The sequence below is a fragment of the Aricia agestis genome, chromosome 3 (assembly GCF_905147365.1).
Source record: "Aricia agestis chromosome 3, ilAriAges1.1, whole genome shotgun sequence".
Classification (NCBI taxonomy): Eukaryota; Metazoa; Arthropoda; class Insecta; order Lepidoptera; family Lycaenidae; genus Aricia; species Aricia agestis.
Genome location: NC_056408.1, coordinates 22,332,880 through 22,445,358, shown reverse-complemented (window position 1 = coordinate 22,445,358; position 112,479 = coordinate 22,332,880). Strand labels below are relative to the sequence as shown.

Here is a 112,479-nt window from a genome sequence, read left to right as displayed (position 1 = left end):
CGTTAGGGCCCGTCCACATGTCCACGTTAAGACGTCGTCAACGTGGAACGGTGCGGTAACGTGACACGATACGTTGCGTGACGTCAACGTAACGTAAAAATGCACGTCACGATGTAGCAGCATTGTACGTCACCAAGCCTTATAAAACTGCGACATTCTTCACTACTAATCTAGATATGGACCGCACAATACGTATTCTGCTTCTGCTATTATTAAGAAGACGGAGAGAGAGATTTAAGGAAGAAAGACGTGAAATGTTGCTACACCGTCCCCGCGTTCCACTTGACGTTAAAAACGCTCAAAATAAGAGGCATTTTGATCGTTTTTAACGTCAAGTGGAACGCGGGGCGTGACGTGCATTTTCACGTTACGTTGACGTAAATTTTCACGTCACGTCAACGTTCCGTGCGACGTTACCGCAGTGTTGTGTTGACGATGTCGTGACGTGGAGATGTGGACAGGCCGTAACATATGACGTGACGTCGAAAAAAGTGTAAAAAATAGCCAAGTCCTCAAAAAGTACTATTTTTGTGGACTTGGCTATTAAAAAAAAAACTGAATACTTTTTGAATACTTACTAGGTATGTAACGGTGGGTAAATAATCTATACTCATATTATAATTGGGAAGAGTTTGTTTGTTTGTTTGAACGCGCTAATCTCAGGAACTACTGGTCCGATTTGAAAAATTATTTCAGTGTTAGATAGCCCATTTATCGAGGAAGGCTATAGGCTATATTTTATCACGTTAATCTTAATAGGAGCGAAGAAATAGAGGAAAGTGTGGAAAAAACGGGGGAAAATTATTTGAAAGGGCTTATTTGAACGCGCTAAGCTCAGGAACTACTGGTCCGATTTGAAAAATTCTTTCAGTGTCAGATAGCCCATTTGTCGAGGAAGGCTATAGGCTATATATATCACGTTATAAGGCTATATTTTATCACGTTAAGACTAATAGGAGCGAATAAATAGATAAGAAGTAGACCACGTGAAGGATCATAGGCTACTTTTTGGGGACTAATTTGTCTGTGAAATATCTAATTTACGCGGGCGAAGCCGCGTGGAACATCTAGTATCATTATATCCATCGTATTAAATTATGTCGCCGGTTACTATCTATACTAACAGTTTGTTTGTTTGTTTGAACGCGCTAATCTCAGGAACTACTGGTCTGATTTGAAAAATTCTTTTAGTGTTAGATAGCCCATCTATCGAGAAAGGCTATAGGCTATAATTTATCACGCTAAAACGAATAGTAGCGAAGAAATGGAGGAAAATGTGGAAAAAACGGCGGAAATTATTTGAAATTGCTTATTATCTTTAGAACTACTGGAGCAATTTTTATGTTATTTGGCACACATGAAGAATAAACCACGTGAAGGGACATAAGCAATTTTGCGGAAAAATGTACGGTTTCCGAGAACTTCCTAAATTATGCGGGCGAAGCCGCGCGGAATATCTTATAATAAATAATATTTTTACTAACTATAATAAATAATATTTCTATTTTAAATTTTCCAATATTTTTAATAACATTATCAATGAAATTGACAAGTTTATTCTAATAAGTATGGAAATAAATAAAAAAATATGCCACTAATATCATATTGTTTAATATTTGCTTTGTATTTAAATTGTTGTATTTAAATGGGCGCTAATGGAGGTTGTTTGGAAACCATTACAAAAGCACGTCGAATACAAAATTTATGATGATTATGAGTTCGTTAATGCCTGCTCAGCAATAAAGACTGTCTTATAAATTATATTTCTATCACTTTATAATGTGTTTATAATATTTGATGACCTTTTGTAATAATAAAAAACATGACTACTTCTGGAATGAGCGTAAAGTTCTTATTTAGTTTGGGCATTTATATTATCTTACGTATATAGTATTATAATATATTTATTAAAAATACTATTCACGTGTAGCTGTGACAAAACAAAGTGATAATACTGAGAAAGTACCAGTGCTGAAGGAGTAAATTTTGACTTCTGTGTTGCCAAAAAGAAAGTCCCAATATCTTGAATTTGCCCATAAAAACACATCCTAGTATCACTTTGTTTTGTTACAGCCAGTAAGTATATTATTCTGTAATATTAATAATGATTATTTTCTAGAGCATTATTCCTGCAGTAAGTCCACAAAAGCATATTGTATCGTAGCTTATTATAACAGGAGTTAGACATTTTCTTTTCGTAATACTCAGTAGTACTGCATTTTCGTAGCGCAGCCTACTACTGAGACGACATAGAGAAAGGTAGATGTAATAGCTGGTGCGTTGGTATTTGGTGGTAAACGTAGATGACGTATCTGTCTTTTATGATTTGTTGGAAGGACTCGGTGCCCATTTTTTAATTTTTCATTATTCATAATTATTGGGTCAAATAAACATTATCTACTTTTTAAACAACCTCCAATAGCGGTCAGACCAAGCCCAATCTAGATCGGCGCCAACGTCTAATTGACCACTTCGATAGAGTCAATACATCGTAATGTGATGCGCTAAGTGAAAGGATCTGTTACGCGTAATATACGATAATGGGTCCCCACGAGCTTCGAAAGGTTATAAGTCATGTGCAGTACCCAGCTCTCGGCGACAATACGGCACTAGACCGCGCAAACAACGGTGTGACAGATCAATTTGCCGCCAAATTGCGGCCACCATATTTGTGTTTTTTTTTCTGTTTTTGTGTGTAAAGTTTTTTTTAAATATCGAATTTACAACTTTTCAGAGTAACTAGATAAGAGTCTAAGTTGCAAACATGATAAAAAGTTAAAAAAAATAGTCGCTCATGTAAAAGGTGTATGGGACTTAAAAGTAGCTATATGGTGTTTAAAAACATTTTGTATTATAATATTTTATAGCAGTTCAAAAAGTTCAAATGTATTCTTCACTTCTTGTATTTATGGTAAGTCACTATCAGCTTATTTTTACACAATAAGTAGTTAAATTCGCTTTCAGAATTTTATCAAACAGTTTATAGGTAGGCACGTCTTATAATGGGACTTCATTGCGAGAAAATGATATTTTATGTCATGGTATTAGATGTTGCTCGCATCTGTAATGCGCCGAAATTTGTTTGTCATGGGAACCATACATTCCGGATTAAAAAGCTACCCTATATCCTATCCTGGGATTTAAAGCTTCTATATCCACCAAAACATACCAATATAATACCAACGACGTAACAGACATACTTTCGGCTTCATAGTGTTTAATAATGCTATAGAGCATTATTAAATTATTAAATAGTCTATATTATTAGTACATCCTTAATCTCTTTTCAAAATGAAACTCCTACATGTACTTAAAAAAATTGGTAGCCCCAGCTTCATTTGCTTAGGCACAACCATGCACCCTTAACCCTATACTTATTTTGCATGATCTATCAAAATTAATGTTTTATGTGAAATGAATCTGAGATAAATCACAAAGATTCGGTCGGTAAATACTAATTAGATGAATAATTTAATTACTAGATGACGCTCGCATCTCCGTTGTGTCAAAATACGTTTATCGCGCGGGAACCGTACATTTTTGCGGGATGAAAAGTATCCTATGTCCTTTCCCGGGACTGAAAGTATCTCCATACCAAATTTCAGAAAAAATGGTTAAGCGGTTTGGGCGTGAAGAGGTTACAGACAAACAGATAGACACACTTTCTCATTTATGATTTTAAGTATGAATTGATCTGAGATAAACACAAAGATTCGGTAATTACTAATTAGTATTATTATTTAATTATTTACCGAAATACGAATAATTGGCGAAAATGTTTTGTGCGCGTTGATGTCTTTTACATGGCTTTTACACAAGTTGAAAGATTTGAGTTATGTGCTGCGTATACGCATACGGCATGATGAACTTTAAATTGCTTTTGCATAAATTAGATTCCGCAATTAGATAGGTTAATATAAAATAATTAACAGGCTATAGTGTAACAATTTCATAACCACGACTGTGGTTTTTAAGGCTGGCTACATACATTGTCCGTTTTTTATTTCCGAATTCTTTTTTCGTATTCGGAAATCCGAATGCATATTTATTTATATATAAAAATCAGTAGAAAATATATTTAAAGCTGGCTTACACGTTCAATTTTTTTCGAACGGAACTAATTTCTCTTGTAGTGACGTACGTTTCAAGTGCAAGCCGGCGCGTACGCGCGTGAAAATAAAAAACGTTTGCGCTAGTCTCACGGAATTCCAACTCGTAATTCCACATTAGCTTGCTACATATTTTATAATCTGTATTCCACATTAGGAAATCGAATGCGGAAAACGTGTGTATGTGGCCAGCCTTAATCAGCTTTTTTAAAAGTGTGCTTGTTATTGTGTAAAACTTGTAAAAGCAGTGGCGGGGTCGCTAGACCAATGTCGGTACAAAAGAAACCTATAAGACAGTATAGCCTTAGTCATAAAATGGAATTATTTTATTTGAATTTTTGTCGGTTGCAGTTGCTTGCCGCGAGGATCGGGGAGTCACCTTTAAGGAGTGAGCACACAGAGACGGGCCGTGCCGGGGCTCAGCGTGCCGGGGCTCATCGCAAAAATCCGCCTCAATTCAATATGTGTGCGATATACGCGCATCCGCTCCCATACAAATTGTATGGAGGCGGATTTTCGCGATGAGCCCCGGCACGCTGAGCCCCGGTACGGCCCGTCTCAGTGTGCTCACTCCTTTAGTGTCTGTTTAAATTTATAACTTCTAATAGAGCGTAGACAGCCGTCTGCGTAGTGTAGTACCTACTTTTAGTAATGTGTGGCGTAGTCCTCTGAAAAGATACATCTTTGAAGATTTGGTTTGATTTGGTTTGGAATGATCAATCATAATTAAAATAATGTTTATTACAACCATAATCTAAATTATCATAATCTGAAATAGATACTAGGTAAACAACACTTTTGTAAACACCTTAGATCAATAATTGAAATGTTGACTTCACAACATAAGTTCCTAATACAATTAATGATTCTACATAACATACGAAAGTATCTAAACCATGCAGGCCATGGGACCCGAAGGTCGATTATGTTCAAATTAATTTTGTAATCCCATTGCACTCGGTTACATACAAAAATGTATGAAAGGTTTGAATTATTGACAGAAACAATTTCGAAATCCTAAAGCTTTTAAGACTATTCATGTGTCTATCTTTATTTGATCTCCTAATCTTATCTCTGCAATCTTTGGTCTAAGGCCATTTTTTAAGATTGCCAGTAAACTACTTATAAGGAACGCAATAAAAATGAAATGATTTAATTTCGTAGTGGCAGATTATTACAAAAGAGAACGTTAGAGGCTTGTTAACTCTATAGTGTCTTAAAGGTGACATTTCGACTTGGTATAGTCATAAAGTTAATATACCTAGCGGAGTAGAGCAACAATCTCGAGCTGTCAAACGAAACCGAAATTGGTTTTCATCTGTGTGAAAAATATGTGTAGGTACGTATACACTTACACAAGCATGATTGAACATGAATTCTATGAGATTAAATTGTCAAAGTGTGTGTGGACGTCAAAAAAAGAGTGCTGCTGTCATGTATCACACGTCTTTTTTTACCACGCAGTGTTACCGATACTGACATCTCTCTTGCTCAGGCCTTTGTTTCTCTATTCCGCTAGGTATAAGTACTTACTAACTTTATGGGTATAATAGTGATTAACGAATTATTCACTCTTTACTATCCCTCGGTAACCAACTCGTTTGTCAGTGAAGGTAATCTATATATTACTACAGCATATTAAGTTTCAAGCCTAGTATAGATGAGTTTTTGAAGGGATGCGAACTTGTGTCTCCTCTAATGTAATGGGTGGTGGTTTCCGCATCTGCCTAAGGGCCAACCCACACGTACCACAACCACACCACGTCGCAACGACAAAATGCCGTCAAGCAGTGGTTACGTATGAATGGTGTCGCTGCAGCTTTTTGTAGTTGCGTTGTGGTACGACGTGGTTGCGTTGTCGCCAGTATTTGCGATGTGGTTACGTCCGAACTACGAAAATCAATGAAATGGAGGGGGGAGAGAGCGCGGGCGGTGTGCGCGCACTGTCATTGACGCAACGTTGTGGTTGCGATGTGGTCGGCCACTAGTTCGCTTGTGTTTGCGACCGTCCACATGTCGGTATCACTTATCAGATAAATGGTCGACAACGACTGCAAAATGTGGTACGTGTGAATAGTCCGACCAGTTCATTTACAATAGGAAATATATACTCCCGACCACGTGGTATGGTTGTGGTCGTTGTGTGGGTTGGCCCTAAAGCCTCGATTCTCATTCTTCTAATGTCGTTTCTATCTCAGACTGTGTTGCGCGCGCAGTTGCTGCCACACGCGCCTGAGATCGAAGTGACATTTGAGGTAAAATCAGACCTTCTCATTCTTATTTCATAGAAACGTAGATGGCCCGGTGAACTTCGTTTCACCTTCCTCCTAACTTAAACCCTACCTGGACTTCTACAAATATTTTAAGACTAAAAAGAGCTAAATCGGTTCCGATGTTCTCGAGCGGGACTAACAAAATTTTTAATTAATTTTATTTATATATATAGATAATATGTGCTCCCGGTTTGTCCTTATTAAAGGAGGAAAAAAGAGATGAGGTCACATTAACCTCTGACCTCCCACGGTATTCGGGACGGGCGTTTGTTACTGTCGCTTTAGATAACCGACAGTTACGTAACTTTCAAGTTAAAACACTTTAACTATTACCTTGATTCAAAAACGTTAAGACTGTGCACTTGACTGAGCGAGTAGCGGATATCGCCGTTTGAAGCTGATTTCTTAAGTTTACGCGAGTATCACTCATGATAATATTATTACAGTGTGTAACAAAAATAAGTGATAATACTTTAGGGTGTGTACGTGTTCCTTGTAGAGAGTTCACTGTAAAAGTAGCAGCTCTGAAAGATGATTTTTTTTTTTCACTTTTGTATGGGCAAGGGCCCGAGCGTCACGAGTTTCCCCATACAAAAGTGAAAAAAAAATTGTTCTTGCAGCGCTGCTACTTTCACAGTGAACTCTGTACAAGGAACATGTACACACCCTAAAGTATTATCACTTATTTTTTGTTACACCCTGTATATTAGGTTTTTTTTAATTTTATTTTTTTATTTTTATTAAATACGAGCAAACGGGTCACCTGATGGAAAGCAACTTCCGTCGCCCATGGACACTCGCAGCATCAGAAGAGCTGCAAGTGCGTTGCCGGCCTTTTAAGAGGGAATAGGGTAATAGGGGAGGGTAGGGAAGGGAAGGGAATAGGGGACGGTAGAGAAGGGAATAGGGTAGGGGATTGGGCCTCCGGTAAACTCACTCACTCGGCGAAACACAACGCAAGCGCTGTTTCACGCCGTTTTCTGTGAGAACGTGGTATTTCCCCGGTCGAGCCGGCCCATTCGTGCCGAAGCATGGCTCTCCCACGTATAAACACTTACGGATTTTGTCGCGGGGCACTTTTGTTAATCCCGACGTTGTCCACGACGACGTAGTCCACCCGTGACCACGGCCGCTGGAAAGCAGCCGAAACGTTGGGATTAACAAAAGTGCACCGCGACAAAATCCGTAAGTGTACCTTATAATATCAGATTTTTATCAGTGTTTAATTCGCTGGGGTTTACTTATTCAAAATTTCTGGATCACACTATCGTTGACAATTCTGTGGCTCTACGTATGGGCGGAAATGAGTACAGAAGACAATTCTGTCTGACTAAGCTCACACTCTCAATTTACCTGTGGCTAAAAATATTTTAAAACACGCGAATTGACCGTAAAACTGGCTGCACACCGCCTTCTCTTTAAATAAAAGTGGTTTTATATCAAATCACACGTTTTCATGGATTTGCAGTCATTTGGCTCAGTCTGCAATTTTATTTAATGACTACCGTGTTCTTTGAAAAAAACATTTAATTGAATGACTAACGGACAACTCCTCAAGTCGTTGACTGCGTTCAACTTGACAGAACGTCGTTTGGTGGAGTTATTAAGTGTGATCCCATTTATTGACATCACTAACGTTGAACGTTGTAACATCTCTTGCATGTAACATCGAAAGAAATCGCTGTCAGCTCCGCTCGACGCTACTCGCTCCGTCTGTGTCTTCAGCCGTAGTCCCCTGTTACTGTAATTCCGATTTGTTACGTGCTAAGTACCGATGAGATGTTTACACAGGTCGCCGCTGTTTACATAATTTTTTTACTGAAAAATGTTATTTATTTTTGCGTAGATTTTGAAATTGTGTGGTAAGATGTAGGCTTTAAATGTACTTTAAATATTAGTTTTAGAAAGTGCTAGAAGACCCTGTGAATTCCGTATCACTTGACTCCTAAATAAAACATTTCCGAAGATTTCAAGACTAAAATTACCCAAATTGAATCCTTGAGTTTCAGCTAACAACATTTTTAATTTATTCATCGCTTTTTATCTGGGGGCACGGGAGTTCCCCCGCCAAGATGAGCCAAGCGAAGCGCGCAAGGGCACTACCTAAATTTTCTCGAAACGTTTCGTCGTATTTTTTAACCCTCGTAATTTTGGTTTGAATAATGCCAGATAGTTGAAATTTTTAAGATATAGTGACATGGGTAAAGTTATTAAATGCGCAAATTTTGAATATCGTAGCTATTATACTTTAGATTTTATAGGTGTCCAAAAACCCACAATTTGGTCACTGACTCACCGATCATCAAAACTGTTAGGGTACTTCCTGAAGTCTTAGAAAGCTGAAATTTGGTATGTAACTTGATATTAGTATTAAAACAACAAAAAAGTTATCAAACCCAACTTAACCTATATCCGTACCATTATAGAGCAAAATTAGGCAAAAATTTGTGTTTTTTGTATGGTTTTAATTTTTTATTTTATGTTAATATTATTATAAAATATTAAAGTAGACATATAACTAAGGACTTTGAGAAAAATTCAAGTACTTACCTGTTGCCATTATTGATATAGAGCAAAAAAGGCCAAAAAATCACGTTTGTTGATTTGTTTTATTGCCACTGATTTTAAATAATGTGTAGAGTTTTTAGATTCTCCTCGTGCGGCGGACACATTATATTATTATCAAATATTTTGCCGCGCTTTAGTGTAAAATTAAGGTTTTTAGATTTAGGGCTGAGTATGTAAGGTTAGAGACTTGGCTCTACATGAGATCTCACTACTTTTTGACACGATGAACTATAATATTATTATGTTCTCATCTTGGCAACATTTTTACATGAAAATGTTTTTGGTGGGATTTAATTGTCCGGATATGTACCTAAATATGTACCTGGAGACTTACATAGCAGAAAAGCCATTGTTTTATTCCTATTGTTTTATATTATCATGAAATATTCCTATTATTCCGTCTTTAATAATTTACTTACTTTAGTGTAACTAAACAAAGTATAATAATACTTCAGCGTGTGTACAGTGTATGACTGTGTCCCCTATAATATTTAGGTAGAATATACATAGAGTTCACTGCAAAAGAAGCAGCGCTGAAAGATCTTTTTTTTTGGTGATTTGTATGGGCAAGCGAGGAGCGCCCCAATCTTCAGCATCATGTATTTGCCCATATAAAATATTACTTACTATAAAAAATTACTCTTTCAGCGCTACTTGTACAGTAAACTCTATACACACCGAGTATAACATAGTTTTTAACCGACTTCCAAAAAGGAGGAGGTTATATGTTCGGCTGTGGAGATTTTTTTGTTGATGTTGATGTATGTATATTGGGCAACTTTACGTTGCCCACGTTAATCCACGCGAGTGGATGTTTGCCAAACGTACTCAATACGGTTAATCAAAGCGATTATCCCTCAATTAAAATGTTGCGTTTATCTCAACATAATACTCCCATGTGAAATACAGTAGGTGTGGCCGACCCGACGAGGCCGACGCCACCGTTACTGATGTGCGACTTTCAATTACTTAATCCCGTAAGGCCACATACACACGTAGCGTTTTTGTTTCTCTCGTTAGGACATACCTACATAGAGACGCGTTTAATTTTATCTCGTAAGTCGCAAGACTTTAAGCATAATCAATAATCATCAAGACTTTTTGGTGTAAATAATATATATTTACACGGCCTATTCCGGTAAGTGAACCATTCCTCCAACCAGGCTCTAGATCTACTCCTGGATTGGGCTTCAAAGACTTCATTGACCATTGCATCGCAGGAGCGATTACCCCTTAAATTTAACGTAGTATACGCCAATTAACAAACACGTAAATCTGCGTAACGCATTTGATAGTTTTTACTTTAGTTGGTAAAACTTAACCGCGTGATCTGTGCACGGCCTTACGACAGATGACCTCTAATTAATTTAGAAGATTATTGTGATTTCTATCTCTTCATTAAGATGGACACATCATCTGAAACGTTTTACATAACATTAATTGATTTAGGGTCAATTCAGACCGCAACGCGATTTGTTGATAGGTACCTACACCTACTAATTTGAAATTCAGAAATCTGCTCTAATAGAGTTCTTAGTTCTAAGAGAGTATTTAGTTCTCCTTTCGGCACGCCAGGCAGTGCCGTGGCGCGACAGATACAAAATGGCCGCGTTTTCTTCGGACGAAGACGAAATTTTTACGAGTTTCGTATGGGTCTCACGACTCGGTCGTGTAGATTCGTAGGTAGCTGTCGCCCCGCGACCTGCGACCGGTTGCCGGTCGCGGTCTCTGGTCGTGGTCTCTTGTCGCGGTCGTCTTGGTTCGAATATCTTCAAACGTCCTCTTCGGAATGTGAAGTGTCGCGTCGAGTCGTGTCGTGTCGCGTCGAGTCGTGTCGTGTCGTGTCGTGTCGCGTCGAGTCGAGTCGTGTCGTGTCGCGTATTGCATTCCTCCTGCCTATAAACAAAAAATGTTCATGATCATGATGAGTAGTCAGTAGTTATCTGTTTGTTTAGTTGTTTACGTCGAACGAAGGTGAGCAAAGTGTTGGCTGTCACATTAATTATTGCACAACTGATAGAGCAATGCGGAACACCCTGTATGCTACCTGGACGACTGATGATAATATTAGTTTATTTATTATTTCATATTTGAGTTATACAGTAAATATTGAATTACTATAAAACTAAGCAGCTCAAATTCTATAAATGTTATGTAAACAATTTACTTATAATAATATTTAACTGGCTGTAATAAACTGAGATTAACACAAAACACGAGGCAAAATACAAAAATAATAAGCAACTAGCAAGGCATATTCAAATATTATGCGTTAGGTATAGCATTGATAGTAGAATTTGTTTGCTTTCTACTAGTTTCCTTTATGACCTAAGTGAGATGAGTACGAACTTATTGTTACTGGAAGATAGAGATCCATTTACCTAAACAGTTTATTACCTACTTAATTGTTTTATTATTGTCACTTAGGGCCTGTTTCACCACTTAATGATATGTGACGGATAGGCTATCCACAATTTAACTTGACAGATTCTCCATACTATCTGTCAAGTTAAGTTGTGGATAGCGCCTAAATATAAGCGTTTAAATTGTCCCCCATTTTTTTTCATGGGGAAACGCTTTACGCATTCCCGTCGGATTGGGGACATCGGTATGTGAGACTCCGCTGTAGTAGGATCTACCCGCTAAAACTCTATGGTGCTCCACCTGCAGAGTTGCGGGTACGAAAGAAAATACCAGCGATCTACATCTTACATATCCATCACCACGCGACCATGATATTAAATTAAGTATCTACCCTAATAACGTCTTTTGTTGTAGCTGGCCTCGCTGAGCGGCGCGTGGTGCAGGAGCGGTGGGGGCGGCGGCATCATCCGTAATGACTTCGAGGGGCCACACCCCGATGGCTCGTACCGCTGGGCGCTACAGACAGGTCTGCCAGAAGGCGAAGTGTTCAATTTTTAGGTCTAAAACAACGGTATCAGACGTGACGGTATTGGTAGATCACGAGACAGCGTTGCCAGTTTTTTTTTGTACCAAGTCGGGATTTTGGAACTTTTTGAGTAAAAAAGCGGGATTCTTCAGTCAAAAGCGGGACAAAGTGAAAAAAGATAAAGTTTTTTAAATTTTTATCTTTTTATTTGCGTTAAAATAACGTTTACGTGACAATAGATGGCAAAAGTAGCCAAAGAAAATCCACCACTCTACCGCCCACACTCTTATCTTCATTACGCACCTTTCTTTCTCAGCACGCTGCACGTACGTTCGGGCTTTCCCCGAAAAGCGGGACTGAGCCTGTCCCGCGCGGGACATTTAATTTTGATGAAAAAATCGGGACGACCCGCCAAAATCGCGCCAAAGTCGCGTTATTATAGCCATTGTAAGTCATTGGTTGTACAGTGGTTGTACACATGCACCGACTCCCTCCCCTCTCCAGTTTTGCCGAGCGATCTAAAAGTTTTGCTTAGCCCAGGGCTTCCCAAACTCATTTGTACCATTTTGTACTGTGACGCCCTTGGGACCTTGGGACCATTTCTTTACGGCGTCCCTCAACCCAGCCCCCAAAAATACTTTCTAATTTTTAACCAGCCTACATAGGTTATCATATAAACACAATTTGGATATTTATGAAAGATATTAAAGCCAGCAAGGCTGGCTAATGTGAGGGCTGCGCTTGCTTTTCTGAGCATAGCTTCTGAAACCGGGGATTTAGACTGCCCGGGAACCCCGGGATGTATGATTGACATAATACGCGCGGCGCTCACTCGATTTGGTTGTGTTGACATGTGGGGGGGGGGGCAGGGCAAGCCGGGGTCTGTGCCCCGGGCGGCAAATTCTATACTCCTACATAATATTGATAGCTGAAATTATATGGATAATAAAGGTGAAAACAAATATAAGTAGGTAGGGGCGGCATGGGCGTATATAAGGGGGGGGGGGGGGGTTCTTGGGGGTCCGGACTCCCCACTTTACTATCCATCTTACTTGTCCAATAGACAATATCGACAATATAATATTATTGTCATCGATTGTCATCGGTGAGGTACATATAGGCAGAGTAGGTATTTACGCTGCTGCAGAACCCTTCATGGGCGAGTCCAACTCGCACTTGGCCGCTTTTTTACGTTAGGGACCCCCCCCCCCCCCCGCTTATCAAAGCTATATTTACGCCTTGGGGGGTGGCATTTTTCAGTTTTTGCCCCGCCTGAAAAAAATTGAAGATCCGGGGCTGCTAATAAGTTACTTACGAGTGAATAGCGACAATGAAACCTCATTGTATTTCAGATGAGGGCATATTCCACGAGCAGCGCGGCAGCTTCCCGCCCAACGCGGAGCACGAGCCCAGCCTGGTGGTGGAGGGGCAGTATCAGTACACTGCGCCTGACGGACAGGTCAGAGCCTTGCTACTTGCATTCAATAGTTTGAACGGCAAACCCATATTATATTATACAGGGTGTAACAAAAATAAGTGATAATACTTTAGGGTGTGTACGTGTTCCTTGTAGAGAGTTCACTGTGAAAGTAGCAGCGCTGAAAGACAAAAATTTTTTTTCACTTTTGTATGGGGAAACTCGTGACGCTCGGGCGGTTTTGTTACACCTTGTATAGGTATTATTAGTAGGTAATAGGTATATTTGGTACGTTGCGCAAATAGATATTATCACGAGGGCACTGTAAATTAATGCAGGATAAAAACTATATAATATATAGCTTTTATCCTGACAATCCCAACTTTAGACAATCTAAAGTCCAGGGAAAGGACATATTAGGTATGTCCTTTCCCTGGACTTGAAACAGCTGCACAACAAACCATCGCAAATCTGTGTACTTAATGTAGATTTCAGTCCATAGTTTAGCGGCTGCATAATAGATATCCTCGTTACCTAAACGTTCGGTTTCCGGAAATTACAAAAACGACTTTGGCAGCCGTCTTGTTGAAAAACCTGCTGTCCAGTCCGGTTGTGTCCACTGGCCCCAGTTAAATAACCAATCATTTCCAAATCCCAGTTCCTTACTAGGTACCTGTATTTTTTCTATGCATATTTCCAGGTTTTTCACTGAATGTTTCCAACTCCAATTGTGTCAGTTACTAATCTACGACTCTACAGTCTACAATATGCTCCCGAATGCGTTCCACTTCCTTATCCAAATGGTGAAAAACCTTTGATCTCTTGGTCCCAGGTGTTAATCCAGGTGAATTTCCAGGTGATAAACGTGCTGTACACGGCTGACGAGTACGGCTTCCACCCCACTGGCGCGCACCTGCCCACGCCGCCTCCCATCCCGCCCGCCATACAGCGCTCGCTCGACTACATCGCTCGAGTGAACCAGAACCAGCTGTAGATTTATGAGGGATGGCCAAGATGGGGATTCAACGGAGTGACGACACTTCAGGCGGTGTCGAAAGTCGACTATATGCTATCGAACGCTTTAGGTGCGCGTCTACTGGATCGGAGTCGGAGCGTACGCAGCGGACGGATTTGTTGCTTTGTATTGATTTCTATGGTACAGCGTGCACTGGATCGGCATCTCTGCACCTGACAAATCATAAATTTCCGTCCGTTCCGTTCCGACCCGGTGCAGTTTCATAAATTTTGATCGCCGATTCTATAAAGAGGCGATAAAGAAAACGTGTAAGCCAAGCCTTGGGGGCAATTTCCAAAGTACTGGGCTCAAACAATTTCAAGCTAAGAATATTTGGCAGTAACGTGTCCGGTGTCACGTCGCTTTGTTGCGGTTTAAACAGGGTGTTTAATATTCTATTTGCCACCAGGTGCCGCTATGTAGCCCTAGGGTTTATCGTGTCATATGTCACGATTAAATAGCTGTCATGTGTCACGATAATATGTCTATTTGACACGGTAGACTCTTACATATCGGCATCTGCCGGGCTAGCACGGCCACCAGTAGAAATGCGAAAGTATAGACAAACTGTGGAGATAAATTTAAGGTGAAGTTCCGATCTTTTTTCGTTCCGAAAAATTCAATTAAAATACCACTTTATGACAGACTGTAATCCTAAAAATTCAAATAATATCCTACTTTATGACATATATTATAGTCTGTCATAAAGTGGCATTTTAATTGAATTTTTGTGGGTCGCGATTAGCCGCGGTAAAGATCGGAATTACGGGCCTTAAGTTTATGTCCACAGTATGTCCATACTTTCGCATTTCTACTGGTGGCCGTGCTAGCCCGGCTGGTGGCAAACAAACACCCTGGCCTTATTTACCCCAGTGCGTTTAGAAACCCCATCTTGCCACATATTATGTTGTACAGATAGAAATTAAATACCTTAAGTGAAATAGTTTGTTTTATTTTTTAAAGTAAATTCTTACAACATTTATCATAGAATTTATGAGTTTAGCCTCTTGAAATTTAGCTTTGTGATTTAAATTTTTGAACACGATACAATTTGGTATTAAAATAAAATACCTACAAAGATAATACAAAGGTAAAATTAATCATAAGTTTAAAAAATATTTACAAAACACAACAATAATAATAACCATCGTAAGTTCATGACTAATAAAAGATGTTTGGTCCTTGTCACGTTAGAAAAGTGGTTTAACATGACTTGTGAATCATTTTATTAGTAAGTTACTGTTATGCTAAGTACTCACATACGGTTATGCTCGATAGTTTTACTACAAATCGAGCAATAACCACCGTGTGGACCGCAAAACTGACAGCTCGAAGGCTCGCTTCGAGCCGGCTCGATGGAATTAAATATGTCAAATATGTCATTTCCTTCGATTCGGAGTAAAACTATCGAGCAAAACCGTATGTGAGCACTTAGCATTACACTCATATAGCTATAATATAATTACGAGCTCTAACTTGACTGATGCACTACCGGCAACCGGCATGTATAGATGGTATCAGAGAAGTTAACTCATATGCAGATGGTGGACCGACGTAATATTATTATGATAATATATTAGGTACCGCAATGTTTTCACGCTAGACGGTAGCACCAGCACATACAGTAAACAATAAGTTTTTTTTTACTGAAATAAGGGGGCAAGCTAGCAAACGTTTCACCTGATGGAAAACTACCTCCGCCGCCCATGGACACTCGCAGCATCAGAAGAGCTGCAGGAGCGTTGCCGGCCTTTTAAGAGGGAATAGGGTAATAGGGGAGGGGAGGGTAGGGAAGGGAAGGGAATCGCCTTCCCTACCCCCCGTAGGGAAGGCGATAGGGTAGGGGATTGGGCCTCCGGTAAACTCACTCACTCGACGAAACACGGCGCAAGCGCTGTTTCACGCCGGTTTTCTGTGAGAACTTGGTATTTCTCCGGTCGAGCAGGCCCATTCGTGCCAAAGCATGTCTCTTCCACGTGTAAATGTATCCCATATATAAAGTTTATTTGACCTATGACAACGTTTCTGTCAATATTCTGATATGACGTGTAGCTGTATGTATTAGTAGCGCCTAGCGCCCTCTGTTCCGACGTTCGCGTAACATTCCCGTAACGCGAACGTCGTATCGACATAACACGACCAAATGATGTATGTCCGCCATCTACCTATGAATCAATTGATTTCATAACACATATTTTGTAAAATATTATAATATTTACTTGCACATAACAAGTGAGTTAAAATACTAAACAATATAAACTCTCTTTGGAGTATATATAAAATATGTTAAAAGTATAAAAAATCTGCAATATCACAATGCTTATCCTATTGCATGTAAATTTACAAAATGGCACATAATGTTTGTTCATAGTTTATGTTGAAAATAATATTATACACTGATTTTTAATCTCAGTCATTAAAATTATAGAAAATGATCATCTCTCGTCTTAACGCCTATATTACACCTTATTTTTTCAGGGCTCGGCACTCGGCAGTTTTGTAAGGTGAGGCTTCTAGCAGGATACATATTTAGGGTCCCTGGATATACCTACTATAACAGTATGGTGTAATACTAGTTTTCATTATTGACGTTGAGAGATTAAAAGGCAGTATGTAGAGGAAAAAATCTGCAAATCCACCCTTATGTCTAAATTAATCATAATTTAATGTGCATCTTCCCCTGCTGATAGATATTTGAATAATCATCATTTGAATGATAGAGATTATAATAAGTATATTTAAATAATCATCATTTTAATGATAGAGATTATAAATCAGTAAATGGTAACAATTATAAAGCTTTAAATGACTGTACTACTGTATATCAGTACATTATGTCATTAAAATACTGACACACAATATATTATCGCTAGCAACTCTAAAAAATAATATTTAAAGACATTAAAAATTTATTTACACAAATATGTGTAATAATATAAAATACGTACGGTATATAACAAATTAAAATCAAGTGTAACTGACGCGCTCAGAGACGAATATTAATTATTGAACTGTTATTAATTGAAATTTTGTCATAAGCCTCACACGTTATCTGTCAAACTCTTCATTTAATTATTATTATTTATCTCTGAGTGCGGCAGCAAGCAACGACAATCTAAAATTTCAGCCTTATTTTTTAATATTTTGGTGACCCGTGACACTAAAAACAATACTTCGATCGCAAACGTTTGCAGTAGTTAGGGCCTTATTTATCACACTAGCGATTAGCGAGCGATTTGAAAGCGACGCGACTGCGCAGCGCACACGCCGCGATGACGACGCGATTGCGCGGCGTGCACGCAGCTTGCCTTTCGCGTTTTGGACACTCAGTAGCAAAATGGATTCTAGCGTCACTCCCTAGACGAGTCTACTATATACAATGTGTCCCGACACCGGTATCCGATCCTTTAATGTCATGATCTATGGCATATTTTATCGACAAATTGGCTCTAAAATTTTTTCTCTCTCTCACGGTTGTAAAATGGCAGCCATTTTAATTTTTCTCGGGCTTTCACACTAATCTGACCAGTACTTCAATTGTTAATATCCTATGAAGATAAAAAAGGTCTCATTTGATAGCTAAATTTGTGGACTACGCTTACATAGGCAATATGTTAAACATAGAAAGACCCAAGTTTAAGAAAAAAAAAAGTGTATTTTTTATTAATGGCTTTTTGTGGAAAATCTAGCAGATTAAACTGGTTCTTTTTTATTTTAAATTGATAGAGGAAGTTTTCATCTTCTAAAATTCTTTTACTTCAATGCTCTAAGTCAGATAGTTTAGAAATTATAACGATTTTCTTATAATGAGATGGTCAGATTAGTATGAAGCCAGAGAAAAAATTTTTTTTTCAAAAGTTGGAGAAAAAAAATTTGAACTCATGATGTATGGCTTTTATATTTTTGACAAAATATTGGCTTTCAATTATTTTCTTAAACTTGGGTTTTTCTATGTTTAATTCCACGAAATTTATAACATATTGCCTGTGTAAGCGTATTCCATAAATGTAGCTATCAAATGAGCCCTTTTTTATCTTCATAGGATATTTACAAGAGCAGTTCTGGTCAGATTAGTGTGAATGCCCGAGAAAAACTTAAATGGCTGCCATTTTACAACCTTGAGAGAGAAAAAAAATTTGAGGGCCAATTTGTCGATAAAATATGCCATAGATCACGACATTAAAGGATCGGACACCGGTTTCGGGACACATTGTATAATAATGATCTGTGTAGACGAGTGTACAAAATGGCGTCCACGCCACGCCGCGATGACGCTGCGCTGTCGCGACGTGCACGACGCGCAATCGCGTCGCCTTCAAATCGCTCGCTTATCGCCAGTGTGATAAGGCACTTAGTCATTCTACCGTGCGAACGTCGTCAAAAGATTGAATACAATATTTATTTTCTTATTGTCTAGACTACATCAAAGTATTAATATTACCTATATTGTAGTCGAATCGAGATAACGCAGATACCCTCTTATTTTCTTTAGTATGGAGGGGGAGGGTAGTATTTAAAACTCTTTACCTTTATTACCTGTACCCGGTAATAGGCTGTGCCTAAGTCTAGGTTACCTGGCGGACTTGTCGTCAATGGGCACGACGGTGGGTCTGTAGACCACCACGCTGTGGTCTTCTGGCTGGTTCAGCATCTTCTTAGCTTCCGGCGATGACGCTTCTTTCTGGGTTTTATCTGGAAAATCAACCATACACTTTAATAAGTCAATTTCACGTTTGATAGATAGATAAACACTTTATTGCTCACATATAAATGGGTATACAAACAGACTTAAAATACTTAAAAACTAAGACATTAATGTGGGCAAGGGCGGCCTTATCGCTATAAGTGATCTCTACCAGGCAACCCCGCAAGGCAGGAGAGTTCACAAATAAATAGATAGCGGGGTAATTATAAGTCAAAATGGTCTACATAAAATTTGATGTTTGATGTGGCCATGTATCTGTTAACGTTTTTACGTTTGGCCTTTTGCTCAATACACAAATTTGTCTTTTCTTTGGAAAAAAGGCCGCAAAATAAGTGCTGCCAATTTTTTCAAAATGGCGGTGACACACAGTGTTTTAAGCGTGTCCTGACAAATGGCAATGTAAGTGTGCGTGTTTCTTTCTCTCTCTTCCTATATCTTCGTGCATGCGTGCGCTAACAGTTTATACTTGCGTGCGTGTGTGTGTGTATTTTTCTGTCTCTCTCTCTTCCTATCTCCATGTGCGCGCACGTGTTTTTCTTTCGTGCGTGTATATCTCACCGGTGTTGCACGTAACCACAGCGAAGAGCAGCGCGTACGCGGCGAACGCCCGGAACGCGCGCCGCCAACCAATCACAACGACGTTTGTGTTTGTATGTGCGTGCTGACGTACGTCCGTGTGTGCGAGTTAGCGAATACGTCTATGTGTGTATATATCTCACCGGTGTTACGCGTAACAGCGGCAAAGAGCAGCGCGTGCGCGGCGGCGGCGATGATGGCGAGCACGGCGAACGCCCGAAACGCGCGCCGCCCACCGATCAGCCCATACACCTGACCGCCCACTATAGAGCCCAGCGCGAAACCTGCGACATTTAACTTACTATCAGACATAATGATGCATATTCAGATAGCTGATCAACGTCACTTAGAAGGGTTACTTCAAGTAATTAGACAGTTGGCATCTCCACCCAATGATCCTCACCCAACCAATGATGTTTGCTGACACATAACTATTCTAACATTCATTGAGATAACCCGACGAAACAAAGTAGGACCGACATCTTCTAATGAATATTTCCAACAGTACATATCTATATATTAATACGTGAACCAAAAACTTTGTATCCCTTTTGAGGAAAAACGGGAAAACGTAGGTGAATGAAATTTTGCACAGTTATAGTTTACATGGTAAAGGAGTGCATCGAGCTGATATTATTTTGAAATTATGCTTTTATCATACATTTTTTTAACAAATAAAACATTACACACACTACAACACACACACTAGGAAAAATGACAGATTTTTGAGTGACAAGCCTATACATACGAATTATAGTCTTTTATTTATGGTTGAAGTCTGTTGACAACAAGGTGACAAATTGAAAATAGATTATAGTTTTTTTTTATTGAATCTTAGATACTATTAGATAGCTTACACCATAAAGTTAATATTACCTATTAATATTATTAACTTGATGGCTTACACGGCCCGTCTGAGATCAGCTGAGTCCCAGAGACAAGAGTTGAAAAAAATATGATAAAGTCAATATTTTTTTACAAAACATGAAGTCCTAATGTCGTTGAAACTAAGGTCGAATTTCGACCATTGGGCGATCTCTAGTTTAAATAATTCCTCCTCTAATTCTTCGTAAAGTTATTCTATTATTAGGTGAATGCGACTTAATCCCTTTAACAAAAATTCTACAAGCTACAGTACTTAATGAAGTACTGTAGATTGTAGGGTTGTTGTTAAAGGGATTAAGTCGCATTACCTCATTCAACACCCCCCTCCGCTTATAGTCCCTCACTCACCGACGCCGTCGTCCATGCCCGCGACGATGCCCTGCACGGTGGCGGAGTACCCCTCGGGCGCCACGTGCGCCGCGTATCCCACGATCGTGGAGTAGCACAGCGCGTACGTCGGGCCCTGCATCACGCCCTGCAACACCCACCGTCACGTGTCATCACAACGGCGTGAATAAGATGGCCGCCGCAACAAGATGGCCCCCTTAGCAGAATGTTGCAAAAATAACATTAACTGGTCGTGTTTACAAAATAGCGCATTTTCCAAAAATTGAATAGAATAGATTTAAATGTGTGTATGTCAGGCAAATAGGCGAAAATATTTACATAACCATACAAGACGTTGATTATCAAATCAAAATCGTACACATGTTCATGCAAACAAGTTCAGCATGAAGAGTTAACACAGTTTTTTTCGCATTCACAATATTAGTATGTATAGCTCACCTCAATGAATACGAGATGCCAGGGATGCTGTATGAGCGAGATGAGCGCGAGCCGCACGCCGTAGCAGAACAGCGAGAACGTCATCGTCCACCCGTAGCCCCAACGGTTTATTATACGACCTGCAATTTTCTTTTAATCACCCGATTTTCTCCGGGCCGTAGTATCACCTGCACTAGTTATAGATTCCCAGATAGTACTGCTCGGCAAGCTACTGCCGAAAGATACGTAATTTATACATTTATACGTGGGAGAGCCATGCTTCGGCACGAATGGGCCGGCTCGACCGGAGAAATACCACGTTCTCACAGAAAACCGGCGTGAAACAGCGCTTGCGCTGTGTTTCGCCGAGTGAGTGAGTTAACTGGAGGCCCGATTCCCTTCCCTATCGTCCCCTATTCCCTTCCCTTCCAATCCCTACCCTCCCCTATTACCCTATTCCCTCTAAAAGGCCGGCAACGCACCTGCAGCTCTTCTGATGCTGCGAGTGTCCATGGGCGACGGAAGTTGCTTTCCATCAGGTGACCCATTTGCTCGTTTGCCCCCTTATTTCATAAAAAAAAAAACGTATCTTTCGGCAGCAATGCAACAGGCGTTTGACAGCAGACATTGTGCAGTCAGGTAAAATTTCGTATAGAAAATTTCTGACAGACAGCAGATGATGTTTTTTTGGCGATAATCTTCATAGTTTTGCTCTGTGAGTTCTGAGGTAAATATTATGATGCTTGTACACTTGTCACTTGTCTATATTATAAATATTTATAGTAATGTTGTACCTAGTTATTTATTTTTTCTGTCCTTTATTTTACTGTTGTAGTTTGTAGTCATAATTATTTATTGTTTATATCACTGCAATGTTATGTTATCAAGTCACTCTTTGGCCCCTGCAGCATACCAGTGCAGCGGGCTTGCTCGCTGCGTATAGCTGCTGGGGCCAATTTTGACATCACATAACATATACCTAGTTATATTTTTATTTATTTTCTGTATTGTATATGTTGTGTGCTGAGAAAATAAACGAATTCTATTCTATGTACTTAGAATATATTCTGTCGATTCCGGTTGCGTTGCTGTCGTAATATTAGTAGTCACCCTGCCGGAATACATTTTACAGCTGTCTTACGTTATTGTACAGGACTACAGGATCCTAAAGTTATATTATGTTGCGAAGATAATTTCGATTTCATTTCCTTTGCCAATTCTTACCTTACGACTAAATATCGGTAACTTCACTACGACTGTCAATTGTAATCTGCCAAGCATATCTTCTTCGGACGCATGATAATAATAATACTCCCCACACCGGTTTCGGTGACGGTGGCCGGTTTCATTGAAACCAGGCCAGCTACGCAGGAGTAATTTTATAGTGCCCAAGTGTGTGCGCAGTACACAAGAGCACTCTCTATTCCTATCACTCTCATAACCCAGTGGGACGGAAAACCGACAAGACTGGCGAGAGATCAGGCGGAGGACCGACTTTTTACATGCCCATCCGACGCATGGATCATCTTACTTGTCAGACAATCAGGTGATCAGCCTGCATCGTCCTAACCAAACTTGGAAATAACATGTTTCCAACGCGGGATTCGAACCCACGACCTCCGGAGTCGGACGCATGAACAATAGTTTTAAAGTACCATCGAAGAAGCTGATTTATAGGCAGTCGGCAAACGGGTCACCTGATGGAAAGCAACTTCCGTCGCCCATGGACACTCGCAGCATCAGAAGAGCTGCAGGTGCGTTGCCGGCCTTTTAAGAGGGAATAAGGTAATAGGGGAAGGTAGAGATGGAAAGGGAACGGAATAAGGGAGGGTAGGGGAGGGAATAGCGTAGGGGATTGGACCTCCGTAAACTCACTCACTCGGCGAAACAGCGCAAGCGCTGTTTCACGCCGGTTTTCTGTGAGAACGTGGTATTTCTCCGGTCGAGCCGGCCCATTCGTGCCGAAGCATAGCTCTCCCACGTCAAAAATGTATATTTTGTTTTGTAATGTAAATCGTCATCTGTCGGCTAGGTTTGACTAAAGGTAGCCTTTCGAAGCGAGCGTCTATAGCGTCAGTGATGTGTGTGCAAGTTTCTTGCGCCGGTTCCTCTTGCCGGGATAGTTCCCGAACCGGTGGTAGGCACCGTAGGCGTACTATCAACATTCTGAAAACATTTTCTTAAAATCTACTCAGAAATAAAACAATTTTTATTTTTTATTTTATTAGTGACGCCCGAATGAAAATTGTATGGTTTGGAGTCGAGCACAGCGACATTAACGCGTCTGTGACGTCACTTACCTACGCCAAATCATACATTTTTTACAGTCGAGGCATCACTGACGTTATTTAGTTTAGTTTAACGCGACCAAAACAGTTAGGTCCGCCATCTGCCCATGAATCAATTTCCTGGATGGCACATACCAGAGAAGAAGAAGAAGAGCAGTTCGCCGACGAAGCTCTGTGCGGCGACCACTACGCCCTCTATTAGCTTGATCTTGGCGCGCGACCCCGTCACCTCCGCCAGCTCCTCCAGGAACCTGAGCAGTATACATCAGCCATTCAGATTTCAGACTTATATTACTTCTCGAATTGAAAAGTTCCCCTGCCCAGGTCAAGAGATTCGAGGGGACGGGAAGGTTCAGCTCCTCCCTACGTCGTGTTCCATATTGCCAAATTACAAGAAAAAACAAAAAAAAAACCAGGGGCGCGTAGCTACGGCCATATTTGCCGTATCAACTATAGAAGGCTCCCAAAGTGCGTAACGAAAAACTATTTAAAACTTCCCATTTCTTTTTATTTCACAAATGACTATAGTCAATCAAATAGGTTTCCTTGATATTATAATAAATTAATTTCTTTTGTGCATTTTTTAGGAAATCTTTAACTAATACGACGTAATTTTCCGAGGGTTCTGCCACTCACCAGAACATGTAGTAGATGATGAAGCTGTCGAAGGTGCCGGCGACCACCGCGAACGTGATGAAGACCAGCACGCGCGGCAGTCGCAGCACCTCGCGCAGCGCCCGCCCCGAGTCCGCCGGGCTGGACAGGGACGGCAGCTGGACAAAAATAGATGTAGTCAGCTTTGTCTTTAAACTAGTGATGGGCAAGGCCAAGACTCGAGCAGTCTTAGTATCTCGGTCTTGCTTATACAGGGTGTAACAAAAATAAGTGATAATACTTTCACGTACACATGATTTTTGACTGAAAGACCAAAATTTTTTTTCACTTTTGTATAGGGAAACTCGTGACGCTCGGGCCCTTGCCCATACAAAAATGAAAAGAAATGTTCGTCTTTCAGCGCTGCTACTTTCACAGTGAACTCTCTACAAGTAACACGTACACACCCTTAAGTATTATCACTTATTTTTATTACACATTGTATAATCTTGTGTCTTTAAATGCGGTGTATTGTTAGCGGTAGTATCGATGTGAGCTGGAGAAAGACGGCAGCTGAACAGTGAACAGATATTATAGGTATTTGCTGTCAGCTCTGGCTTTAAACACGACGTATTGTTCAGCGGCTGTAGCTATGATTGTAAGAGATATGGAAATAGAATTGGACATGGTGGGTATGCCTGCCTGAAATTAGGTACTCGTACCTGTCGAATTTTGAGCGAGATATCTACAGAAGAAGACTGCTCAAGTATTACGTAACTTGAAATATAACTTTTCAGTACTCTCCTCCGCCCGCTCCCCTATCTAATATCTTTAAACGAGCAATTCTTGTATATATATAAATATATAATTGGAATCTCGGAATCGGCTCCAACGAACGATTTTACTGGGGCGATAAATCGATCTAGCTAGGAATCATTTTTAGAAAATGTCATTCTATTTGTGTTTTATCGAATACCGAGCTAAGCTCGGTCAAATAATAATATCTATGGACGCTTCACACCACGTCAGTCTAGCCCCGTGCTAAGTACCTGAAGGACTTGTGTTACGGGTACCAGACAACGGATATATATATTTAATACTTTTTATACTATACATATATTTAAGATTTTTATAATATGATACACATAATATTTAATATACATCCATGACCCAGGAACTTTGAAAAACTTTTTGTTCCATCGGCGGGATTCTAACCCGCGACCTCCGGCTTGAGCTACCAACAGCCCACCAACTGCGCCACAGAGGTCGTCAGTCAAATAGCTAGTATATTATAATACTCCATAAGGGGATTAACCGAGACCCACCGTGAGAGCCCTGCAGCTGGCGACGTCGACGACGGTGGCGACGAGGGCGATGACGAATGCTGGCGTGAAGTCCTTGTACTCGGCGGGGGACACGGCGTCTACGAGCCAGCCGCCCAGCAGCGCCGTCACGCCGTACCCCGCCGTGCCCCACGCCCGCTGCCCACCGTACATAGAACCGCGATCCGGACCTGTAAGTGATGTGACACATTTTATTTGTTGTAAACACATGTGCTGATGCATCAGAGAAGTTGATTCATAGGCAGTTGTCAGACCAACGTCATTTGGCCGGTTCATCTCAAATCAATGTTTAGCCCGGACGCGCACTAGCAGCCAGGCCGCCGCAAAATTACTTAATGAATTTTTTTTTATGAAATAAGGGGGCAAACGAGCAAACGGGTCACCTGATGGAAAGCAACTTCCGTCGCTCATGGACACTCGCAGCATCAGAAGAGCTGCAAGTGCGTTGCCGGCCTTTTAAGAGGGAATAGGTTAATATAGTAAGGAAGGGAAGGGAATAGGGGAGGGAAGAGAGGGGAATAGGGGAGGGAAGAGAGGGGAATAGGGTAGGGGATTGGGCCTCCGGTAAACTCACTCACTCGACGAAACACAGCGCAAGTGCTGTTTCACGCCGGTTTTCTGTGAGAACGTGGTATTTCTCCGGTCGAGCCGGCCCATTCGTGCCGAAGCATGGCTCTCCCACGTATAAATATGTATGATTACTTTATACACTTAATACACTTTTATCATCCCCAAATAGTTCTCATGATTCTACGTATTTAATCATAAAATAAGATAACAGATATCCAGGATCAAAGCATTGCATTGTGCTTAATTTAATTTCTAAGAATACTGTATTAAAATATTCTAAGAGCCTGTCTCAATAGGGCAACAGTTTTAGGAACTTGACTTTTGTTTTTTTGCAGTGTACGTCTCAACATCTCAACGCCGAGTGTACTGCAACAAATCGTGCAGTACAATCGACGCGAGAATGGTTCTATATATACATTGTATGCGCCTCTAATCACTATTTATTCGTTAAGACGTAGGTATACTGCAAAAAACGTGAAAAGAACGTGCAGGATGAACTAAACCTAAGGGATCGTCCATTAATTGCGTGAGGCATTTTTGAGGATTTCTGATCCCCCCCCCTCTCCCCCCAAAGTGAGATTTGGAAAGTTTTAGCTTGTCCCCCTCCCCCCGTAGAACACTTCACGTAATTAATGGAAGCCCCCTAAGACTTGTCATAATATAAACTCACCGAGCATGTCGAAGCAGACGGCATCGCCGATGCAGTTGGCGACGTTGAACGCGACGGTGCCGACGCACATCAGCACCACGAACGCCCAGAACGTGGCCGTCATGTAGAAGTTGCCGTCCACACCCTCTATACTCTCCAACTTCTCCGCCAGGACAGGAACTTCTGACTTGATCTCGCGTTTGCTCCTATTGTTATTGATTTCGAAGCAGAGCAAATTGCAGTCGCTCTTCGGTACGCACGTCGCCTGTCCCTCTCTCGCGTCGTCGAATCCCATGTGTAAGAGCGAGCACGAGCTACTCGTGACATTCCTGTCCACGTACAGGGTGTTCACGAAGGTCGAGTTGGATAGATACACTTCGAACTTGTCATCCGTCGTGCAGTTCCAGTGGCAATTGTACTTGTCCAGCCGGTCGTCTGCGGGGAGCGGCCGGACGTAGACGGTGTCGTTGAGCTCGTAGACGGATTCGAGCAGGACGTCCGGCTCCGGCGAGTCCGGCATCGGCAGGAACCACAGGCCGCAGTACGAGCCCGACATCACTACGATCAGGAGCATGAACACCAGCTTTCGTTGCCGCTGAAAAGACATATTTTGTTGTTATTTGAGGTCATTGGCGGCCTTACCCATTGCGCGACCCCGGGCGGAAGGTCCTTGCGAGGCCCTGGGCGGCAGGTCTTTGCGAGGCCCTTAACTTATGAAAAAATACCTTGTGAGGCCCCTGCAAGAGCGAGGCCCCGGTCTCTAGTTAGTTTAGGATAACTCAGCGACTTATGAGACACCTCTTTATACTCTGCTCCGGCGCCCTGGGCGAGAATTCTTCGGCGCCCAGGATGCTGGTAATGCTAAAAAATCTGGCGCCCTTTTTGTTTGCCTCCTGTGCCCGTTTTTATCTGGTGCCCTGAGCGGTCGGCGAGCGTCGCAATACTACTGCTGGTGCATGCGCTGTCATACTTATACGTTCATGGACATAGGTAGGCTATCATTAAAGGCCGGCAACGCACCTGCAGCTCTTTTAATGTTGCAAATGTCCATGGGCGACGGTAGTTGTTTTCCATCAGGTGGTTTGCTCGTTTGCCACCTTATTTTATAAAAAAAAAATTCGTAAGTACCGGGAAGAAGTCGACGATGTATCCGAAGATGGGTTTGGCGGCGGCCCACAGCAGCGGCAGGACCGCCGTCACCAGCCCCATCGCCTGCGGGGACACGCCCAGCTGACGACCGTACACGTTCATCTGCGGCAGCAGCGGGCCCAGCGCTGGAATGACAAGCGATCATCTATAGTCCGCACTTAATAATATAAATTAGAAATTAATAATATAAATTATAAATCAGATTCTGGTAGACCTATACCTAACCTCTGTGTTGGTTAATAAGAAATATTATAAATGTGAAAGTGTGTCTGTCTGTTCCAAACCACTGCACCGAATTTGATGAAAATTTGTAGAAAGATTCTTTGAGTCCCCGGAAAGGACATAGGATACTTTTTATCCCGGAAACATGTATGCTTCCCGAGCAAAAGGCGAATTTTGACGCAACAGAGTTACGAACGCGGCGTCCCGCGTCATCTAGTAAGAAAAATATTATCAAGTCGGCTCACGAGCTGTGAACGTGTTATTAATTCTTATTGTTATCTGTGTATACTGTACTGTACAGTCCCGCTGTAAAGATAATAAATTTATAGCCGTATATTGTACCGGCAAATCCTTGATTCATTCTGTTTGTGTGTGCATGCAATTAATTCTTAATTACCAATTAGGTGTTCTATTCCATAAAGACAGTATGATTGCTTTTTAGTAAGTTTTCCTCAATTTCACCCGTACTAATGTCTAAACCAGCCTTTCCCAAAGTGGGCGATAACGCCCCCTTGTGGGCGCTTAAGGCCTAAAGGGGTGATGTGGACTCAGAAAAAATGGGGGCGTTGTGTAGAGGCTTCAATTTAAAGTAGGTGAAACAAAGGTGGTGCGAAAAATTATTTTCCTCAAAGTGAGCGGTAGACAAAATAAGTTTGAGAACCCCTGGTCTAAGCTGATTTGTTCTTTGAGTCCCAAGAAAAGCCGTAGAACAGTTTTAATCCCGAAAGTAAATTTATATACTAAAAATACGTTCCAAACTGCTAAGTTGAAAATCAAAGGAAGATCTATTTAACTGTCTCTGATCATGATATACTTAATAACATAATCTTTGCGGTTACAGATAATATGAGAGTTATTAACTTATCAAATAAAGCATTATATTTTTAAATAAACGTTATCACTTAGTACCATATTATTTGTTTGGGGAGATCTTTGCATTAGCTGGCTCTGATACCACAACGCAACGCCGACTCCATCTTCGTAGGGTAAAAAGAAAAAAATATTGTTTTAAAGAAGAAATTATGTTTTGTAGTGATAGTTTCTTCTTCTTCATTCGCTGGTGTCCGACCGAAGCTTCAGTTAATCAGTTTCACCCACCTTGGGCTACAAGTTACAACAAACATGTTCGGCCAAGCCTTGGCTTTCAAAATTCCACCGTAGCTTCGGTCGGACCCTTCCCGACCTCCTCGTTCTTACTTGTTAGCACAGGTTTATGAGCCGAAATGTATCGCTAATCGCTGCCTAGGATTGTTCGCACTGACAACAGTTTGATTGACGTGTAGGGTCTCTAAATTGGCACTTATATCAATTCGCAGGTCACACGAGACAGACGTGAGGCCGAGCTAGGTCAAAGGGTGAGACCACACTAGCGACGCCGCATTAAAACGACCCACCTTTCACGAGTTCTGTTACCACCTTTATATGCTTACGAAATCCAACTAATATTATAAACGCAAAAGTGTATCTTGCACGCCCAAACAGCTGAACCGATTTTGCTGCAATTTGGCATGGAGATATTTTGTTTTCAAAGTTCCTGGGTCATGGATGTGTATTAAATATGTGTATCATATAATAAAAATATTAAATATATTTCCGTTGTCTGGTACCCGTAACACAAGTCCTTCAGGTACTTACCACGGGGCCAGACTGACGTGGTGTGAAGCGTCCATAGATATTATTATTATTATTACTTTTTCGGCAATGGCGGTCACACTAAGCGCATCGGCTCCGTATTAAATAAAGTTTTAAAATAATAATATGACTTTAATCTGTGATCTCTGTGCAAGAACATGTAAAACCAGTGACGAGAACTATGTGAAATTGTTTTTTAAGAAAAATATCAACGGATTATAAAAATTATAAAAAGTGTAAAAAAACTATAATATCATCAATAATAAGTGATTAATAGGGCGATTCCGCTAGAGACGACCCTCAACACGAATTTTTAAAGTATAGCAATTGTTACATTTTTTCTAGATGTATAGTGTATACCTCGAACACAAAAAGTTTGTGAAACAGTGCCGTACCGCCCGTAGCACTCTTGACTCTTGAGTCTTGTGGCATGAGGCATCACCCGCATCGGGCAAACGCAGCCTGTTTCAGGCGGTTCAGTATGGAGATAGTTTACTGTATCGCACCTATATTGTGTCTATATAGTCTTAGGCAGATGACGCCATATTCACGTGTTCCATGATTTGCGTCGCATGTTTATGTCGTTAAACACTCAACAAGAATTAATGTTGAACAGCAATAAAATTTTACTGTTTTGTCTAAGAAAACTTAGATTTTTTGTTTATGCCGCCTTAGGCAAAGGCCACAAGGTGGCTAAATAAACTTAAGGCCGCTCTTGGTATATTAACCTAAGATTAAACGAATTTATGATGTTATAATTATAAATTAATACCCTATTCTCAAAACATTCGCGGGCCGATGTTACATAATAATTAAACGCAATTTTACTGTATATAAGTAAAAATATAAATTAAGGTAGATTTTAGGCATATCAAATCCATACTTCCATACTAATGGAAAGTATGTCTGCAGTCTATCTGTCTGTCTGTTGCCTCTTTACGCCCAACCAGCAAAACCGATTTTACTGGGTATAGAGTAACCATCTTGAGTCCCGGGAAAAGACATGTAGGATATTTTTTATCTCGGAAAATGCACGATTCCCGAGCGATAAACGAGTTTTGGTGCAACGCGACGGAATAATAATTTCAATCCTGACTAATTCTTAATTACTCAGTAAGAACAAAGTACTAAGCACCATATTTAAGTCTATTCATTTTAATTATTATTAAAATGACAACCTTGTTTCTGTGAGTTGTGTAGAAGATTGTGGTGTGTTATTTATAGCTGTAATTTAAATACATTACATTGTGTAGCACACATTGTATTTAACTATAGATACATATTATTTTCAAGCTATTTTGTAACATCTTTTTTATCATTAAACTTGGTGTTGTTCAATAATTTGTTTATTGCGCAGAAAGAAATATAATTTTATCATGTTAAAACTATTTACTAGTTGCGTCGTTCCTGTGACTAAAATCAGCCATGAGCCATTTAACCCATCGATTTTGGAAAAAGGGGACACAGTAGAATTTCTATTGTGTCTCGGTCACCGGTGACCATATGGGGCTTGATGAATGAAACAAGTAGAGGTACCTAACAGACAATACACTTTTCCATTTAAATAACATTAACATGGACAACTTGTCACATTACCCAAGACAATTCTTCTGGGGCCGGGGGTATAAAAATATAATATAATCCACAAATAAATGAAGACATGAGTGGATCGAGTGGGCAACTAGCATTAAGGGCCTGTTTCACCACTTCCTGATAAAGTGCCAGATAGGCTATCCACAACTTTTTTTGACAGATTCTCCATACTTCATCTGTCAAATTAAGTAGTGGATAGCCTATCCAGCATTTATCCGGAAGTGGTAAAACAGGCCCTTAACAACATAAAGCAATCACTAATTGTTTCCCTTAGAACAAACATTCTAATTTACCTAGACTTCATCATCTACATAAAATCTACGTATTTTTTTTTTATTTCAAATCATTTTTATGCAAAAAACTAGTTTTTAAATTGTTAGTTAGTAGTTACCCACTTCATCCACTCATGTCTTAGAAGTTAGAATATAACAGTAATAGTGTTTATCAGCTGATTTACAACATTACAATAGCGGAGATTAGCTAATTATGTAGCTTAGCAACACAACACAAAAGTGGCAACATCATAGTGTCATCCCTTTCAAATCAATCTAAGAAAAAAGGGATGACACTATGATGTTGCCACTTTTTAATTTCTTCACTGTTTTGACAGACTATACTGAAGATTCATCATCATCATCATCAATGCAGACTAACAACATCTAAATTGTCATTGTTTATTATAATCATTGTGAACCTAAAGAGAATGTTGCTTGAAACTTTGGTAAATATTAGTTTCAAGTTATCTGAATTATATAAAAATGTAGTTAGGTATCTTTGTCTATATAATATTTAAATGTATAATAAAATAGGTAATTTCTGCTCAATATTTTATTACAACTTAATTATATATTTGACAAGATGACGCCTGCAACTCCGTTGCGCCAAAACTAGTTTATCGCGCGAAAACCGTTCATTTTGCCGGGATATAGTATCCCATGAGTCCTTTACTCAAAGTATATCCATGCCAAATTTCAGCAAAATTGGTTCAGCGATTTGGGCGTGAAGAGGTAAGAGACAGACAGACGGACAGACAGACAGACACAATTTCGCATTTATAATTTAAAGTAAGTATGGATGTATTATTTATTTCTTAGGACTTTGTGTAGGTGTTTGAACTATGATTCAGTTCGCATATTATATCGTATGAGTATAAGTTTAATATCAAGGTCAATTCTCCAATGTCAATGACCTACGTAACAATCTAAACACAATTTAAATGATCACAAAAATACTCACCAGCGAAAAAGAAGAAAAAATGAATTTTTATGGGCAGAAGACCTTTGTCTATCTTCCACTTCATTTTGTCGTTTATTGACAAAACTTTTCAGTCACAGAAGAAAGTTTAAACTTATTTTACACTACAAATACGAGGTCAATCACCGAATAATGTTTACATCTGTGTAAACTAAACCGACTACTTTTACCGACACTACCGCACTGGACGCGTTCGTGAAAGTGAATGTATGCGCACGAAGCATAAGTGAAATGATCGAGATTAGATGTTAAGTGATCCTTTTGTTTTCATTTCGGTTTAAACACAACTCTGAACTCTCAGCTAACCGTTATCTGATAAGAACGACAACAAACCACAACAAATGAAAATCGTAGAGCAAATGACAGCTGAGTCTGACATTTCTGAGTTCTGACGGCTGTGGCTAGACAGTTGACGTCATTTTTTTTTAAAGTATGCATAGCCAAATAGGCAGCCAACCTTTTCTTTTAAATAATATTGCTATCCGTTTCACCGGCATGCAGAGCTGCCGACTAGCACATCAGGACCACTAAAGTAGAGGCTGGCACACTGGAAAAGACAATATGACAGACAAAGACACCAGAACTTGAATAGTTGTAATATGCAGTCAATATTTTTAATAGTACACTGTACAAGGGATTCTATAAAATTCATTGAAACGGACACCATTTTCACATTAAAGTTTAAAATCTATACTATTTGTTCCTAGTTCCTACTTGGTTCCTTCTCAAACATAATATTATGATTTGATGACACAAACCCATTTTTTATTTTTCTGAAAAAATATTTAACTAATGGTTACTGGACTGGGAATTCCGACATCCGATATTCAAAATTAGAATCTACAAGAATCTGATTATAGCTATAAAATATAAACAAATAAATATATAAAATATATTCACTTTATCGTTTGCTTTTAAATAACAATAAATTAGATATTATGTATTAAGAAAATGGAGAAAAAATATGAAGGTTGTATCACTTGCCAATGTACTGAAAATTTATTCAACCTATTTGCTGTAACTTGTGACGAATATTATGGAACTTATGCACAAGCTATTGAAACCTGCTTTGATTTAAAGGTAAACTTTTAAAAACAAAGTTTGATTGTGCCATTATAGCTGTAACTAATCTAATTAAATTATTGTTAAACCTCATTTAAAATCTAGTACAACAATATAAACACTTCTTTTCTTCTCGATTTTATAATTACTATCCTTTCTATGTAGGTAATCTCGTCTTACTTCAATATTAAGTAGACGAAGGTCTTCAAAGACGAGAGAATTATACTAGGACAAAATATTATGCTAGATGGGTGTGTGCATACTGCATTGGGATTTGGACAGAGTGTCCCAAATCCCAATGCAGTACCTATGCCACTTGAATCAAAGATATCCATACTAATATTATAAATGCGAAAGTGTGTCCGTCTGTCTGTCTTCACGCTGAACCGATTTTGCCGAAATTTGGGATGGAGATATTATTTTGAGTTCCGAGAATGGACAATAGGATAGTTTTTATTCGGAAAAAAATGTACGGTTCCCGCGCGATAAATGAATTTTGACGCGACGGAGTTGCGGGCGACATCTAGTAATTATTTTCACGCGACGGAGTTGCGGGCGACCTCTAGTAACTATTTTGACGCGACGGAGTTGCGGGCGACATCTAGTAACTATTTTGACGCGACCGAGTTGCGGGCGACATCTAGTAACTAAAATATATTTAAGGTAACCAGCGATTTCAAGTATATTTGCAAGTCGTGTATAGCTACACTGGAAGATGCTACTAAATTCAAGAACAAGACTAAAAGAAATCTTGATGCTCAAAAAACTACTAAAGGTATCGATATCATAAGATTACTTACTAATATTACAAATGCGAAAGTGTGTATGTCTGTTACATGTTGGCGCCCAAACCGCTTAACCGATTTTTCAGTTTGGTGTAGATATACTTTGATTCCCGGGAAGGGACGTATATCCTATTTCACATAGGAATTAGGATACTTTTCATCTCGGAAAAATGTACGATTACCGCGCGAATCGCGATAAACAATATCGGCGCCGCAAGCGAGCAGCGATAATTCTATAAACAATAATTTTCTACGTGGTCCGCGACCGGACTACATTTACATTTAGGTAATCAGTGTTTAGCAAAGTGCTTTAGGATAGAATAGGATACTGGATACTACTTTAGTTGAAACGTGCTACTTGGCACTTGCTTTAGTATTTCAAGTTGTATAGTGCTAGTGTTTTCACAATACTCTCCTAAACACTAAAATAGGTAGTGTAAAATGGGCCTAAATAGTGTATAGTTGATAATATAAATATATCTAATCGAAAGTCATACATTATTTTTATTGAACACATATATTTCAGCAGATCATGTGGAATATTTAGATGAAGCAATTCTGACGGAGGACGAGTGCGAAGGGTGGCAAACGTTGCTGCTGGAAGTGCGCAAGGAGGAAGGTAGGTACTTCGACACATTTATTGGTAGTGGCGTAGAGTAATAGGGGCAAGCCGCAAGAGGTCGAGTCTGCGCCCTGCGGCGCCCATACAGTCGGCATGGCCGCGGCCGGCCGACCGCGACTGTACGGGAGCCGCAGACACGATCGCACAAAAAGTCTGTCGTCTGCGATCTCCCTTATGATTATACAACCACACGAAAACTAAGTTCTGGAAAATTTTACGCTTAGACTACTAAAGGTACAATTCCGTACATCGCGATCGATCGCGCGGACTGTCGTCGCCTCGTCGGTCGCTTGGGACTCTATACTAGTCAAAGTCTGAAAATATATGGCACCGCTTTCAAAGCCCGCGACAGACGCGCGCAGCCAACGATATATTGTGAGCCCTTATTCACCTTTCTTCTTATTCTTGCAATACATCCTACTTCCTACTAATATTATAAAGGCGAAAGTTTGTTTCGATGTATGGATGTATGGATGTGTGGATGTATGGATGTTTGTTACTCTTTCACGCAAAAACTACTGAACGGATTTTAATGAAACTTTACACTAATATAGCTTATACATCAGAATAACACATAGGCTACAATTTTAACCGACTTTCAAAATAAGAGAGGTGTTATGTTCGTTTTCTTATGTTCAACGATTACTCCGCCGTTTGTTAACCGATTTTCAAAATTTTTCTTTTGGTATATAGGGTATCATCCCAGTTTGGTATTATATTCACAAAAGTGGTGATCTGATGAAGGATCCATAAGTAATTGAGGGAACTCCTCAAAATTTATAGGGAAACATGTGGTGATTTCGGTTTCGTGAAAAGTATTCTAAGCATATGCTACCAACAAGAAAGATTTTGCACCGAGGTATACCTCTTATACCGTGGTTCGGAAGGTGCTGAGAGAACTCCTGATTCTTTATAGATACAAGTTTGGGAGTTTTGGCGTTGTTTTAAGAACGTTGTAATACGACCGAAGAAACTCAGGAAAATGTGGGAAAAACGGAGGAAATATAAGAAATTATCAACTACTGGAGCAATTTTTATGGCAATATTAAGCAGAGATGTCAGATATAGAGTAGACCAAGTGAAGGGAGTAGGGACATAAGCTATTTTTTATGGGAAAATGTACGGTTTCTGTAAAATTCCTAATTTACGCGGGCGAAGCCGCGCGGGACATCTAGTTATAGTATAACTTATTGATTGATATATTTTGTTATTGCGTGATTGTTTATAGAAGAGAGTAAGCCGTCTTTGCTGCACGCCGAGCCCACCATAGACTGTCGGCTGTGCGGTGCCGAGCTTCGCGACTATGATGATCACATGAAGAGGTATGCATTATACCTACCCCTTTCACCCTTGACACAAATATCTCTTATTTCTATGGGAGATATATGACTCATAATACTCCTATAGAAACTGAGCGAAATATCAATTGCTGAGTTATTTACTGGGCTATATTTTACGGGAACACCATGGTCCATGGCGCAACCGGTTGCCGCTACGAACGAATTGTACAGCAATAAAGCTTAACCAACGCTACACCATTTGAGTTACTCTATAAATAGCATACCTACCTAATATTGTAACATACATTATGTTGGTAGCGGCGACCGGCTGCACAGCCATATTATGGCTTCACTCAGGGTGCGTATCTCGCGACAGCAATGCAACAGGCGAATGCGTACAATATATCGACTGTTGCCAAACACCAGTTTGCTTTGCTGTCACTGGTCACAATATACATTAATCTTCTTACCGGTGAAAGATTGCCCTCTGAATTCGGAGGCAATTTTTAAAGGTCTATGGAGTATTTAATATAAAATCGTTGTAGATGCCATAGCTCCAGCGACGAGGGAGAGAGGCGCAAGTACGCGTGCCACTTCTGCGAGAACGAGTACGCCAGCAAGAAGGCCTGCTTCACGCACCTTCGGATGAAGCACGGCCGTAAGTACTTTATCTAGGTACTATGCCTTAAATGGTCATGTAGTAATGTTCCTTATCCTTGTCATCTTCTGACTGAAACCTAGTGCCTTGCCTTGTTTCTGAAATTTCGGCTGGGTAGGTTCTTCTTTTTAATACAGGTGATTGATTTTCGTGTTTAACTTTGTCCAATTAAAACTGATAATTTGGACAATTTTCGCAAGCCCGGTATAACAGATCACAACTTACATTCGCCTGACGTAACTAGACCAAATAACTCGATCCTGCTAGCCTTTGAAATAATTTCTGCGATGGTACCAACTTCCAACACTGTACAGTGAAACTATGCAACGAAAACCCGAAGTACTCGGCGCGCGACCGCAAGGAGTGCCACGTCTGCGGCCGCGACTTCAGCCAGAAGCAGATCCTCAACAACCACCTGTTGAAGGCGCACGGGATTCAGGTGAGGGGATCTTACCTTACTCTTGATTTAGTTTTAATCAGAACGTACGTCGTGATAATCGCGTCATTATATCTTTGAGCGGTTATAGATTCGTTAGAATAAGTAGAAACTATAGTCGTTCTTACCGGTGATTCTAGACTCTAGAGGGATTCTTGACTTTCGGCTTCAAAGACTCGGCTTCACTGGCCACCGCATGCTAATATAGACCTTGCTCATCAAAAAACCCAGCTCATTCGAAACGCGTGGTCTAGGTGGAGAAGCGCAAGGCTTTCTTTTGCCCGCTGTGCCCGGAGCGCGTGAGCTACGGCAGCCAGTTCAGCGCGCACCTGCTGCACGCGCACGCCGTCACCGAGCGCGTCGAGCAGCTGGAGTTCGCCAACATGGACGGTCAGTATTCTCGACTGTCCCGACTTCGTACGCGAAGTAAAATCCCCCAGGAACCGATCGCAAAAAGGAGCGTCAGCGTCATTTAAACGTGTAGGCAAGCCAACCAGGCTTGCAGCTTGCTTCACGCACCGTAAGGGATTAATCAAAGATGACTTATCACATTCTTCTACTACTTAGTAGAGCATCAGCCGCTGTTCCGGGGTCAGCAACGTACCGTGCAAACAGCTTGGAATAGACCAAATACTGTAATTTGGGTTGGTGTTGGTGTTGATTTAAATGTGCAGCGACTGATCAAGAGTTCTGACCGCTCTAGGCTAATTATGAAGAGAAAGTTTAAAAATTGTAACACACCTAGCACAGGTGTGTTACAATTTTTAAACTTTTGAACTTTGGGACTTTTAATTTTAATGTTTTGTCTCGGTCTAGTTGAAATTTGTAGAGTAGATGCAATGATGCTAGATAAGTGCATGTGAATTGCGAAGACACGAATTCAGCGCCCCCCGATCCTCGCGCCCTAGGCTGCACCCTAATTAGCCTAAGGGTTAATCAGGCCCTGTTAAAATGTGACCTTTAATCTAAGCTAGACCAGTAAGAAAATTAATGGTCCACTGTCACAGAATTTCTGGCGTTCAAGAGCCTGATCCAGGAGGAGACGAAGTACCGTTTCCGGAAGACGACGGCCAGCAAGCAGACCATCGAGGGTGTGCGCTCCCACTACATGTGCAGCCAGTCCGGCGTCTACGTCTATCAGGTAAGATTGATCTCACATTGGTGCGCTTTGTCATCGTCATTTGATGCACATTTCAATGATACCTAAATCCAACGAACATCTTTTTTTTTTTTTTTTTATGAACTAAGGGGGCAAACGAGCAAACGGGTCACCTGATGGAAAGCAACTTCCGTCGCCCATGGACACTCGCAGCATCAGAAGAGCTGCATGTGCGTTGCCGGCCTTTTAAGAGGGAATAGGGTAATAGGGGAGGGTAGGGAAGGGAAGGGAATAGGGGAGGGTAGGAAAGGGAATAGGGTAGGGGATTGGGCCTCCGGTAAACTCACTCACTCGGCGAAACACAGCGCAAGCGCTGTTTCACGCCGGTTTTCTGTGAGAACGTGGTATTTATCCGGTCGAGCCGGCCCATTCGTGCCGAAGCATGGCTCTCCCACGTATAAAACATTTTAAGTGATTCCCCCACGGGAAAGGACACAGGGCATTTCAGACCACGGTCATGGAACTTTTTCCCGTGGTAAACCGTTCTCGGGTCAAAGAGCCGTCACTAGTCCACATGTTTGTTGCGGCAGGGCAAAGGCAGGCGGCCGACGCCGGAGCGGCAGATCTACAAGACGGGCAAGGCGTGCCCCGCCCACATGGTCGTCACCGAAACGCTCCACAACGTCCTCGTCACCTTCTACACCACGCACGTCGGACACGGCAGTGAGTGTAACGCCCCGCGCCCGTATCTATTAATAAACCGCTTTTAAACTAGCCAGTACACAATGGTTCACTGCAGGCCGCGCCATTGCGCACCACGCCTGAAAATCGTCGGCCATCATACGTATGTGAAGCTAGCATGACAAAGTTTAAGAAAGACAAAGCAAAATAACTCGGGATTGCGTTATTAATTAGGTGCTAATTGAGTGCTATTTTGGTGCAAAAACCGCGAATTTAGTGCTCCTCAAAATTCGGAATAAATGCTAATACTGAACCTTTACGTGAAGCTAGCAGTGTACATAGCCAAAAACCTTTAAAATGATGTTATAGCTTCGTAATAAATACTTAGCTAATTAGTGCTCATTAAGTGCTCTTTCAGTGCACAAACTACGAATTTAGTGCTCTTCAAAATTTGCCATAAATACGAATAGATACTGCTACCTTCACGTGAAGCTAGCAATGTACAAAACCAAAAACTTATTATCTGGCTTCTTGATTAGTACTTTACTAATAAGTGCTCATTAAGTGCTGGCGATATACGTAGAAAAAATTTTAAAAATGCATTTTTTTTTTTATACTATATACTGCTCACTTCACGGTACCAGCAAGATGCTTCTCTTGATTTGAGTACTTTGACGAATTCCACACTCATAAACGATACCTAGGAATTAAGTGCTCATTAAGTGCTAGCAATAGGCGGCGAAAACAAAATAAAAATATGCATTTTTTACTTTTTATACCGTACACTGCTCACTTCACGGTACCAGCGAGATGCTCCTCTTGATTTGAGTACTTTGACGAATTCCACACTCGTAAATGATACATAGGAATTAAGTGCTCATTAAGTGCTAGCAATAGGCAGCGAAAACAGAAGAAAATATGCATTTTTTAAATCTCGCATAATAACGCATTCCCGAGTTATTTTGCTAACTTTGTCATGCTAGCTTCACATACGTGGCCATCATACGAAATTACCCCACCTATACAGTGTGTAACAAAAATAAGTGATAATACTTTAGGGTGTGTACATGTTCCTTGTAGAGAGTTCACTGTGAAAGTAGCAGCTCTGAAAGACGAAATTTTTTTTTCACTTTTGTATGGGCAAGGTCCCGAGCGTCACGAGTTTCCCCATACAAAAGTGAAAAAAATTTTTGGTCTTTCAGCGCTGCTACTTTCACACTGAACTCTCTACAAGGAACACGTACACACCCTAAAATATTATCACTTGTTTTTGTTACACCCTGTATAAAATGGCAATGGCTTGTAGTGGGCCAGCATGGTCCATTGTGAAGAGGCACCTTAAGGCAAGACCGCACTACGATAATACGCTGAAACGGAGCAACGAGACACTTCACAGAACTGTCCTGTCACCTGACTGCCGCATAGTGCCGCTAACCTCATACGCTTTTATCATTTCAGAGTGTCCTTACTACGAGGCGCGCGAGCCGAAGCGCGCGCGCGCCGCTTCGCCCGACGATGTGGGCGGGGCCTGCGAGGTGGACGGGGCCTGCGAGACGGACGGGGCCTGCGAGACGGACGGGGCCTGTGAGGTGGGCGGAGCCTGCGAGGTGGGCGGGGCCTGCGATGTGGGGGGCGAGGAGGCGGGGCGGGAGGGGCAGGCGGAGGGCGGGCTGGTGTGCGACACGTGCGGCGCGCGGCTGGTGGGCGCGCACCGCATGCGCGCGCACCGCGCCGCACACCACCACCTACTGTATCCCTGCGACTACTGCGGACAGGTCAGAGCTGTTATAATAAATTAAATAACTAGTTTGTGCACGTAACTTTGTTGCGCTAAAATTCGTTAATAGCCGCGTACTGACCAAGCGAGCAGCCTCGCGAGGCAGTTGCTCGGTCGGTCAGGACGTGCCTCGCCCGAGGCAAAGCATGCGTTGCCTTGCCCGAGCGTGCCGCGGCCCGAGTCGAGCGTTGTCGGTTTTTGTCGATGCTCAAAGGCGCCTCGGTACGTTTGCCGCGCTCACTCAAGACGGGAGTGTTTTGCTTCGCTTATTCGTTGCGTATTAGGACTTGATAAAGATTAGACTTGACGCGTCATTGATAAAGAACAGTGTCTTAAACTAATACAACTATATGAATATAGACGACTTTGGGATGCGCAATGTTCTGATTACACTAAATATAGGGGACTAAGGGAAGATGCATGGAGAAAAATAAGTCAGGAAATGAACCTTCCAATAGCTGAATTATTAAAAAGGCAGTGGTGGCGACAGCTTTCCGAATATGCGGCCTCATGGTAGTCTCGGGCAAACTATTCGCTCGCGCGGTCTCTATTCGACTTCAAGTAAAAATGAGCGTCAATGCTGGCTCGGCATTGCCGCGCGAGGCAGCCTCGGTTTAGAAAAATACAGACCGAGGCCGCCTCGAGCGGGATGCGTACCGCGGCAAATGTCCGAGGCTGCTCGCTTGGTCAGTACGCGGCTAATGGCGCGTAGATTTTTCCGCAACAAAAAAAATCCTATGTCCCTTCCCGGATGTCAAAGCATCTTCATACGGAATTTCATCTGAATCGGTAGAGCGGTTAACGCGCGAATCGTTTAAGTTTATCACGCCGCACGCGGTACGTTTTCCCGGTATACAAAACTTCCTATGTCCTTTCCCGGGGACACCGAGTATCTACACACCATATCTTATGTAAATCGTTTCAGTGGTTTAAACATGAAGAGGTGACAGACAGACACACTTTCGCATTTACAGGGTGTAACAAAAATAAGTGAGAATACTTTAGGGTGTGTACGTGTTCCTTGTAGAGAGTTCACTGTGAAAGTAGCAGCGCTGACAGACCAATTTTTTTTTTATTTTGTATGGGAAAACTCGTGACGTTCGGGCCCTTGCCCATACAAAAGTGAAAAAAAATTTTCGTCTTTCAGAGCTGCTACTTTCACAGTGAACTCTCTACAAGGAACACGTACACACCCTAAAGTATTATCACTTATTTTTGTTACACACTGTATAATATAAGTATGGATTAATATCGTGGTGTACCCCTCCTCCTGCAAATACTGCAGCTGTACAGTAGCAGGTGCCGTTAAATGGTGACAATACCTTGCCGTACATTTCAATGTTAAAGGCCTGATAGATGTACGAACTTAATGCACGCGTGTTTTAAGTTCGCGAACTTACTCGGCTCGCGTCGGTGACACACGAGAATCGCTCACACTTGATTACTATGCCTCCAGGTTCGAGGCTCGCGGCTCTTTGTTGACACACAGGCGATTAAGATCATCGAGCCATAAGTCCGCGTACTTACTCGCACGTCTGTCACCCCTTTAATGAGTTACTTATATAATTTTCCAGCTGTACCAGAATGTGGACGCGTGGACGCAGCACATGCGCGCCGAACACGAAGCCAGGACGCACAAATTATATACCGTTACACCGAACGCGAAACACTGAAAAAACGGTACACACATTTTAAAGTAGTGACTAAAGCTAATATTTTTTTTATATTATAATGAGAGCATGATTTAAGTTTACAAAATATAATAAAATGTATAAGAATGAAATAATAACTATCGGTTTGGTATTTGTTTTAATAGTAATTAAAATTGTTTGTTTTACAAGGACGTGGTTTCTATTTATCCTCAAATGATAATAAATATTACTTAATTATAATAAGGAGTCCTCCACATTAGGGCTTTCGCTGCGTTGAGCGTGTGCCCGGCGCGGCCCGCCTGACCGTCGCAGGCGGCCGCGACGGTCACCCCCGTCTCTCGCAGCGGCCAGTATATTTTCGGTTGCGGGGTGTACAGTCGATACCTATGGATTTTTTATTGATATATTACTTAACCAACAGACGACGACGCCGACTTGTACAAAGGCGTCAGCCAATCAGCCCATTTGTCACGTCTAGATTGTTGACCCGTCGCCCGCGGGGCGGGCACCGCTGCACGTACCGCGTGCGACGGCTGAACCGCCTCACGCAGCGCTGCTCTAAGGGACGACATGAAACAAGCACGACTCGCGGGTGGCCGCGCCGGGCGCACGCTTAACGCAGCGAACGCCCTTAGACGTGCGCGTTCCTCGGGCGTGTGAGCGATAGAACGCCGCGTGCGCGACGCTAGTGCGGTGCGATCGCGGGCTGCGGCACGCACGCGTCGCTCATACGCCCGAGGAAAAGGCATGCCCCAAATGTGGGGTCAGCCTAACGATATAATATAACTGAGTATTGTCATGAGACGTAGGTTACACGAATACGATCAGTTTTTCATAATCTGATTCATCGGTCTGGTATCTTTACCAGACCGATGAATCAGATTGATGAAAAACTGATCGTGTAACCACACCATACTTTCGATGGCCGCCGCGACCTGGCCGCTAGTGCGCGCCCGGGTTTAGATGTCAAATTTTGGGGTTCGACGTAATTCTTTGATATCGAAATGGCGAATGTAAATGCGTTATAGTCCATTGAAATGTTACGTTTTAAGGACCGAATATTGCATTTATTAGAACATTGTTGACCCCCCCAACATATCCCAAAAATAAATTTGCGTCCTCTAATAAATGCAAAGCTCATGTAACATTTCAATGGACTATTACTCTATTTCAAATGCCAATGATTGCAATAAAAGACAGAACTCACGATGCTCGTATATTCTAAAATAGATAACTATGAAATCACATTTTATAATACTTTCGTCGAAACGATCGCAGACAAAGTACACCTTTAAGACTAGTCCATAAAAATGTTTGAAATTTACAGAAATACAGAGTTATAGCTTTCGATATTATTAAGTTAAAATTGAGTAAAATGCCCGCTTATATAAAATAGCCCGAACCATGAGGCTAGTCAATTTCATACTTTGACATTTAATATTATAATGAAGTTCGTGAGTAACCTTGTGATTCGGATACAACTTATAAAACATTACGTCATTAAAAGGTCTTATACCGACCAAAATCACAACATACAATATACGTATACTTCGACAAACGAGCCATGTTGCTGCCCTTGTCGAGAGAACATTCCCATGTATCCAGTTTCAGACAAAGGCAGCAACATTGAGTAACCCGTTGTGTAAATACTAAATATTATTCTAATTAATAAGAGCGAGGCTAACTGCTTCGATCTGTTGCATCGCCGATACCTACAGTCTACAGAATAACGCGTTAAATGCCACAGTGTAAAAATAGCATTATTAACTGTCAAATGGCGTACCTGCAAAAAATATGATTGCTAATATTAACGTGCGCAGCAATAGTCTACGATCATGAAAAAAATCACGTCCGCGCTGTTATGCACCGCAGCGCTGGCCGCTAACTGCTATTTAACTTGCTATTTTTCACTCTATGCGAAATAAAACTCAACGCGAGCGGTGTGATGCGAACCCAGAGTTAACGATGCCACGATTTTAGCAAATAGCAAAGCAGTAGCACGAGCATGCTATGACATGAAAATTAGCATGTTAATGAAATTAATAGAAAATATCATTAATTTCCATAACTTTAATATGCCACACACGTCACATCAAACACGACGATGATGCGTTCTATTTTTGGTGGTATCACTCTAGTGGAAAAGTGATCGAATATTTTACAAAAATAAAATTGTTTATCATTTTTACTCGTAAAAATAAAGTATAATTTATACTGAGCATGTATTCGAGGTATTACAATAGCTAGACTTGACCTCAAAAGGGACTTAACGAAAAAGTTACATTGTAATTAATAATAGGTTAGGGGCTAAATTATTGTCGATACAATTACTATACAGGTTGTAACAAAACCAAGTGATAATACTTAAGGGGGTGTATGGGTCCCCTATAACTAAAGTATTCGCTGTAAAAGTATCAGCGTTGAAATAGTGACTTTTTTTAAACTTTTGTATGGAAAATTCATGACGCTAGTGCCCATACAAATCACAACTTACGGTACTTTCACAGTAAACTCTATAAAAAAACTCATACACATCCTAAACTATTATCACTTTGTTTAATTACAGCCTGTAGATTTACATGACATACAATGTAATGTTCATTTTATGACATATTTTCTAAAAATCAAAGAGAATAATATACAGGGTGTAACAAAACTAGTGATAGTACTTGAATGGAGTAGGAGCAGTTCCCTAAAAGGAGTTTGCTGTAAAAGTAACAGCGCTGAAAGAGTAACTTTTTTTCATCTTATTATGGAAAAATTCATACAAATCACAAAAAAATTGCTCTTTCAGTGCTGCCACTTTCACAATAAACTCTATATTATAAGGAAAACATACCCTAAATTATTATCACTTAGTTTTGTTACTCCTGTGTACGTATGTGTTTCTCGAAGTAAATGTGGCTATACGCACAATATGAATAACATATTACATTATACTGTGCGGTGTGCACCCGTAACTCATGAGCATCCGCAATAGGAAACATTGCGCAAAGGTCGGAACAGAGGGCGCTACTAGTACATACCATAAAGAACGGAATAGAGAAACAAAGGGCTGAGCAAGAGAGATGTCACTATCAGTAACACTGCGTGGTAAAAAGAGACGTGTGATACATGACAGCAGCACTCTTTTTTTGACGTCCAGTCGGCACGTGCCGCACGTTGACAATTTAATCTCATAGAAATCATGTTAAATCATGCTTGTGTAAGTGTATACGTACACATATTTTTACGCACAGATGAAACCAATTTCGAAGAAACATGACAGCAGCACTCTTTTTTTGACGTCCAGTCGGCACGTGCCGCACGTTGACAATTTAATCTCATAGAAATCATGTTAAATCATGCTTGTGTAAGTGTATACGTACACATATTTTTACGCACAGATGAAACCAATTTCGGTTTCGTTTGATAGCTCGAGATTTGTTGCTCTATACCGCTAGGTATATTAACTTTATGATACATACATTAAATAATCCGACCAAAATCCGACATGTTGCACACGTCGTATCAGAATATTGACAGAAACGTTGTCAAACTTCGAGCAAAACTTTTTGTTTACTGTATAATATGCGAGTGCTGCCGTCTAGCGTGAAAACTTTGCTATAATAGATTCTATTGCGTGCCCTTATCTTACTAAACTACTTATCAAAATAAAAGCAGATTTATTAAATGCATAGATTACAATTTTAAATACATTGCTTTGATACACCTCACTCTTATTTTGGCCACTTTTATCATTATATTAATTATATAAGTTTTATCATTATATTAATTTCACATTAAGTATCTAATTTATATATTTTAACATGTAGAATGTAGTATACATAAAATTGTGCACATAATATTGCCAATTTACCTGAAAGTTTTATCGATTATTATTTCCAAGGACAGGTTCTACATAAGTTAGGCAAGACTAGTAGAGTAAATAGTAGATACCATTGTCTTAACATGTAGAATGTAGATACATAAAATTGTGCACATAATATTGCCAATTTACCTGAAAGTATTATCGATTTCTTCTAAGGACAGGTTCTACATAAGTTAGGCAAGACTAGTAGAGTAAATAGTAGATACCATTGTCTATATTCGACAATTTTAATTCAACATTAATGCTGCTCCGTTATCAGACTCTTAACTTATCAAACTACAAAATACACTTGAAATCAATCCGACGTCCAAGTCAATCCAACATAATAATAACGTTTATTAGCTTTGTCCACATTGTGCCTTTTTTTGTTCAACAAGGGCATGCGTTATAGCGCACTCAACAGCGAAGATGTGGCATGCCCGTGACGCGCGTCAAAATCCACCCGCGTTGAAAGGCGCGCTACGGGCATGCCTCAGGTCCGCTGTTGACAGCGCTATAAGGCATGCCCTTGATGAACAGAAAAAGGCACAATGTGGACAAAGCTATTGGATGTATGTAAAATATTTATTTTGTTTGACAGGAAATAGCAAAGTCGAACAATTAGAACGAGACTGCATTAACGTTGCTCAAAATAGGAGAATCCGGTTACTGGCTTAAGCTAAGACCGCACTATACGACACGACACGACTTCATGTTCCATAGAACTGACGTTTGTAAAAGGACCCGCTGGCGTATTACAAATTCAATTGTATGAAACGTGCAGTGTTGAGTCGTGTCGTGTCGCGCAGTGCGGTCTAACATAAACAGAAGCTGTAGGTATGTTAACGCCTACAGACGCCGAGTTCATATTTCTATCTATCAGAACCATCACTTAAAATAAGCTTTTCACCACCTTTTTTAATGTTGCACCTAATAAAATGGCAAGTTGTTAATCCACTGGCGATTATAACTAGATGTAAGCCGTGCACAGCTTTAAGATAGCTCGGCAGGAGCTCGCAGTGTTTGACTTTTGGACTCTTTGGTGGGGCGATGAAGGAGGGGGGTGCGGGCGACACGCTATTGGTAGATCAGTAATAAGAACCCCAAGCCAACACGTTTTCTTTATCGCTTCTTTATAGAATCGCCGATCAAAACGTATGGAATTGACATGACATGAGTTGAATGTCGGCTTCATATTATCGAACGCGTACGTCAATTCCATGTTATATTTTTGATAGCCGACTCTATAAAAAAGCGCCAAAGAAAATGCGTTGGCTAGGGGCTCAAAAGCATCGTTATTGGCGATCAGGCGGTGACATGTTTGATGTTATTGGCTGATGCCATTACCGAGCTTTAGCATGTCCCTCGAGCTCCCTGAGATCATATCGATGGGTTTTCGTGATTAGATACCGCTGTCGAACCTGGCGACACAAGAGATACAGTTGTGGGAATGTGTGGTGGGGCATATATGCCATTACCCCCGCCAGTTTAGCCGAGCGATCTTAAAATTGTGCGCATGCCATACATATCCAACAGCAATCTTACAAAAATATCCTCTTCGTCCATTATCGCTGGCCCGTCGGTACTAAACTACCGTTGTCTCTTTGAGGTCGTGTCGGACGGATGTCAGGTGTCGAAACTACGAGGCATGTACCTGGGAACATTCACAACATCTATTATAATATTATATTGATATAACAAGTAGTAATAATAACTCCCACACCGGTTTCGGTGACGGTGGCCGGTTTCATTGAAACCAGGCCAGTTACGCAGGAGTATTTTTATAGTGCCCAAGTGTTGCGCAGTACACAAGAGCACTCTATATTCCTTTTTCCCTCACAACCCAGTGGGACGAAACAAGTTGTAATGATAATAATGCAGTACTTTTTTCTTTTTTTAACATGGGGAAATGCTTTATGCATCCCCGGCAAATTGGGGATTCGGCCGGGGTATGTGGGACTCCTGTCCTGTAGTCTACCCACTAAAACCCCATGGTGCTCCACTCATCGCTTAAGGCAGAGTTGCGGGTACGATAGAACCTACCGCAACTGTACCAGAATAATGCAGTACCTATAGATGATAAACCAGTAGGTGATGATTTATTAAAATAGCGGCGCGGTCGCGCTGTCATTTACATTGCTTGTGATCTCGCAAGTGGCAGTGTAGCCGACTTTTGCCACTTGTTAGCTATTATTGTCAGTTATCACACGCCAGTGACAATAAGGTCCGTATTAATTAACTGCCCCTACCATCACACTCAAGATCATTCTTGAGATGCTGTATATATTAATATATTTGGACTCAAGTATCTAACTTATGTGTGGTGTATCAACTGAGTGCAAACGTATTAGTAAACGAAACTCTACATTGTATATTTACAACTCGGGCGAGTTAACTTGACACCTGGCTTAAATTTTACCCCTCCCTCGCTTCCCCGCGCAGCACCCCGCTCTCGTCGTACGCGTCCAGTAGCGTTAGCATATTATATCTGTTACCGTTACACGTGTGTTATTGAGTTTGCGTTTCGGAGTTATTTGTTAGTAGTTAATGGTTATTGTTTTTGGATTTTTGTTGAGTTTTGTTGTGTTATTTGTTAGTTGTTACATTTGAACGTTAAATTTGTTAAGTTTTTGTTATTCGTATTAACGTTTGAACATTGCCGTGCGTCTGTGGTATGAATTAGCTACTCACGGAATATATTAATATGAAGCTAGATACAAATTATCGGACGCATCTATAAACCTCGTATTCCTGCTGGGGAACCCTTGGGCGAGTCCAACTCGTACTTGGTTAATACTGTGGTTAGTGTAGCCCTATAAAAATAACTAGTTCCGGTAACGTAATTTTTTTTTAAATAACTTTAAATAAAAAAACTTTTTTTGCACTCAGTACTTAAGAGAAACGTCAATTGAACCAGGTGTCATGTTAATTCGCCCGAGTTGTATCTGATATTAGTCAGCGGTAAACACGATTCACTTATTTTGACTCGATAGTTATATTTTTCAAAACTGGGCATTCTGGAATTATGAATATTTCTTAGTGTTGAAAATTTCGAAAAGTTTCCGAAACTTTGGAATGTTTCAGGAAGTTTACCGGAAAATTTCCGTGAAAACTTCCAGTTTCCGAAATTTTGGAAACTTTCAGAAACATTTGCGAAATTTTTAAAATGGTTTTTCTCCTATAAAATAGTAATTTTTAAAACAGATGAGGTACTCAATTCAATACGTAATTTTTTTTATGTAAGTATGAGTAAGATCAAATCAGCTGATTGACTTTAGAAAGAAGTTTAGCCGTTAATTCGACCCTTAATAGAGACACGTATACTTCAAAAATATTATTTTCTGTATTACTACACGCTAAGACTAATAGAAGCGAAGAAATAGTTGAAGATGTGGAAAAAACGGGGGAAATTATATGGAATTGCTTATTATCTTATGAACTACTGGAGTAATTTTTATGTTATTTGGCAAACATGAAGAATAGACCACGTGAAGTTTTTTGCTGCAAAATGTACGGTTGCGTGAAATTCCTAAATTACGCAAGCGAAGCCGCGCGGAACATCTATATATAATAAAATCGTAGGAAAGTCAATTCTGTATATTGAATAATTTTGTACAATAAATAATACTTGGGATGTGATCTACTATGCTAACGCGGACGAAGTCGCGGGCAACAGCTAGTCTTAGATAAATATTTATAAAAACGATCTAAATCATGCGACTGAATAATAAAGTAAACAAATCTGCTTTCATATCACATATTTTATACCTAAACTATGTTCAATTTAATCAAAAATCAATAATTTTAGTGTTATTTGCATTTAAAAATAAACGTCACAACTGTCTTTATAAGATAAATGACAGTTTTCGAAACTTCCAAATTTGGAAATTTTCAGGAAATATTCCTTAGGGTGCCCATACACGTCCCGTGTATTTGTCGTTTCGATCGATCGTCAAGAAAATCGTCCAATCGATCTGTTGAACGTAAAATCGTTCGCGATATTGCTACACACGTACAATTTGTCGTTCGATTTTAACATCGAGGAGATAAATCGTCACGATAATTGTCCCGTGTTTGGCCACCTTTAGAAATGGAAACTTTCCGGGGAATTTTCATCTCTAATATTTCTGGGCTTTTCAACAAATATCTGTTACACTTATTGAGTTACTATCATTAAATAATTTGCACTACTACGATCACACACTTTAATCATGGTTGGAGGATACCGGGGTGTGTAGGCGGGGCTAGCGTGCGTTGAAAGTTTTGGCAGCCCGGTCTTATGTGCTACACGTTGTTGACATTAAACTTAAGTATAATGAAAGTCGACATTATGACCTCTGTGGCTCAATTGGTTGAGTGTGTGGCAGCTCAAGCCGGAGGTTGCGGATTCGAATCCAGCCGACGGAACAAAAAAGTTTTCAATGCTCCCGGATCTGGATGTTGTATTAAATATGTGTATAATATAAGTTGTCTGGTACCTGTAACACTTTAGGTACTTAGCAGGGAGCCAGACTGACGTGGTGTGAAGCGTCCGTAGATATTATATATTATTATGACCGTGGAGTACAGCGGCCACTAACCTGACGCTGAAGTCGTGCACGCGCAGCAGGGCGTAGTGCTCGTTGCGGAAGAGCGGGTAGAAGTGGTCGACGGTCTGCGTGAGCAACGTGTGGCAGAGCGGCGGCCGCGCCCGCAGCTCCGGCTCCTCCACGTCCCAGATGTCCGCGAACGAGCACCCCTTGCTGGAGGGGGGAGGGGCAGCAGCGGCGTAAAAAGGGGCGGGTTTTTGCACTACCAGCACCCTAGGTACCGAAGAAATTTCGCCCAGGGCTCTGGTAGTACTAAAACCGGCATTGGTGAGGGTCCTATTAAATATACTAGCCTGACCCGACGGACGTTGTCGGGTAATATCTATGAAGTTCAAATTGTAAAATGCGATAAGGTAACGTCATTTGATATGATCTTGCGGTTCGGTATTCTTAAGCTTTCTAATTTTTCACGAAATTTTAATAAATTTTTATTTCATAAGAACCTTCCTTCGATATTAGCGAGCGCAACGAATAAAATATTATCGAAATCGTTTCAGCTGTTCTCGAGATGAGATTTTTCTACATTATACATATGTATCGAATTATAATGGCCTTGTTCATAATTAGTCATAACACAGCTGAAACTTAAAATTGTGAAGTTTGTAACCATAAAACATTCGTTACGAGCCTATATGAATAGGGGTACAGATTAATAAGTGAAAAGTGATACTCACTTGCTCCGTCCGTAGCAGTACTTGGTCTCTATGATGAGGTAGGTGGCTCGCAGGCGGCTCAGGTCCGCGTAGTACTCCTCCGCCGAGAACCGCCCGTACACCTTGTACACGTCGTACGCGCGCTTCCTGAAATAATATATAAATTGCAATATATAGTGAGTGAGCAGACAGAGAATAATATCTAGAAGGTAATATTTGGATATGGAGCTATAGAGTCGCAGCCTGACATTTGCATGCTTTACCCCAAAACCTCGGGGTTACCGCCCCCGACTTTTTGCGCACCGATGACGTTACAGAATATGAATTAACGTGGAGGCCGCAAAGGAAGATCTTTCGCCCCAGCGAGGTGGTATGCTCGGTGAGGCCGAAGCCCACGTGATTGATTTCAGCTGTCGTATATGTACCGTCCTTAGAAAATTTCGATAGCGCGATGCAGGACTTAGTTGTACGGCCACATCGTCGTACCTGGCGTCCAGGTGCTCGTAGTGCGGGTGCGCGATGACGGGGCGGCGCGTGGCGAGCATGACGGTGGCCGACACGGGCATGGAGCCGGCGAACGCGCCCGGCCCCGTCTGCGTGCTGATGAACTTGAGCAGCTGCTCCTGCGGGTAGTCGCTGAATTCCCCTGAATTCAAAATAAACAAAAACAAACAAATTTAGGTAAGCTGGCTCAGGAACCAGGTGAATAGAAGTCCTAGGGGAGCTTTGCCCACCATTGGGACAGCACAAGCTGGTAGTTAGTAATAAAAAACCATCGCCGAGATTTTAGTCGAACCAAAATATCTTTCTTTTGCTTAACCTACCGATGTGCGACATCTCGTGGCTGACGTTGGCGACGAGCGCGCGGCCCAGCGTGAGCACGTACAGCGCCCACACCAGCGGCATGTACCGCGTCACAGACTTCGGCAGACTGGAATAATAATAATAACTAAGTTGTGTGAATGTGTGTTGTGTGAATATTATACTGTAGGATAAGATTTTTCGCCGCCGCGTCTCAGCACCAGCACCGGGCTGTACTCACGCGTAGTATGACTTATTGAAGGTGAGCGAGAAGAGCACGCAGCACTGCGCGGCGAACAGCAGCTTGAGGCGCATGACGAGCGCCGCCATGACGCCGAACGCCGCCGCCTGCGCCGCGTTGTACACCACGGCCGCGTCGCAGTCCACGCGCCGCAGCACCAGCACCACCGAGTCCACGGTGCCGCCCAGCTGAGACAATATTCAAGTGCTGAGACATGGGCAAAACATTTTATATGCTCACGGCATTGCATTGTTTAAAGACGCGTGCGGTGTATTTCAAAGTTCAAGTGGGTGAGAATTACAACCTTCATTCGATCTATCAACTGTATGATTGATAGAACTCACGCTGGTCTCGATACGTTTGTCGAGGTCGTTGAGGTCGGGCGCGCCCTCGATGCCGCTGTCGTCGTCGTCGTCGCGGCGCAGGTCGAGCGCGGCCAGGTCGCGCGCGCACTCGCTCACCGCCGCCGCCGCGCACCGCACCGCGAAGCTCACCACGTTGAGCGCCGCCAGCGGCAGCAGCAGGCTGCGCGTCATGCCCGCCAGCGACGACAGCGGCAGGTAGTCGAACACCTCCGAGCACGTGTAGATCATCGTGTGGAAGCTCCGGTGGCCCGTCAGCTTCGCGCGCAGGATGTCCCACACGTGCGTGTCCTCCTCCACCTCGAGCAGCGCGCCGATCGCCCGCTTGATGTACAGCGAGCAGGCGGCCACCGCCATCACGCGCGCCGTCACCAGCCCCGCCTCCAGCGCCACGTCCCAGCGGCTGCGGATCTTCACGCGGAGCGAGCTGAAGAACAGGCAGTAGGCGGACACCGCGAGGAAGAAGGACACGAACAGCGACGACTTCAGCATGTCGTTGCCCTGCAGCATCAGCACGGCGGTCTGGATGCTGCAGAACTGTGAGTGCAGGTACAGCGAGAGCGTCTTGATGTCGATGATCCGGAGCTGCTCCATCAGAAAGAATATGGCGGTCTGCGTGAGGAATATGAACTGGCTGAACTGCCAGAACAGCAGGCAGATGATGTTCACGATGAATATGGACACCTAAAAGGTTAAAGGATTGTTTAATTATTAAATATCTTTATAGTAAACTTGAGAAGGTTTCGTCGTCGGAGGTCAAAAACATCACAGTACAACCGTTAACAAACCTGTAGCTGCAGCTTGGTCATCTTGCCCTTCTCCCGGAGCTGCAGCGTCAGCAGCCACATCTGCAGTAGCAGGAAGGGCATGGCGAAGTTCTCGCGCTCGTTGGGCGCCCACTGCACGCGCGTGCACTCCGCGTGGTTAGCGAAGTACTGCACCACCGCGAACAAGCCCCCCACTATGCTCTGGCTGTAATACCGTCTTATACTTAAAACCCATTTATCAAAAAAAAAAAACAATGCAATGGAGACATTGAAAAACTAGCTTGATAGAAAATAAATGGTACTCTTCCTGTCATTAATTCATTATCTCGTCTCAATCGGATGCATCTGCACTGCAGGCCGACATAACACGACTAGAACAGTATTGTTCCCAAAATTGTCTCGATCTTAATCCCTCAAAATGCCGCGTTGTCACCTTTTCGAGAAAACAGAACGTAATTCTTACTAGTTTATAACTAGTAAGAATAAGCGTATACGCTTATGCAACAACCTTTCAAACGTCTTACGTCAGTTCGTGATCTAGGAGTATACCACGACTCCAAATTACTGTTTGACGCACACGTAGATCAAATAGTATCTAAAGCTTACAAAGCGCTCGGTTTTGTGCTAAGGTGTGCATCGTCTTTCAAAGATATAAAAATATTAAAAACATTATATTGTACCTATGTTCGTCCCCAATTGGAATACGCCTCGCAAGTTTGGAATCCTATGTATAATAACTATATTGATCGTATTGAAAACATCCAAAAGAAAGGGGTTTGGGTAATATTGGCGTCATTTTCAAATCTCGCGGCCACTCACCAAACCAGCATATTATGAAAGAACATATCAAGGGGAGTAAACTTTATTATGGGGGACATATAAACTATATCGGAGCCGAGATATTAGGCATTTTAAGTTCGTATTTTCAACTAAACGTAAATTCAATTATAACATGAATATTCAGGAAAATACAAAAAAACGGCGTTATTTATTAGCTTAAAGTCTTCCTCGATAAATGGCCTATCCAACACAAAAATATTTTTTCAAATCGAATAAGCAGTTCCTGAGATTAGCACTTTCAAACACACAAACACTCCAACTTAATAATATTAGTATACAGGGTATAACAATACTAAGTGATAATACTTTAGGGTGTGTACTGTGTATGAGTCCCGTGTATTAGAGTTTACTGTGAAAGTAGTAGCGCTGAAAGAGAATATTCTTTTTTCACTTTTGTATGGGGAAACTCTACGCCAGGGCGCGCAAATCAACAAAAAAATTGATTGATTGAGAGGAATTGCTAAATGATCACATTTAGCAATTCCTCTCAATCAATTCAGCAAATGAATTGTCAAAACTGTCAAACTGACAAATGTCAAATCAGTACAAAAATACAGAAATGAATTGCAAGCAGATTTGCATTTTGATAGCATTTTGCGATTTTAGAAAAATGAATCATATTATGATTCATATCATGACACTTCAAAGCGACTGCATTTTAGCCCCGCTGCTCTTTTCAGAGTGAACTTTATACAAGGGACACTTATTGTATACCCTAACTAAAGTATTATCATTTATCACTTATGTTACAACCTGTAGCTATATTTTTAATTTTATTTTTAATTTTAGTTATTCGTGCATTTTAGAGAAGACTTAACCATTTAGCATACAATCTACGCGCCGCGCCGTCATTTAATGAGTTTTTTAACTATTAATTTTCCTTTTGCAAAAAATGCAAATCCATTTTTTCTCGAATTTCTTAAAGATTTTTTTTTTTTCATATTTTTTGTGTAAGTAAATAGTTAATCTTCTCATTAGTATATCTTATATATAAAAATGGATTTTCAAATGTGTTAGTCGCGCTAAAACTAAAAAACGGCTGAACGGATTGGCCTGATTTTAGTCTTAAAATATTCGTAGAAGTCCAGGGAAGGTTTTAAAGTGACACGAAGTTCACCGGGACAGTTAGTAAAAAATAAAAATGGATTTTAAAATGTGTTAGTCGCGCTAAAACACGAAAACAGCTAAACGGATTGGGCTGATTTTAGTCTCAAAATATTCGTAGAAGTCCAGGGAAGGTTTTAAAGTGACACGAAGTTCACCGGGACAGCTAGTCTTATATATAAAAATGGATTTTCAAATGTGTTAGTCGCGCTAAAACTCGAAAACGGCTGAACAGATTGCACTGATTTTAGCCTTAAAATATTCGTAAAAGTCCAGGGAAGGTTTTAAAGTGACACGAAGTTCACCGGGACAACTAGTAAAAAATAAAAATGGATTTTCAAATGTGTTAGTCGCGCTAAAACACGAAAACAGCTAAACGGATTGGGCTGATTTTAGTCTTAAAATATTCGTAGAAGTCCAGGAAGGGTTTTAAAGTGACACGAAGTTCACCGGGACAGCTAGTATTCTATAAAACATTCCTGCAGCTGTACTTCTATAATGAGTCGGGAAGTACCTAGATTAAAAGCTGGACTGAAAATTCTGCCGAAAGCTGGTGGCATTGAGCATCATACTACTTTGCATACTGCAAAATTCGCTAAATAGTGGAAATAATCGACATTATATTATGGGAACAACACCCTAGAGTCATTTTACCTATTTATTTAACTTAATTCAATATAATAATAGCTTCATATTATAAAAGAACACTTTAATTTTTAAAAAATTTTTTTAATATCAACAAATCTTTTGTTTTTTTTTCTACAAATATTTTAAAACTACAAACAGCTGCGGGCAAAACCAATTCAAATAGTCTGCCACAAGGCTTGTATGGAAACTTGATATTATGCGTAAACCCTTAACTCTTTACCTTAATGCTACAGCATGCAGAAACAGAGCGGCGACGGTCAGCCCGGCGAGCCACCACACAGCCTCCAGGTAGAAGTATATCGGTTGTCCGATACCGACACAGCTTTCCACTGGGGAGTACCCCCCGCCCCGCTCTATCAAGTGGCACTCTTTGTAGCAGGATGTGTTTATCATCGGCTCCAAATATCGGTACAAGCATCCCAACATAACCTGAAAAGTATTGTTACATTATAATGTATTCTTTGATACAAACATATAGTTGTACTGCCCGTTAGATGAATCAGGTAATTGATTTAACATATAATAAAATTAATATAATATGATTTAAAATAAATAATATGAGAAAAAAATTTGTAACTTGCAATTTTTTATTCTACTATGATATATTTTATTCATTAACAAGAAAATTTGAGGATAATTATATCTATTATTTTAATAAATACTTGTATATCACATCTTAATTGGCAAAGATGCACAACATACTCTGGTCATGTTTGTTAATTAAGGCCAAACTCATAAAACATCTAGAATTGTTTCAACAATTACTTGAGAAGCAAACTACAGATTAGGTAGTTTGCTTCTCAAGTAACAATAACTGCATGTGCCCCGAGGTGTTACCCGCAGTTTATTAGAGAAAATAAATTGTGATATTTCCCACAGTAAAAAGTAGCCTATACAGTGTTAATTCAGGACATCAACTAATTCCATACCAAATTTTATTAAAGTTTTGCAGTTTGATATTCCTTTTCCGACAGACAAGTTGAAGCAAGGAAAATAACTGCAAAAATATTGCATTGATGCAGATTTGTACCATATCATACTACTTAGTATAATATTCAGTAGTATTTGTATGTCATGACAACACATTTACCTCGGGATAAATGTTGAATCTGTTGAATGCATTGACTTCTTTAGGGTATTCAACGAGACGATCATACATCAATTGAGCAAGTGTGTTAGAGAAGGGGTTTGACTCCACCACGGTCTTATAGTAGGAATAGTAAAATCCCATTTCAGTGCGTAGAGACATTTCCCTTTCCAGCTCCGACAAGTGTGAGAAGTTCCGGTCATTCTCAAAAAGCATCGAGACATATTTATAATGTATAAATGCTAAAGAGATTGCTGTAAAAAATAAAATGCTATCAAATCATTTTACAATTACCAAAATTGTACCTACTTATATTATTACTTCTTATTTAAAAACTTCACATTTGCAATTGGAGATATAGCTTGTCATAAAAGAGTAGACGCGGTACACAATTTTAAAATCATATAAAAATATGAAAATGTTATTAAATCAGGATAAAAGTGTGGAAATACAAAGAGAACAAAACACCTTTTGAGAGCGTAATTACGTTTAGAAAATTTTGTACTGCGTCTACTCTTTCTTGACAGACTTGTACTTTGTGATTTTTTTGTAACATAGCATAGGTGTAATGTGTTTAAGTGGAATTAGTATTAAGTACGTCTGCAATAATGTTTATTAGTAATATATTGAAAGAAAAGCACTTACCAAGACAGATAGTAAAAATTGTCAAGCTGATGGTCCAGCAAGAATTCTTCGGCGGCACTGTTTCCCTTTGGACACGTTCAGCGTTGTCGTTCATGATTTTACTTTAAAAATATTACATGACTTGCAATGTAACTGCTATTTACTTATTTAAGAAATCCGTACTAACCGTAAATTAGAATTATTTTAAAAATACGTTTGTTTTAGGTACTTTTGAGTTTCCTAACGAAGCTATACTAAAAAGTAAAAACTAAAAACAGGTGACATTCGATAATGACGGTGATGCCAACTATATAGAATTTTTTTCCCCTAAGCCCACTAAATTTCAACCAAACCTGTACCAAAACTCCTCAACTATAATCCAAATATTTATCACTTGTGGTGCGTTCTATTAAGCGACCAAAACGCTGAAAATACTCCTTCAGCAGTTCCACATGGCGACCGCAATCGTTGTGATCTCGGCAAAAATGTCACTCATAGTCATGACGTCATTGTTTTCGGTCGTACAATGCTCAAAACGACTCACATAAAAGGTGGGTTGAAATAAATGTTTTAATAAAGTAGTCAATTTTGCTTCATATGCAAAATAATTTGTTCATTTAAATTTAAATAATAATAATAAAATATGGTCAAACTCTATCATGGATCATCCATGTACAAGCACTTCGCAAAAAAGTTTCTGCCACCACCATTTCTCTTAGGCGTCTGAGCAATTTCACCTAACCATCCCAACTAAAATCACTCTAGCTGGCAGCTGCTAGCAGAAACCCTACTATTTCCAATCGGACTACACTGACGCTGTCCCTAGTGTGACCTCAGTGAACAACTACCGACGGGTGCCCAAAAATATCCACAAAAAATGTATCCTCTATAAAACCCACTGTATAAATTATTCCACTAAATTTAGTGGAAAATCTCCATAGTTGGCAACACTAGTCTCCATAGTAATAAAAAAAAGTAAATGTCAAAGTGACAATTATAGTATTTTTTTCTTATTATGGCACTTCGGCTATTTAACTATGGCCAGTGTCGACTGTCGAGTATATTATAAATAAAAAAATATATATATTTTCAGACAAAGAAGCCCATAAGTATTATAAATAATTTTGTGACAATAAAATTATAAAATAACAAATAATCACAATGCAGCTCATCTTGCTACCCTGACATGTAGCTCAGTGAGTCTGCGAAGGAGTGGAGAGTCAATTCGCTCCGCTATCATCTTCAGCCCCCCTATCATTAACTTTGTCAAAACCTGAGCTAATCCGTGCAGGTATGTAAACAGTTGTAAAGTGAATGGTTATGTTTCCGTATCATGTGCACTTTTACTTCTCAATGGTTTTAACCTGTAATATTTGTCTCTGAACTGGATTAAGAAATGTCAAACACGAACGTCAAATTTGACTAACGGAATTGTTTTTTTTTTTAGGAATTGAAATGGCTTAGTCATAACGACTAACGGAAAAATTGTAAATCAAGATGAAAATATAGTTTAAAAAAAGATTAATATTTTTTATTATAAAATATACTATTTTCTAATATAAAACGTGGTCAATGTAGGAATAGTTACTTTTGCACCGATTTATTGTATTTAAAGGTAATTATTATAAATGTGTAAATGGTTTTATTTATATTTTTTGGTATTTTATAAGCCCTTTATGAAAACACTGAGAAAATAACACTCCTTCATGTTTATATTATCACAAGCATGGCGATCTAGAGGAGAAAGAATTCTCTGACATTGGCAACTAACTGAGTCGGCAATTAAAAAAGAGAAGAAGAAGGAGACAAAAAAAAAAGATAATTGGATATTGTTATTAAGTTTATAGAGATTATGTTTTAAGCAAGAAATTGATAAGTTTATTATATCCTATACCTACTTGATACCTACGCTAAATAATCTACCATGAAAAAGTCTTAGAAATGCATCAAACTTGTGGATTACAATTACATGCATTACAACAGAGTTGATGTCATGAGTTGAACATAGTTTGTTGAACTTGAACTCATTCTTGAACACCTACGTTTTTTTGAGCTTTCAAATAGGTATTATTGTAACATAAACAGGCAATTTATAAGTTTAATAATCCCCTTTTTGTGCCTTGTAAGGCATTTTACATTATTAGTACTGTGTACGCTGAACCAAATATTTTTCAGGATAAAGGATGATTGCTAACACTGAGATACTATAAGTACTACATTTTATAATAAAGAATAGCAAGTGTAATGATGACGAAGTCCTAGGAAGATAATATATATTCACTCAAAAGCTTTAATTAAAAGAAATTTAATAAATACTCGTTTTTAAATGTTTTTTCATTTATTTTCTCACTTAAATATACCTACCTTAGATACATATTCATACACAGCTTTCATCAATAGGTACTACATTTGTCTTACACCTTATTATCAACCTAGTATCAGATAGGCAAGTGTTAAATCTCTTTTATATTATACTTCTAAAAATATTTATACAGCGGAAATCTTAAACAAGGTCTTGTCACTTAAAATCAAAGAAGATGAATCAAATATCCCTTGTGTAAATATTAATTTATTATTATTAAAGGAGTTCAAATACCAACTTTTGATGAAAGATAAAAACAATATTATAATTTCAGACTTTTATTTGGCAAACCAATAACAATTAGAAACTGCATTGCAAGTTGCAACTATGGGAAATTGCCTGGGATATCTCAGACAGAGAGCGGTCAAGGGTTTTGTGTTCTTTGTGTTGTATTATGTTGTAGAATGCCTCCCGTGTGAGTATCTCTATATACTCACACAGGAGGAGTTCTGAATGTGTTAGAATTGCTCCTCAGTCACACACTGACTGCTCCAACGCAAATGCTTCAACGCGTGACCACTCTGTCTGATAGGTCCCTAAAACGACCACATCTTTTTAAAATGTATAATACATGAGGACTTACTAAAGTCCTCATGTATTTTAAATTTTAATGTAATAAGTAATATAAAACTAATATTATTATTATTGAGGTACAAAATAATTTTTGGTAATAATAATATAAGTTCCAATGAAAATATTATGTTTTATGAACAATAAGTATGTTTGTTATGCAATTTTTGTTATGTCTTTTTGGAAAAAGTACTATAAGTAATGTAGGATTATATTTTTGAGTTTTAGTGACTATTCCCATTGTATATTATATCATATTGTAGTCAAGAGAAGTTATAAATGAAAAAGTGCATATGAGAATTTAGCTAATTTGGATTTTATATTATCAATGATTTAACTTTTCTAGTAGTTTAGGTGTATGTGTGTGTGTCAATATTTATTCGTGAATATACTTGAATCTAAAGTTTCAAAGGTTGTGTTCTCAAAATTCTTGTTATTGAGAAAGTAATACCTTTGAATTTACCTCTTTGGTGCAGCGTTTATCATGCATGGTTTACAAGGAAATAGTTTGTGAAATAACACAAAGACCTACTGCAATCAAAAGATTGTACGAAATGCTCCTAAGATAGGTTCCTAAGAAGTACATAGTAAGTTTTAATTTAATATAAAACTAATACTTATTATTATTATTGAGGTAAGTACAAAAGTATTTTTGGTAATACATAATAATATATGTTCCTATGATAATATTATGTTTTATGAACAATAAGTTCCATATGTTTGTTATGCAATTCTTATTAAGTAAGTCTTTTTTGGAAAAGTACTATAATGTAGGTTTTTGTTTTTGAGTAAAATTTAGTGATTTACACTATTCCCATCATATAATACCATATTGTCGTCAAGAGAAGAAGTTATAAATGAAAAAGTGCTCATATGAGAATTTAGCTAATTGGGTTTCTAATTGGGATTGATAATATCATATCAATTATTTAACTTTTCTAGTAGTTTAGGTGTGTCAATGTTTATCCGGAGCATGTTATACATACATCTAAAGGTTAAAAGGTTGTGTTCTGAAAATTCTTGTTAAAAGTAAGTAATATTGAATTATTTACCTCTTTGGTGCAGTGTTTATCATGCATATACCAAAATACTTCAGGTTTACAAGGAAATAGTTTGTGAAATAACACAAAAACCTACAATGCAACTATAAGATTGTACCTATAGGTTTTTGGTGAAAATTCATACTTGTTTTACAGTAATTATACACAACACTTGTGTTCCTTATACCTTGTATGTGTTTCTTGTGTACTAAATCAATGCAGTCTTAGCTCATCGCACAAATGCAAACCTTATTGTTGACTAGACATATAGGTATACTACACCTCACTTATGTTATTATTCTGAAACCTCACTAACACTAAATGGATTACTAAGGTCTCTACGTCTTTACTTATGTATCAGTTCGTGATTAACTTGAGAATACTTAATCGTTTTCCAAAAATTTGGACACTTCGAATGTTAAGTTTTTTGGTTTTAATAACGAATTATTTTCACTAAAATATATGCTACAGACTAAAATATAACTTATTAAGTAACTAACCAACTAAATAGCAATATAATTTAAGACTAAAAAGTATGTAATATTAATAAATAAAATTACTAAAATGTAAACTATTCAGTAAAAGCTACTCGTTGGTTGGTGTTTATTGAATTGCTGTATTTGACGTAAAAGCAAGCGAGCTTATGTCAGAAGTGTTGTCATGATTCGAAATTATTACTCAGTTAACAATGGAGAAGTGAGTTTGGTGTCACGTGACCACTGACTGGCTGGAAAATAGAGGTCATGGTACCAAAATGCGAGCCAGTCAGTATTCTGGCTGGCTTTAAGAGCTCATGATAGAGGCCCTGGACCCCATTCCGGCTCTTCCGAACTCTATGCACCACTGACGCTACCTTTTTCCGCATAATCGCATAGAAATCGTCGACACCTGCATCGGCAAACATCCCGGATGCACTGCAGTATCGAGGGAGCCGCAATAGAGACCAGAATATGTTATTGCAAGGCGCCATAGGAGTACAATGAGGACGGAAGTTCGAAAAAAATTCGTTAGTTAACATTTGTCTAATTTGATGAAAAATTAAGTATAAGTTAAATTTCCAACGGCAGCAAATTCTTTGAAGTGTTCAGAATACACCATAGGTTTTTGAAATTTTTAAATTAATATTTAATACCTTTAAAAAAATAATCAGTGTGACGTGGTCGGTTTTGAAGCCGCGCGCGCTACCTAAAAATGCCGCGCGGAGGCTTACTTGTTTCAGCGTTAAATTAATATTATAAATAATAGAGATAGAATTCCGGGAAATAAGAGTTTTTTAAGGAAATTTCCTCTTGTTTAAGAATCTTTATTTAAAATTTCTTAAATGTTAATAGTTTCGGAGTTCTTAACAAAAAACGGAATAACTTTTTTTTTGCAACCTAATTTGCTTATAACTTTTGAAATTTTTTGTGTGCTAATACACGCTTCCGATACATTTTTCTAGACGTCTTCCCGAATCTAATGAGGTATCGTACGTATTTTTATGACCCTTATCTCTATATTTCGCCATTCTCAACTTATCGCTTAGACTACTAGTCAAAGTCTAAGTAATAGTCAATACAGTCAAGAAATCAAGTCGGTCGATTCAGTAAAGTGATAGACGCTTTATTTCGATGGAGTTTTGGAGGGAACATAAAATAGCACGTTTCTGGATAATGTATCACTTTCCGACATTTGTGTACGCAGTATTTCTCCACTATTTAATGAATGTTTCATTAAATAGTGGAGAAATACTGCGTACACAAAATATGTCGGAAAGTGATACATTATCCAGAAACGTGCTATTTTATGTTCCCTCCAAAACTCCATCGAAATAAAGCGTCTATCACTTTACTGAATCGACCGACTATACTTATTAACCTTCCTCTTGAATCACTCTAAGTATTAAAGAAAACCACATCAAAATCCGTTGTGTAGGTAGTTTTAAATATTGACAAAGGGACATGAGGGAAAAAAAGCGACTTTGTTTTATAATATTATTATGTAGTGATGAATGATGATAGTGATGATTATAGATAGCTACTTTTTAGGGTACCCAAAACCAAAAGGTAAAAACGGGACCCTATTACTAAGACTTCGTTGTCTTTCCGTCTGTCTGTCTCCAGGCTGTATCTCAAGAACCGCTATAGCTAGACTTCTGAAATTTTCACAAATTGTGTATTATATCTGTTGCCGCTATAACAACAATTAATACTGAAAACAAAGTCTCCCATACAACAAACGTGATTTTTTCGGCTTTTTTTTGTTCAATATTAATAATGGTAAAAATTCTTTAAAGAATAATATTAAAAGAAAATACAAATTTAAGGGGGGCTCCCATACAAAAAAACACAGTTTTTGGCTACTATGTTATACTTATACGGTACGGAACCCTTCGTACGCGAGTCCGACTTGGCCGATTTTCATGCCCGCTGCTTCACTCGCGTAAACAGTATTTCTGGAATACTTTAAAAAAATAGAAGAACCTCACCATATAGACGTAGGTACGTATTGACTAGGCTGTTATAATATTTTTATATAATTTTTTTTCCAGCACTACCAGCACCCTGGGTGCCGAAGAAATCTCGCCCAGGGCGCTGCACTGGTGCACTGGTACTGGCTGTCGAACAAAGTCCTCTCGCGATGCGTAGGTATAGTCTGTAACTGTAAGGTAGTCAACGGCGAGTTCGGCGACTACCTAGTATAGTATGGAGCATTTCGGGCAGGTCTGTAATATTTTTGAACTATTTTGGAAAGTTTTTTAGTTGACACAGTAATTTTTTCACCGACGTTTCTATTTCGGAAAGGTCCTTTAATAATGAATATTACCTTCAAGAAAAAAACAGTCATCATGCCTATTATAAATACTCTTTTATTAAATGTTCATGTCTAGTCACTTGTGTGAACGTGGTGATGGTGAACTGCGTACACTTGTCATTGTTCCGCGGGGCTGTGGAGACGATCCCGCGGATGAAGTACCGCTCCACACCCTTGTCGGACTCCGGAAACGCCAGGCCGCCGCCGCTGTCGCCCTGACACAGGGCGGTGCCTGCAAGAGTTAAAATAATATTGCTATTGCCTCATCATGATATAATATACGTGGGAGAGCCATGCTTCGGCACGAATGGGCCGGCTCGACCGGAGAAATACCACGTTCTCACAGAAAACCGGCGTGAAACAGCGCTTGCGCTGTGTTTCGCCGAATGAGTGAGTTTACCGGAGGCCCAATCCCCTACCCTCCCTCCCCTATTCCCTTCCCTTCCCTTATACCCTCCCCTATTACCCTATTCCCTCTTAAAAGGCCAGCAACGCACTAGCAGCTCTTTTGATGCTGCGAGTGTCCATGGGCGGCGGAAGTTGCTTTCCATCAGGTGACCCGTTTGCTCGTTTGCCCCCATATTTCATTAAAAAATAAATTCAATACTGCATGGTCGTGACTCGTGTGGGATATGGCCTGAATATCGGCTATCCACGAACACCCGAACATATGAACATAACATTATTTTGATATCATCATCTCAGGGTTCCCCTAAGGGTCTTGCTCAAGCTGTGTTGGGGACCGCTGCGCATATTATACTATATTCTTTTGATGAGGAGTAGGATGAGCTATAAATTCTTATTTTCTTTGTTACGATTTTTTTAACAGGTCTTGTAATTTGACCAAAAAAAAAAGGATTAGGTTAGGTTAGGTTTTTTTTTTTTATTATTATAAAATTGTGGCCGTCTATGGACTGTTCGTCCATATCCTTTTTTGTTATTTTATTATTTAGATTTTTCGCACCAAGGATAATTGAAATAATATTATGAATTTTAATTAATTGTGGTCCATCACGCCATGGACACTTTTTTTTTTTTAATTAAATATAAGTAATATATATATATAATAATAAATAAAATAAAATAAAAATAAAAAGCCTTTTATTTCCTAAACAGTTACAGTTACATTAATTTTTACCTAACTACTATATTTTAAAAGATATTATATTTTCTATTTTTCTAATCTAAATTATATTTTTTCTTAGGAACCCCTCTCAGGTGAAGGCCTCTTCCAAGGATTGCCATTTCTCTCTTTCCTGTGCTATATATCTCCATTGTGGTCCGGCTATTTTTCGGATATCGTCTTCCCATCTCGCGTAGGGTCTTCCTCTGCAGCGTTTACCTGGTGGTCCCTGCCAAGATGTCACCGTTTTTGTCCACCTATTGTCTTTAAGTCGTACTACATGACCGGCCCATCTCAATTTTAATTTTTGTGCTTGGTTTAAAGCATCAATTGTTTTCGTTTGAGCTCTTATATTATATGTGTGCTTTATTTTTTGTACTTTTTTAATGTTCATCATGCTGCGTTCCATTCCTCTTTGGCAAGTGATTATTTTATTTTTTGTTTTTTCCGTAAATTTCCATGTTTGGCACGCGTATATGAGACATGGGATAAGGCAAGAATCCATGACTTTTCTTTTTAAATGTAAAGGCATATTGTCATTTTTGAATACTTCTTTGCAGCTCCAATATTTTGCCCATGTATTTTTTACTCTTCTTTCTATTTCCAGATCGCTACTATCTCTACTGAAACCTATTTGTTTTCCTAGGTAAGTATAGTGTTCTACGTATTCTAAAGTTTGGCAATCTATTATTATGTCTCTTTTCGTGTGGTTGGTCATAGTTTTTGTTTTTATGGCGTTCATTTCAAGACCTACTTGTCTGCTGGCTTTGTGCAGAGCTCGTATCATATTTTGGAGTTCAGAACTTGTTTCGGATAATAAGACCAAGTCGTCTGCAAATCGGAGGTGGCTAAGATATTTCTCATTGATATATAGTCCTTGATTTTTCCAATCTAATGTTTTTATTACATTTTCTAAGATCGCAATAAAGATTTTTGGTGATAAGGGGTCCCCCTGTCTTGTGCCTCGTTCTACAGGAAAGCTCGGTCCAAACGTCTCTAGTTTAACTCTACTAGTGCATCTGCTATAAATATTTCGGAGGATCTTGATATAACCTTCTTCTACGTTTTGGTCTTTTAAAGTCTCCCATATGCTTTCGTGTGCGACCATATCAAAAGCTTTCTGATAGTCGATAAAAGCAATATATAAAGGCCTTTGATGTTCTTGGTACTTTTCGATTATCAGCTCCAGGGTATGAATGTGGTCGACAGTTGAGAACCCTTTCCTAAATCCAGCTTGCTCTATCGGTTGTCTCTGGTCTAATATAGGGCTTATCCTTTGGTTTACGATCGTAGCGAAGAGTTTATATATTGTAGACATAAGACTTATAGGTCTATAGTTCCCAATGTCTTTGGGGTCGCCTTTCTTGTATAGAAGTGTGATGTTTGATTCAGACCACTGGGATGGCGTTTCGTATGTCTCTATGATCATATTGAACAATTTTACTAATGGGGCAGTCAGAATCGTGTAGGCTGTCTTTAAAGCATCATTAGTAATATTATCTGGCCCAGGGCTTTTGTCGGATTTTAACTTTTTGATGGACTCTTCTACCTCTTTGTTGTTTATAGGTTCTATGTAGCTTTGTGCTGATAATTGTTTTTCTTGATCTCTGAGGGTGATATTTGGTTTATTTTTTGAGCTGTACAGTTGCTTGTAAAAATCCGTGGCAATATCGATTATATTCTTACGATTAAACGTGGTTTTTCCGGAATCTTTCAGCCCATCAATCCATGTTCTTTTTGTGTTCAGTTCTTTATATCCTTTTTTCAGGCTTCCCTTTTCTTCTAGGTGTTTCTTTATCGTGTCTGTTCTGTGTTTCTTATAATCGTTTTTTATATATTTCGCTATCAACTTATATAGAGCCTTAAGTTCATTTTTCATAGCTCGAGTTTTGTTGCTAGTTTTCTGTAGCTCTTGTCTTCTTTTTATGAGTCCTTTTGTGCGCTCTGATAATGCATTTCGGTCTTTCTTATGTATATTTGTGTTCTGCGCTCGACGTAAACTAGACTGAATAGAATTTATTAATCGGTCGTAGTATTTTTGGACGGTGGTTTCTTGGTCCTGGTTTAGCAGCGCCGGTATATAGTTATTCAGAGTTTCTAAGTACAATGATATTTCGCTTTCAGTTTTTAGTTTATTATCTGAATTATTATTATAGCTTGCTCTACTTTTTATTGGCTGCTTCAGTGTAATTTTTGCTCGGAGTGGTCTATGATCTGAAGGATAGTTAAAACTTAAAGTTTCTATATTTTGGATTATTTGTGGTTGATTTGTCAGTATAAAATCAATTTCATTTTTATGCTGTCCATTTGGAGAGCGCCATGTCCATCTCCTTTTCAAGTTTTTCTTGTAATAGGTATTCATAATCGATAGGCGGTTCTCTAGGGCAAAGTCTATAAGCCTTTGACCTCTGTCATTTCTCGTTCCGTAGCCGTTTTGTCTTGTTACCATGTTTTCACATTTTTGTGGATGGCCTATTTTGGCGTTAAAGTCACCCATGAGAATGTAATCTTTATATGCGATATGTATGGCCTTATAGATGTTTTCATAGAATTTATCAACCTCGTTTTCGTCTGCAGCTTCTGTTGGGGCATATACTTGAATTATAGATAATTTCTTACATGGTAGGTCTAAGTGTATCATCGCTACTCTTTCTGATATACCAACATAACTTGAGATGTACGGCTTTAGATATTTCTTAAGTATAAAGCCAACTCCATACATGCCTTGTGTTTCTCCGGTGTAACATAGTATAAAATCTGTATATTCTGCTATTTCGTTGCCTAGACGTCGCACTTCGGATATTCCCATGACATCATATTTTATATTTGATAAGGCTTCGGTTATTTCAATTATTTTTTCTTGCGATGACAGTGTTCTTACATTGAAAGTACATATGAAGAGCTGGTTTTGGTCTGAGGTTTTTATTTCCTTTGGAAGGTAGTGGTCGTAATCTTCCTCGGTGACCAGCCGGCTTGGAAGATGTGAATCACTGTTTGATTTTTGTTCTGTATTTTTAAATTTTAAATAATTATATTTTGAGAGAGGGGCTGTTAGTTGCTATTTGTTCAGATTGTTGTCTCCTGCTTGGCCTTTTCCGTCTTTTTCCACTAAATAATTAAGAATATTTGGCTTGGTCGTATCTTCTGCAAAGCTATAAGATCTTTGTGTAGTACGCGTTATAGTAGTTCTATTTTTCTTTGCAGCTTTGGTATTCGTTGAAATACTATTCTCTCTGTTAGTGTTGTTTTGCGGCGATATAGAAAGAAATCTTTTCCTATTCTCAGTTGATTCGAATTGGTTTGTTCGGCTATTACTTATGATAAGTTTGTCGTATTTTATGATTGCGTTGTTACCTTTTTCCCTCTCTATTTTTACTTGCTCTTGTAGAATTTTTCTTTTCTCTAAAACATGTTGAGGATAGTCTTCTTTTATGTAGTATGTAGTATCCTATTAAGGCTGCTTTCTGCTTTAAGATCTTAATTTTGTTGCCCATTGTTGTAAATGTTACTGTAATTGGTCGTGGCTTTCCAGATTTTTTTCCTATTCGTCTAGCATTTTGTATGTCACTGCAATTGAGGTTCAGTGAGAAATATTTGTTTATAAAATATACAATATCTGTTTCTAGGTCGAAGTACGATTTTTCACTTTCTTCAATGCCAAAGAAAACAATATTTCGCTTTCTTGCATCTTTCTCCAATAAATTTAATCTTTTCTCCTGATCTTCTAATTTTTTATTTATTTCTTCTTGATTTTGTTCGTATTCTTTAAATTTTTCACTTATTATTTTGTTGACGCTCTCGGTAACTTTTTCTGTAACTATTTCGGCGCAATTTTGTATATAGATGTTTTTTGTTCGTCTATATCCATTTGAATTTTTCGAAGAGCGGCCATAACCTCTTCCATCTTGGAGTTGAATCAGTATTCTTATAATTTTATTATCACTCGTGAAAAACTTCTCGCTATTATTTTATTTTTATTTTATTTTTAAATTCAGAAATTTTTGACGGCCCCCGGTGAGGATCGATCCTACGATTTCGGGTTTGGAGTTATTAGTATCGTCCACCTGCGCCACTAGAGCGATGACGTAAATGTCGCAATTGTCTTTCACTACTAACAGCTACTCCGTGTTGCTAATTGCATAAGTGAGTTGAACTAGCAGTCCAAAGTCCAATGTTTAGACACCCGCAATTTTTGATATATTTTTATTGTATTTGCAAAACACTTTTTAGCTTTATTTTAACCACTTATTCCAGTTTTTATTGTCCACTTCCTTATTTATCACTCTTATAATTGATGAAATAGTGTGATAATAAGATCTTTTTATTTAGAAGTCCATCTAAATTGCAACAATATCGCACTGTCACTGGCAAAAGTTTTTGGTATTTGCTTTTGTTTCTAATCACTTATGTTTATTGTCTCCAATATATATTGTTTTTCGCACACTATTCTTCACAACTGTCTAGTTTTTTCACTCACAGAGGCAATTTAATTATTTTTAAAACTTATTTTTTACGGAGCCGATGTTAACTGTCAGGCGGTGGCGCCCTCTCTCACTATATATATATATATATATATATATATATATATATATATATATATATATATATATATATATATATATATATATATATATATATATATATATATATATTTTTTTTTTTTTTTTTTTGAACGGTGAGGTCCTAGTCGGTGTGGCGGCCAGTAGGTCCGACATTTTCCGATTTCCTTAGATTTTATGCTGCTCCACCCTTTGCCTTTAGATGTTGTGACATTGGCTTGGTGGAGAGGGGTCACTCAAGCTGGGTGGAGTTTCTAGGGTGTTAAAGAGATATCGTTCTGTGTCGAATCTACCCGCCATGTGGCTTAGGACTTTATCGTTCCTGTTTTTTTAGGTTAGATAGGTCTATTTTTATTAACTGTCATGGATCTGATCTTGTCTTTAAAACAACTTACCGTTCGTGTAGCCCGCACAGAACTTGTCACTCGTGACCAGTTCCCTGAAGGCCAGTGGCACTTGATCAAGACATTGGTCGATGTCCACGTACGGCAAATTTGTGACTTGAAGAAGAGGGGCGAAATCGCCGTTCGCGGCCGTTAGGCCCCAGCCGGCTACCTAAAATGTATTGTTATTTAGAAAATACGTGTTCCACTCGGGGACTGCCGTGGGTAAGCTAATGCATAGCATTTTTTATCAATTTATGCAATTATAATTGGTCGTTAAAGTCGGTGCGGCGAGCACCACACCCCGAGCCACACCGAGCCGAAGTCTGCCGAACTGAAACGACTTTAGACGAATGTTAGGTGTTTTTCTCGATTCGATCGCCGCGCTCAAAGCCCGCAATAAAAGCTATACAATAGCTTAAAGGAGTGAGCACACTGAGACGGGCCGTGCCGGGGCTCAGCGTGCCGGGGCGGATGCGCGTATCGCACACTGTGTCGGGGCGCAGGCGGATTTTTGCGATGAGCCCCGGCACGCTGAGCCCCGGCACGGCCCGTCTCAGTGTGCTCACTCCTTAACTGTGAGTCTGCTCTTGTGTTAAGTTTATCCAGTCCATCGGATTTACCTGTTTGCACTTCACACTACCAATTAAACTGGAAACAAGTTACAAGCTACTACTGCGAGATATCCCAGGGTGACTCGACACACATATTGGTATCTGCTTTCATTTTTTTACCTTTCCAATTTTGCCGATAGCTAGCTGCCGGCGCTCCAGGTCGTGATCGAAGTCCAAGCAGACCGGGCGCACGAACACCTCGTAGCGGATAGCAGTCACCAGGATCACCAGCGCTATGTCGTCCTGGAAGTTCGTCGCAGATCCGCGGAACCTCGACGGAATCACGAGATCTTTTAACTAAAAGAACCGCGATATTCATTAATTCCTACAAAGATTATTTTAAATGATGCAAAAAAACTATATACTTAAATAATATTTTTCAAGAGAAGCCTTACTTCTAACTTTTGGGCGTCAGTGTCATTCGGATGGTCCCAGTCCCGGTACAGCTTGCCCACCGCTACGGCGAATCGTGAAGCTGGCAGCTTCTTTTGTATATCGTTCCAAAAACAATGTGCAGCTGAAAAAATGCATTTAACAAACGCTTAATAATAATAATTTACATAATAAATCATTGAGATAGACGTAATAAATATTATATTGTATTCTTATTCGAATGATGAAATAAATAGTTAAGTGAATAAATTAAATAAACTTCAAGAAATTCTGGCACATATGATTTATGAAATAAAAATAATAAAAATAAATTAGTTCAAAAATCAAAAACCCGACTGCAAAACAATTTTAACTAAAAAGACCGAAACAAGACCTAATTCTGCCGGAGGCGTCTAATCCATGTTTTAATTTATACGACTCTTGCTTAGGTACGAGTTTCATGCCAAGATGATTAGAAGGCTAAAATTGTTTTGCAGTCGGGTTTTTTGATTTTGAATTAATTTATTTTATTGGCGACTTTTTAGTTTGTAGTCATCTAATAATTTCGATAATCAATCTAAGGGTGGGTTGCACCAGAGGCGTGGTTAAAGTTAAAGTTAAGGTTAAAGTTATGGTTATAGTTAAACATGGCGTCCTTTAGCTTTAACTTTAACTGGCGAAATTCACAGATGTCTGTTGCGTTTATTTTCTTATTCAAGCTAGGTACAGGTAACGGGATTGACAGTATAAAAAAATATTATCTGTAAAAATCGTCAGGAAAAATATCTATAACACTGTGAAACATTAAATTTTCACGAAAAATTAGATATACGTATGAGCGGTTATGGTTAAATATGGCGTCCGTGGACGCCATATTTAACTTTAACCACAGAATAGATGGATGCTGTTAAGCATTGGTGTGTCATCCCACATCGGACTAGTTTTGAGTACCTAATCGGTGTTTTAAGTTTTTTTGGAATAATCTTTATTTTCTGCTTATTTTAAGCAAAAAAATGTTATTGTGCGGTATCTTTTTTTTGTTGAAATGCGTAGATTATGATTATGAAAAAACATTTTAATTTTACATTCAGTTTTAAGAGAAAACGTATAAAAATGGTTAATGCAATATTGCTATAGGGCTTATTACATAGCATATTGTATTGTCCTTTGTGCTATTTCACATAAATGCAAAATTCTGATTTGTTCTTTCAATACAAACTATCTATACTAATATTATAAATGCGAAAGTATCTCTGTCTGTCTGTCTGTCTGTCTGTGTGTCTGTCTCGCTTTCACGCCAAAACTACCGAACCGATTGTAATGAAATTTTGTATACAGATAGTCTAAAGCCTGAGAAAGGACATAGGCTACTTTTTTACTGGAAAAAAGCGTTGTGAGGGGGTGAAAATGCGTAAATTTGTTCAAATTAAGTTGGTTCCAAAAATTCATTCGTTACTTATTAAATCAGTACTTTATCTATGCAGTGACGTAACCGTCAACCTATCAATGATAAATAGTTTATGGGTAAAGTTGTGTAATTGGGGGGTTGTGTAATTTTATACATATTATTATTAATCAACTTACGGGTAATTTCAGATGCACAATTACTTCATCAATCTGATTAATTTGTAATCTGATTAAAATTACTAATTACTTTTTGCCCAACTCTTAACGTGATAAACTAATTATTTCTACATTAACTAAATTTAATCAAAATCGGTTCAGCAGCTCAAACGCAAATTAATAAAGTTTATTGCGTGAAAACCGAACATTTTCCATGATAAAAAATATTATCCTATGTCCTTCTCCAAAACCTTTCGTAATATCTACATGTACTCAATATCGATATCTTATGCCAAATTCATTGTTGTTCACTGCGCGGGAACCGTACATTTTCCGGGAAAAAAAATATCTAATGTCATTTTAATTGATTCAAAGTATCCGCATACAAAATTTTATCAAAATCGGTTCAGCGGTTTAAGCGCCAATCATTTTAGAAACATAGCACATAAATGCTGTATACAAAACCTCACTAAGAGGAATAAGTATTAACCATTTTTGTACTCTAGAATATGCTACAGTGGGTTTTCAAAAAAATGGATTTCACTGTCGTAAACCTTTTGTTATAAAGAACAAAACTGCATTATTAACTCAAAACCCGATGATGATTTATGTGGGATGAAACACCAATGCTTAACAGCAGCCAGATAATAGTTGCTTTAACCAAAGATCTGACATTTTGCACTGTAATTAAAGTTATAGTTAAAGTTACAGTTATAGTTAAAGTTAGTTGGTGCAACCCAACCTAAGGGTTTTTTTAAATTATTATTTATCGTTCTATTCAATATTAAAACTGCAAGTTATTTACATATTTAGAATCAGTGTTTAAAATCCTTCATTTTGATACCACACTCGATATGCTTGGTAGTTTTTTTTTATCTTACATCATGTCGTCAAAAATCCGCCATTTTGTTTTTTTTTTAATGTCACCTATCTGAGAACACTTGGGCTATTAAGTCAAATCTAACGATACCCCAAATGTGAAAATCTGCTGAGCGGTTCTGAAGATACGAGGTAATAAAGAATATTACATACATACATACATACATACATACATACAAGATACGCGCTAAAAACATAACCCTCCTGGCAGTCGGGTAGTAACAATAAAAAACCGCGTGTAAGTCGACGTCTTACTACCTGAGATAACTACTGTCGTGCTGACGATGGACCCGCCACAAATGTGCGAGTAGTTACTGGACATAAGCCGGTATATTCCGGCGTGCCACGGTACCTCCCCCCTTATCGCCGCCCGCCCACCGATCACTAGCTCCATCCCACCTGGCGTCAGTCTGCCACATTCTAGTAACATGAAAACAATTATAATATAAAGTGGGTGCGAGCGAGGCCTGACAAAGCTATACTTGTGAAATAAACTCACCCGGTAAACAGACGGGGTAGTTATCCCATCCGTCCTCAAGACATCGCATGGTGGAGAGGACGCCGGAGTAGTAGTAGTGTGGCGCTCGACAGTTGGGGTACACCACGGTGCCCAGCGGCTCCTGAAGGTTGCACGGCCGGTAGCCGTCCAGCTCGGGCACGCGGCATCGGTACTCCACACTCGGGTGCTGGTCTAAGCGGCATAAGCCTGGAACAATAAGCCTGGTTACATTTTTTACTATACTAACGTCTATTTCTGTGATTATTTAATTTGAAATAACACTTACGAACGCAAGTTGGAAAGGAATCAGACCACGTGCCGTTGTAGCAAAATATATGATTAGTTTCATTGGGAAACCCGTACCCGTTAGCGCAGGTGTAGCTCAGAAGGGCTGTCAGAAATCTTTGCCCCGGCCTGGCGTCAGGTTTATCTTTCATAATGTATGTGCCGTACTCGGGGTACGGTGGTAACACACATTTCCCGGAGCTTATAGTTATCCTGAAATGAAAAGTTATGTTATGTTAACGAAACCAGTAGATGGACTTAAGTTATTACAAACTGAAAAGAATACTTACGCACTATCACCGCAATCGTCATCCTCGCAACTGGCGTCTAGGATACATTTAGGGAATTTTGTAGACCATACTCCTTTACGACAGGAAACTTGATTGATGTTATTCCGCAGCCTGTACCCGTCTGAGCAAGTGTAGTTCAGGACCGCCTTTGTGAAAGCGTGACCAGGTCTGGTCTTTAGTTCGCCCAATATCTTGTATGTTCCATGCGGGGGGAACGGCGGTAGAATACAAAGCTTACTTGAGTCTCTAAAATTAGTTTAAATCAAAAAACAAATTATTTGCTTAAAACATTCATTGGTGTTCCTTTCTGTCGTGCGATACAAAATATAGATTATGTTCAAGGATACTGTAAATCAAAACTTACTCGTTTTCATGGCAAACGTCGAATAACTCGTCGCTTCCATCTTCGCAGTTCTCGACCAAGTCACATTTGGCTCCCGAAAAAACACATGAACCGTCGCGGCATTGCCACTGGTCTTCACTAAAAATGAATATTCAAAAATTAACAAATCAATACTTACCCACTTCGAAAATGTTATGTCAAAAATAATATTATGAAGATCCACGTACCGACAGGTTTCTGCCTCCTTTGTGCCCATCCACGATTTGACTAGTAAAAAAAGGTAATAAATGCATTATTTCACTATCTTTGCAAAGTATCATATTATATTTTATCAACATAGTCACCTGGATTGCAAACTTGATAGGTATCGTAGCCAGATTTGGTGCAGCGCATAAGAGGGAGAGGTCGCCAGGAGTCGTACTTCGGCGAGTTACACTGAGGACGTATTACGGTGCCGAGCGGTTCGTAGAGGCTGCAGGGCCGGGTCTCGTTCCCGTCACCATCGGATCCCACGAGACAGTCGTATTTCACGCTGGGATGCGTATTTAACCGACAATATCCTGAAAATTATGTGAGATAATGATAATTTCGAGTCTAGCACCATAATGGATGTTATTTTGTTTTTATATTTATAGCATCTTTGGCCCCTAACAGGGTGTGAGGTTATAAGAAAACCTAAAAGAAAATCTATCGTTAGAATTAACTCACGCTCACATTGAGGGAATTCTCCAAACCATGCGCCGTCGAGGCAGTAAAGCAGACTTTTTGATTCCTCCATGTGGAACCCGTAGTCGCACGTGTAGTTCAGCAGCACGCTGTTGTACAGATCTCCTGGCGAGTGGTCTTCCGCGATGTCCTCAGCTATTCCTCCGACTGTGTAACGCCCGTTGGTCGGGTGTTCGGGCAAAACGCATTTTTTGGGGTCACTCGCGGGGGTTGTCCTAAGTGTAGCAAATAAGACTCGTAACTCTAATTTTCAGGAGTTGTAAACATCATGAATCATTTGATACTGCTAATTAATCCTTCGATCGTGGATTCTTGGAAATCTGTTGTTATTCTATTGTGTCTCGCTTACCGGTGAGCTTATGGGGCTTGATGGGTTATCTTTTTTTTTAGGGTTAACTCAGCCGTTTATGATCCGATTTTCAAAATTCTTTTTGTGTTGTATAGGATTTAACTCGAATTTGGTACCATGTTCACAAAAGTGGTGATCTGATGATGGGATCCTGGAGGAATCGAGGGGACTCCTTGAAATTTGTATGGAAACATATAGTGATTTCAATTTTTTCTGAAGCGTTCGAGGTAAATTCTACCAAAAAGTAAGATTTCGCACCAGGTTATACCCTGGATCCGAAGGTACCCAACAGAACTTTTGAATCCTTATAGATACAGGTTCGGGGATTTCGGCGTTGTTTAAACGACTGAAAGCATAAGCCAACACATAAATTTATTTGATCATTATCATCAAAATCATAATTATGCCATGGGTCATCACATTATGACCCAATTATTGATGCTTTTCATGATATTTTGCATCGAAGCAGATGTTTTTGATGATTATTTCGCTGTTTGTGGACCGATTTTCAAAATTCTTGTGCTGTTGTATAGGATATAATCCAGGCGCGGTCCCAAGGGCCCCCCCCCCTGCCCTGGTCACAGGGGACATGACCCCCCCAAAATCTAAAGTCAAATTGGAAAATCTCAAAATCTTGCCAAATAATAATTTAAGGTTTCTAGTTATCCTATATCAGCGATATTTTTTTTTGTGTGACCCCCTGCAAAACTTCATGCTGCGACCGCGCCTGATATAATCTTGATTTTGTATAATAATTACGAAAGTGGTGAGCTGATGATGTGATCTATGAGCAATCGAGGGAAATCCTTGTTTATCAAAAGACTCATAGTGGTTAATATGTTGTTTCTAGTAACTTAAACATGTTACGAATAAGAGATTTTATTAGAGATTTTATACGTGGGAGAGCCATGCTTCGGCACGAATGGGCCGGCTCGACCGGAGAAATACCACGTTCTCACAGAAAACCGGCGTGAAACAGCGCTTGCGCTGTGTTTCGCCGAGTGAGTGAGTTTACCGGAGGCCCGATCCCCTACCCTATTCTCTTCCCTACCCTCCCCTTTTCCCTTCCCTTCCCATCCCTACCCTCCCCTATTACCCTATTCCCTCTTAAAAGGCCGGCAACGCACCTGCACCTCTTCTGAAGCTGCGAGTGTCCATGGGCGACGGAAGTTGCTTTCCATCAGGTGACCCGTTTGCTCGTTTGCCCCCTTTTTTCATAAAAAAAAAAGAGAAAGTTCATACGAAGGTGTCTCTTAGTCCAAAGGCACTGAACAGAACTCCTGAACCTTTAAAGATAAAAGTTTTTAAATTGCAGCATCGCTTAGATAACTGCAAGCATTTACCACAATTTCGCTTACAGTAACATAATGTGATAGTTAACTTTCGTAGTGGTTATTTACGCATAAAGCCTTATCTTGTAAATAACTAAAAAGAGTGAAATTATTATTTTTAACAAAATATTAAAACCGACTTCCAAGGTGATGAAAACAATAATAATATGAACTAAAAAGTATTAAATAACTCTTACTCTATAATAGTGCCTTTTTCAGAATTCGTCTAAATCTCAACTATTTCTGTAAGTACATACTACAGTCTTCATTACTTTGAAGTCGGTACCAGTCTTAAAAGCTTCAGATATTCTGACATTGACTGAACTCACGATAAAATTAGCTGGTACCGACTTCAAATACTGAAGACTGTAGTATGTACAGAAATAGTTGAGATTTAGACGAATTCTGAAAAAGGCACTATTATAGAGTAAGAGTTATTTAATACTTTTTAGTTCATATTATTATTGATTTTATCACCTTGGAAGTCGGTTTTAATTTTTTGTTAAAAATTATAATGTTATTATTAATTATGGGTTGTTCTTAATCAAGCCACAAGCGGTAAAAACTTACATCTCTGAATTTTCCTGCTCCGTGTTAGGCTCAATGGACACCGTCTCGGCCAAAATCACCGCCAGCACTGCAGAAATCGTATAAGATCATGACAATGGTGATATATTAAGATATTATAATAAAACCATTTTTATCTATGTACCATTTTGATATCGTTGAGTAAAACATCATTGGGTAGACTGACAAAAACACATTGGCCATAACCTGCAGTGGCGTAACTATAACTGGTACCCGTAGTAAATTGATGGAGTCCTATCAGTAAATATTGTCACGTTATAAAACAGGTACCTAAAACCAATATTTAAAAATATTTCTGAGCCCGCGGTCTCTCAGGCCTTTTGGGTCAGCGGCCTGTATCATTTTTGCAGCCCTGCCACCTTATTATTACGCCACTGTCAGAGTCCATGGTATAAATATAGTTTTAAACTGTGGGCGTCCGCCGTCTATGGTGGAACATCCCTGTTTTCCCACTGTGCACTCTATAAAAACAACCAACTTACCAGCAGATACGACGACGTAGCGCCACATTTCTTAATTTTTCACTAGTTTCTGTAACTGTTTTTCTCTGGTTCTAACGAGTGAACATCCTTTGGTTCTGTCCAATAAAAACAGATAAATGAGAAAATCACAAATTATTTATCCAGGAGGCAAAACAAATCGAGTTGATAACGGTCAACTAATCAAAAAGTTAAACTTGATACAAACGAGCCATAATGTGACTTTGCACATGTCAACTCGAGGAGTGGTATAGTAATTAATAATTATACTTTTTAAATATTATAATTATTATTAATAATATGTGGCTTATAACAACGGCTCAAAGATAATTGAGTGCACTCACCTTGTTATCAGTTACACTTTAATACATAAAAATTATAAATAGCTGGTACTTTAGAATTTATTCCAATAAATATTGCTAGTCGCTAGAGGTTTAAGCTTACGACTGGCAACCGGTTTATTAAGTTTTTTGTTACGAGTAATAACAACGACGATATAAATAAAAACCAATAAAAAAAAATATGTGACCCTGCATGTGTGACCTCTACAAACAAACATACGAATATGTGTATTTACGATCACTAATAGGGGGCTTATTATTCCAATCGTGTGATCGAATCCAGTGATCCAAGTATCGCAGTGCCCGTTCACTTTATTCCATTAGTTATCCGGCGCTGGTATAGATCACTGGATTAAAATAATCAATAATGTAAACCGGCCATAAAGAATAATAAAAGTGGAGCAAGATCGGCATATTATAGTAGTTACGATGTAGCTGAAGAACTGGGGATTGACCACAAAACGGTTTTGGCGCATTTGTAAAAAAAAGCTAGGTACTTACACAAAAAAGCTCGATATTTGGGTGCCTCATGAGCTCACTGAAAGAAACCTAATGAACCGTGCACTCATTTGTGATTCTTTATTACGATGTAATGAAAGCTGATAACTGGTGATGAAAAGTGGACCAGGTACGACAAATCGTGTGAATAAGATCGTGGTCAAAGGCCGGTCAGGCTTCACAGACTGTGGCAAAACCCGGTTTAACTCGCAACAAGGTGATGCTGTGTGTGTGGGTACTGTACTGCGAACAACTGATGAGATTAAAGCAAGAAGTTGAGAGAAAGCGGCCAGAATTAATCAACAGTAGGAGTGTGGTTTTTCATCATGATAACGCTAGACCTCGCACATCTTTAGCCTCTCAGCAAAAAATACGGGAGTTATGGCTGGGAGGTGTTAATGCATCAGTAAATCTAGCGTGTCGGTTTGTTTGAACTGGTTATTCTTGTCATACAGCATAATATTAACTAAGCGATGCGGTAAATATGGCTCCAGGACAATCAGCCCATAAGGAGCAACTAAACAACTTTGCATCAAATTAGTGCTTACAATGTTAGGTCGTTTTGTGTTTCAGCATTACAATGTAGCAAGTGCGAGGTGTTGCTTTTTATACTTTCTGCCGTTTCTGGAGATTGACAATGACGGCACCAAGAAATTGTCTCTGGTGCTGGTGCTGAGGGAATCGCGAGGTATCCTTATAAAACTCCTTTTTTCGTCGGGAGCTAAAAACACATTCCTCGCTACGCTATTTAAAGTGGAACGCACTCTAAAGGGAAGAAGAAGGCAAAATAAAGAAATGACAATCACAAAATATAATATTTATTTTTAGGGTTCCGTACTCATTAAGATACAAGGTTGACTTATTAATTAATATTAAAAGGTTTTAATTATAAATAATTAAAACCTTATTTATAATTTTTTAAATACTAACATTAGCTTTTAAGAATAAAGTGTTACTAACAATTGGGCCAAATGTAGTCTGAAAATAAAATTTATTATTATTATTAATATAAGTGTACCCTAATGGGTATACTTTCCTATACTTTTTTACCAATAAAACCAAATATTGCTTTTGGTTATCGTTGGTTGTGATTGTTGAGCTGTTCTTTGGAGCGATTGCAAGGAAAGGGAAGAAGAAGGCGAAATAAAGAATTTTCAATCACAAATAATCTTTAATGAAATACACGTGCTTAGTCACTTGTGTGAACGTGGTGATAGTAAACTGTGTACACTTGTCATTGTTCCGCGGGGCTGTGGAGACGATCCCGCGGAGGAAGTACCTCTTCCCGCCCTCGTCGGACTCCGCCGGGAACGCTAGGCCTCCGCCGCTGTCGCCCTGACACATAGCCGTGCCTGTAAAGAAAAGACGATATGTTGGCAGATCTTATATAGTATCCATCTATCGTCAGTCCTTACCATAAATAAAACATTGCGCAACAATTTTCAGGTTTCCATTGATTGTTCGTCCCGAAATTCGTGATTTGTTCTCCGTTAAGGCAAAATTTAACTATATGCTTACCATTCGTGTAGCCTGCACAGAACTTGTCACTCGTGACCAGTTCCCTGAAGGCCAGCGGCACTTGATCGAGACATTGGTCGATGTCCACGTACGGCAAATTTGTGACTTGGAGATGAGGGGCGAAATCGCCGTTGACTGCCGTTAGGCCCCAGCCGGCTACCTAAAAAGTAAATTAAAAATTGGACACTATCATTTCTTCTGCTTTTTTATGTCTCAATTTTAAGAAGCATCTCCAAATCACCAAATAATATCTTACCTTCCCAATTTTACCCACGATCAGCTGCTGGCGCTCCAGGTTATTATCGAAGTCCAAGCAGACCGGGCGCACGAACACCTCGTAGCGGATAGCAGTCGCCAGGATCACCAGCGCTATGTCGTCCTGGAAGTTTGTCGCAGATCCGCGGAACCTCGACGGGATTAAAATGTTTCTTATCTAAAATAAACTGCATATTACTTTTTTTTAGAAAAAATAAGAATCCAACTGGGTACATACTGGTACATCGACAAGTCTAACGAAAACGAATTTAATGGTCCCTGCCGTCGAGTATGTCGAGTTAGAGCTTGGCAGTTGCAAGCTCTAACTCGACATCGATCGAACCGTTTACTTTTATCTAAAATTCATATTTCGAAACTTGTATTACAGGTACCTCTAATTTTTGGGCGTCAGTGTCGTTTGGATGGTCCCAGTCTCGGTACAGCTTGCCCACCGCCACGGTGAAAAGCGATGCGGGCAGTCTTTTTCGTACATCGTTCCAAAAACAATGTGCAGCTAAAAAAAAACATGCATCTCTCTCTAAAGCATTACAATAATTAATTTCCAGGTATTTTCAAGGTTTCCATTTCATTTTAGGGATGGCCTTTGAATAACGTTTAAATACTATCCACTTTTTACCTGAGATTACAAGTGTTGTGCTAACGATGGAGCCGCCACAAACTTGGGAGTAGCTATTGTTTATAGTCCGGTATATTCCAGCGTGCCACGGTACCTCCCCTCTCTTCGCTCCCTGCCCACCTACTACTAGCTGCATTCCACCAGGTGTTAGTCTGCCGCATTCTCCAATTTTCAAAAACAAACAAGCAGTTTCAGTTAAAATTGAAAATATTATTAATAAATTTTGATGTTACCCGAGTATATATGTCCTACCTGGTAAGCAGACCGGGTTGTTATCCCACCCATTCTGCTGACAACGCATCGTCGCTAGAACGCCGACGTAGTAGTAGAGCGGAGCCCGGCAGTTAGTGTGGACCACGGTGCCCAGCGGCTCCTGAGCGTTGCACGACCGGTAGCCGTCCAGCTCGGGCACGCGGCATCGGTACTCCACACTCGGGTGCTGGACGAGACGACACATACCTGGAAAGAGATCTCACCTTACAAATTAATTAATTAAGATGGCTTATACTGAGGTTAGAAAGTGAATTTTGTTGAAATTATCTTATTGCAGATGTGGAGAGCTGTTCTAATTTCCATTTAACTAATGCAATTAGATACAGACATATAGTTAATATACCTAGCGGAATAGAGAAACAAAGGCCTGAGCAAGAGAGATGTCACCATTGAGGTACTATAGACTGGAGAGAGCCATAAATCGGTGTATAAGCCTCAAAGCGTGTAATATTATGTCCTACTTAGTAGGACATAACAAAGGAGTCGGTCTGCATATTTCATGTACTTAATAAAAGTGTTAATAAAGTTTTTAGTGAACATTTAATGCTAGATATTGTTGAGTTCTGTGATTCCGCTAAATAATAAACCATAAGAATGGTCAAAGAATACCTCAAACACGTGGATTTAACATTAAATACGTATGTTTTAAACAACGTTTTTTCGGCTTCTCAATCGGTATTTTTGTAAGCTAAAAAGATAATTTATAAGTTTATTAATCCCTTATTCGTGCCATATAAGACATTAGTGCTAAAAATGACAAATCAATTAATAATTTGGCTATAAAAATTGCATAGCTTTTTACGTGTGTTTACGGATCTCATCACTTGAACTATAGTTAATCGATATCATGAACTAATTGACTTTCTTTCCTGTATCATAATGTGCTTCGAAATAATCGACAAATAGATTATATTCAAGAAAATAAACGCACACTACTTGTATGAAAATAATCACAAAATGGCCACGCGATGACGGGCTAAGACTACATCTATACTATAATACTTTATCTATGGATGTCACTATCAGTAACACTGCGTGGTAAAAAGAGACGTGATACATGACAGCAGTACTCTTTTTTTTGACGTCCAGTCGGCACGTGCCGCACGTTGACAATTAAATCATGTTCAATCATGCTTGTGTAAGTGTATACGTACACATATTTTTACACACAAATGAAACCCATTTCGGTTTCGTTTGACAGCTCGAGATTGTTGCTCTATTCCGCTAGGTATATTAACTTTATAATTACAGATAACTCTTATTTTGTTTCCCAAAACATAACTGCTTTAACTGTCACCGATGATGACGTGAGAGCTGGTGGGTTGATGCCAAACGATAAGCAATCATGATGACGAAATGCTTTCTCATCTAATTTATAACAATATTATATGTGCCATCGAAGATTCCTTTGGAGTTGAACATAATATAATAATAATATTATGCTCATCGCATCACACACTACTTACGAACACTACTTACGTACACACGATGGAGAGGAACCGTACCAAGAGCCCTCGAAACAAAATATCTGATTCGTTTCATTGGTGATCCCGTACCCGTCGTCGCAGGTGTAGCTAAGCAGGGCTGTAAAAAATCTCTGGCCTGGCCTGGCGTCCGTTTTGCCCTTCATCGTATACGTGCCGTGCTCGGGGTACGGCGGTAGCACACATTTACCGAACTTAAGAGTAACTCTGAAACATATTTTAAATTCAATCAGGTATTCTTCACTTATTATCAATAGGTACACTTTCGCACCACTTGTTCAGTTTTTGAAAGCTAGATAACAGGAAGTAAAACTAGACCACAAATCTACTCACTCTTCACAAACAGCTGAAGACTCGTCGCTTCCGTCCTCACAGTTTTGGACATTATCACACTTTTCCTCAGATAGAATACACGAGCCATCGTTGCACCTCCATTCGTCTTCCCTGAAAATATTATGAGTGAGCAAGACAAGCACTAAAATGTAGAATTATTTAAAACATTTAATTGTTACGTTACTTAATATAAATTCTGCCATGCTTCTCCAAAAACTCATTCCATTCGATTGTGATTAGTTGATAACTAATTCGGTTTTAAAGATGCACTAACAGAAAGTGGCTAGGGGCTCAGGGATTTCATTGAATTGTCAATACATACCGACAGCCCGAGGATTCCGCCAGGCCGGTCTGCTTTGAAACTGATAAACAAAATATTATATTAGCTATGTCCACACTGTGCACTTTCATCTTCAATTTTCGTCATCAACTTTCATATTGGCGCATTCAATAATTGAATGCGTCAAGGAACGCAACGCCAATATTGTCATTTTTTGAAGTTTTAGATACGGTCAAAGTTTTGGATGCGTCGCGGGCATGCCTCACGTTCGCTGTTGACTGCGCTATAACGCATGCCCTTGACGAACAGAAAAAGGCACAGTGTGGACAAAGCTATTGGACTTTGGTATATAAGTAGGGTTGCCATCACCTTTATTGCCGTCGCTGGTCTAGCACGACAAAAATCCCGGACATTTGGCCGAAATATGGCTTTTTCCCCGGACACCCATTAAAAACTATTTACTATTACGTCCCAATAAAAAAAAAATTGTAAAAAATTGATTAAGTCCTTGAAATCGTACTTAATTTTGATCAAAGGAAGAAAGTGTGTTTGTTTAGCGAGTTTTTATCTTTCGTTTATTGCTGCCTGGCTAAAAAGTTGGATTTCTCTCAACAAAAGTCTCTGGATTTCACCCGGACACTTTTCAAAAACCCGGCCGGACGGTCCCCGGACGCCCTTCAAACGAGGACAAATCCGGGGAAATCCGGACGGATGGCAACCCTATATATAAGTATCGTTCGTGTTGATTCTTTCAGCAAGGCGGCTTGGTATTTGGGGACGATTTATTCATATGACCGCGAACCTATTCAACTTCTCCGATTCCGATTTCGTCCGATTTATAGGATAACGGACAGTACTTAAGAGGAGTCCACACCGCCCTTTTTTCCATACAAACGTTGTCCCCTGTTTCCTCCCTGGATAATGCTAGTAGAGTTATAATTTTTACGGCCACTAATACAATGTCCCTATGTTGTCCTTTTTTTCATAATTTAATTATTAAATAAGATATGAACGTTCGAAAACCCAAAAAAATGGCCAGATTTTCCGCTGTGTTCAAACATCCAGAAAACAGATTTGGCTAGATTATACAAAAAAGTAAAACATAGGAACACAGCTCAAGCCTTTCTTTAATCTTTAATGAAAAAGTTACTTAAATTGGTTAAGTTTTGGAGAAGGAATCAGGGGACAACGAATCGTTGATTTTCTGCAGTTGTCTCTATCGCGTTCTGCGGTATAGGCTTGAGGTAAGGGAGCTATAGATATTACACGTACTTTTTTTCATTTCTCTAGCCCCTGGTGTGTCCTCTTAAGTTGGTTGCGTTGTATCAAACCCAGACGACAGATCACGACTAACTTTGAATTGACATAATCCTACCAAATGATGAAAGTCCGCCATCTGGATATGAATCAATTTATACGGCGGTACTTTGCCTTCGAAATTATCTAATGCATTATGCAACTGAATAAAAGTAGCAAAACGACTAACTTGCATCCTTGACGAAGAACTCGTGTTTTAGAAGTTGCGTGAAGCCGGCGATGGTGAACTCCGCGCACTGGTCGTCGGTGCGCGGCGCCACAGACAGCACTCCGCGCAGGTAGTGCCGCTCCACCCCCCTCTCCACTTCCGGGAAAGCCAGGCCGGCGCCACTGTCGCCCTTGCACAATGTTGTTCCTGTAACGATCAGATTTATTATTAATTAAAAAATTTACGTAGTACAGTAGAAACTCGATTATCCGGCCCTCGTTTACACTGATAATATCCGATTACCCGGACTACCATCAGAATATATATATCTTTCTAATTTCAACAATTGGTCCGGTTTATTTAATTCCTAAAGCTCTGGTTTCCTCCAAAAGCGGCGCCGTCATGCAGCGGCCGCAATACAGCTGTGAATGACGTCACTAGAACGCTGTCCATCTAATCAATATGACGCGGTTTTGTAGAGAACGGTAATTGACAATTCTCTAGGAAACCGCGCCGTACCACCCACATAGACAACGGTGCTAGTGACGTCATTTACCGCTGCATCACGGCCGCCACACGACGGCACCGCTCTTGGTGGAAACCAGAGCTTAAAGTATTTTTTTTATCTAGAGTCGAATAGTATGAATCCTTACCATAAGCGTTGCCGGTGCAAAATTTGTCGCTCGTAATGTACTCTCTGAAGTGACTTGGAGAATTTTTCAGGCAGTCTTCGATGCTCATAAACTGTATCAGCGCTCCATCGACTTTGCCCCGGGTTCTGTTGGTACCAGATAGACGCCATCCGGCTATCTGTGTAGGATTTCGAAAAATATAGCAACAAAAATTCATAAAAAATCAGGAATTACGATTTATTGTTTTGCTCAGCAGAAAAATTATTGTAAGACTAAGTAAAAAAATATAAAATAAAATTATACCGTCCGCGTCTTAGCACTCTCTGCAGTGCGGCGCGTGCGTTGCGGACGACATTAGCTATGTCCACACTGTGCACTTTCATCTTCAATTTTCGTCATCAACTTTCATATTAGCGCATTCAATAATTGAATGCGTCAAGGAACGCAACGCCAATATTGTCATTTTTGAAGTTTTGGATACGGTCAGAGGGCATGCGTCGCGAGTATGCCTCACGTTCGCTGTTGACTGCGCTATAACGCATGCCCTCGACGAGCAGAAAAAGGCACAGTGTGGACAAAGCTTATGCGAGATTTCACATAATTTCATGCAACGAATTCTATAGTGCGGCGCGTTCGGCGCGTGCGTGCTGATAAAATATGTGCGATCACTTTTTTAACCGACTTCCAAAAAGGAGGAGGTTATATGTTCGGGTGTGGATATTTTTTATAGACATTAACAAAAGCGGAAAGAAATGAGTGCACAAATATAAATATAAATTTACTCTGCCAAATTTTCCCGCTTGCAACTGCCTGTTGTCGAACTGGTAGTCAAAGTTCAGGCACACGGGCCCGACGTTTGGCCTGTAGAGGATCGCCGTCTTCAAGGTCAGTACCGCGATGTCGTCCTGGTAGTTTGTCAGCGTTCCCAGGAATTTCGGCGGAATTCTTATTTCACTCACCTGTTAAACCATCACTTCATTACGCACACATATAATTATTACTTATTATGTACTAGTATCAGGAAAATCATCAGTTCTCCTTAATAATACCTAAGTACTAATGAGTTTCAGATTTTTTTTACAGTAGAAACAGAATACACTGGCTTTGAAACTGATAGTAACAGTACAAAAAACTAATAGGATTCATTTTAGACTGGCCATAGACAGATCGCAAGTTGCAGTCGGTACCGACTGCAGCTTGCGGTCTGTCTATGGCCAATGTTAATTAACGAAACTCGCACTAAAAGTCTTACATGCTTTACCTTCGAATGGTTATATATCTTACCTCGGATTTCTGGGCATTAAAATCTTCAGGATGATCCCAGGAACTATACAGCTTACCCACCGCCACGGCAAAATTAGACGCTGGAAGTATTTTGTCTATGTCTGACCAGAAGCAGTGAGCAGCTGTAAGAATCAAAGTATTCATTCAATCGGTCACACAATTGTCTACGTATCGCTGATTGGAAAAGACCTCAACTCTTGATTAAGTATAGCAAAATATTATGTTCAAATACTTTGTAATCGGTGTATGACTTCGATCCGATGCGCTTCGAGAATGAAATGAGTCTTAAGTGGCATTGAGAATTATTGAGATATGAATCTTAAACAACCTAAAACACGACGGGATATTCTATGGATCATTTAAAAATGTAATCGCCAGTTTCGATAGGAGATGCTTAAAAGCACTTTCTCGGCGCGAAAAAAAAGAAAGGTAACGAATTTAGAAGTTATAATATAAAACTAGCTATTTGACCGAGCTTTGCTCGGTATTCGATAAAACACGAATAAAATGACATTTTCTAAAAATGATTCCTAGCTAGATCGATTTATCGCCCCCGAAACCCCCTATATACTAAATTTCATGAAAATCGTTGGAGCCGATTCCGAGATTCCAATTAAGTATACAAGAATTGCTCGTTTAAAGATATAAGATGTGGATTTGACATAACGCATCCCGTTGTGCTTGCAAGTTGCAATGCGTTTAAATCTACAGACTCTACAGTACAATATATGTGCAGGCCACGTTGGCGATTATAAAATACCGAAACGATCAAATTCGAGCACAAGCGATGGTCATTTGAAAGGATCATTTGTAATTATTGTACTGTATGTTTTAAACAATTATATTCTTTGAGCGGAGTAGCGACTCTTCGAATACTGTGGTACAGTCAGTTAATCGCAGATCTTTTAGCTATCTAAAAATCTGTTTAAATCTTGAAAGAGTGCAAATTTGAACCTACAAGGATAATAATAATATATATTATTACTAACTGACCCAGCAAACAGTTTTGCCGTATAAATTATATTTTGTAGTTGCAATATGGCAACGTACATCGCTATCCCCAAGCTATCCCGTCGCACAAACAATCAAACAATCATGGTCGGCTCGAGTTGTAATAATTATACTATTATTTATTCAACAAAATGCACTTATCGATATAAAAAGTACCCAGTAGACGATTCTCAGACCTACTGAGTATGCATAATATAATGATTCTTCAACCTTTGGCCTGCCAAATCTTTAATATTCTGCAGTACCTACTACCTACCTGATATCACATGAGTGGTGCTGACGAGGGAGCCGCCGCAAAGCTGCTGGTACAAGTTCTGAGTTGTCATTCTCCGGTAAATAGGAGCGTGCCAAGGTATTTCACTTTCTCCGTCGCTAATCTCATCAGCTGTCAATTCTGTCGCTTTTGGTGTGATTCTACCACATTCTGTAATAAAATGGGAAATTAATTAAACTAAAATTTAAATACATAGTTTTGTGATTATTATTATGTGTGATGTGCGAAAACTGGTTAAATTATAATTTTTTACAGTGTGTATCCAAACAAAGTGATTAAGGATTTGTATGTGTCCCTTACATAGAATTCACAGTAAAAGTAACAGCGCTGAAAGGGTTAAATAATAATTTAGGCAAACCTGGAGTACATGTAGGGTAGGTGTCCCATGAACCTTCTATACACCTCATTAATGGGAGTGGTCGAGGAGAGTAATAGTTTGGTTTCTTGCATTTGACGCGCACCATCGTCCCGTCCGGCTCGTAGGGGTTGCAGTTCCTAGTTCCTTCCTCACCACGGAAGCCGCTGATGAGGCATCGGTGCTCCACGCTTTCGTGTCGGTTTAACCGGCAAGGTCCTAAATTAAATTATGTCGATAGAATATAGACATCAATTATGATAAATCTGATAAAGGAAAAAGTTCACATTAATATTTAGTGAATTTTAAGGTTTTAGTTTGTACTAAATCATAGTTATATATGGGAAACCTGTTATTGGCTTTATTGTTTGTTAAACGTTCTTTGCTATAAGTATGTAAGCTGTTGGTTTTCACAATAAATAAAATAAATAAATAATCTGTCTTTGTTAATGAAATATGATGAACTCACGGACGCATTTCGGGAACCCGCCATACCAGGTGCCCTCCTGGCAATAGCTCGTGCTGCTGTTGCTGTCCAAGTCGTAGCCTCGACGGCAAGTGAAGTTGAGCAGCACCGAGGGATAGGCGTCGCCGGGGGCCGCCCTGCGTCCGCCCTCGCCGCCCACAGTGTACGTGCCGTGCAAGGGATAGGGCGGCAGTACGCATTTGCTGACTTGAATTTGCCTGCAAGAAATATCTTCAGTAGTAATTTTCTAATTATCTTACAAGAAACATTATTATAATATATAGGTTGATGAGCATGTAAACGTCATTCCTGTCACCTACACGTGATCTCTCCAGGGCCGGATTTATATATTGTCTTTTTGTGAGTATAGGCCACTTTTATTTCACCGCCCCATGACGCTGTCGCTTTTCCTAGGACGCTGCCGCCCATAGGCTATGACTGCCTAATGCCTATACAAAAATCGAGAGCTGGATCTCTCCCCACATCCCAGGCGTATCGGTCATGGATGGGACTTATGAGTTACGACAAGGCTACGAAGATAAAGGAAGAGTAGTTTCTATGCGTACTTATACTATTACTAGATCACTATAAAAATAGCTCATGTGTAGACTGAATAGCTTTTGCAAAACCAGACTCCGTCACTGAAATCAGTGGTGTGTGGAAATCTTTTTTGATGTCTTACGTGTGGTTCCCGCACAGCGCGAAGGACTCGTCGCTGCCGTAGGGGCAGTCGGTGACGCCGTCGCACTTGCGTTCGATGCTGATGCAGGTGCCGCCGACGCACTTCCATTGTCCTGATCTGAAACCATCGTAGCAAATTCTTATATCATATCAGACATAATATTATAAGGGAACAGAAACGCATTGTTAGGGTGCTTTGCCTGTCACCCAGAACTGGTCCGCATTGCGTGCCTGCCAGGTATGAGATTGAGCTCAGGTAGACCTTCAGAACTAGATATAGTTGCTGGTCGTTCTTACCTATGAAAAGGTCACAAACAGGTCTGTCTATCTGTTACCTCTTCACGCTCAAACCGCTGAACCGATTTTGCTGAAATTTGGCATTAGCCTAGTAAACGAATGATTCTAGTTGGAAAAGTCGAAAGCAGAAATTATGACTACGGAACTTTATTTGGACTAGTTAGTAGATAAACATACTAAAGGACTTCTTCCCCCAGATAAGAAGGACCAATTTTTTGGTTTTTTGATTAATTTTCGAAAACGGTGGTTCGTACGAATCTGGAAAATGCGGAATGCGGAAGGTTGCTTTTTCATGAGTTTGGGAGATGGACCATGGTATTACTAAGAAATTGTCTCTGATGCTGGCGCTGATAAAAACACTGGTTTGAATTTCATCTGGATTTACTATAATCACGTGTTCGAATAATTCTGCGGTGTACTACTATCGTCAGCCGGGTCTGGAGAGCCATTATTCGCGTCATAAGGTGTTAGCAAGTCGATCTCCCAAACTCATGAAAAAGCAACCTTCCGCATTTTCCAGATCGGGATGCTGGAAAACAAAATATTTTGATATCATATGGACCATCTTAATGGGAACCCTTCGGCACGGTTTGGTCAGTTTCTAGAGACTGGTTGATCTCCCGGAGCCTTTTTACTGATCGCATCGGCTTAATTTTGGGTTGATTCGACTAGATTATTCTGGTTTTGGACTGGTCTACAGGCTGTTCTGACATATATTCGGTCTATTGTGACTAGAACAGACAATGATAAAATCATTTAAGAGATTTTTTAGTAACTTAGATAACAGGAAAAATGATTACTAACTTCACTAACGTCTAGAGAAATGTATCGGAAGCGTGTATTAGCACACAAAAAATTGCAAAAGTTATAAGCAAATTAGGTTGCAAAAAAAGGTATTATGTTTTTTGTTAATAAAAACTCCGAAACTATTAACATTTAAGAAATAAAATAAAACTAAGTATTAATTTTTTTTTGAAAAGGTGCAATAAAAAAATCGAAAAATTTTTTTTCTGCACTTTGTTGTACTTATATCGTTGTTTTTGTATTTTTTAGGAGTTTCAGAAAAAGAATATAAATAGTTCAGAATTTTTGTATAACAAATTTTTAAGTTAATAAACAATGAAATTGTTGATAAAAATTTTTTTGCTTTTGTAACCGTCTACCGTCTAATATTGAGGACGGTCAATCATGATTTTTAAGAGGAAAATTTTTTCTAAAGTAATAATTTAAAAAATAGAAATATTAAAAAAACGATTATAAACAAAACAGCCACAGCCGAACGTATAACCTCCTCGTCTTTGAAAGTCGAACTTTCCCATTATGATGGTCCATATGAAAAAAAAAATGCGATATGACTGTAGCACATATTATTAAGTCTACTCTGAGTTCTGACTGTAGTCAGGTAATAATATTAAATTATATTAAATTATATTGAATCGTAGTCATTTGTAAATATGTAGTACGTAGTCGTAGTATCTATTCAACTTTAAGTAGGTATGTCCTTTGGCTTGAGGAATTAAAAAGTTTGTTTGGCAAAACTTCCGTACGGTTGTCTACACTCTCCAAACCATAATATTATATCAACCCTTCTTATATTTTTAATATTAAGTAAGCATTATATAATTTATAAAATATTTAATGTAACCATGTATTTAAAGAATGTATTAAGTAAATAATTATAAACAATTATTACTTACCCGCAACTGGTAGTAGTTTCTCTCGTCAAACGAGATGGCTTGAGACCTAAGCTTCCATTTCTGAAACGGTATAACCAACATTCATCAAAAAGAGAATTAGTATGAATTAATTAACTTTTCCGAAATGCTCAAGAATACTTTCAACCGACCGGCTAAGTCCTGATGATTCTCTAACGGTGCTTCCACATGCTAATCCAGGAACTGAAAACAACAGTTTTTTGTAAATTAAGTTTGAAAAATATTCTTGAAGGAACAAAATATGATTCACGAGTTCATAAGATTTAAAACATTTTATCAATCTAACCTAACCTTTCTTAAAATGTTGAGGAAAATGATTATTTCCTACATCACCTAATATTGTATATAAGTAAGTACTTAATATAAACTCAACTTACCTAAGAACAAAAGAAATATACACGAAACCATTATACTATATTATAGTCCACACTCGATGCCATAATATTATTATTAATCACAAAATTATCACATTATTATTTAATAATATTTGTATTATGAACCAAATAAACAGTAGGTACCAATAACCTAACTGATATTTCTACAAAATGACAATCTACGTAGCGAGTGCTCTCCGCGGGAAACCCGTGATACTGACCGCCGACCGGTCTGCCCCCTGACCGACCGTCTTTTCCTCTTAATATCGTATCAATAACAACATAAATATAATTATTATTATTGTATCTATATATGTAACGTTGGTAAAAGTTATGTGTGTGGATCTAAACGTGGATAGACATCACAAATGTTAGAGTGCATCTAAAGGTGACGATAACAGCTGTATCAAGAATGATAATAATCGCGGATCACTTAAATATCTTGACCCGACATCAACTCGAAAACGGGTTGACCAGCTATTCGGCTAAATTACAAAATACATAAAACGTACCAGTTCAAGGAGTGTTAAAAAACTGTATACGGCGACAGAATGACGTGTTTCAGGACTCGGGACTAGGTAGAGCGCAACTCCTTTTATACGTAGGAGAGTCATGCTTCGGCACGAATGGGCCGGCTCGACCGGAGAAATACCACGTTCTCACAGAAAACCGGCGTGAAACAGCGCTTGCGCTGTGTTTCGCCGAGTGAGTGAGTTTACCGGAGGCCCAATCCCCTACCCTATTACCTTCCCTACCCTCCCCTATTCCCTTCCCTACCCTCCCCTATTCCCTTCCATATATACCCTCCCCTATTCCCTTCCCTTTCCTTCCTTACCCTCCCCTATTACCCTGTTCTCTCTTAAAAGGCCGGCAACGCACTTCTTCTGATGCTGCGAGTGTCCATGGGTGACGGAAGTTGCTTTCCATCAGGTGACCCGTTTGCTCGTTTGCCCCCTTTATTTCATTAGAAAAAAAAAACCGGTCGCCAGACAGAGAGAAATTCGGCTTCTTCAAAATTATCTTTACTCGCCCACGAAAATATTGCCAGTATGCTGTATGCTGACACGCATAACGTGTGTGAAAATCAAATATAATTAATATTTTCGTGTGTGAGTGCGCGACCGCTTGGGCTGACGACAGAAGCGAGAGCCCAAGCGGTCACCAAGCCCAAAACCTGAAGCTCTCTCTATTCGACCATCACTTTAATTAAAATAATAATCCGTTGTTCGGGCCGACCGCCGATACTCAGGTTATCTACCTGAGTATCGGCTCAAACAACGGAAACTTATCTCCAATTTCCACTTTTTGGCTGCATCAGGCTAGTAGTTACAACACTGACTAGGATATGCAACAGCAACTCAGGTTTACGACGGGTTGATTTACGGCCGTTCCCAATATTCAATCTATCTCTGGTTTGACATACAACCGATCGCAGCTAACATTGAATTGACATAAAATATATGGCTCTAATGTCTAATGTGAGCTATTCCTATCTCTAGTAGGGCAAAACCAGAGATAGATCAAATATTGGGAATGGCCGTTAGACCGCAACGCGACGCGTAGATGCATTTCTAAATTAGTATGGATTTGACAGATTCGCAAGACGTCTGACGCAATTGAAATCTGTCAAATCCATACAAATTTAGAAATGCATCTACGCGTCGCGTTGCGACTTGCGGTCTGAATTGACCCTTAATTCAATAGGATATTATTATTTATTATATTACTGCAATATTATGTTTACGCTTACGGCTTACCGCTTAAATGCAGCTTATGCCAAATAAGCAAAAAGTTTCTGTCAATATTCTGATGGGACGTATGATTCATGTCAGATTTTGGTAAGATTATACTTACCGTGTGTGCTAGTATAGCCCTCTGCTCCGAACTTTGCGCAGTGTCCTCTTGTCAAAAGCATCTAAAGAATTTAGAAGCTTTTTTCTTCGTTGTAGTTTTCAAATATAACCTTCATATTATATTAACTAGCTATTGCCCGCGGCTTCGCTCGCGTTAAGAAGTATTATTATTAATTAGGTATCTCAGCCCGATCGGTTTAAAATTGACAATGTTTCATACACATCCCCTATTTTATCACCTTGGGGGTAGACTTGATCAAAATCCTTTCTTAGCGGATGCCTACGTCATAAGACTCATAACATATACATGCAAGCCAAATTTTATCCCGATCCGTCCAGTGGTTTGGGCTGTGCGTTGATAGATCACTATGTCAGTCAGTCACTCAAGACTGACATAGTGATCTATTTAGAGATTCATTTAATAAAAACCCGGACAACGTTTAACACTGTTTTATTTAAAAAAAAATATAGGTATATTTTGTTCACTTTACATTTTGTTGTACAAAATTGCGCTATGTAAAATATCTTCGGTAAAAACCCTAATTCAGTCATGCTGATAAAATTAGGGGTTTTACCGTCAGGTTTGGCTTCTGGAGATCAGATCTAAACGACGTCCTCTAGCAATCCGACGTTGGAACTCTAGAGGGACTCCTTGATGAAGTACTCGTGCTTGAAGACGTGCGTGAAGCTGGTGAGGGTGTACTGCGTGCACTGGTCGTTGTTGCGCGGCGCCGTGGACACGATGCCGCGCAGGTAGTACCGTTCGATGCCCTTCTCCGTCTCGGGGAAGGCCAGCCCGCCGCCACTGTCGCCCTTGCACAGGGCGGTTCCTGCGGAAACGGTGCTGATAGAGATACAACGTATGGAAATAATTTTCATTCATAATAATTATCAAGCCGTAACATTTCCGCACTCTATCTCTCTCGAGTAAACACTGATTAATCTGGAGGGGGATTGCAATTGAACACTTTTGTTGCAAACGTGCAACAAAAGTGTTCAATTGCATCATCATCATCATGATCATGCTCACTCAAGACTACTGTAAATAAAAAACATCGTTTTTGAGTTTACAGTAGCCTTGTGTGACGTTGACGAGGTCTCACCGTTCAGGTAGCCGGCGCAGATCTTGTCGCTGGTGATGAACTCACGGAAGCCGCTCGGGGAATTCTCCAGGCATGTCTCGATGCTCACAAACGGTATTTGTGCCACTTGGAGCGCCATCGAGGGCTTCCCGTTGGCGCCAGTCAGCCCCCAACCGGCCACCTAGGAGTTTCAATCTGTTATTGTTACATTGAAATAAAATATACAAAAAAAAAATAAGAAACCTCTATAATACCTTGGTTATCTATACAGGGTGTAACAAAATAAGTGATAATACTTTAGGGTGTGTACGTGCTTCTTGTACAGAGTTCACCGTGAAAATAGCAGCGCTGAAAGACCAAAATTTTTTTTCACTTTTGTATGGGGAATCTCGTGACGCTCGGGCGCTTGCCCATACAAAAGTGAAAAAATTTTTTCGTCTTTCAGCGCTGCTACTTTCACAGTGAACTCTCTACAAGGAACACGTACACATCCTAAAGTATTATCACTTATTTTTGTTACATCCTGTATAAAGGTCGTCTGACAGAAACTGATCTTTGCATTAAGACCGCCTATTTGTATATCTATCTATCTATCTATCTATCTATCTATCTATCTATCTATCTATCTATCATACTTTTCCTATATTGTGTTTTTAAGTTTAAGATTAGTTTTAAGTGGTACAAATAAAGAATTTCCTCCTCTACTCTACCTTGCCCAATTTTCCTTCCTGCAGCTGCCTTTTGTCGAACTGGTACTCAAAGTCCAAGCACACAGGCCTGACGTACGTCTCGTACCGGATCGCCGTCTTCAGGATCAGTATTGCGATGTCGTCCTGAAAGTTTGTTGCTGACCCCAGGAATTTCGGTGGAATTCTTATTTCGCTCACCTGTCAAATTATCACTATACTTTAGAAGTTTTATTATGGTTGTTAAAATCTGATTGCATTATGTAACAATTAAACAAAACAATTTAATATGCTTGGGAGCACTCATCATCATCATCACCAACTAAGTAGTTTACTTGGTAACATGAGCTATGGAAAGTAACAAGATTTAAATGTAAGCCTGGGATTTACTACCTGGGATTTTTGGGCATCAGGATCACCAGGATAGTCCCAAGGACGATATAATTTCCCCACTGCCACAGCGAAGCGTGAGGCTGGAAGTTTTTTTTCCACGTCCTTCCAGAAGCAATGCGCAGCTGTAAAAGAAAGATTTGTGTAAAGAAAACACAATGTCTTAATAGATTTCTAGTTTCTAGGCAACTTTATAGATGTCACTTATTTTTATATCTATAGAACTTGAGTTTTTAAGTTAAGAATAACTTCATTATGAATAAAGAGTTTCAAACGACACCTCATTTAATTTGTCCAAATAGGATAAGTACTTTTAAAGTTACGAGGGAACATATGAGCATACAGGTTAAAATCATAACCCTCCTTGCTTCTCCGTAGTCGGGTAAAAACTAGTGAAAAGGAATAGTAGTGAACATGTTCCGAGTACCTGAGATGACAATGGTATTCGAGACGAGAGAGCCTCCGCAAATCTGTTCGTAGGAGGATTTTGTGGTGCGATATATCCCAACGTGCCAAGGTATCTCGCCTCTTTGCGCGTCAACCCCATCTATGATCAGCTCTGTGCCGTTGGGTGTTAGTCTACCACATTCTGGAAATTATAAAAGTCAAATTAAAAATAATGCTATAAAAACAAATTTTCCTGGAATAGCATTTTTCTTAGGCCTAATAAACATAAAAAAACATCAATAAATTATAGGCTAATAAAACAAAACTATACTAGCCAATAATAGATATTTCATAAGTTTTTGCTTAAAATGAAGAAATGATGAACCTGATGATAATCACAATGAAAACAATTGTTATGAGCTTACCAATAAACGATAAAATCTTACAGTTGAAAAGTTACTTGTGGGCTGCTAAGTATTGACCAAATTATAATATAAGACCAACAATCGGCAGTTATGTTGATTCTAAGTATACAGTTCTTGTTTTTACTTTTATTTTTGGCTAATTGCTACGATTTAAATCACGGCATAAGTCACAAAAGCTTCATAACACTTATAATATTATCATCATCATCATCATATCAGCCTATAGTCGTCCACTGCTGGACATAGGCCTCTCTCAATGAACGCCAACATAATATTATGCTTTGTATTAAATTTTGTAACTGGTCCCGGGGTTTGGAACATAATTATTATTATTTTGTTACGTTGAAAAGGTCACATCATTTCTAGTGACCTTTTCAATCCATCACCATCCCTTAACCTTATGTAGAAAATGTGTCAGAAATTGCAGAGAAGTCTTATATAAGCAACAAAAAAGCATTTTCTAACAAAGCATTATCCAAAACAATTATTATCAAATTATTTTCGATATTTGGTCAGGTTAAAATTATACTCATGCATAATTTAAAAGTATTTATTATATAATGATTGTTAGTGCAACGAAACAAGGCTTCATATATAACTATTTCAGTGTTCACTGACACTACCAATTCTCCAAAATTCTTCATCAATAGAATTAGTTATTTCGTTATTTGTAACACTTTCAGTACTTTGCTCTTCTGTGACATTAGTGGCAACTTTATTACTATTTGGTACAACTTGATTGTGAGAAATGTTAGTAAATGTTTCTTCTTTTACGTACCTATTATTATCAATATTAATTACGATTGGAATATAACTAGAACTCGAGCTTTGCGAAATGTTAACACTAATAGTGTTGGAAATGTTATCTGACGTAGCGTTAGCGTTAGGCTTGTTTGGATCTCCACCGAATGCAAACTTATTGACATAAATTTGAACCACATCCGAAACGATAATCGTTATATTAGCTCCTTCTCGTAACACACCTGGGGCACAGATAGGATACGTGTCGAATCCGCCTTCTAGACACCTCATTAACGTGAGTGACACAGGAGAGTAATAGTTTGGTTTCTTGCATTCCACGCGCACGACAGTCCCGACCGGCTCGTAGGGGTTGCAGTTCCTAGTTCCTTCCTCACCACGGGAGCCGCTGATGAGGCACCGGTACGTAACACTTTCGTGCTGATTCAATCGGCACAGATCTGAAAAAAAAAAATAAGTATATCAAAGAAATTTTGCCACGCCAGAAATATTACCATCTTGGAAGTTGGATTGTTATCATTAGTGCACTTACGGACGCATTTAGGAAAGTCGCCACCATACCAGGTTCCTTCTTGGCAATACATCTGACCGTTTTCGACGTCCAGCCCGTAGCCCGCGGAACAGGAGTAGTTCAGCAGCACCGAGCTGTACGCGTCGCCCGGTCGAGCCTTCGTGTTGCCTCCTACAGTGTACGTCCCGTGCAGAGGATACGGTGGTAGAATGCAATTGCCTTCTTGGATAGGTCTGTAAATATCACGTGGCAGTTGTAGGAACTTAAAAAAATTGGAAATAATGTAATGTAGCTCCTGAAATACTTACGCTTGTGTAGTAGTAGTCGTCGTGAGTGATACTTGACCCGGTCTGCAGAGGTCATCAGATTCATCGGATCCATCGGCGCAATCTTCTTTCTACATTTAAGAGAGCCATTAATAGTCGAACTAATTTTAATAAATAAACTAAATATTGTATAAAACTTACACCGTTGCAGTTGGCGTCCTGGTCGGCGCAGGCGCCGTACGCGCACTGGAACTGGTACCTGGGGCAGGTGTTGTCGGCGCAGGCGCGGAGGGTCTCGTCGGATCCGTCGCTGCAGGTCTTGACGCCGTCGCACGCGTCCGCGGTGGATATTATTTGACCGTTGTCACAGTTGAACACACCCCTGAAAATGTTTTGCTACATTACGGCAGTATTTTTCCGATCCACGAACAATTCACTCGAAGTAGTTACAATCAATGATTATATCGGTTATGGTATAGAGTACATAAATATATTAATTTAATAAACTTTAAAAATTTTCGTACTCAGTGGACTGGTGACGATGATCTATTAAAATCGCTAAGAACAGCATAGATCACGTAAATAAGGCTTTTAAATAAAAAAAACTACATCAAAATCAGTCCACCCATTTGCATGCTACGATGTCACGGACCGAGACGCACACAAGAGAGACAACTTTAACTTTTAACACCCCTCTTTTTTCTTTAGGGATTAAAGAAAAATGCAAGAATAAATGAATGTTAAGCTATTGGCTAGATAAGCACTTACAAGGCCCCATTGGTGCTGTTCCGGCACCTGGGCAGCAGCTCGTCGGAGTTGTCGGCGCACTCCTGCACGTCGTTGCACGGCGCCGTGCCGTCCACGCAAGCGCCGTACGCGCACCGGAACCAGTTGGCATGGCAACTGAAAATCCCAAGCAATACCTTCGTTAGGTGAACTGTTAAAAGTAATATGGGTGGTCAGGCTATGACGCTGCTTCTAATACTTCATGCTCAATCTTAGCAGCCCGAATAGATCTAAATGGAATAATACTTATTACTGCAATGTTCTTTTTTTTTAAATAAAAATAAGGGGGCAAACGAGCAAACGGGTCACCTGATGGAAAGCAACTTCCGTCGCCCATGGACACTCGCAGGATCAGAAGAGCTGCAGGTGCGTTGCCGGCCTTTTGAGAGGGAATATGGTAATAGGGGAGGGTAGGGAAGGGAAGGGAAGGGAATAGGGGAGGGTAGGGAAGGGAATAGGGTAGGGGATTGGGCCTCCGGTAAACTCACTCTTTTTCTGTGAGAACGTGGTATTTCTCCGGTCAAGCCAGCCCATTCGTGCCGAAGCATGGCTCTCCCACGTATAAAACGTTCACGCCAGGGGCAGCACCAGCAGAGACAGCAGGCATAGTTTAGTTCGACGTTTGACAACTTTTCAGTCAATATCCTGATGCGACTCGTGCAATTTTAGTCGAATTATTTACTGTAGGTATAGTAGCGCTCTGTGCTTCGATTTTTCCGACGATGACGTATGTTAACTCCGTTGCGCCAAAATTCGTGTATTACGCGGAAACCGTTCATTTTTTCGGGATAAAAAGTATCCTGTCCTTTCCCTGGACTCAAAGTATCTCCCTACCTAGCAAAATCGGTTCCGCGTTTTGAGCATGAAGAGGCAACAGACAGACAGATAGATGGACAGACATGGATGGATTGACACTCACGTGCTGTTCCTACACAGCGCGAAGGTCTCGTCGCTGCCGTCGGGGCAGTCGACGACGCCGTCGCACTTGCCATCGAAGCTGATGCACGTGCCACTGCGACACTCCCATTGTCCTTTTCTGAAAATAACGGCATAAAGTGGCTGCTGTGGCTCAGAATCCCTTTGTAAATTATTTGTTCTCTGATACAGAAGGATATTATTGAGTTAATTTTTATAAAAGCGACGTTCTATTTATTTCGACATTTTTAGAGCCCAGCAGGCCATTTAGCCGAAACAGGATCCATTTGATTAAATCAAATTGTTCGAATTATGATTGCACTTAAATTTCTTTAATATTTGACTTGTTTTGAGGAAAACATAAGCTTGTCTCGCAAATTCGCTAACGGGTTTAATTATTTCGAATCCCACTAAGCTTGTTTTGAAGGTGTCTTTGTCTGTTTTGGTGTCTTTTAAGCTCTCCATGATTGACTCTAGTAGCTTTGCTTGTAATAGTTATAAATCGATACCTGCATCTGCTGGATGTTTGTCTCTTCTCCCGACTTAGCGGTTGGACTAGGCTAGTATTTCTGTAAAGTTGAGAAGAACTTTGGTTATTGAAGAATTTTAGTATGTTGGACTTGCGTGAATGCAAATTTTACATTTTTTTTTTCAAAATTTTACATTAAAAAAATATCCACAGCCGAACATATAACCTCCTCGTTTTTTGGAAGTTGGTTACAAAAAAACTTACGTAATTCCTGAGCAGACGTCTTCATCAGAGCTGTCCGCGCAGTCAGGGACGCCGTTGCAGGTTAACCCAAACTTCACGCATTCGCCGTTAGAACACGTAAACTCATCTATTCTGAAAAAAAAAAACTTTTACGTAACTCAGTTCTACATCCTCTTAATTCGTTAAGAATTCAATCACGCTTAAAATAATATTGACCGCCATCAAACATGGTATGGAACACCTGCAATGACGGATTAAGACTACTTGATGCCCTAAGCAATCCATGCCTGTGGCGCGGGCGCCCCCTATCCGTATCTCCACTAGTATCGGTCTTTAAAGCTTTACTCTTCTGGTGCCCCCTTAGACGTGATGCCCTAGGCAATTGCTTAATTTGATTGTAGGCAATTGCTTAATTTGATTGAAGGCTAATTCGTCACTGAACACCTGAACAACAGATGGTGAGCTCTTTGCAAATGATTACCAAATATTTAATGATTGAAATATTAAAATGAGATCGTATTTGAATGTTTCGAGTAGCTGTTTACCGTCGTAGTAACAAATTAAGTATACCGAATCAGGGGAAACCCCAGATTTTTATAAAACTGAGCGGTGGTGAGTGTGACAACGACACAAACATAGAGTATTATATAGTATTATATAGTAGAGCTCGAGTACTGAATACCTAATGGGATCACAGTTCACACTATATTATGTTTAGAAATCCATACTAATAAGGGCGAAAGTGTGTCTGCCGGTCTGTGAACTCTTCACGCCCAAACCGGCCAAACCGCTAAACTGATTTTGCTGAAATTTGGTATGGAGATGCTTTGAGTCCCGAGAAAAGACATAGTATACATTTTATTCCCAAGAAATGTACGGTTCCCGTGCAATATTCGAATTTTGGCGCAAAGGAGTTGCGTGTATTGGAATCGTGTAGCTAGACAATACATAAAAATTAATAATATTATTATTATGCTTACCAGCCTTATCTAGTATACGATTCACTATACTTGAATCTCGTTTATTGAATCTAAATTTATTTGTACTATACTAAAAATTGTTTCACGACCCACGGCGTTTGCTTTTCAACTGTTCAGGAAATGTTTGACTGATTATATTTTTATGATATTGTATAGCGTGAATCTGAGAAGTAGATTAGTCTTTATATTAAATTCCTCACGATTCTACCTAAGAAATAGTTTTTTTTTAACATAAAAAATATTTTCAATCTAGCAAAATAATTATGGACATAGGCCTCTCTCAATGAACGCGAAGATGACCGGTCTCCTGCTACTCGCATCCAACATGGGCCTGCAACTAAACGTTCGTCAACGGCGTTCATTGAGAGAGGCCCATGTCCAGCAGTGGACGACTATAGGCTGATATGAATGAATGAATGAAAAATAATTATGATGAGTCGTCCACAGGTCAAGTACAGAAAGATCTACAAACCGGCAGAGTCCTGATGTTTCTCTCCATATGCTTCCGTATGTGAGGCCGGGAACTGGAACATAAAACCACGTTCAGATTATTTGAAATTTTAGCTCGTAACATTATATCGTTTATTGACCGATCTATGAATTCTCTACCATACTAACTTCATCAGGATGAAATTCAGAAATCATTAATAATATTTAGTAACTAGCTGTTGCCCGCGACTTCGTCCGCGTCAAGAAAAATCGGGCTATATCTCATACAACAACAAAATAATTTTGAAAATCGGTCCAGAAATGGCATAGTTGTCCGAGAAAAAATAAAAAAAAAACTTAAATATACCCTCCTCCTTTTTGGGAGTCGGTTAAAAAGTAGCCTAAGTTATTCCTTACTACGTCAGCTATCTGCCAAAAAAAGTCCCGTCAAAATCGCTCCAGCCGTTTCAGAGATTAGCCGGAACAAACAGACAGACAGACATACAGACAAAAATTGTAAAAAATGTTGTTTTGGTGTATGTAGCGTATATACATTCGTATGCATGTAGTACTCGTAAAAAACGGTTCTTTCAATATTACAAACAGACACTCCAATTTTATTTATATGTATAGATGTATAGATTAGTTAATTACTCTGTAATTGATTGGAGATTTTGACATAATACATTACATTATACATTATCTGTCAAACTATACATTAAAGTTTAATCATCATTAAATGTGCGGCAGTTCGTGTTTCCAAGCAACAGGTCAAAATTTAATTCTAAACTTAGTTTAGTATGACATACACTTTGCTCCATTCTATTACCATCTGTGTCACTTCGACCAGTTTAATCCTTTCAAACATCTCCGTGAACCGGCTGCGCTCTTACGGTATACCTGTACCGGTCTGATCGAGTCAATATACCTACTTCCATACTGATATTATATATTATTACCAATTCTAAAGAGTGTCTGTCTGTCTGTTACCTCTTCATGCTCAAAGGAATTTGGTATGGAGATATTTTGAGTATCGGAAAAAGATATAGGATACTTTTTATCCCGGAAAATTTTACGGTTCCCGCGCGATTAACAATTTTGGCCCAAAAAATCGTCATCTTATAGTATTTGCTAAAAGTAGGCCAGAAATCAAATGCCAGAAAAAAGCAACCTCTGTCCGTTGTTTGGAAATACCAGTTTGCAGAGCGTTTGATAATGGGGCCGGGGATGTCCCAGAGCTTTATTACTTATCAATAATATATCCAAGATCTAATTTTAGTTACAGATGTAAACTTTATTGAAATTAGACTTTCTACCTATACCTACCTAGACCTTCTTGAATTATTAGCAGGGCTTATCGAATACCCGAAAAAATATCGTTACGTACCGGTATTTTCATAATGGTAGCCAGATAACGGTATTTTTTTATCGATATCTAGTAACATAACCAAAAAATATCGTTACTTATAAAAATTACGGTAAATATAATGATATTTTCTGGTATCAGGTATGCGGTATGCGTTGTGCACCAAATCTCACTTGCAGCCCAACTTCCGACTTCCGAGCACCAGTTTTTTTTTTGTGAGATTTGTGCTTACCTACTTTTAGGAGTTGCATAGAGAAATAATAAAAATAATAGTTATTGTTTTGGAGTAAAAATGGGCCGAAAAAAGCAAAACACTGTATATAGATACTTTGACTTAACAAGTCAAGATGGTGCTGCAATTTGTTTAGTCAATGAATTTAAAAAAGACGACGGGGCGGGGCAGACCGGTCCATTTCGCCGCGAACGATAGCACAAAGGTAATCCTACAATATGTATTACCAACGCACGCCAAGGGCAAAAAGACCGCGCCGCAGGTCCCCGGCGGGCTCTGGCGGCGCGACATGTCCGCGGCTGCCCGCCGTGGATCACACACACCAGTTTACATGCAGTAACGCAGATGGCGCGGCGGCGCGAGGCGGCAGCTAGCTCTATTCTCTCTATCTCCACTAGAACGAACGTCCGTCATTGACTGCCTTCACCCGTCGTGTGCTTTGTGTACCTACGCGGCGAGGGCAGCTGCAGACATCGACGAGCAGACGCGGTCTTTATTCCTTCGTGGACAAAAAGCCCGCCCCGCGCCCCCGCCCCGTCGTCTGCAAAACAACAGAGTCCGCCCGGCAGCCAGCGCACGGCGCACGTGCTGGCAATACAATAATTTACTAAACAAACCATAAAAAAAAGAAATAATTAATAAGCTAAGTTCTGATCACTGTGGACAAATAGCTTCTTTTAATATGAAATGTGACAGTGACGCGAAGAAAAATCTTGTGTTTATTCCTGTGACCACAAAACGTATTGAGCAATTTAGAAGTAAATTAAATTCAAATATCCATTTATTGGATAGGTCACATAGCTCTGATGAAGCTTTTAATAAATTATTTAAGGTGATAAGAACTCAATTTAATTCAATATTTACTTCTAAAACAGTTAGAAACAGTAATAAAAAAACTAAATTTATTGAATGGGCAACAAAGGGGATTAAAATTAGTAGAAAAAGATTATATGAACTATATGATGAAAGGTGTATTAACAATAGTGAAGTATTTAAAGCATATGTTAAAAACTACTCAAAAACCTTTAGAAAAGTTTGCAAAGCTGCTAAAGCCCTGTTCATAAAAAACAAAATTAAACACTCTCAAAATAAAATAAAAACAACATGGCAGGTTATAGCTGGTGAGACTGGAAATGTATCCTGTCGCAGCTCTGATTTTGAACTATACTTTGAAAATAAAAAGATTACTAATGATCAAGAAGTTGCGACGGTCTTTGAAAAGTTTTTTGCTGACATTCCGGTCTCAACGACTAAAAATTTAAATTCTTCACCTGAAGCTGCCGAAAAGCTACTCAGAGACAATGTAAAGGAGTGTGATGTCAATTTTAAGTTTAGAGAAATTAACCCCAGAGATATTATTGATACCTTTAAATTGTTGAATATTAAAAATACTGCAGATCTCTGGGGCATGTCTACAAAAATTATTAAATCAATAATTGATATCGTAGCTCCTCATCTAGCAATGATTTTTAATAACTGCATAAAAAATGGTGTTTTTCCTGACTTGATGAAGCATAGCAAGATTGTTCCTTTATTTAAAGCCGGGACTAAATCGGATCCCACTAATTTCAGGCCTATATCGATTCTACCGACCTTTAGTAAAATATTTGAAAAAATTATTTTAAAACAATTACTAGTGCATTTTAATTCAAATAATTTGCTGCACGATAACCAATACGGATTTACTAAGGGTCGATCCACAACGGATGCTGGTATAGGACTTCTTTGTAGTATTTTTGAAGCTTGGGAGGAGTCGCAGGATGCCTTAGGTGTGTTTTGCGATCTCTCCAAAGCCTTCGATTGTGTTGAGCATGCTACATTGATCAGGAAACTGCGCCACTACGGCATAAAGGACTCTGCTCTCAGCCTTTTGACTTCTTACCTTAAAAATAGGACTCAAAGGGTTGAGGTAAATAGTAAAAGGTCCAATGGAACCAAAATAGAATTAGGTGTCCCACAGGGATCTATCTTAGGCCCATTTCTTTTTCTCATCTATATAAATGACTTACCTTATCTAGTAAAGGATAATAATAATGAGATATTGCTTTTTGCTGATGACACTTCACTTATTTTTAAAGTGAAGTGACAACAGTCGAACTACGACGAGGTAAACAGTGCTCTCTCAAAAATAGTACATTGGTTTAATGTTAATAACTTACTTTTAAATTCTAGTAAAACTAAATGTATAAAGTTTACTTTGCCCAATGTTAGGCAAGTCCAAACCAATGTGCTATTAAATGATGAGAAGATGAATTTGGTAGATAACACTGTATTCCTAGGTATTACACTTGATAGTAAATTACAGTGGGGTCCTCACATTGCTAATCTAGCAGGTAGGCTCAGTTCTGCAGCATATGCAGTCAGAAAAATTAGAGAAATTTCTGACGAAGACACGGCACGATTAGTATATTTTAGTTATTTTCATAGTAGGATGTCATATGGAATCCTTTTATGGGGAAACGCTGCCGACATTAATACAATATTTGTGCTGCAGAAGCGAGCCATACGTTCTATTTATAAAATGTCTGCTTTAGAATCTCTGAGAGATAAATTTAAAGAAATTGGTATTCTAACTGTTGCTTCTCAATACATTTTGGATAATGTAATATATGTTAGAAAAAATATAAATAAATTTAAAGTTAAAAGTGACATTCACTGTAGAAATACTAGAAATAAGCACAAACTGGACATGCCAGTGATCAGACTTAGTAAAGTCAGTAAATCTTTTAAAGGTCAATGTATACGCCTTTACAATAAAATCCCAGAAAACGTTCAAAATCTTTCCATTAATAAATTTAAAAAAGTAGTCAAAGAGCGTTTGTGTGCCAAAGCTTATTATAAGGTCAATGATTTCATAGAAGATGGCACATCTTGGGAGTAGGATGGCTTCTTGCAAGGCTACTTCTACATTATTATATTATGACTTACAATTATGTATGTTGACATTGTATATAATATTAAGTTACAAAATTGTAAACTTTATTTAAAAAAAAAAAAATTTCTCTCACTTTTTTGGTAAAAAGTGGAACCCGTGCGAGTTTCTTACGCCGGTTCTTCTCGCCGGGGTAGTTCCCGAACCGGTGGTAGGCATCAGGTAGACATTCTGAAAAAATTTGATTCAAATTTACTCAGAAATAAAACATTTTTTATTTTTATTTTTTTATAAATTAGTAATATTTGAACAAAGATACTGAGCACTGAATTACTGACCATGTCATTCTCATTAGACGTCATTTTTCCTATAATATATACCTACTGGTCACCAGACACGTCTAGTTTAATTTTGTGCATACTGCATACTGAACTGACTGATTAAATTAAGAGCTTATTTTAAAAAAGGTAACGTTATCAAAGAACATATATTTACCGTTATAAATCCTATTTACCGTTATAACATTTACCGGTATTAATTCCAATTTTTACCGTTATTTCTAGTATCGGGTAAATTTTCATACCGTTATCTATGCCCTTGAAGCAGTAACGTTATGAAAAATACCGGTATTTGAAGCCTTGATTAATAGTCTACAATCTAGATTACTGATCTATTGATGTCAAAGTGGTGGATCTGGTGGTCTACCGGAGACTCGGCAGGGGTCTGCATAGTGCGTAACAAAACTGGAGGTCCACAATCGGAAGCTGGGGGTGCATGAAAATGTAATTTTATTTCTATATTGAAGAACTAAACTGTTGATAAGCTAATTAGTATTATATGTATCTAAGCTAAGCTACTAAAAATAGTGTGCTTAGTACTTACGGTAAATGAAATTCAATAATTCTCTACATACGTAAGCATACCGACTCCGAATAAGCGCCTTATCTTTGTCCTATTTTGTTTCAATTTTCATCGTTTTTACTCTTATTACAGAGACAATTGACGTAAATTCTGTGATATTTTTAAATAAAACAACTTTAAATCAAGTTTAACTCTAATTTCTCTTTAGATATAAATCGTAGTTTGGGATGTTTTTGATAATAGTTAAATTTTGACATCAGCTCCACACATTGTTATCTATGACACTCATATAAATCATCATTTAATCATAGCTAAGTAATAATCCATACTAATATTATAAACGCGGAAGTGTATCTGTCTGTCTGTCTGTTACCTCTTCACACCCAAACCGCTGAACCGATTTTGCTGAAATTTGGTATGTAGATACTTTGAGTCCCGGGAAAAGACATAGGATACTTTTTATTCAGGAAAAATGTACGGTTCCCGCGCGATAAACTAATTTTGGCGCAACGGAGTTGCGACCGTCATAGTACCATCGCGGCACCGCACCGGAAGGACCCGAGCAGCTGTTGCGGCGTGAGACTCCCGCGACGCCGCTGTACGTGTCCAGGCTGCACTGGTCCACGACGGTCGAGCAGGTCGTGGACTACATCAGAAGCAAGACCCACTTCGTCTTGAGGGTCGAGCGCTTGGAGTCCCGCCACAAAGTGAATTTTAGCTCCTTTGTGGTGAGAGTCCCGACGCACCATCTACCGACCTTCGAGAAGGAGGAGTTCTGGCCGATTGGAGTCGTCTACAGGAGGTTCCGAGAACGACTTCCGAACACGTCGCGCCCCACGTCGCAGACAACACGTGTTTAGTGTTTTAGTGTTAGTATTAGTTTTTAGTATAATTGTATGTATGTTAGTCTATAAGGTATTTATAATATGGGCCAAGATGTCTGAATTAAATAAATAAATTAAAAAAAATAGTACTAATTAATATTTGTCTCTGACTTCTGAGTGCAGCAATGAAACTGAGGAAATCGACAATTAAATTGGTAACATTGATTAACATTACACCAATAATAACAATTAAATCGAAAAGATAACATACATCGATGTTTCTCAGTAAACATCATAAGGAAAACATTTAATTTCTCATTAGACACACATAAAAACTTACCTATTAACAACACAAATAACGAAACCATTGTGGGATCACAAAATGTTCACTTTTTATTTGTTCACAGACATCATTAACCAAACTAAGACTAGATATTAATGTTGTGTAGATCTAAATTGTTATTTACAGTGTGATTACATCTACGTACGTACTCCGCGGGAAACCCGTGCTACTGACCGGTCTGCCAGCGTCAGTCAATATTTTCCTCTTAAACTTGAACGACCAATAATATCAACCTGTAACATAATTATCATTTTTTACATTTACCGCTTTAACTACAACTTCAAGAAGTTTATTGTTATCAATACAACAGCTATTCTGCTTATCTATGAAAATTAAAAGTCCACCTGTATTTAATTTACTTCCCTTCTTTATGTTTAAGAATATTATTTATTTTAATTAAGTAACTAATTTTAAGAATTGGGTAATCTACAATCATGCTGCCACTGTACCTTTTGATTATTATTAGGTTCTACGCTATACCTACTTATAGAAGGTACAGGCAACTCTATTCCTATGGAAAGGTCCAAAAAGAATTCAGTGGCATTTGATAGTTTTTAACCGACTTTCAAAAAGGAGGAGGTTATATGTTCGGCTGTGTTTTTTTTTTTAGTTCTACGTTGTAAATTACATTATTGACAATCCAGTGATCCATTGCATTCCAACATCCAGTGCCCGTTTGACGTTAGCAATCCTGCAGCGCTGGATTGATGGGTTGGAATAATGTAAGCCCGCTATAAAGTACGTGAGTTTTCCCACGGAATGTGGCAAGTTTTTCCGCTGGCAACTCAATGAAAATGACCGCCAAACAGGTTATCAGGAGGTTATTATATTACAAGAGTACGTGTGACGCGGCCACGCTGATGATTCTTAAATCATAGAGCAAGCGCTGGCTAGAATTGAGTTTGCAAAATATGAGGACCGCAATCTGGGAATGGGGTTGAACTTAAAAAGCATTGATGATTTTGAATATTGCCAATATTTGTAAAAAAATGAGCAATATGTTGAAAGTATGAAAGTGATGATTCAGAATCATAATCTGCATGGTTTTCTGACTTCAAAGCCATTCACGGAATGCGATCGTCACATTTTGCATACTTGACTCTACCCTGCGCCCGCTCTATCACCACAATATGAGCTGCCTAAATTTGCCTAATCTTTGTAAAGTGCATTAGGTGAATAAATTATTATTAAATTAATTGATTGAATTTTTGACATTAATGGATCATTAGTTTGTGACGTCGAGACAAAAATATCAGCTGGTCTAGCCATAGGTAGCTCATATTGTGGTGATAGAGCGGGCGTACTTTAAATATTCTCATAAATTCATTAAATTTTAAATAATATTCTCATAAATTCATTAAATATTCTCATATAACATCAATTCTCTAATTTTAAATAAAAAAATACAACAGAAAGTTATAAGGCTTCTTAACGTGAATAGAGGTCCTACGTAACTTTAATTTAATAAAGATTTTAATATCAGCTACAGCTGCCAAAAACTTCATTGAATTATTAGTATCATATAATAATTAATCATTAGTAAAAGTACTAGAGCAGAAAGCTGCTCTATACGGGATGTATGTCAGAATTTTTCGAATTTTACATTATTTTCAATCAAAAACTTCATTAAATTAAAGTAAGTAATCATTAGTACTTTCTGATGTAGTATGTGAGTTTTCTAATTGTCTGTTAATTTTAAGTTATTCACTCTACCTTTATCTATCACTTCTGTCACCTGAGTAAAAAAGAATTATACGTGGGAGAGCCATGCTTCGGCACGAATGGGCCGGCTCGACCCTAGAAATACCACGTTCTCACAGAAAACCGGCGTGAAACAGCGCTTGCGCAGTGTTTCGCCGAGTGACTGAGTTTACCGGAGGCCCAATCCCCTAACCTATTCCCTTCCCTACCCATCCCTATCCTCCTATATCACCCTATTCCCTCTTAAAAGGCCGGTAACGCACCTGCAGTTCTTCTGATGCTGCAAGTGTCCATGGGCGACGGAAGTTGCTTTCCATCAGGTGACCCGTTTGCTCGTTTGCCCCCTTATTTTATAAAATAAAAAAAAAAATTTGGGAACAACTGGTTCAGGCCGTTAAAACTGCAGTAATAAAGGGACCAACAGATTGGAATGACAGCATCCATCTTCTCCACGTTTCTACCAATTAACATCGCAAGGCCCCCCCTTTCCCTTTTCGTGGATAAAAAGATGCGAACACATGGAAAAGAATCTTCGGATAGTTAAAGCAACTTCAACAAATAGGACAATGACGGTACTCACGGTACTTAGTCCCGGGACCACAGCTCCTAGAAAGTCTGTTTACAGTCCTCTCACCTTGGAGATTCTCTGACAGCCGCACTAAG

At 39.3% G+C, this 112,479-nt stretch overlaps 5 protein-coding genes across 5 annotated transcripts; 2 read left to right on the top strand and 3 right to left on the bottom strand.

The window, feature by feature from the left end:
- Positions 1-5,812: 5,812 nt before the first annotated feature.
- Positions 5,813-14,251, top strand: LOC121725499 (endocuticle structural glycoprotein SgAbd-8-like). Its single transcript, XM_042112502.1, has 5 exons — positions 5,813-5,854; positions 6,308-6,364; positions 11,729-11,840; positions 13,193-13,299; positions 14,114-14,251. The coding sequence occupies exons 1-5, from the start codon at positions 5,813-5,815 to the stop codon at positions 14,249-14,251; spliced, it is 456 nt and encodes a 151-aa protein (XP_041968436.1).
- A 4,528-nt stretch (positions 14,252-18,779) lies between these two features.
- Positions 18,780-32,851, bottom strand: LOC121740445 (major facilitator superfamily domain-containing protein 6). Its single transcript, XM_042133135.1, has 10 exons — positions 32,480-32,851; positions 27,776-27,921; positions 26,669-27,242; positions 25,411-25,598; positions 24,128-24,264; positions 23,627-23,742; positions 21,225-21,343; positions 20,787-20,913; positions 19,697-19,837; positions 18,780-18,964 (listed from the first exon to the last, which is right to left on the bottom strand). The coding sequence occupies exons 1-10, from the start codon at positions 32,541-32,543 to the stop codon at positions 18,843-18,845; spliced, it is 1,734 nt and encodes a 577-aa protein (XP_041989069.1). The 5' UTR covers positions 32,544-32,851; the 3' UTR covers positions 18,780-18,842.
- A 597-nt stretch (positions 32,852-33,448) lies between these two features.
- On the top strand, positions 33,449-40,739 carry LOC121725498 (the record flags this gene model as incomplete). Its single annotated transcript, XM_042112500.1, has 10 exons — positions 33,449-33,577; positions 34,223-34,334; positions 34,871-34,963; positions 36,195-36,288; positions 36,792-36,904; positions 37,219-37,343; positions 37,595-37,730; positions 38,348-38,481; positions 39,030-39,162; positions 40,579-40,739. Coding segments are annotated over exons 1-10 (1,230 nt in total), but the record flags the coding sequence as incomplete, so codon positions are not given.
- Positions 40,740-46,998: 6,259 nt separating this feature from the next.
- On the bottom strand, positions 46,999-58,294 carry LOC121740444 (probable C-mannosyltransferase DPY19L1). Its single transcript, XM_042133134.1, has 11 exons — positions 58,137-58,294; positions 57,495-57,745; positions 56,625-56,833; positions 53,834-54,017; positions 53,028-53,729; positions 52,684-52,871; positions 52,466-52,572; positions 52,128-52,287; positions 51,663-51,788; positions 50,980-51,141; positions 46,999-48,053 (listed from the first exon to the last, which is right to left on the bottom strand). Exons 1-11 carry the CDS (start codon positions 58,228-58,230, stop codon positions 48,026-48,028), a joined length of 2,211 nt encoding a protein of 736 aa, XP_041989068.1. The 5' UTR covers positions 58,231-58,294; the 3' UTR covers positions 46,999-48,025.
- A 6,621-nt stretch (positions 58,295-64,915) lies between these two features.
- On the bottom strand, positions 64,916-110,292 carry LOC121725497. Its single transcript, XM_042112499.1, has 50 exons — positions 110,113-110,292; positions 103,661-103,712; positions 102,230-102,340; positions 102,006-102,065; positions 101,501-101,617; positions 100,564-100,698; positions 99,997-100,177; positions 99,838-99,926; positions 99,551-99,762; positions 99,243-99,458; positions 97,875-98,036; positions 97,451-97,572; positions 97,082-97,258; positions 96,393-96,552; positions 95,930-96,119; positions 93,440-93,474; positions 93,194-93,245; positions 93,045-93,104; positions 91,052-91,168; positions 90,373-90,587; positions 89,907-90,122; positions 89,531-89,698; positions 88,264-88,385; positions 87,762-87,938; positions 87,001-87,157; positions 86,369-86,554; positions 84,925-84,964; positions 84,603-84,713; positions 84,265-84,476; positions 82,765-82,971; positions 82,513-82,674; positions 82,268-82,389; positions 81,877-82,053; positions 81,621-81,780; positions 81,265-81,454; positions 79,608-79,623; positions 79,343-79,361; positions 78,767-78,833; positions 76,499-76,731; positions 76,135-76,350; positions 76,018-76,057; positions 75,812-75,928; positions 75,448-75,693; positions 75,159-75,370; positions 74,873-75,079; positions 74,632-74,793; positions 71,955-72,076; positions 71,680-71,856; positions 70,958-71,117; positions 64,916-65,112 (listed from the first exon to the last, which is right to left on the bottom strand). The coding sequence occupies exons 1-50, from the start codon at positions 110,138-110,140 to the stop codon at positions 64,922-64,924; spliced, it is 7,083 nt and encodes a 2,360-aa protein (XP_041968433.1). The 5' UTR covers positions 110,141-110,292; the 3' UTR covers positions 64,916-64,921.
- Positions 110,293-112,479: the final 2,187 nt, after the last annotated feature.

Coding starts and splice junctions, on each gene's coding strand:
- LOC121725499 (XM_042112502.1), top strand. CDS start 5,813: ATGGGTGGTGGTTTCCGCATCTGCCTAAGGGCCAACCCACAC. Junction 6,365..11,728: donor AGATCGAAGTGACATTTGAG/GTAAAATCAGAC, acceptor CTTTTGTTGTAG/CTGGCCTCGCTGAGCGGCGC. Junction 11,841..13,192: donor CCGCTGGGCGCTACAGACAG/GTCTGCCAGAAG, acceptor ATTGTATTTCAG/ATGAGGGCATATTCCACGAG.
- LOC121740445 (XM_042133135.1), bottom strand. CDS start 32,543: ATGAAGTGGAAGATAGACAAAGGTCTTCTGCCCATAAAAATTCATTTT. Junction 23,743..24,127: donor ATCATCTACTACATGTTCTG/GTGAGTGGCAGA, acceptor TATACTGCTCAG/GTTCCTGGAGGAGCTGGCGG. Junction 18,965..19,696: donor CGCTGTTACGCGTAACACCG/GTGAGATATATA, acceptor TTGATTTTCCAG/ATAAAACCCAGAAAGAAGCG.
- LOC121740444 (XM_042133134.1), bottom strand. CDS start 58,230: ATGAACGACAACGCTGAACGTGTCCAAAGGGAAACAGTGCCGCCGAAG. Junction 54,018..56,624: donor CTGCATGCTGTAGCATTAAG/GTAAAGAGTTAA, acceptor ACGGTATTACAG/CCAGAGCATAGTGGGGGGCT. Junction 51,789..52,127: donor TACGAGCACCTGGACGCCAG/GTACGACGATGT, acceptor ATATTATTTCAG/GAAGCGCGCGTACGACGTGT.
- LOC121725497 (XM_042112499.1), bottom strand. CDS start 110,140: ATGGTTTCGTTATTTGTGTTGTTAATAG. Junction 103,713..110,112: donor GTTATTTGTGTTGTTAATAG/GTAAGTTTTTAT, acceptor TTTATGTTCCAG/TTCCCGGCCTCACATACGGA. Junction 93,475..95,929: donor TTCATCAAGGAGTCCCTCTA/GAGTTCCAACGT, acceptor ACTATAATATAG/TATAATGGTTTCGTGTATAT.